We start from the raw sequence: 117,954 nt of genomic DNA on the forward strand, positions 1-117,954 counted from the left end.
AGATGGCGGACAAGATGGCGGACAAGATGGCGGCCAAGATGGCGGACAAGATGGCGGACAAGATGGCGGACAAGATGGCGGACAAGATGGCGGACACAAGATGGCGGCCAAGATGGCGGACGCAAGATGGCGGACAAGATGGCGGACAAGATGGCGGACAAGATGGCGGACAAGATGGCGGCCAAGATGGCGGACAAGATGGCGGCCAAGATGGCGGACACAAGATGGCGGACAAGATGGCGGCCAAGATGGCGGCCAAGATGGCGGACAAGATGGTGGACAAGATGGCGGACAAGATGGCGGCCAAGATGGTGGCCAAGATGGCGGACAAGATGGCGGACAAGATGGCGGCCAAGATGGCGGACGCAAGATGGCGGACAAGATGGCGGACAAGATGGCGGCCAAGATGGCGGCCAAGATGGCGGACAAGATGGCGGCCAAGATGGCGGACAAGATGGCGGACAAGATGGCGGCCAAGATGGCGGACAAGATGGCGGACAAGATGGCGGACAAGATGGCGGACAAGATGGCGGACACAAGATGGCGGCCAAGATGGCGGCCAAGATGGCGGCCAAGATGGCGGACGCAAGATGGCGGACAAGATGGCGGACAAGATGGCGGACAAGATGGCGGACAAGATGGCGGACAAGATGGCGGCCAAGATGGCGGACAAGATGGCGGCCAAGATGGCGGCCAAGATGGCGGCCAAGATGGCGGACAAGATGGCGGACAAGATGGCGGACAAGATGGCGGACAAGATGGCGGACAAGATGGCGGACAAGATGGCGGCCAAGATGGCGGACAAGATGGCGGCCAAGATGGTGGCCAAGATGGCGGACAAGATGGCGGCCAAGATGGCGGCCAAGATGGCGGACACAAGATGGCGGACAAGATGGCGGCCAAGATGGCGGACAAGATGGCGGACAAGATGGCGGACAAGATGGCGGCCAAGATGGCGGCCAAGATGGCGGCCAAGATGGCGGACAAGATGGCGGCCAAGATGGCGGACGCAAGATGGCGGACAAGATGGCGGACAAGATGGCGGACAAGATGGCGGACAAGATGGCGGACAAGATGGCGGACAAGATGGCGGACAAGATGGCGGACACAAGATGGCGGCCAAGATGGCGGCCAAGATGGCGGCCAAGATGGCGGACAAGATGGCGGACAAGATGGCGGCCAAGATGGCGGACACAAGATGGCGGACAAGATGGCGGACAAGATGGCGGACAAGATGGCGGACAAGATGGCGGACAAGATGGCGGACAAGATGGCGGCCAAGAAGGCGGCCAAGATGGCGGACACAAGATGGCGGACAAGATGGCGGCCAAGATGGCGGACAAGATGGCGGACAAGATGGCGGACAAGATGGCGGACAAGATGGCGGCCAAGATGGCGGCCAAGATGGCGGACAAGATGGCGGACGCAAGATGGCGGACAAGATGGCGGACAAGATGGCGGACAAGATGGCGGACAAGATGGTGGACAAGATGGCGGCCAAGATGGCGGCCAAGATGGCGGTCAAGATGGCGGCCAAGATGGTGGCCAAGATGGCGGCCAAGATGGCGGACAAGATGGCGGACAAGATGGCGGCCAAGATGGCGGACAAGATGGCGGACAAGATGGCGGACACAAGATGGCGGACAAGATGGTGGACAAGATGGCGGATAAGATGGCGGGCGCAAGATGCTGGACAAGATGGCGGACAAGATGGCGGACAAGATGGCGGCCAAGATGGTGGCCAAGATGGCGGCCAAGATGGCGGCCAAGATGGCGGTCAAGATGGCGGCCAAGATGGTGGCCAAGATGGCGGCCAAGATGGCGGACAAGATGGCGGACAAGATGGCGGACAAGATGGCGGACAAGATGGCGGCCAAGATGGCGGACAAGATGGCGGACAAGATGGCGGACAAGATGGCGGACAAGATGGCGGACACAAGATGGCGGCCAAGATGGCGGCCAAGATGGCGGCCAAGATGGCGGCCAAGATGGCGGACGCAAGATGGCGGACAAGATGGCGGACAAGATGGCGGACAAGATGGCGGACAAGATGGCGGACAAGATGGCGGACAAGATGGCGGCCAAGATGGCGGCCAAGATGGCGGACACAAGATGGCGGACAAGATGGCGGCCAAGATGGCGGCCAAGATGGCGGACAAGATGGTGGACAAGATGGCGGCCAAGATGGCGGCCAAGATGGCGGACAAAATGGCGGACAAGATGGCGGCCAAGATGGCGGACGCAAGATGGCGGACAAGATGGCGGACAAGATGGCGGACAAGATGGCGGACAAGATGGCGGACAAGATGGCGGACAAGATGGCGGCCAAGATGGCGGACAAGATGGCGGCCAAGATGGCGGCCAAGATGGCGGCCAAGATGGCGGACAAGATGGTGGACAAGATGGCGGACAAGATGGCGGCCAAGATGGCGGCCAAGATGGCGGACAAGATGGCGGACAAGATGGTGGACAAGATGGCGGCCAAGATGGCGGCCAAGATGGCGGCCAAGATGGCGGACAAGATGGTGGACAAGATGGCGGCCAAGATGGCGGACAAGATGGCGGACAAGATGGCGGCCAAGATGGCGGACGCAAGATGGCGGACAAGATGGCGGACAAGATGGCGGACAAGATGGCGGACAAGATGGCGGACAAGATGGCGGACAAGATGGCGGACAAGATGGCGGACAAGATGGCGGACAAGATGGCGGACAAGATGGCGGACAAGATGGCGGCCAAGATGGCGGACAAGATGGCGGCCAAGATGGCGGACACAAGATGGCGGACAAGATGGCGGCCAAGATGGCGGCCAAGATGGCGGACAAGATGGTGGACAAGATGGCGGACAAGATGGCGGCCAAGATGGCGGCCAAGATGGCGGACAAGATGGCGGACAAGATGGCGGCCAAGATGGCGGACGCAAGATGGCGGACAAGATGGCGGACAAGATGGCGGACAAGATGGCGGACAAGATGGCGGACAAGATGGTGGACAAGATGGCGGTCAAGATGGCGGCCAAGATGGCGGACAAGATGGCGGACAAGATGGCGGCCAAGATGGTGGCCAAGATGGCGGACAAGATGGCGGCCAAGATGGCGGCCAAGATGGCGGACACAAGATGGCGGACAAGATGGCGGACAAGATGGCGGACAAGATGACGGACAAGATGGCGGCCAAGATGGCGGACAAGATGGCGGCCAAGATGGTGGCCAAGATGGCGGACAAGATGGCGGCCAAGATGGCGGCCAAGATGGCGGCCAAGATGGCGGACACAAGATGGCGGACAAGATGGCGGCCAAGATGGCGGACAAGATGGCGGACAAGATGGCGGACAAGATGGCGGACACAAGATGGCGGACAAGATGGCGGCCAAGATGGCGGACAAGATGGCGGACAAGATGGCGGCCAAGATGGCGGACGCAAGATGGCGGACAAGATGGCGGCCAAGATGGCGGCCAAGATGGCGGACAAGATGGCGGACAAGATGGCGGCCAAGATGGCGGCCAAGATGGCGGACAAGATGGCGGACAAGATGGCGGCCAAGATGGCGGACGCAAGATGGCGGACAAGATGGCGGACAAGATGGCGGACAAGATGGCGGACAAGATGGCGGACAAGATGGCGGACAAGATGGCGGACAAGATGGCGGACAAGATGGCGGACAAGATGGCGGACAAGATGACGGCCAAGATGGCGGACACAAGATGGCGGACAAGATGGCGGCCAAGATGGCGGCCAAGATGGCGGCCAAGATGGCGGACAAGATGGCGGCCAAGATGGCGGACAAGATGGCGGACAAGATGGCGGCCAAGATGGCGGACAAGATGGCGGACAAGATGGCGGACAAGATGGCGGACAAGATGGCGGACACAAGATGGCGGCCAAGATGGCGGACGCAAGATGGCGGACAAGATGGCGGACAAGATGGCGGACAAGATGGCGGACAAGATGGCGGCCAAGATGGCGGACAAGATGGCGGCCAAGATGGCGGACACAAGATGGCGGACAAGATGGCGGCCAAGATGGCGGCCAAGATGGCGGACAAGATGGTGGACAAGATGGCGGACAAGATGGCGGCCAAGATGGTGGCCAAGATGGCGGACAAGATGGCGGACAAGATGGCGGCCAAGATGGCGGACGCAAGATGGCGGACAAGATGGCGGACAAGATGGCGGCCAAGATGGCGGCCAAGATGGCGGACAAGATGGCGGCCAAGATGGCGGACAAGATGGCGGACAAGATGGCGGCCAAGATGGCGGACAAGATGGCGGACAAGATGGCGGACAAGATGGCGGACAAGATGGCGGACACAAGATGGCGGCCAAGATGGCGGCCAAGATGGCGGCCAAGATGGCGGACGCAAGATGGCGGACAAGATGGCGGACAAGATGGCGGACAAGATGGCGGACAAGATGGCGGACAAGATGGCGGCCAAGATGGCGGACAAGATGGCGGCCAAGATGGCGGCCAAGATGGCGGCCAAGATGGCGGACAAGATGGCGGACAAGATGGCGGACAAGATGGCGGACAAGATGGCGGACAAGATGGCGGACAAGATGGCGGCCAAGATGGCGGACAAGATGGCGGCCAAGATGGTGGCCAAGATGGCGGACAAGATGGCGGCCAAGATGGCGGCCAAGATGGCGGACACAAGATGGCGGACAAGATGGCGGCCAAGATGGCGGACAAGATGGCGGACAAGATGGCGGACAAGATGGCGGCCAAGATGGCGGCCAAGATGGCGGCCAAGATGGCGGACAAGATGGCGGCCAAGATGGCGGACGCAAGATGGCGGACAAGATGGCGGACAAGATGGCGGACAAGATGGCGGACAAGATGGCGGACAAGATGGCGGACAAGATGGCGGACAAGATGGCGGACACAAGATGGCGGCCAAGATGGCGGCCAAGATGGCGGCCAAGATGGCGGACAAGATGGCGGACAAGATGGCGGCCAAGATGGCGGACACAAGATGGCGGACAAGATGGCGGACAAGATGGCGGACAAGATGGCGGACAAGATGGCGGACAAGATGGCGGACAAGATGGCGGCCAAGAAGGCGGCCAAGATGGCGGACACAAGATGGCGGACAAGATGGCGGCCAAGATGGCGGACAAGATGGCGGACAAGATGGCGGACAAGATGGCGGACAAGATGGCGGCCAAGATGGCGGCCAAGATGGCGGACAAGATGGCGGACGCAAGATGGCGGACAAGATGGCGGACAAGATGGCGGACAAGATGGCGGACAAGATGGTGGACAAGATGGCGGCCAAGATGGCGGCCAAGATGGCGGTCAAGATGGCGGCCAAGATGGTGGCCAAGATGGCGGCCAAGATGGCGGACAAGATGGCGGACAAGATGGCGGCCAAGATGGCGGACAAGATGGCGGACAAGATGGCGGACACAAGATGGCGGACAAGATGGTGGACAAGATGGCGGATAAGATGGCGGGCGCAAGATGCTGGACAAGATGGCGGACAAGATGGCGGACAAGATGGCGGCCAAGATGGTGGCCAAGATGGCGGCCAAGATGGCGGCCAAGATGGCGGTCAAGATGGCGGCCAAGATGGTGGCCAAGATGGCGGCCAAGATGGCGGACAAGATGGCGGACAAGATGGCGGACAAGATGGCGGACAAGATGGCGGCCAAGATGGCGGACAAGATGGCGGACAAGATGGCGGACAAGATGGCGGACAAGATGGCGGACACAAGATGGCGGCCAAGATGGCGGCCAAGATGGCGGCCAAGATGGCGGCCAAGATGGCGGACGCAAGATGGCGGACAAGATGGCGGACAAGATGGCGGACAAGATGGCGGACAAGATGGCGGACAAGATGGCGGACAAGATGGCGGCCAAGATGGCGGACAAGATGGCGGCCAAGATGGCGGACACAAGATGGCGGACAAGATGGCGGCCAAGATGGCGGCCAAGATGGCGGCCAAGATGGCGGACAAGATGGTGGACAAGATGGCGGACAAGATGGCGGCCAAGATGGCGGCCAAGATGGCGGACAAGATGGCGGACAAGATGGCGGCCAAGATGGCGGACGCAAGATGGCGGACAAGATGGCGGACAAGATGGCGGACAAGATGGCGGACAAGATGGCGGACAAGATGGTGGACAAGATGGCGGACACAAGATGGCGGCCAAGATGGCGGCCAAGATGGCGGACAAGATGGCGGCCAAGATGGCGGACAAGATGGCGGACAAGATGGCGGACAAGATGGCGGACAAGATGGCGGCCAAGATGGCGGACAAGATGGCGGCCAAGATGGTGGCCAAGATGGCGGACAAGATGGCGGCCAAGATGGCGGCCAAGATGGCGGCCAAGATGGCGGACACAAGATGGCGGACAAGATGGCGGCCAAGATGGCGGACAAGATGGCGGACAAGATGGCGGACAAGATGGCGGACAAGATGGCGGCCAAGATGGCGGCCAAGATGGCGGACAAGATGGCGGACAAGATGGCGGACAAGATGGCGGACAAGATGGCGGACAAGATGGCGGCCAAGATGGCGGCCAAGATGGCGGACACAAGATGGCGGACAAGATGGCGGCCAAGATGGCGGCCAAGATGGCGGACAAGATGGCGGCCAAGATGGCGGACACGATGGCGGACACAAGATGGCGGACAAGATGGCGGACAAGATGGCGGCCAAGATGGCGGACAAGATGGCGGACAAGATGGCGGACAAGATGGCGGACAAGATGGCGGCCAAGATGGCGGCCAAGATGGCGGCCAAGATGGCGGACAAGATGGCGGCCAAGATGGCGGACAAGATGGCGGACAAGATGGCGGCCAAGATGGCGGACAAGATGGCGGACAAGATGGCGGACAAGATGGCGGACACAAGATGGCGGCCAAGATGGCGGCCAAGATGGCGGCCAAGATGGCGGCCAAGATGGCGGACGCAAGATGGCGGACAAGATGGCGGACAAGATGGCGGACAAGATGGCGGACACAAGATGGCGGCCAAGATGGCGGCCAAGATGGCGGCCAAGATGGCGGACGCAAGATGGCGGACAAGATGGCGGACAAGATGGCGGACAAGATGGCGGACAAGATGGCGGCCAAGATGGCGGCCAAGATGGCGGACTTAAGATGGCGGACAAGATGGCGGCCAAGATGGCGGCCAAGATGGCGGACAAGATAGTGTACAAGATGGCGGACAAGATGGCGGCCAAGATGGCGGCCAAGATGGCGGACAAGATGGCGGCCAAGATGGCGGACGCAAGATGGCGGACAAGATGGCGGACAAGATGGCGGACAAGATGGCGGACAAGATGGCGGCCAAGATGGCGGACAAGATGGCGGCCAAGATGGCGGACGCAAGATGGCGGACAAGATGGCGGACAAGATGGCGGACAAGATGGCGGACAAGATGGCGGACAAGATGGCGGCCAAGATGGCGGACAAGATGGCGGCCAAGATGGCGGCCAAGATGGCGGACACAAGATGGCGGACAAGATGGCGGCCAAGATGGCGGCCAAGATGGCGGACAAGATGGCGGACAAGATGGCGGACAAGATGGCGGACAAGATGGCGGCCAAGATGGCGGCCAAGATGGCGGACGCAAGATGGCGGACAAGATGGCGGACAAGATGGCGGACACAAGATGGCGGACAAGATGGCGGACACAAGATGGCGGCCAATATGGCGGACGCAAGATGCTGGATAAGATGGCGGCCAAAATGGCGGACGCAAGATGCTGGACAAGATGGCGGCCAAGATGGTGGACAAGATGGCGGCCAAGATGGCGTCCAAAATGGCGGACAAGATGGCGGACAAGATGGCGGCCAAGATGGCGGACAAGATGGCGGACACAAGATGGCGGACAAGATGGCGGCCAAGATGGCGGACACGATGGCGGACACAAGATGGCGGACAAGATGGCGGACAAGATGGCGGACAAGATGGCGGACAAGATGGCGGACAAGATGGCGGACAAGATGGCGGCCAAGATGGCGGCCAAGATGGCGGCCAAGATGGCGGACAAGATGGCGGACGCAAGATGGCGGACAAGATGGCGGACAAGATGGCGGACAAGATGGCGGACAAGATGACGGACAAGATGGCGGACAAGATGGCGGCCAAGATGGCGGCCAAGATGGCGGACTTAAGATGGCGGACAAGATGGCGGCCAAGATGGCGGCCAAGATGGCGGACAAGATAGTGTACAAGATGGCGGACAAGATGGCGGCCAAGATGGCGGCCAAGATGGCGGACAAGATGGCGGCCAAGATGGCGGACGCAAGATGGCGGACAAGATGGCGGACAAGATGGCGGACAAGATGGCGGACAAGATGGCGGCCAAGATGGCGGACAAGATGGCGGACGCAAGATGGCGGACAAGATGGCGGACAAGATGGCGGACAAGATGGCGGACAAGATGGCGGACAAGATGGCGGACAAGATGGCGGCCAAGATGGCGGACAAGATGGCGGCCAAGATGGCGGCCAAGATGGCGGACACAAGATGGCGGACAAGATGGCGGCCAAGATGGCGGCCAAGATGGCGGACAAGATGGCGGACAAGATGGCGGACAAGATGGCGGACAAGATGGCGGCCAAGATGGCGGCCAAGATGGCGGCCAAGATGGCGGACGCAAGATGGCGGACAAGATGGCGGACAAGATGGCGGACACAAGATGGCGGACAAGATGGCGGACACAAGATGGCGGCCAATATGGCGGACGCAAGATGCTGGATAAGATGGCGGCCAAAATGGCGGACGCAAGATGCTGGACAAGATGGCGGACAAGATGGCGGACAAGATGACGGACAAGATGGCGGCCAAGATGGCGGACAAGATGGCGGCCAAGATGGCGGACACAAGATGGCGGACAAGATGGCGGCCAAGATGGCGGCCAAGATGGCGGACAAGATGGTGGACAAGATGGCGGACAAGATGGCGGCCAAGATGGCGGCCAAGATGGCGGACAAGATGGCGGACAAGATGGCGGCCAAGATGGCGGACGCAAGATGGCGGACAAGATGGCGGACAAGATGGCGGACAAGATGGCGGCCAAGATGGCGGCCAAGATGGCGGACACAAGATGGCGGACAAGATGGCGGCCAAGATGGCGGCCAAGATGGCGGACAAGATGGCGGCCAAGATGGCGGACACGATGGCGGACACAAGATGGCGGACAAGATGGCGGCCAAGATGGCGGCCAAGATGGCGGACAAGATGGCGGACAAGATGGCGGACAAGATGGCGGACAAGATGGCGGCCAAGATGGCGGCCAAGATGGCGGCCAAGATGGCGGACAAGATGGCGGCCAAGATGGCGGACAAGATGGCGGACAAGATGGCGGCCAAGATGGCGGACAAGATGGCGGACAAGATGGCGGACAAGATGGCGGACAAGATGGCGGACACAAGATGGCGGCCAAGATGGCGGCCAAGATGGCGGCCAAGATGGCGGCCAAGATGGCGGACAAGATGGTGGACAAGATGGCGGACAAGATGGCGGCCAAGATGGCGGCCAAGATGGCGGACAAGATGGCGGACAAGATGGCGGCCAAGATGGCGGACGCAAGATGGCGGACAAGATGGCGGACAAGATGGCGGACAAGATGGTGGACAAGATGGCGGACACAAGATGGCGGCCAAGATGGCGGCCAAGATGGCGGCCAAGATGGCGGACAAGATGGCGGACAAGATGGCGGACAAGATGGCGGACAAGATGGCGGACAAGATGGCGGCCAAGATGGCGGACAAGATGGCGGCCAAGATGGTGGCCAAGATGGCGGACAAGATGGCGGCCAAGATGGCGGCCAAGATGGCGGCCAAGATGGCGGCCAAGATGGCGGACACAAGATGGCGGACAAGATGGCGGCCAAGATGGCGGACAAGATGGCGGACAAGATGGCGGACAAGATGGCGGACAAGATGGCGGCCAAGATGGCGGCCAAGATGGCGGCCAAGATGGCGGACAAGATGGCGGCCAAGATGGCGGCCAAGATGGCGGACGCAAGATGGCGGACAAGATGGCGGACAAGATGGCGGACAAGATGGCGGACAAGATGGCGGACAAGATGGCGGACAAGATGGCGGACAAGATGGCGGACAAGATGGCGGACACAAGATGGCGGCCAAGATGGCGGCCAAGATGGCGGACAAGATGGCGGCCAAGATGGCGGACAAGATGGCGGACAAGATGGCGGCCAAGATGGCGGACAAGATGGCGGCCAAGATGGCGGCCAAGATGGCGGACACAAGATGGCGGACAAGATGGCGGCCAAGATGGCGGACAAGATGGCGGACAAGATGGCGGACAAGATGGCGGCCAAGATGGCGGCCAAGATGGCGGCCAAGATGGCGGCCAAGATGGCGGCCAAGATGGCGGACGCAAGATGGCGGACAAGATGGCGGACAAGATGGCGGACAAGATGGCGGACAAGATGGCGGACAAGATGGCGGCCAAGATGGCGGCCAAGATGGCGGACACAAGATGGCGGACAAGATGGCGGCCAAGATGGCGGACAAGATGGCGGACAAGATGGCGGACAAGATGGCGGACAAGATGGCGGCCAAGATGGTGGCCAAGATGGCGGCCAAGATGGCGGCCAAGATGGCGGACGCAAGATGGCGGACAAGATGGCGGACAAGATGGCGGACAAGATGGCGGACAAGATGGCGGCCAAGATGGCGGCCAAGATGGCGGCCAAGATGGCGGTCAAGATGGCGGCCAAGATGGTGGCCAAGATGGCGGCCAAGATGGCGGACAAGATGGCGGACAAGATGGCGGCCAAGATGGCGGACAAGATGGCGGACAAGATGGCGGCCAAGATGGCGGACAAGATGGCGGACAAGATGGCGGATAAGATGGCGGGCGCAAGATGCTGGACAAGATGGCGGACAAGATGGCGGCCAAGATGGTGGCCAAGATGGCGGCCAAGATGGCGGCCAAGATGGCGGTCAAGATGGCGGCCAAGATGGTGGCCAAGATGGCGGCCAAGATGGCGGACAAGATGACGGCCAAGATGGCGGAAAAGATGGCGGACAAGATGGCGGCCAAGATGGCGACAAGATGGCGGCCAAGATGGCGGACAAGATGGCGGACACCAGATGGCGGCGAAGATGGCGGACAAGATGGCGGACAAGATGGCGGCCAAGATGGCGGACACAAGATGGCGGACAAGATGGCGGCCAAGATGGCGGACAAGATGGCGGACACAAGATGGCGGCGAAGATGGCGGACAAGATGGCGGCCAAGATGGCGGACAAGATGGCGGCCAAGATGGCGGACAAGATGGCGGCCAAGATGGCGGCCAAGATGGCGGACACAAGATGGCGGACAAGATGGCGGCCAAGATGGCGGCCAAGATGGCGGCCAAGATGGCGGACAAGATGGCGGCCAAGATGGCGGCCAAGATGGCGGACACAAGATGGCGGACACAAGATGGCGGCCAATATGGCGGACGCAAGATGCTGGATAAGATGGCGGCCAAAATGGCGGACGCAAGATGCTGGACAAGATGGCGGCCAAGATGGTGGACAAGATGGCGGCCAAGATGGCGTCCAAAATGGCGGACAAGATGGCGGACAAGATGGCGGCCAAGATGGCGGACAAGATGGCGGACACAAGATGGCGGACAAGATGGCGGCCAAGATGGCGGACACGATGGCGGACACAAGATGGCGGACAAGATGGCGGACAAGATGGCGGACAAGATGGCGGACAAGATGGCGGACAAGATGGCGGCCAAGATGGCGGCCAAGATGGCGGCCAAGATGGCGGACAAGATGGCGGCCAAGATGGCGGACAAGATGGCGGACAAGATGGCGGACAAGATGGCGGACAAGATGGCGGACAAGATGGCGGACAAGATGGCGGACACAAGATGGCGGCCAAGATGGCGGACAAGATGGCGGACAAGATTGCGGACAAGATGGCGGACAAGATGGCGGACAAGATGGCGGACAAGATGGCGGCCAAGATGGCGGCCAAGATGGCGGCCAAGATGGCGGACACAAGATGGCGGACAAGATGGCGGCCAAGATGTTGGACAAGATGGCGGACAAGATGGCGGACAAGATGGCGGACAAGATGGCGGCCAAGATGGCGGCCAAGATGGCGGACGCAAGATGGCGGACAAGATGGCGGACAAGATGGCGGACAAGATGGCGGACAAGATGGCGGACAAGATGGCGGACAAGATGGCGGACAAGATGGCGGACAAGATGGCGGCCAAGATGGCGGCCAAGATGGTGGACACAAGATGGCGGACAAGATGGCGGCCAAGATGGCGGCCAAGATGGCGGACAAGATGGCGGCCAAGATGGCGGACACGATGGCGGACACAAGATGGCGGACACGATGGCGGACACAAGATGGCGGACAAGATGGCGGCCAAGATGGCGGCCAAGATGGCGGACAAGATGGCGGACAAGATGGCGGACAAGATGGCGGCCAAGATGGCGGCCAAGATGGCGGACAAGATGGCGGCCAAGATGGCGGACGCAAGATTTCGGACAAGATGGCGGACAAGATGGCGGACAAGATGGCGGACAAGATGGCGGACAAGATGGCGGACAAGATGGCGGACAAGATGGCGGACAAGATGGCGGACAAGATGGCGGACACAAGATGGCGGCCAAGATGGCGGCCAAGATGGCGGCCAAGATGGCGGCCAAGATGGCGGACGCAAGATGGCGGACAAGATGGCGGACAAGATGGCTGCCAAGATGGCGGACAAGATGGCGGACGCAAGATGGCGGACAAGATGGCGGACAAGATGGCGGACAAGATGGCGGCCAAGATGGCGGACACAAGATGGCGGACAAGATGGCGGCCAAGATGGCGGCCAAGATGGCGGACAAGATGGTGGACAAGATGGCGGACAAGATGGCGGCCAAGATGGCGGCCAAGATGGCGGACAAGATGGCGGACAAGATGGCGGCCAAGATGGCGGACGCAAGATGGCGGACAAGATGGCGGACAAGATGGCGGACAAGATGGCGGACAAGATGGCGGACAAGATGGCGGACAAGATGGCGGACACAAGATGGCGGCCAAGATGGCGGCCAAGATGGCGGCCAAGATGGCGGACAAGATGGCGGACAAGATGGCGGACAAGATGGCGGACAAGATGGCGGACACAAGATGGCGGACAAGATGGCGGCCAAGATGGCGGCCAAGATGGCGGACACAAGATGGCGGACAAGATGGCGGCCAAGATGGCGGACAAGATGGCGGACAAGATGGCGGACAAGATGGCGGCCAAGATGGCGGACAAGATGGCGGACAAGATGGCGGCCAAGATGGCGGACAAGATGGCGGCCAAGATGGCGGACAAGATGGCGGCCAAGATGGCGGACGCAAGATGGCGGACAAGATGGCGGACAAGATGGCGGACAAGATGGCGGACAAGATGGCGGACAAGATGGCGGACAAGATGGCGGACAAGATGGCGGACACAAGATGGCGGCCAAGATGGCGGCCAAGATGGCGGACAAGATGGCGGCCAAGATGGCGGACAAGATGGCGGACAAGATGGCGGACAAGATGGCGGCCAAGATGGCGGACAAGATGGCGGCCAAGATGGCGGACACAAGATGGCGGACAAGATGGCGGCCAAGATGGCGGACAAGATGGCGGACAAGATGGCGGCCAAGATGGCGGCCAAGATGGCGGACGCAAGATGGCGGACAAGATGGCGGCCAAGATGGCGGACACGATGGCGGACACAAGATGGCGGACAAGATGGCGGCCAAGATGGCGGCCAAGATGGCGGACAAGATGGCGGACACAAGATGGCGGACAAGATGGCGGCTAAGATGGCGGACAAGATGGCGGACAAGATGGCGGACAAGATGGCGGCCAAGATGGCGGCCAAGATGGCGGACAAGATGGCGGCCAAGATGGCGGACGCAAGATGGCGGACAAGATGGCGGACAAGATGGCGGACAAGATGGCGGCCAAGATGGCGGACAAGATGGTGGCCAAGATGGCGGACGCAAGATGGCGGACAAGATGGCGGACAAGATGGCGGACAAGATGGCGGACAAGATGGCGGACAAGATGGCGGACAAGATGGCGGACAAGATGGCGGACAAGATGGCGGACAAGATGGCGGCCAAGATGGCGGACAAGATGGCGGCCAAGATGGCGGACAAGATGGCGAACAAGATGGCGGACAAGATGGCGGACAAGATGGCGGACAAGATGGCGGCCAAGATGGCGGACAAGATGGCGGACACAAGATGGCGGACAAGATGGCGGCCAAGATGGCGGACAAGATGGCGTGCAAGATGGCGGACGCAAGATGGCGGACAAGATGGCGGACAAGATGGCGGACAAGATGGCGGCCAAGATGGCGGCCAAGATGGCGGCGAAGATGGCGGACAAGATGGCGGACAAGATGGCGGACAAGATGGCGGCCAAGATGGCGGCCAAGATAGCGGACAAGATGGCGGACAAGATGGCGGCCAAGATGGCGGACAAGATGGCGGACAAGATGGCGGCCAGGATGGCGGACAAGATGGCGGACAAGATGGCGGACAAGATGGCGGCCAAGATGGCGGACAAGATGGCGGACAAGATGGCGGCCAGGATGGCGGACAAGATGGCGGACAAGATGGCGGACAAGATGGCGGACAAGATGGCGGACAAGATGGCGGCCAAGATGGCGGACAAGATGGCGGACAAGATGGCGGCCAGGATGGCGGACAAGATGGCGGACAAGATGGCGGCCAAGATGGCGGACAAGATGGCGGACAAGATGGCGGCCAGGATGGCGGACAAGATGGCGGACAAGATGGCGGACGCAAGATGGCGGACAAGATGGCGAACAAGATGGCGGACAAGATGGCGGACAAGATGGCGGCCAAGATGGCGGACAAGATGGCGGACAAGATGGCGGACAAGATGGCGGCCAAGATGGCGGACTCAAGATGGCGGACAAGATGGCGGCCAAGATGGCGGACACAAGATGGCGGACAAGACGGCGGCCAAGATGGCGGACAAGATGGCGGACAAGATGGCGGACAAGATGGCGGCCAAGATGGCGGACACAAGATGGCGGACAAGATGGCGGACAAGATGGCGGACAAGATGGCGGCCAAGATGGCGGACAAGATGGCGTCCAAGATGGCGGACAAGATGGCGGACAAGATGGCGGACAAGATGGCGGACAAGATGGCGGCCAAGATGGCGGCCAAGATGGCGGACAAGATGGCGGACAAGATGGCGGTCCCGATGGCGGCCAAGATGGTGGCCAAGATGGCGGACAAGATGGCGGCCACAATGGCGGCCAAGATGGCGGACAAGATGGCGGACAAGATGGCGGCCAAGATGGCGGACAAGCTGGCGGCCAAGATGGCGGCCAAGATGGCGGCCAAGATGGCGGCCAAGATGGCGGCCAAGATGGCGGCCAAAATGGCGGACGCAAGATGGCGGACAAGATGGCGGACAAGATGGCGGACAAGATGGCGGACAAGATGGCGGACAAGATGGCGGACACAAGATGGAGGCCAAGATGGCGGACAAGATGGCGGCCACAATGGCGGCCAAGATGGCGGCCAAGATGGCGGCCAAGATGGCGGCCAAGATGGCGGACAAGATGGCGTACAAGATGGCGGACAAGATGGCGGACAAGATGGCGGCCAAGATGGCGGCCAAGATGGCGGACGCAAGATGGCGGACAAGATGGCGGACACAAGATGGCGGCCAAGATGGCGGACAAGATGGCGGCCAAGATGGCGGCCAAGATGGCGGACGCAAGATGGCGGACAAGATGGCGGACAAGATGGCGGACAAGATGGCGGACAAGATGGCGGACAAGATGGCGGACAAGATGGCGGACAAGATGGCGGACAAGATGGCGGACACAAGATGGCGGACACAAGATGGCGGCCAAGATGGCGGCCAAGATGGCGGACAAGATGGCGGCCAAGATGGCGGACGCAAGATGGCGGACGCAAGATGGCGGACGCAAGATGGCGGACAAGATGGCGGACAAGATGGCGGACAAGATGGCGGACAAGATGGCGGCCAAGATGGCGGCCAAGATGGCGGACAAGATGGCGGACAAGATGGCGGCCAAGATGGCGGCCAAGATGGCGGACACAAGATGGCGGACAAGATGGCGGCCAAGATGGCGGACACAAGATGGCGGACAAGATGGCGGCCAAGATGGCGGCCAAGATGGCGGCCAAGATGGCGGACAAGATGGCGGCCAAGATGGCGGACGCAAGATTTCGGACAAGATGGCGGACAAGATGGCGGACAAGATGGCGGACAAGATGGCGGACAAGATGGCGGACAAGATGGCGGACACAAGATGGCGGCCAAGATGGCGGCCAAGATGGCGGACGCAAGATGGCGGACAAGATGGCGGACAAGATGGCGGACAAGATGACGGACAAGATGGCGGACAAGATGGCGGCCAAGATGGCGGCCAAGATGGCGGACTTAAGATGGCGGCCAAGATGGCGGCCAAGATGGCGGACAAGATAGTGTACAAGATGGCGGACAAGATGGCGGCCAAGATGGCGGCCAAGATGGCGGACAAGATGGCGGCCAAGATGGCGGACGCAAGATGGCGGACAAGATGGCGGACAAGATGGCGGACAAGATGGCGGCCAAGTTGGCGGCCAAGATGGCGGCCAAGATGGCGGCCAAGATAGCGGACACAAGATGGCGGACAAGATGGCGGCCAAGATGGCGGACAAGATGGCGGACAAGATGGCGGCCAGGATGGCGGACGCAAGATGGCGGACAAGATGGCGGACAAGATGGCGGCCAAGATGGCGGCCAAGATGGCGGCCAAGATGGCGGACGCAAGATGGCGGACAAGATGGCGGACAAGATGGCGGACAAGATGGCGGACACAAGATGGCGGCCAAGATGGCGGACAAGATGGCGGCCAAGATGGCGGCCAAGATGGCGGACACAAGATGGCGGACAAGATGGCGGCCAAGATGGCGGACAAGATGGCGGACAAGATGGCGGACAAGATGGCGGACAAGATGGCGGACAAGATGGCGGCCAAGATGGCGGCCAAGATGGCGGCCAAGATGGCGGACGCAAGATGGCGGACAAGATGGCGGACAAGATGGCGGACAAGATGGCAGACAAGATGGCGGACAAGATGGCGGACAAGATGGCGGACAAGATGGCGGACAAGATGGCGGACAAGATGGCGGACACAAGATGGCGGCCAAGATGGCGGACAAGATGGCGGCCAAGATGGCGGACAAGATGGCGGACAAGATGGCGGACAAGATGGCGGACAAGATGGCGGCCAAGATGGCGGACAAGATGGCGGCCAAGATGGCGGACGCAAGATGGCGGACAAGATGGCGGACAAGATGGCGGACAAGATGGCGGACAAGATGGCGGACAAGATGGCGGCCAAGATGGCGGACAAGATGGCGGCCAAGATGGCGGACGCAAGATGGCGGACAAGATGGCGGACAAGATGGCGGACAAGATGGCGGACAAGATGGCGGACAAGATGGCGGACAAGATGGCGGCCAAGATGGCGGACAAGATGGCGGCCAAGATGGCGGACACAAGATGGCGGACAAGATGGCGGCCAAGATGGCGGCCAAGATGGCGGACAAGATGGCGGACAAGATGGCGGACAAGATGGCGGACAAGATGGCGGACAAGATGGCGGCCAAGATGGCGGCCAAGATGGCGGCCAAGATGGCGGCCAAGATGGCGGACGCAAGATGGCGGACAAGATGGCGGACAAGATGGCGGACAAGATGGCAGACAAGATGGCGGACAAGATGGCGGACAAGATGGCGGACAAGATGGCGGACAAGATGGCGGACAAGATGGCGGACACAAGATGGCGGCCAAGATGGCGGACAAGATGGCGGCCAAGATGGCGGACAAGATGGCGGCCAAGATGGCGGCCAAGATGGCGGACACAAGATGGCGGACAAGATGGCGGCCAAGATGGCGTGCAAGATGGCGGACGCAAGATGGCGGACAAGATGGCGGACAAGATGGCGGACAAGATGGCGGCGAAGATGGCGGACAAGATGGCGGACAAGATGGCGGACAAGATGGCGGACAAGATGGCGGACAAGATGGCGGCCAAGTTGGCGGCCAAGATGGCGGCCAAGATGGCGGCCAAGATAGCGGACACAAGATGGCGGACAAGATGGCGGCCAAGATGGCGGACAAGATGGCGGACAAGATGGCGGCCAGGATGGCGGACGCAAGATGGCGGACAAGATGGCGGACAAGATGGCGGCCAAGATGGCGGACAAGATGGCGGCCAGGATGGCGGACAAGATGGCGGACAAGATGGCGGACAAGATGGCGGACAAGATGGCGGACAAGATGGCGGACAAGATGGCGGACAAGATGGCGGACAAGATGGCGGCCAAGATGGCGGACAAGATGGCGGACAAGATGGCGGCCAGGATGGCGGACGCAAGATGGCGGACAAGATGGCGGCCAAGATGGCGGACAAGATGGCGGCCAAGATGGCGGACAAGATGGCGGACAAGATGGCGGCCAGGATGGCGGACAAGATGGCGGACAAGATGGCGGACAAGATGGCGGCCAAGATGGCGGACAAGATGGCGGACAAGATGGCGGCCAGGATGGCGGACAAGATGGCGGCCAAGATGGCGGACAAGATGGCGGCCAAGATGGCGGACAAGATGGCGGACAAGATGGCGGCCAGGATGGCGGACAAGATGGCGGACAAGATGGCGGACAAGATGGCGGCCAAGATGGCGGACAAGATGGCGGACAAGATGGCGGCCAGGATGGCGGACAAGATGGCGGACAAGATGGCGGACAAGATGGCGGACAAGATGGCGGTAAGATGGCGGACAAGATGGCGGACAAGATGGCGGCCAAGATGGCGGACAAGATGGCGGACAAGATGGCGGCCAGGATGGCGGACAAGATGGCGGACAAGATGGCGGACAAGATGGCGGACAAGATGGCGGCCAAGATGGCGGACAAGATGGCGGACAAGATGGCGGCCAGGATGGCGGACAAGATGGCGGACAAGATGGCGGACAAGATGGCGGCCAAGATGGCGGACAAGATGGCGGACAAGATGGCGGCCAGGATGGCGGACAAGATGGCGGACAAGATGGCGGACAAGATGGCGGACAAGATGGCGGACAAGATGGCGGACAAGATGGCGGACAAGATGGCGGCCAAGATGGCGGACAAGATGGCGGACAAGATGGCGGCCAGGATGGCGGACAAGATGGCGGACAAGATGGCGGACAAGATGGCGGCCAAGATGGCGGACAAGATGGCGGCCAGGATGGCGGACAAGATGGCGGACAAGATGGCGGACAAGATGGCGGACAAGATGGCGGACAAGATGGCGGACAAGATGGCGGACAAGATGGCGGCCAAGATGGCGGACAAGATGGCGGACAAGATGGCGGCCAAGATGGCGGCCAAGATGGCGGACAAGATGGCGGACAAGATGGCGGACAAGATGGCGGCCAAGATGGCGGACAAGATGGCGGACAAGATGGCGGCCAAGATGGCGGACAAGATGGCGGACAAGATGGCGGACAAGATGGCGGACAAGATGGCGGACAAGATGGCGGACAAGATGGCGGACACAAGATGGCGGCCAAGATGGCGGACAAGATGGCGGACAAGATGGCGGACGCAAGATGGCGGACAAGATGGCGGACAAGATGGCGGACAAGATGGCGGACAAGATGGCGGCCAAGATGGCGGCCAAGATGGCGGCCAAGATGGCGGACACAAGATGGCGGACAAGATGGCGGCCAAGATGGCGGACAAGATGGCGTGCAAGATGGCGGACGCAAGATGGCGGACAAGATGGCGGACAAGATGGCGGACAAGATGGCGGACAAGATGGCGGCCAAGATGGCGGCGAAGATGGCGGACAAGATGGCGGACAAGATGGCGGACAAGATGGCGGACAAAATGGCGGCCAAGATGGCGGCCAAGATAGCGGACACAAGATGGCGGACAAGATGGCGGACAAGATGGCGGCCAAGATGGCGGACAAGATGGCGGACAAGATGGCGGACAAGATGGCGGCCAGGATCGCGGACAAGATGGCGGACAAGATGGCGGACAAGATGGCGGACAAGATGGCGGCCAAGATGGCGGACAAGATGGCGGCCAAGATGGCGGACAAGATGGTGGACAAGATGGCGGACAAGATGGCGGCCAAGATGGCGGCCAAGATGGCGGACGCAAGATGGCGGACGCAAGATGGCGGACAAGATGGCGGACAAGATGGCGGACAAGATGGCGGACAAGATGGCGGACAAGATGGCGGACAAGATGGCGGCCAAGATGGCGGACAAGATGGCGGCCAAGATGGCGGCCAAGATGGCGGACAAGATGGCGGACAAGATGGCGGACAAGATGGCAGACAAGATGGCGGCCAAGATGGCGGCCAAGATGGCGGCCAAGATGGCGGCCAAGATGGCGGACAAGATGGCGGCCAAGATGGCGGACGCAAGATGGCGGACAAGATGGCGAACAAGATGGCGGACAAGATGGCGGCCAAGATGGCGGCCAAGATGGCGGCCAAGATGGCGGACAAGATGGCGGCCAAGATGGCGGACGCAAGATGGCGGACAAGATGGCGGACAAGATGGCGGACAAGATGGCGGACAAGATGGCGGACAAGATGGCGGACAAGATGGCGGACAAGATGGCGGACAAGATGGCGGACAAGATGGCGGACAAGATGGCGGACAAGATGGCGGACACAAGATGGCGGACAAGATGGCGGCCAAGATGGCGGACGCAAGATGGCGGACAAGATGGCGGACAAGATGGCGGACAAGATGGCGGACAAGATGGCGGCCAAGATGGCGGCCAAGATGGCGGCCAAGATGGCGGACACAAGATGGCGGACAAGATGGCGGCCAAGATGGCGGACAAGATGGCGTGCAAGATGGCGGACGCAAGATGGCGGACAAGATGGCGGACAAGATGGCGGACAAGATGGCGGACAAGATGGCGGCCAAGATGGCGGCGAAGATGGCGGACAAGATGGCGGACAAGATGGCGGACAAGATGGCGGACAAGATGGCGGCCAAGATGGCGGCCAAGATAGCGGACACAAGATGGCGGACAAGATGGCGGACAAGATGGCGGCCAAGATGGCGGACAAGATGGCGGACAAGATGGCGGCCAGGATCGCGGACAAGATGGCGGACAAGATGGCGGACAAGATGGCGGACAAGATGGCGGCCAAGATGGCGGACAAGATGGCGGCCAAGATGGCGGACAAGATGGCGGACAAGATGGTGGACAAGATGGCGGACAAGATGGCGGCCAAGATGGCGGACGCAAGATGGCGGACAAGATGGCGGACAAGATGGCGGACAAGATGGCGGACAAGATGGCGGACAAGATGGCGGCCAAGATGGCGGACACAAGATGGCGGACAAGATGGCGGCCAGGATGGCGGCCAAGATGGCGGACAAGATGGCGGACAAGATGGCGGACAAGATGGCGGACAAGATGGCAGACAAGATGGCGGCCAAGATGGCGGCCAAGATGGCGGCCAAGATGGCGGCCAAGATGGCGGACAAGATGGCGGCCAAGATGGCGGACGCAAGATGGCGGACAAGATGGCGGACAAGATGGCGGACAAGATGGCGGACAAGATGGCGGACACAAGATGGCGGCCACGATGGCGGACAAGATGGCGGACACAAGATGGCGGCCAAGATGGCGGACAAGATGACGGACACAAGATGGCTCCTGATACCTGGAGAGTTTCCAACGCAGGAGGATGCTTTTTCCGTGTCAATCGAGACAGAAAACTCGCCAAAAATGACCAGTTTTTCAAACTCCTGATACCAGGAGAGCATCCAACGCAGGAGGATGCTTTTTCCGTGTCAATCGAGACAGAAAACTCGCCAAAAATGACCAGTTTTTCAAGCTCCTGATACCAGGAGAGCATCCAACGCAGGAGGATGCTTTTTCCGTGTCAATCGAGACAGAAAACTCGCCAAAAATGATCAGTTTTTCAGTTGGTTATACAAAACCTTTCTTTCTATTTGATAATATAAATGCAAAGAAGAATATCGACTCTGTGACTTTAAATGAGCGAAATTGCAGCAGGATTCCCGTATGTATAGTACCAGGAGATCATCCACGGAAGAGATAGCAAAACTGGAGCATTAAACGTAATACGCGAAAATCAAGCGAACGATAGAAATTCACATTACTGGATTGAAGAATGCTAGAAAACATAGTCAATTTTATAAAAATTCAATAAATAAAAGCTCCCACAGAAATCGACCGTTTATTTTTGTTAATCGCCTAAACATCAACATGAGCGAAACAGGTTTCTAAGAAATTTCGTTGATTGTTACCGAAGAAGTAAACCGATTGAAAACTGTACCTTGGGCGAAAAAATCGTAGAAGGCGTTGGACTAATCAGGAATCGTAAATGTACGTAAATCGTAGAAAATGCGATCCAAGTAGTGGCGTTATGGTTTTCTTTAGCGCATACAAACGTTTTTATATAGTTGGAAAATGCTTGGAAAAATAAATACTCATCAATTCACGATGGGCTACTGCAAGGGAACATTCAGCTGCAGCTTTCCATTTTTTATTTTATATTATCTGTGTTATTTTATTTATATTGTGATGTTTATTTCTAAGTAAATACTTGTACTTGTCAAAATAAGGGCGCATGTTGGCAAAAGCGCTCCAAAGCATGTCATCAGAATGACCGCTAAGATACGTAATCGTTAACATGGAATCATCTTCATTGAAACTGAATAGGTCAACCACAAGGCATTATCGTTGAATTATACTGTTCAGAGCATGAGTTTGCAACGGTTTGAGAGTGAAAGCCAGAATCGTTAATTAATCACAAACCGTTCGCATAATTAAGTGTAAAAGCTTTGTCCTATGCGCGTCATTTGTCGACCACATGTTCTTTTCGTGTGGTTAAGATTTTGAATACCGTCACTTTTGATGATGGTTAATTCTTACGAAAGCATTCGAGCGATATTTTCCCGCGTTGAACGCCCGACAAAAGAGTTTCTCTGTCTATCAGCAGCCACTGCAGCTACTCGGTCCGGGAAAAACTTTTTTAGTACAAATTGTCGCTTTAACCCGGCCAGTTTTAACGAGATGAACTTTGCACAAGACCTCGGAAGGGAAATAGCATGCCGAAACTTTCACACTTCAAGCAGCAAGCGTGACGTTGTTGTCCGATTGTGCGGGTGTAAAAAATGGTACGCAAAAAATGATGCCATGAAGTTTTGCCGGTCGATAAAAACAGTTCCGTGCAGATAAACGATAAAGAGGGCAATGGTATGAATTTTTCACAAGTTTTCCATAACAACAAATCGGGAAAACGGTTTCAAATCGCAGCGATAAATCATTGTAACGACGTAATTGTGCTGTAAATGAAACGGAATCGAAGACATTCCGCTGTGAGGTATATGAAAGTCAAGGACAATTGTTACGTTATGTAACGTTACGTTCCTATACAAATTCTTGCTGCATAACACGAGGTTAACCTTCTCAAAAGGATTAGTAAACAGACCTACTTGCTAACCTTTGCAGTGTCGCAAGTCTGTCTCTTAAAAGACGAGACTACCAGCAACAAAAAGGACTCAATTAACTAAAGCCACCTTGACTTGGTAATAAGAAAGTTTGTTTTCTTCATTTCACCTTTTAAATAACGAAACACATACTCAAGGAAGGAAGGTCGAACTGTGCCAGGTGTGTCGGACACGCGTGCCATATTGTGCGTTCTTTAAACTGATTTTTAAGTCACTGAATTTTATTATTTTCCTCGGTGTTTGGAGCAGATGCTGTCTGCTTTGCTCTTTTTTTTTAGAATTTGAACCAACACACACTTTCGAATGGATTGGCATTGTTTGTGAGTAAACCTTAGCAATTCCTTCATTGTGGTGAGCTTTTACCTTAGCTTAGTGGATTTTTTGTTGTTGTTTTCACAAATAAAATGTCCGTATCTACCGCGAACACAAATGAAAAGCAGGAAAGTGCTGTTTGCGAAGTTCATTTGAAAGATAGAAAGTATGACGTTTTGTCTCGCCAAACATGCCTGAAGTTGGTATCTTCATTGAACGTGCCTTTCTGACCTGGGTATACCTGGGTTGTGTGATAAAGGAACGTAATTTAAAACAAGCTGTTTGCCTCAAAATCTACACTTAAAGTGTAATGCGTTCCTCCGTGTGTACTTACTCTCTCGCCCTCGATTTGGCCGACGTGGATCTGCACCTGGACGACGACCACTACCGGGATGAAAGTTTATTACCGGCTCTTAACGTAGCATTAAACTTTCACTTCCGAGGCCAACATTTTGGGTAAACATAATTTCCTGGAAGAGTGAGAGACACAGAGCCTGCAGCAGACGGATCTCGGATCGTATGAAACCGAACCGCGAAACAGCACGAAAACTAACAGAGGAAAGATAATGTTGTCTGGGCGGCAAACATTATCAGTCGGTGGTTGTAGGCATCAGGATGAATGGAACAGAAAAGGCATGTAATGTTATATCCGTTTGTTGAAGTTCACTAAAAATGTAGCATTTCAGCTGTTCATTATGAAGATTAAATTCTGTTAAGTAAAGAGGCTCTTTGACCTGACCCTCGTATACACGAAACATTTTCAAATATGCATGAAAGCATATGAAAAACACCACAAGAACGAACCCAATCGCTCGACTGAAATTCTCATCATAATCTGAGTTATTATCCAAACCAACCATCCCAACGATACTCGCGTTATCAGGGTTGTTTACAAACACTCGCTTCTCACCTACAGCAGCGCTAAAGTGTTATTACCTATAGCAGCAAACACCGGAAAACACACTTAATCTTCCAAATTTCCCAAATGATGGATGAAACAGATTTATCTTACGCGATGCATGCGACTGGCTGAAGCATGTTCCATTGACGCTGAAGGCGCTGAAGCACAACAGTTGGCGGAACGAAATAGGAAAATGATGAGACATTTATTGACTTCCGTGATTGAGTGATGGCTCCATTTTTTTTACTCCCGCGCGTTGATATGGAAACGAGGTGGAGCTATTAAATTTCGAGACTTAACGCTACATACATCTTGCCCTGCCACGTTCGTCGTTCAGCAACAAGCCGGGAACAAATTACATCATATTAAGCATAAAAATACCCGGATGCTTGGTGTTTGACTAGTGATTCTTTCGTTTTACCCAGAACAACACAATTTATTATTACGTCCAATATGGCAAACTAGACCTGGATCAGTATGGATCAGTTCCATTTGTTGCATGCTCCAGGGGTGCATTAAATTCGCCAACCAAATTAAATGTCTTTTAAATGTATATTTCATAGCCCAGTGGATTGTTTACATGGGACTCTTCGCAGCACCAATGGTTTCAAAGCCCTTACCTTAACAGTCTGCCCGTTCAGCATGCGCCCCATAAATCCCGTGCCCTATCCCAGGGCTGCAAGGAAATGTCTGTTGTTTTTACGGATCAATCATGTCCCGTGACAAGGGTTCCCGTGCATGTCGGCTGTGAATAAAGGCAAATGTGTATAAGTTGCGCTTTTGATGCTGCCACTACCCCAAATCGTATTTCATATTCCACGGGTCATATTTACCCTGTACGACCTCGATCATTGCAAGGATAGTGTTTCTTCGAAAGCTCTTCTTATAATTATAGACTGCCTCAGCAAAACAACCAATCTCTTTCGAACGGTTGTGCAAGGGTTGTTTGTTACCCCCTGGCAGAAAGCCTTTTAAACTGTCAAGTTTATTATTTGGAAACGTCAAATTTGACAGGCTTGTCTGGCATGCCGGCATAAGGAGGACAATCAGGTAATATAGAACTATCCTGGTATGTATTTTTGCGTGTCCTTGAAGAGTTCACATTCTCGGTTCTACAATCTCAATAAAGGATTACAGTTTCGCAATCTTCATTAAGATGTTCTGTTACCAAATATGGAAGAAGGCTTTATTGATTTTCACCAATGATGATTACGCTATTAAGAGGCAAAATATCTACGAGAACGGGGATGTAAGCAAACATCGAGCACCGTTTCTGGTGCGACATAATTCGATTTTGTCTTCCTCCGCTGATTGAGGACTCTTCAAAGGATGGACGCAAAATATTGACCCACATATTGACGCACTTGAGCAACCGATCCGAACCGAGGCTTTCAGGATATCATGTTGTCCCTTGCGGAGAGGGAGTCGAGGGGACCTTCCGAAAAAGGGCTAACAGATGTACAGAAGCACCTCTACATCCGTTCGATCAATCATCGTCGTCCGAATCGCAATCTTCCTCAATGAAACTGGACCAAAAGTGTAAGCGAGATGTTTCCTAGCTCCTTTACTGCTGCTGTCATTGATTGACCCATTAAAAAGGACACTCCTTTCGGCTGTTCGGCATTTACTTCAGATGACAACAGAACATTCTGTGCGATATTGGTCCGGTCGGTTAAAGAAAAGAGAAACTCACTATCTCAGGTGTATATCGTCGTGTTGCAGGGAACTCCCGAAGACGCCGAACAGCCTGCAAAAAGGGAAGGTTCAAGTGGTTAATATTTCCAAGATTGCGCCCCGAAGGAACACCTACACGAACGCTGGACAAACAGCAAAGGTTTCTTCTATTTGATCATTAGAAGCATTGGTCCCCGAATCGGGCCGGAGAATTATTTCATCTCCATGCGAATCACCCTCCATTCTACACCGTTAACGAAATAACAGTCCATCGCCCGGGCTTCGAAGAACGAATGCCGAATTGTGTGTATTCTTCGTCTTGAATTTCGCTAACGATTCCCTTTGGGCTGTGAATCCTTCGCCGTTGTAAAGCGACACAACGCCAGAATGAGGATATTCTTTCGTCCAGCGTCCATCTCGTCCATCCACGGCGAGCTTGGCCGTGATTCGCGCAAGTTTGTCGAATGGAACGTTCATTATGTTAGTTGCCTCGCCGGCGAAGGGCGTCCGTTGTAATGATGATAAAGAGGTCCGCTGAGACGTTAATTCAATTTATCATTGCTACAATTACTTCGCAGTTACGATTCAAATCAGACCAAATCTTCGTGTAAATACATCTTTAATTTAAAAGTCCCTCGAAGAGACACTTATCTCTGGCAGAATTGAGAGGTAATAAGTAATTTTGTTTGCTTCCAAGGCGAAGACTCCCTGGTCTCGCACTTCTAGAAGAATCCGTTCCGTTCGTTCTCACAACCACACAATCGTGAGATTAGAAACATGCCATCGGAGTGCGTTTGGTTCCGCCATTAGTCACCTGGAACGGGAGATAAATTACGTCTCCAGCGCTGCATTGGAGGAACGCGTGAGTCATTGGTGTGAGAACTCGAATGTGTTTCCTTCCACCGCACAACTGTCGTGTGTCTTGATGTCGCGATAAACGCAACACCCCGACTCGATACGTTACACTACATCAATGGCGCCGCGCCAAGGTATCGCCGCCGGAGTGTGATAATCTTCTTACAGCTCCGCTTATGTCACAGCAAACAAAGTCGGAGTGAGTATCGTGCTGAAATTAATCACAGCCACCGAAAGCGCTTCGTTCCCCCGCAAGATGTGGCACAAGAGGTGATACATTCGGGTCGTCCTTTTTTTGCATTTGATTCAACAAGAGGAAACAACCTGCTCCGGAAGATCGTGACACATTTTCGTCAATACGACAAAGACGAATGATTCGCTTTTGTCTGCGAAAGATACGCAAGGACAAGGCGAATTACAATCATTTGCTTCAGAAGCACACCAGACCTTGTTTGGACAAGATGTTGTGGAAGTATTATTTGGGATATTACATCTGTTGCATGAAGCCGAATTGTTGAACTACTTCTCAAAAGGAGTTATTAGTGGGACGAATTTTTCTAAATTAACCCAAAAACACAAATCGCGGATATTGAGATCCGCGTGGGATTTTGCCCAGAACAACAACAAGCAAGAAGCTTCGTCTGCATAGTGCGCTTGTTGAGAGCGCTCGTCTGACGCTTTGCAGGTGAAGTATTCGGAAACTATTCATTCTTTTGTAGTGTGTCCGCTTGTTCTCGTGAAGATAACCTCACTTCGATGCGCGCTGATTGTTGTACGGAGTGAAGCACTTCACTGTCAGAAACGATTTCACTGTTCGTGCAATCGTCTACTTTCATCTGTATTTCAGCACGGTACCGCCATTTGTAGAATCACGTCCATTTTGATTGCGTGGTCGCGATGTCATTACGTGCAACGATGATAGAAACTGGTTTCCATTGCTGTAACCAACCTGAGCAATTGCAATTTATTTCTGCGTCCAACTCGAACAAGCGCATCCGTGGACGCGAACCGCTTGGATGCGTCCAGCGAAGAGCAATCAATGCACGGGAAAAGCGCAAAGCGAACGCTCGCCGTGCAATAGTTGTCGAGCTTCCGCTGGCAATTTCTACATGAAATGATTGAGTCTTCGGTGAAAAGTAGCTTCGGAGCTAATGAACAAACCATCACAGCGATATGAAGAAAACGTCGACAGGAATATCGGTACAACAGAAGTTACGTTTTCCCGACAACGCTTTGATTAATTTCGCTAATTCTCCGTTTCCTAGCAAAGGTGGAACTCCTCCTTCCACGATATCGATAGTGAACAAGCGAGGGAATGGATTGTATTTCATTTCGTTTATTCAGAGCTGTAATCAAAGAAGTTGTGTTTCCTGGAACTACTCTTACACTAACGGGCCGTGGATGTGTAGCCGTATTTGATCATAGTAAAGAGTATTCCATGTAGTACAAACCGTACAGCTAAGATGACTTCAATGGAATCTCAACAATTCGACGAAGAGACGATTCCTTTATTACAACGTGTGATTGGAACTATAATACTTTCCTTTGATGTGGAACAGTGTGGAGGACGAATAACGTCATAAATTAATTCCCCATCGCCAAAGGAAACATAAGGTTGACTCTACCGTGCCACATTCGGAAGGGAATTCCACGAATAGTGCAGGAAGTTGACGTAATTATATAAGTGCTCGGAATATAGAAATGACTGAGATATAATAATCACAACATGGAATTGCCACTGCATGCAAATATAGATTCACCTATTGACTTGCTGCGTGCAGCCATGCGTGTAATTGTATCAGTATAAATAGTCGACTGTCATCTCTGCGGTATCATCCGTAGGGCTGAAATAACATGATGGAGAATATAAATGGTCGTATAAAATCAATAACACGTGGCGCATTCGTGTGCTCTCTTCGATGATTTTCTAATGAAAATCAATTAGAGATCCTGTCGGTCCGTTCCTAAAGAAGCTCTGCTCGGCCTTCCCGCTGCACCAACCTGTCTATTAGTTCCTTTTCCAATGGCTGCAAGTGGAAAACTTTACCCATCCGATACGATACAATCTTCCTTTTCATCAAACTTTCACCGCAATGGATGGATTTCAATTTATTCGCTCATTTTTCACCACACGTTACACGCTGCCTCGCCTGTGTCGCAGTGTTGGCACTGGAGGAGGAAGCGGGACGGTTCGTATTTCCTTCATAAATATGAAACGATGTCACACTGGTGGGAAAGTTCTCAGCAGTAAAAAGGAAAACAACAATCTTTCAATACAATTTGACACGAACACCCTCCAGATCCCCGTTCGCTATACTGCAGCTTCCAGCGGGCAAAAAAAAACTTTCCCACTTTCGCATGTCTGATGCTGGCTTACTGTCAAAAAGCTCCCTCCTACGCAATGTTTTATTTTTACGGAGAGACTCAAAGCTCATGGGGATGGCGTGAAACTTAAAACGGATGGGCCTGGCAAAAGCGCTGTTCATGTTTGAAGCGATAAAAAATTAAACTTACCCCGAACGAGCATGGGCATGATCCGTAACGCACCGAAAACGTTATGACAGATGTGAGTCAAACGTGTCCCCGGCCTTGATGGATGGATGGAGATGGTTTTGTAGAAGGGGAGGGCCGTAGTAAATGACACAAATTACTAGCGTGACGTTACAAGTCACACGTGCGCGAGTAGCTCTTCACTTTCGGTGAATTATTGCAGAGATACTGATCCGACATCCGTCGGCGATTCGAAGTGAGTGGTGCTTCACGAGATATAGTGCTTCACTCAACTTTATAATAATAATATAAGCAAAAAGTTTATAAATAATAATTAGTTTGCAAAATCGATATTCATGAAGCATGTCGGACACGTTCCAGCCCCAGTAGCCGAGAAAAAGACGTTCGTGTCGAGTGCCTCACCACGGCAACTTCGATTGGCACCGGGGAGCCAATCCCTATGGCAAGCAATTTCTACACCGACGGCAGTGTACTTTTATTTTCCTTCCAATTGCATTGAATAAACGAAGGCTTCACGAAGGCGTCGTGAGAGAGATGGCTTTCATCTCGCACCCATTCTCTTGTCCCCCGCGTTCCCGACCTTCTTCCCATGCCTTTTCCTGTAAACATTACACACTAATTCGAAAGCAGATTACCAATCGTTTACTTCTCCCTCGCCGGTACGGAAACCACTCGAGCAGGAGGGCAGGATGAATGTTTGCGCTGCTCGTCTTATGGCATTCGACGCCGGTTATGCTGCGGGCGGCGTGTTTGCTGACAGATTTCGATTACCGCGCGAATGCATTCCACCGCTCCCCGGGGCGTTGGGGTGGGAAAGCACCTAAGCCGTGTACCGCAGGGTGTCCTCCCGTAGTGCTAAAACCCAAAGTGCACTCGATGGGGCGTGTGTTTTGATTGAAAATGGCGCACTTTTCGTTCCATTTCCGTTTCGCGAGTATCTTGCAAGGGCTCAACGAGCCTGCACCTTCCAAGACATTTCATGCCATCTCAGCAAAGGAAATGGTACCGTACGATCATTGAGCGTTTGAAAGAAGCAATGCAAGGTTTTCTCTCTTTCTCTTCCTCCCTCTTTCTACTCAGTTCAATCTACTGCTGACTTGGTCTGAGAAGTAGTGGTTTTGCGGAGAGTTTGATTGCTTTTTCACCAGCGGATAGCCCGGGTGCGTTTTGGGGTTCAATAGTAAAGCCCGTTGAATTTTTCAGCAAAAAGTGCATCGAGGCATCGACGACTGCTTACTGATCGGGTGCGAAATTGCAATCGCAACTAAGAAGCATTTCTGCATCTGACCGTACGGGGGTTTGTGTTGCAAACTGCAGAACTTTTGCGGTCCCAACTGCACACGGTGGAGCGATTTTCTTGGAATGCATCCGTAAGTATGATGAAAAACCGCAGTCGAAGGTCTTTTCTACCATTTTCATCGAATACACCAAGAAAATGTGTTGGAATGATGCAGTCGCTCCCGAGCAAGATGAAATCTCCCAGGGTGTATCGTGCTATTGCTGAAGGAAACATAACTCTAAAAGCTACTTCTTAATTAATTTTATAAGTCTTCTTTGAAGTTTTTGTAAGCAACTTCCTATTAGCAAGCGTTGTGAAAATGTGTCGGATACAGCGGCGGATCAAACGGTAGGCGGAGTAGGCGGTCGCCTAGGGCCTCGCCGTGTTGGGGGCCCCAAAAAATTTGTGCCGATTGTGCGATTTTTGAAAATTTTACAACATCGTTAATTTATAGCAAGATATACGGCCTGGCCGTTCTTCCGCTAAATAAAAAAAAAAAAAAAAATTTATAGCAAAAAAAATTAATTTACAAGGTAGAAAATTGACCAAAAATATCTTCCTTGGTTATAAAAAACATTTGTTTCTATGTGATAAATTAAATGCAGAGAAGAATATCGACTTTGTGACTTTAAAGTATAAACGAAATTACACCAGTACCAGGACACTAATTTTCCCGTTGTTCGAGAAAAATTTCTTCGAAAACTACCTGTTTCCGAATGTATAATACCAGGAGAGCATCCACGGAAGAGGTAGCACCTAGTACAGCAATTTAGGTCGAAAACCGCCGAAAAGTATGCAATGTTTAAACACTAACTTTCCCGTTGGTCGTGAAAAATTTCTTCAAAAACTACCAGTTTCCGAATTTAAAGTACCAGGAGAGCATGCACGGAAGAGGTAGCTCCTGGTACTGCGCCGTAAGGTATGCAATGTTTATACACTAGGTATGCGCCGTAAGGTATGCAATGTTTATACACTAACCTTGCAACCAACTTGCAATGCAAGTTTGGTGCATGCAAGAAACTTGCAGCAAGATGGCGCGCAAGATGGCGCCCAAGATGGCGCCCAGCTTCGTACTTGCATGCAACAAACTTGCATGCAAGCTTGCATGCAAACTTGCATGCAAGTTCTTGCAAGCAAATTCTTGCTTGCAAACTTGCATGCAAGTTTGTATGCAAGTTTGCATGCAAGTTTGCATGCAAGAACTTGCATACAAGAACGTGCATGCAAGAACTTGCATACAAGAACTTGCATGCAAGAACTTGCATACAAGAACTTGCATACAAGAACTTGCATGCAAGCTTGCATGCAAACTTGCATACAAACTTGCATGCAAACTTGCATGCAAACTTGCATACAAACTTGCATGCAAACTTGCATGCAAGTTTGCATGCAAGAACTTGCATGCAAGTACGAAGTTGGGCGCCATCTTGCGCGCCATCTTGCTGCAAGTTTCTTGCTTGCACCAAACTTGCATTGCAAGTTGGTTGCAAGGTTAGTGTATAAACATTGCATACCTGACGGCGCATTGCAAGTTGGTTGCAAAGTTGGTGTATACACATTGCATACCTTACGGCGCAGTACCAGGAGCTACCTCTTCCGTGGATGCTCTCCTGGTACTATACATTCAGAAACTGGTAGTTTTCGAAGAAATTTTTCTCCACCGACGGGAAAGTTAGTGTTTAAACATTGCATACCTTTCGGCGGTTTTCGACCAAAATTGCTGTACTAGGTGCTACCTCTTCTGTGGATGCTCTCCTGGTATCGGCAATCTGAAAACAGCTGGTTTTGTATGGAATTTCGTACCAGCTAATGGCGATCCAAGTAGTGGCGCTATGGTTCTCCTTAGCGCATACAAACGTTTATATATAGAGACTAGCTTACTAGGCCCGTTTACAGGGCTACGCAACAGAACTCTGAGATGTACGCAAGGGAGCTTTCTTTCCGAGACTTTGCTGGTGTTGTTACATCATGTTTGAAGTACATCTCCCTAACACCGATAATTCCGTAGCAAAACTATGGGCCCCCCTTGAAAAATTCCGCCCTGGGCCTCCAAGAGGATTGATCCTCCACTGGTCGGATAAACCAATCGTGATTGGTGTAGTACACAATCTACACAAATCCTCAGTTAAAAACAAATATGCTTAACAGAATGACTTACCATGTAGGTTACACGTTTCTTAAAGCTGTTTATTCGAGGCAAACGTGTTGTAAAGATCGAAAATCTAATTCTACTGTATCGTTTCAGTTCTTTTAGCTTCCTGCTTGCTAGTATCAGTCACATTCAACCCATGGACCACACCACAAACCACCGGTATTGGCCAATGTTTCCATTCGGAACGGCGCACACCAAGGCCTTTCAACCATTTCTCCCTTCGAAGGGGTTTGCAATGCTGTTTCAATGGGATGCAAACTGTATAGTGAACTGTTTGCTTCAGTGGACTGGCGTTGGTCTGTTTCAACAGACTCTACTGCACCTTCTCGAAGCACAGACAAACGAGGGCGCCGTCCGTTACGAGGGTTGTATCTTGCCGGGTTTGTATTCCGGCCAAATAAATGGGGTTTCGGTGGGTTAAAATTAAATTTCCTACTGCTTCCGATGAACGATACAATGGGAATGTAAATGCAGTGCAGTGCCCGGCGGTTGTTTGGTGGTCGAGCCCGAGCCGTGAACCTACGGTACGCTGAGGGTGTTCTGCACGCGTAGCGCAGAGGCATGCCCGAAGCGTAACATCTCATTCATGATTATCCGCATCCTTTTGCTCGAAGGCTACCAGAAAGCTTTTGCAAAAAGCTAATATAATGAAGAAGAATGCAGTTCGGTGTTCTTCATTTACATATACCACTTTTGCACAAATCCAAATGAAGCCGACAAATAGCAATAAGGATGGCCATTATAGCTAAAACATGCCGGTTCGCGAACCATTTCGGACGGTGTTGGGTTGCGATGGGAAAGATAGCAGACCGCAGCATAACGAGTAGGTTTGTGGAGCGCTCGGGCCTGGATTCATTTACATTTTAGAATATCCTTCAAACCCCGGTAATTGGTTACAGGGTAAATTGGGTCTGAGAAATCGACCTGATCTGATGCCGGATGGCTGCATGAGATATGTAATTTAAAGTTTCACCATGGAAGAAGAATCCTTCGCGTTGGTGACAATGCATCTGATAAAGCGATCGTAAAACGATTTTCTTACGAAACTTGAAATAACGCCTAAAAGTATACAATGCGTACATTCCCGTATGACACCGCGACACTGACCAGGCGCCTCCATTATTTCTTCAATGAATATTTTTTTTATTGAGTGCTGTGAGAAATTCAATTTTGCAGCTGATCAATATTATTAAGTGCTTATGATAAGCTACAGTTTTTACATCATATCATAAAAATAATCCCTCCTCACATCAGTTCCCGGAGTTGCACTGCGCTATTCAGTGTTATCATCAAAGAGAAATAAAGCGTGCAGGAAAGGTTCCATTTGGCTGTAATCATCTTTTGCGCACTCAACGTCGGAACGTTGCTAGAATTTCACAAGCACATAAATGAGACGAGGTGAAATTTACTTCTAAATGCAACGAATGCAATGGAATCACAAATGAGATATGCAACGTACGAGATGTGCTGTCAGTAAAACCGCAGCGTGACAGAACTGGTAGCAGCATAGCAAAACTTTGTTACATAAAGTGTAGCGATGCACTGTGATATGGTGGATTTTATTTCAAAAAGATCAAAGCGATACTTCACGAGGAACGTTTTTGAATAGATTTGCAATATTTACGAAATGAGATCCAAACACATAATGTTGTAATATGTTGCAATGAAGATTTTTACCCCCGAGAACTATGGGCCATGGTGGTGGTCGAACATCGTCCCAAATCGTTCCACTTACGGAAGCTGACATAGTTCATTAAGTGCACAGTTTAGCGCAAACCGGCCCGCAGCATGGACCCAACCGTCCGGCAACGTTATCGACAGTTTCTTCACAAATTAAATTACAAACTTTGTCGTGCTGGTGCATGCTGCGACCCGCTCCAGAATTCGGCTGCACTTTGCACAATGTCACGACCATCGCAGTTTCGGTGTCTCGTGGATAGCAAAATGGGCAATACACACGACAGCGAGGGTGAAACAATCACTTGTTTCTATGTCCCTTTGCTGCAAAGGGAGTCCCGGCTTTCGTGTGGCAAAACTTCGGCAGCGTGCGCTTGGTGAATGAATAGAAACCCAATTATGCAACAAGGGTGAATTGTGCAAATGTTCGTTTAAATAATCGGCTGCTTCCCTGCATCGCTCTGCCAAACCCGTTTGCTGAGCTTTTGCATGTATGCGATGGACGGAATTGGGGACGGAATCATCATCTCCGCTTACGTCATTGACTTCGAGAGCAAGAGCAAATGTTACAGTGTCAGCAGAACTGATGTTCGACACATACAAAACGGGACGACTTCTGCCTCTGTGTGCAAGCGTTGAATTCCTGAGCGGTCCTGACCTTGACCCAAGAAGCACCTCTTGAGAAGTTGTTAAATTCGTAGAAGTAGAAACGAGCTTGCTGAAAGAATATTTCAACCTGCAGGAGGAGTTGAATTTTAAGTTACACAAAAGTTTAACTACGCCCAGAACGATCCATCCATCCGTAGCACGGGCTGTAAGAGTTGTTCAGCCATGAACCTCGGTGGGGGGCAGAAAATTAAGTAATAAAAAACCTCGCCCAAACGAAACAAACGACATCCCATCCGCCCTGCAGCAATCCGGCGGAACAAAGAAAGTAAATGAATGCAAATTATTCAACAAGCCACAAGCCCGGTAAAGCACTGAACACTAATCTTGTCATCAAATTAATCGTTACCGACCGCTTGTTGTAAGCACAATCGCTGCCGGGCTATCGGGCAATCGAGCCGGTGCGATAAAATGAGCCAGAACTTGAGCGGAGAATAAAAGTATCATTTCACGCATAAATAACCATCGACCATAACCTTCCCTTTCGTTTTGGACTGGGCGCCGCCCACTTCCATCCGCTCACTGGCCAATATCAATCGCCTTCGGGAGGAGGTTAATGTTTGAATACATTTGAATCGCATCCCTTCGTGATAATTAATGTCCTGCTTGCAGTGATCGACGCAACGTTCCGGGGGGGTGGTGGTGATGGTGGCCATTACTGCTGATGGACCCCTTTTTTGTGCTGTTGTTGTGGTCTTTATTTGTGATTGCTTAATTTGTCTAAGAGCCCCCTGTTGTCTGGTGGATGTCAGCGGTGTGATGCTTTTTTTTTTGGGGGCACAAGCTTTAACTTGAAATTGTTGATATAGGACGATCGTTTGCCAACAAAAAACGAAAAGCCTAATGGTGTAATATGACAGACATTTTCACGGGGTCAAGGGCTTGTGTTGCTGTGGACATTTTTGCAGACATGACGCAATGAAAAGCATTTGCATTGGCTTGATGCAGTGATGCTAAAAATAGTTAATTCACTACACTTTTGATTTTGCACCACCCTGTATTCGATGGTTGGGGACTTTCGCGATCGATCAAATTAAATCGATCCACCGAGTACTGAAGCGGTTGCGCTTGATGTCATTAGAAATGAAGCACCGAAACGAAAACTCACGGTTTTCGTGTGTCACGTGTCATGATGGGGTTAGATAGGGGGACTTGCATGATTTATGTCGATTCATTCCTCTGCCTACAATCAATCATGTCGTCGAGTGGGTACGGATGTGGGTATATTTTTGTCTCCCACTCCCCCAAAAAGCGCTGATCGTGTTTTGGCAGTGGCGTAAATTTCCGTAATCCATTTTGGATGACGCTGAATATGGCCGCTTCGTTTGACTCGGTGACAATTTACACATCCTCGAACCATGTGATAGCGAGCTCGTTTCAATTGGGCCCGGCATGTCCATGGCTTTGAACTGGGTACCATTTCGTGCTCCCAAACATTCAATCCTGAAGAAAGGGAACCGCATTTCCTTTCATGAACATAATCCATCATTAAAGAAATTTATTTATACTCATCGTCTCAACTGTCAATTTGACATAACCTTTGCGATGCTGGTGCCCATCTTCCGAGGAAATGTAACACGTTTAGTTATATGAGCGGAGGACAATAAAAGGAGAATGTAGTTGTAAATTTATGAACAGTAAAACGTTCATATAAAATCAATATATCACACTCATAACTCTCATAGCTGTTTTTTTCCTTTCACACCGTTTATTCAACATCGGCTTTGAACACTCCTCCGTGCAGCATGTGGAATAAATTTTATTACTCAATGTAAAACCACAAAAGCTAAAAAATCTCTCCTTTATGAAGCACTTTTTCCTATCCGACCGCCCAACCGTTCATTTGCTTCGGTAAACATTGTATTTGTAGAGCAAACAAAAATGTGCGAATAACTCAAGCATGGCCGTGCAGCAAAAGCCAGCGAAACAAAATAGTCCAAACGTCATCGTGGGACGATGGAATGCCGAGCGTGCACACGTACACGAACAGGCACGAAGCTGCTGGCCGTGCGAGCACTCAGCGAGATGATGGCTGCGGAAAATCAACAGTTGTTGCCCGAGGGTTTCGATCCCTGGTCCCCGGTTAGGGAACCAGTGTCGAGTGGAAGCTTTCGGCAACTTTTAACGAAGCGCATGCACAAACCTGTCACAACTGTCGGTAAACAGTGTAGTGTGGTGACAGGTGACAGGAGGAAGATAGGATGCTGAAGGATGGGGCACATATCCGGATGGTTTTGCCCAAATTGGGATGTGTATGGCTGGCGTATTAAAATAATGTTTTTAGCAACATCTACACACATAAATTGCATCTACTAATGGTGCAATTACCAGTAGTCTGTACCTCTACTAGCAAAATTGTGTCGACTGCACTGCTACGCGCTTCACAATGCATAAACGCATCAATCCTCACGTACGGCGAGAGTTTCAACGTCGTAGAGAAACAGAAGATTAGCAACAACTTTTTCTCCAAGAGCTACGGAAAAAGCTTCAAGCACCGCACGGCACGGCACGGACTTGCTGAGCTGCCGCTGGCTTGTAGTGCAAACGGAACGGTGTACACAAACAGTGGCCGTGCTTAACGCAGATGACTTACTTTCGAAAGGCGTTCCATTTGGTAAATGGTACGAAAATAAGCTTCAAACGTGTTGATTAGTGCCGCCAGTGCCTGCGCAGCCGACGGGCCGGGTCGGGGCGGACGCAGCGAACGAATGGGAGGGGAAAAAAAACGTCGGTAAACACCGGTATCAGGCGTAAGACCTGTCGTGTGCTAAAAATGTCGGAATCTTTTCCCGGACGATGGCACGAACAAGACAAATTGAGTAAGCCGCTTATGAGCGATGGATTGTGTTTGTCATTTGAAAACTCATTTGAAAGCTTGGAATCGTTTTCAGGACAGAATATTGCAGTTGATAAGTTACGGGAGCAACATATTTACGGGCCCTTTCGGACCCTCCTCATGATTACGGTCGATTTGTGCGCTGAAAGTTGTAGGAATTTGTGTGTTTGGCTGTAAGTATAATTTCCGGAGCATACATTTATCTACGGACGAGGATAAATGGCACACTTGCGTAATTTATTACTACGTTACACTACACAACTCAAACAGGAATACCGTTTGCCGGAGATGTTTGAAGGAAGATTTATGTCAAAAGCATGATTGTAGCTATCTTTGCAGGAGACACACATTTATATGCAAATGAAGTTCGCCATTTTTTCTCGGGAATAGAATTTCTTTATGTCCAGGAATTCATGCCGGATAAATGGGACGGGCAGGCATTGCATACGCTGAACCCCGTCCCTACTAAATACCGGGAAGGATACATTTTATTTACATTAATAATCTTCTGATATGACCATAGTAACATGATTTGATAAACCATTTTCAGAGAAAAATGTGGGATGGGTTAGTAATGGTGTGGAATTTCACATGCCATGTGCGGAAAAAGCATAACAACGTCTGGGTTTAATGGAAATCCAACCGGTTGTGCAATTTTCATCACGTTTCATATAACTGCAATTGTAGTTAATTCTTTCTGTTAGTGCAGTTTATTAATATTTGGAACTACAGACGTTTTTAATTATAACTGCAAAATTCCAATGCATGACATAATTGCGAAACGTGCCCTGTATTCCAAACTCCACTGTACAAAGTTTCAGCCATGTTTCGTTGATACAGCCATGCTGAATGGTCGAGAAGAAATAATAATTTCATTACACAATGGCTCATTTCGGGAAGAATGTAATACTGTGCGGGAATAAACGAAAGAAAACTAACATTTCCTGTAATCGTGATACTGCCGTCATTTCGACAGTATTGTTTGGGGAGCCGCGCTCTCCAGTTAGCAATTGCACTTTATAGTTAGCTTTATTCCTATGTTGAATCACTCCATGTACACATTTCCAACGGAAGCTCGACAACTATTGCACGGCGAGCGTTCGCTTTGCGCTTTTCCCGTGCATTGATTGCTCTTCGCTGGACGCATCCAAGCGGTTCGCGTCCACGGATGCGCTTGTTCGAGTTGGACGCAGAAATAAATTGCAATTGCTCAGGTTGGTTACAGCAATGGAAACCAGTTTCTATCATCGTTGCACGTAATGACATCGCGACCACGCAATCAAAATGGACGTGATTCTACAAATGGCGGTACCGTGCTGAAATACAGATGAAAGTAGACGATTGCACGAACAGTGAAATCGTTTCTGACAGTGAAGTGCTTCACTCCTTACAACAATCAGCGCGCATCGAAGTGAGGTTATCTTCACGAGAACAAGCGGCCAAACTACAAAACAATGAATAGTTTCCGAATACTTCACCTGCAAAGCGTCAGACAAGCGCTCTCAACAAGCGCACCATGCAGACGAAGCTTTTTGCTTGCTGTTGTTCTGGGCAAAATCCGACGAGGATCTCAATATCCGCGATTTGTGTTTTTGGGTTAACTTGGAAAAAAATATTTCGTCCCACTAATAACTCCTTTTGAGAAGTAGTTCAACAATTCGGCTTCATGCAACAGATGTAATATCCCAAATAATACTTCCACAACATCTTGTCCAAACAAGGTCTGGTGTGCTTCTGAAGCAAATGATTGTAATTCGCCTTGTCCTTGCGTATCTTTCGCAGACAAAAGCGAATCATTCGTCTTTGTCGTATTGACGAAAATGTGTCACGATCTTCCGGAGCAGGTTGTTTCCTCTTGTTGAATCAAATGCAAAAAAAGGACGACCCGAATGTATCACCTCTTGTGCCACATCTTGCGGGGGAACGAAGCGCTTTCGGTGGCTGTGATTAATTTCAGCACGATACTCACTCCGACTTTGTTTGCTGTGACATAAGCGGAGCTGTAAGAAGATTATCACACTCCGGCGGCGATACCTTGGCGCGGTGCCATTGATGTAGTGTAACGTATCGAGTCGGGGTGTTGCGTTTTTCGCGACATCAAGACACACGACAGTTGTGCGGTGGAAGGAAACACATTCGAGTTCTCACACCAATGACTCACGCGTTCCTCCAATGCAGCGCTGGAGACGCAATTTATCTCCCGTTCCAGGTGACTAATGGCGGAACCAAACGCACTCCGATGGCTTGTTTCAAATCTCATGATTGTGTGGTTGTGAGAACGAACGGAACGGATTCTTCTGGAAGTGCGAGGCCAGGGAGTCTTCGCCTTAGAAGCAAACAAAATTACTTATTACCTCTCAATGCCACCAGAGATAAGTGTCTCTTCGAGGGACTTTTAAATTAAAGATGTATTTACACGAAGCTTTGGTCTGATTTGAATCGTAACTGCGAAGTAATTGTAGCAATGATAAATTGAATTAACGTCTCAGCGGACCTCTTTATCATCATTACAACGGACGCCCTTCGCCGGCGAGGCAACTAACATAATGAACGTTCCATTCGACAAACTTGCGCGAATCACGGCCAAGCTCGCCGTGGATGGACGAGATGGACGCTGGACGAAAGAATATCCTCATTCTGGCGTTGTGTCGCTTTACAACGGCGAAGGATTCACAGCCCAAAGGGAATCGTTAGCGAAATTCAAGACGAAGAATACACAAAATTCGGCATTCGTCCTTCGAAGCCCGGGCGATGGACTGTTATTTCGTTAACGGTGTAGAATGGAGGGTGATTCGCATGGAGATGAAATAATTCTCTGGCCCGATTCGGGGACCAATGCTTCTAATGATCAAATAGAAGAAACCTTTGCTGTTTGTCCAGCGTTCGTGTAGGTGTTCCTTCGGGGCGCAATCTTGGAAATATTAACCACTTGAACCTTCCCTTTTTGCAGGCTGTTCGGCGTCTTCGGGAGTTCCCTGCAACACGACGATATACACCTGTGATAGTGGATTTCTTTTTTCTTTAACCGACCGGACCAATATCGCACAGAATGTTCTCTTGTCATCTGAAGTAAATGCCGAACAGCCGAAAGGAGTGTCCTTTTTAATGGGTCAATCAATGACAGCAGCAGTAAAGGAGCTAGGAAACATCTCGCTTACACTTTTGGTCCAGTTTCATTGAGGAAGATTGCGATTCGGACGACGATGATTGATCGAACGGATGTAGAGGTGCTTCTGTACATCTGTTAGCCCTTTTTCGGAAGGTCCCCTCGACTCCCTCTCCGCAAGGGACAACATGATATCCTGAAAGCCTCGGTTCGGATCGGTTGCTCAAGTGCGTCAATATGTGGGTCAATATTTTGCGTCCATCCTTTGAAGAGTCCTCAATCGGCGGAGGAAGACAAAATCGAATTATGTCGCACCAGAAACGGTGCTCGATGTTTGCTTACATCGCCGTTCTCGTAGATATTTTGCCTCTTAATAACATAATCTCACCTTCCGATAAAACATTTTACCGTCGTCGGTTGCAGTACGGCTTAATCAAGCTTGAACCCTTGGAAAAGCAATTTATATTAAAACTCAAAACACTTGCGGACTTTTGTTGATCTTACATTTTGTTTATTGTTTCCTGGTCGTTCTTTTTCCTCCTTGCACGAACAAGCGCAGCACCGTTTCGCAAACGGTAAACTTTCGAGATCTTCCAAGGACGGCGGAAGTTGTTCTCGATGACGCAAATTATTGCGAACTATGCGAAGAAAAGTTTTCATATTAGTTTTAGCTATTATCAGCTCCCATTGCGTAATTTATCTCGCTCCGTCGTATCGGTGGAAAAGGAAGATCATGAATCAAAGTACTCACATATCTCGTGCTCGTGAAGGAGGTTACGAGGAAACTAAGCTCCAACTTGTAACAGGATACTGAGAAAGGAGATAAAAATAGTTTCACAATCATTTGTCCCTTCCTTGTGTCGTTCCACGTGCATGCCCCGTTGTTACTTGGGCATGTTGGAGCCTATGGTGGTGGACATGTTTTTGTCATAATTGTTGTAATTTAGAATCTCCCTCAGCTGGTTCCGGTACCGGTTACATACTTTGAACAATGTAGAGTATCATGTTGACAGCCAGGTACCCTCGTTATGTTCTTATGCATGATGAAGCCGTTTGATGTTAGTGGGTATGCTCCTCTTAGAAGTAGGTCAGTTCTGAGTGTTAGGCGTAACAATTATTTCCACAATCTTTTACAATCCTAATGATGGAAACGCTCAGTTGCAACGCTGAAGATATCCTTTCATAATCTTCCTAATTGACGTCATCTCTTGATCCTTGATCACAATCTCCCCTCGATGACCGTTAAGCAACCCTTCTTCAAACGATTGAATCACAGCAAAGAGAACGTTTGTGTAGCGAACCAATTCTTCTACTCGTCTAGGGAAGCAGAATGTGTGTGTCTTGCACAAACCATGCAGCAAATGCGTTTATCCGACTGCAGACACAGAATACTTACGAACGAAATCCAACTCGATTGTGATGCGCCGCATGTACCGCGCACCGAAGCGTTCCAAATTCGATAAATCGTCATTACCTCAGATCGACTCCTTTGAAGCGTTCGACTAGCACCGAAATTGAATTTATTGCGTTTTTCTTTATTCCCTTGCAACCAACACCACCGCCGGCAGTGGTCGTCGAAACAACGACGATGTGTAAAGCGGACCTGCAGTAAGTAAGGCTAGTTGTGGGATCTGCTTATGATTGCCCGAGGCCTTATGATGGCAACCGTTGTAGAGGTAGGTTTCAGGTTCTTCCCTGTTGACTCGATTCCGTTCGATATCGCATGATGGGCGTAAGCAATGTAAGCAAGCAGAAAGTGATTTATTATGCTAGATGTTGTAATTTGTGCAATTGACTAATGTTTCTGAAAGGCGGGGTGTATTGACGAGGTTGCAACACGATGATCTGTCATGCGATTAACGTTGCACTGCGTAAATGTTTGTTCGTGTTATGAAATCTTTCATGATTTTATTTACTGCATTGATGATTTCATGATTTTATTGATTTAAAACTGTTAATAATGTTGATTTTATGAAAACTTATTTTTAATATACGACGCAAACATGATTTTGCGTAATAATTGACGTCGGGTTTTAACAAGCTTCGAGATAATAACACACAACTTTTCCTACCCTAATGTCTAAAGCACTCATGCATGAACACCGTGACTCTTTTACGCAGGTGCCGGAATATGTTCATCAGCTTCGTGAGTGCTTTCCAGTGAGGGTACTTGAAGGCTAGACATTTTCGCCGGGACAGTCTCCCGAACTCCACTGTGGGGTAAAGTGATAGTCATAGTTCGCTGAAGAAGCACATTTAATGATATTTTCTTTCGCGTAAAATTCAACGTGGCAAAGATGTGGGGAAATGTTTTATTGTTCTTGTAAACTTTTAACTAAATTGCAATCCCACAGCTAAAAGTACTACTTACTTGTTGCAACAAAGTGTCTTAGAGATTTGGATGTGCTTTCCAAGATTGGACGGAAGTCGTCTAAGTTATGAGAATACACACCTTGAAATACCGTAGGGAACGTGACCAGATGAAATTTGTTCTTGGAAAAAAGTATCTATTCCTTCCATTGTGTGGTGGGCACTCCGATATAGAAAACCTCCTTTATCATTCGCCTGGTTTTGACCCGGGCTCACACGTATAAAGGCAGGAAATAAACAAATTCCGCTACAAAAATCTTGATCCTGTCTCGGTCTCTTTATTATGAGCTGAATGTGTCCAGTCACAGCTTCTGCTTGAAGGCAACATGACACTGAAGATGGTATCGAATTGAGGACGTTATTGAATCACGTCCATTTTTTTTGGTTTTACTTCTTGCGCGCCATAAACCGTAATGATGCCGGCTCGTAGAACGAGGTTTAATGTTGTACACCAAACCCACCGTTATTGATGAACACTGGACACCATGTGCAATGTACTGCACATTGTATCAGTAATGTAATGCGATGTTTATTTCGCATTAGGTTACGGTTTCCGTTCCATCTCTGCAATGTTTAGTTTTTCTTTACCTAAACGCTTTGAAAATCAAGCTTCAGGACACTTGACATTCGACATCTTCACAAAAAAGGTTTCTGGAAAAGTTTCTCGTCAAAGTCCATCATTTCCAAGGACACTTTAGCGATTCGCTTAAAGTAATGTCCTTTAAATTTGATCGCTTGTGTTTTACTGTAGCTACATTCGTATCGAAATGTATCCGCATTGAGGATGAGCCATAAAACCGTACATTTTACAGCACCACTCTCTTCACAGCACCAAAAGCACACCAACCACACAAGACACCGTTCGGCCCGGCAACAAGAAGATTATGAATCGTTCTGTAAAGTTATCGGTCTCTGGAGGGGTCGCGCTCGGGAACTTCTCACACCGTGAGGCTTTGGTGACTTCAAACTTCGCTCGGTGCCTCGTCGGTCATGAAAAGTATTTATAGCGTAAGGGAGTTCTTTCTCGACATGAAGTCATCTACCGATACATCTCTTTAACGCGATGACACCGTTGGTCGATGTCTTTTAATCTCGCACCCGCACTAAAAGGTGGTTTGAAGCTGGGCCGTGGATGCCCCATCATCATCGGGAATTAGTTGTTTGAAGCCCCTGTTCCCACATATCAGCCTTCAATCAGACCCTTCTTTAGATTGTCCATAACTCAATTAGTCCTACGCAATGCAAAACATTTGCGTGGATGTTTTTCTCGCCACACGTGTTTGAGCTTTGCCGTCGGTCAACTCTTCTTAGTGAATGCTGATTGAACCCTTGTCACGAGGATAGATTGATCCAGAAAAACAACACACTTGATCAATCTCACAACCCTCGCCCACAGTACTTTCCCAAGTCTGTGGTAGAACGTCAAATACAGAAGGTAATTAATGTTTGGTATAAAACCCCACATGAACACAATTTTATACTCATTTATGGATAACAACTTAGCACAACGTAAAATTTACAGAGAAGGCTGAAATGTGAGACAACCATGACACGACCAAAGTTTTTGGATAGACGAACATACAGTTGATACGCTTTCGAGTCTACAATCCCACGTTTAGGTTTAGCTTTTGTCACTATTTATGAGTTTTTGTCAAACTTCATTTTGTAGAAAATCTGACAAAATTTTTGCACCGCATGCTTAAAAAGGCGTTACGTTAATATTATTTTTTTATCGGAAAATTATATTTTATTTTGTATTTAAAGTGCATAAGCTTGATTTTTGAATGAACTATAACTTATATTTTATCATTATTCCTCAAATCTCTTATTATTTACACAAAAATTAAAAATATGAAATCAGTTTTGTTTTTGGTAACAACTGTCGAAAGCTACTTCGATGATCATGTGGAAATTCTTGTCAATTTACTTTGTCAAAGAGTACAATTGTGTGCGCAGCAACGGTGTAGTAGTTTTTCGCAGTTGACTAGATGATTTTGCCATTTGACAAATTTGTCAGCATTGTGTCAACTCTCGTGGCCCTCCACCTTAAAACCACAGCTAGATCAATTTTATACGAAACCCTCGATACAGAAATTGACTTGAGTTGATCGTCAGAATACCTCGTTAGAAATAACTATTGTTTTCCACTATAGAAATGTTTGTAAATCTCGATTCTGACTAAAGTCCTGAACTTCAATATTACTATCCTCCTAAGTTAGCTTCCCACTTGATGGCTGTTCCTGGAATCTAAAATGGTAAATGGTATCATGACGAAGTAACTCCATTGATTCCACTCCGTTCCTGACCATATAGTTTGCGGTTTTGTCCTAGTGTTATCCTTTACTGTCATCAATGATTCCTTCCCAAAAACTGGGTGAAATCGACACTAAGGTAGTTACCGTGGTTTAGCAATCATTTTAAATGTTGCCTGGACTCTGGTTTCACTTGTTCGAAACCGTAACCACAAAATGGTTATTGTACTAATCAGGTTCACCCATATATACTCGAGCTCCCGATTGCCGTAGATGTTTTATAAATGAAGTGTTGCAATAAAAAAGGATAAAAAAGTTGTTTCGACCCAGTGAGTGACATAAAAACAACATGTTCCCTTTTTTCTTCTCTCTTTCTCCCTGATGAAGTGATATTTTGTCTTTCCTCTTATCTGCGTGGCGTATATTGTCTTCCACAAATATCTTCAGTACACCCTTCATCGCGCGTTGACAGCGGATGCACAATTATTCAAACCAAATGTCACCGTGGCAGCAGAAAGGCGCAAAAGGGACAAAAACGCAACCAACCATTAAAGATAACGATGGACGTTTATTGTGTTTTTGCGTTGTTTTCCACTCAGCTGGCTATTGGCTGGCCCCAAGCACATGGATGAGGGTCAGTGAAACAAGAACCCTAACTCAGAACTGCATAACAAAAAACACTCGCCCGACGATTCAACTTGTCGTCCGAGGGTGGTGTGTCTGTTCCCTAACCCAACACAGAGGTCTTTTTACACATCGCTGAGCGAAAAGTTGATGCAAGAACAAACACTACATCCGGAACATTGCCGATCGACTTTTATCGTAGCGCAACTTATACACCGGTGCCGATTGAGGTTCGTTTCGTGCGGCCGGATCCGGGTCGGGTATGTTTATCTTACCAAGAGACCGGTTCCCAAATTTCGGGACGTGGGCTTTCCTGCCGTTAATCTTGCGTTAAAGTCATCGATTCTGGGAAATCTACCTTTGAGCGGAAGGACACAACTAGTTTGGCAACCAAAACCGTATCTTCTTTTGTCCCGAAAGGTGTAGCTTGGGATGATCAAATTTACACAAAGGCTTACCCAAATGTGTGGCCAATTTGCACGAGCTCGCTGCACCGGAAGCTGGAGCTGAGACTTGGCTAGAACAAGCATCAAACTACCATAACGGAAAGTTTTGTGTAACATTTTATTGCCCGACCAAAGTTGGACTATATTCCAGCGAATGGATTGTAATTGAAATAAATTGAGCTATTGTGGATGGTACTTTTTGGGAGTTTTGTTTTCCTGCAGCGAGCTAGAAGGAAAAAGTTTAGCTCGCGCTAAAGACAATTATGAGCAAGTGCAAATTGGTTCACTGAAGCACTTTTACGCTGCCTAAATGACGCTTTCATTATGAGTGGTTGTTATGATTTTGGAACCCAACGTTTGAGTTGGTCAATCATGCGGAAAGCGTCTAATGGGGTGATTTTCAACAAGATAGGTTGTAGACAAATTACAAAGCAACGCCGGTAGTAGAAGAAAAGCCATAAATTCGTTCGGAAGATTCTCGATCAAAAGATCATTTTTATTACCTTCCGTAGTTAAAAGGATCCACATTTAGTAAAAGAAGTAATCCTTTGTTTTCGATAACCCTAACTCGGTTTTAATCCTAAATACCACCATAAAGAGACTTCTGCCAACCGTCAACCCATTCAACGAAGCATTTGGACCATGAATTAAAAAAAAAGCAGGATTTGGAAACAAAGTTTCAACTTTGGTTTGGAAGATCGTCCGAAATTAAATTCCAACGCAACGAACCATCGAATAACTATGCAAATCTCCCAGATAGGTTCATTTCCATACCAACCTATTTGGCTTCGCTTTTGATTCAGTGCATTTTTATGGTATTCCTAGCGATGGAAAGGCAGATAATAATTTATTTCGATTGAAAATACATTTTGAAAACAGATGCACTGGAAGACACTACTGTTTTCCGTTTAAATTTAAAGCTTGAAGATGTTCTATCGTTGAAAATGTACACTTCTGTTCGCCAATTGCATACTTTCAGGCTGATTGTACGATGCAGCCTTTGAAAGGGTGCATTTGGTAGAGAAACAGCCTAAATTTATGCAATCATGGGTTTGTTTATTATCAAAACTCGTTGCCCATAGAGACCGCGAGCGGTAATATTATAAAAACAAAACTATTAGTGCACGGGAAATTATGCTCAAAACCCCCGTACAACCGTTATCTTTCAAACACATTTTTGTTGCTCCATAACATCTTGTAACCTGATGAGCTTTTCCTGCGATTTGACAATCCAACACACTGGCTAACCACGGTGCCATTAGCAAAACGGATTGCACCACAGCTTGGGAAAAGTTGTGTTCCCGTTGCAACGATACATTTGCATCAAATTACACGTCTTCCAAGCACCGCAAGAGAGGGCCACCGTTGCCAAGGATATAATTGCGACATTAATAATGGAAACTCCAAGGCCGTGTGCCGGTGTTCCCAGCCGTCGCCGCCCCCACTAGCACGATCGGTCGTAAAATTGTGCGCGATAAGAGCAAACGGCTACCCGGCTTCTTTATGTTTTTTCGTGACAAATAATAGTTACCACACGGGGTGGTACTGGATGGTGCAAAACGGGACCGGACAGAGCATCCCCAAGGTGGGAATAATGGTTTTCCGCCGGACCATCGTGTACCAAGTGCTGCAGCAGAATAGGAAAGGATTGTTCAGCGAGCGTTGCGGTTGTGATCTGTCGGAAAATTGCATTCTTTTGCAAACCCACACGAATGTACAGTCGGGCGGAGGGGGGAAAGGCAAGATTCCATATTTCCGTGTCCCAACCCGGGAAAACATTCGTATCTGTGTCCTTGATTTTGAACCCACTCGTAACATGCTGATCTTAATGCGGTTTCAGTGCAAGGAGCAGTGTGAAATGAATCTGGCCGGGCTGGATGATAAAAAGTAAGTGGGCTTGCTTTCTCGCCGTGGCCGTCCGCGTTGTGTCCATGGAAACGCAAGTCGGTTGAACCGTTCCAACTCATTACAGCACAGGCAAACGGTGCCTTGTTTGGTTGGAACCTCGGTCGGTAAGATAAATAGCGAGATTAAAAGTTTCGTCCGCGATGAAAGGGAGAGATCAAAATAATTTCCACACAACATGCCACTCAAATCACCCAGGGAGATGCGCTTTATTTTTAGTTTTGACTGTTGTTTACTGAGTGTTGTCGTGAAAAGTCGGTTTAGTCATCCGAGTGAAGGCAACACAACTGTTTAAAATAAGTGGAATTAAATTGCAGTGCTGCACTGTAAGCCACTCACATGAAGTTTGTTGGGAGAAGGAGTTGTATAAGTTCACAGCAAAGTAGCAACCGACACTGAAGCAAATACTCTCCATGCTATTGTTTACGCTTTTCCGGAACAGAGCAAAATAAGCTCACAGACAGGCCCTCTACCTGGTGTGGCCGCTAAATTTTAGAATCCCTTTTCTGCTGCAGCAGTACAACAAATTATAAATTCATTGTACGTAAACCGTGTGTCAATGATTGCGGTTTGTTAGCGCTTGCTTTATACTCGCGCTATGTCGGCAACGGGCCGTGGCACGTGCTATCATGATCTCCACATTTTGGAGCAACATGCGTGCCCGTCACATTATTCAATTTATACACACACATACACGCATCTATGAGCTTGCCGGTGTAACATGAACGTTGTTCCATTCTCTTAAATCCACCGTAGTATCCGCAAGCGGTTCCGCACGGTACAAAGCCAGCATTGTGGCTCAAAGTTCATTACCATCAGCTACCCACATGCTTTGTGCAATTTTGCGTGTTTCATGCGTACGTGAAAGTATTGCTCAAGTACGCCTCGAAGGATATCTGCTCAAAGAGAACCTCACTAATTCCACTTTCCAGAAGGGGCGATACGTTCCACGGATCAGCGGAATTTGGAGCCACACAAATGAAGCACATCCCGATGCGACCATGTAGAGGACTCCTTTTTATAGAATTTGCGAGGTTAATGGAAAGATCAATTTTTGTTGCATATTTTTACATTATGAATTGATATGAAATTGTCGGAAAGGATAAAAAGATTATTGTAGCTTAAAATAATCTGCCTTAGTTTAATTATAATTTCAATGTAAAGTAAGGATATAAAAGCATCCACACCGCACCTCCAGTGAGGCAATCGCAATGAGTGATGATTTGTGTTTTCTCATTTCTTTTCTTTTTCACCTCATCACTCACCCACCTCATCACTTGCGACTAATGCAAAATCACAAAGCAAAATAACGAACCGACCGGGGGAAATGTGTTTTTCGTGCAACATATTTTTCCTTTGTCCGGTTGGGGAATAATAATAACAAAAAAAAGCCGAGAAACTGGCTGCTAGAATTTCTGGCCAAACGAACTGTGAACCGTGGAACGCAACGATCCAATTAAAATATTCATCATCACACAAACAGTTACTGGAGGCTGTTTTCTTGAAAACGGGAGCAGCCATTAGCATTATGAGACGCGAAAGCTGTGCCAAGTGTTCGTAAATATTGTCGGCTAATTGTCGGAGAATGTGTCGGATCGAGTGTGGAGAAAGTAAGACATACGGCAAAAAATAAGCTAATGCATATTACGAAGCCATAGCTACGAATTTCACAGTTCCCGACTGTGCCCTGAAATTACTAAGTACTTCTCATCCATGCTATCAACTTGTGCCCAACCCGAACACGCTCCATCCGCATCTGGTTGTGTGCTCGTTTCGTTTGTAGCTTAATTTAACGCCAGCGGCAACTTTTCATACGCATACGTTGCAAATGAGTAGGACCGCTTCTACGGTGAAATTAAATTACAAACTTTTATCCCGCAGCACGAAATGCATCCTGCCCGAAACGGAGAGGAAATTCGCAATCTTGAAAACTTTGATTGTCGTACGTAGCAAGCGCGATGGTGTTGTGAATGGTTGATGTGTTTGTTACTCTAAGCGTAAGAGAGTTCTCGCGTGTATTTTTAAGTCGAAATGCAAATGTAGGAAGATTCCATTCGGCTGTGTGAGGGAACTAACGATGGAGAATGACTGCAAAGGTGCTGTGCTTAATTTACTCAGCTTTGCAGGTTAAGTTGTGAGAAGTGTGAAGTTTCCTACTAGATTAGATTTCTTACTGCTACTAGATCAGATCAGTTTTGATCGATTTCACTGCTACGTTCCAACACGCCCGCGATGACAGAACACGGATGCTGTATTCAAATCGACCGTTGGACCGTTTTAATGTTACGTCAAACAGAATCATATCAAATTAATTCCATCTAGCCCACGATTCAAAATAAGAAACAGTATTCAGCTCATCATCAAACTCGACGTCCACCCCAACGTCTGTTTATTTCGTTCATCACGCGACACTAGGTAATAACAAATCATTCCACAAACAGGAAAGCAGCAATGGCAGAGGCGCCTCCGAAAGCACACGAAAGGTATAAGCTCAAACACATGTACCGTATCTGAAGGCGTGCAAACCTGTGGGCGTCGGGTATGATCTCCAGTTTGAGCTCGTTCTCGACCCGGTATCGTTCAGAAAAATAAACTTTCCTTTGTCCTTATTCTAGCCCACCTACGGGTGTCCGGATTAAACAGAGAAACAATTTATTAGTCCAAGGCTCGTGTCTAAATTCGACGCCATTTTGAACGAAACATGAATCATTGCAGCTGGAAAATCATCAATTTCCACGAGATGGAGCGAACACGAGGAAATGAGTTTCGTTTACGTTTCTTAACGCCGGGACGGCAGGCAAGATTGTGTTTCAAGTGGTGTCCACATCTTTGAAATGTTCCATTATATTAAAAAAGCAAAGCGAAGGCTCACGTTTGACTTATTCTCGCCCACCATCATTGGGCTGGGCACTTTGCTTTGCACACACTTTTGTGCACTTATTGGGTTCCATTAGGATTAGTTCTGGGTATTGAAAAAAACAAGCTTTCTGAAAGCTTCATCCATAATTCTTTCCAGATAGTTGGTAAATTAAATTTGTACGCTTACATGCAAAGAAAAAACACACACAGTAAAAAAGGACCGGACACGCCTTCGCACACTGTGCAATTTGCCAAATGAACTCCTCGTCGTCGGACAACCTCTTCGGGTGGCTGGTTCGGAGTAAGTTTTACTGGTGCAGATTATTTGTGCTTAGACGTTTCGCCCTAAAGCTTTCCCCGGGGCAGCAAACGTGGTGCAAAAACTGTGCTAAAATAACCACTTATCGGCTGAACTGGAGAAATTTTGGAACCATTTCTACCAACCAGCTCCGAGTGGCCGAGAACTTAGAATAGAATACGCCTTTGCAACACTTTTTCTTTCGGTTTTTGGTTTTCTTGCTTCGACAAACTCGAACTGCGAAGGACCAAGTTTAATTGACGTTTTTCTTTTCGTTTGGCCCTTTTATCACCTTCCCACCACCACAACCACCTTCGTTTCATTTGTGTCGATGCGAATCTGTATGTGTGCGCACCAATGTGTGTGTGTGTGATAAGAAGTGTTCGGCAACCAAGCCGAAACCACAACAAGATGAATTGGGAAAACTTTTCACTCTCTCCGTCTCGAATCAATTCGTCGGATCGTGGTGCTACACGTCGACATGAAACTCTTGCCAACCTGTCCTGTCCTTGGCGTTTGCTCACGTGTTTCTGGCCATGTTTCGCGCCATCCATTCGGTAGAATGCGGTCGGGCGTGAGTAACATAAATTTTCATTCTTCTCATCGGCTTCCCAGCGGCCGGGATCGTACAGAATTCGGCGGTGAAAGAAAAAAGAGATCCAACCCCCCGGAGGTCAAACCACAAAACCGACACCCAGAGTGAGAAATCACAGCGACGAACGAATGGACAGAAAGGGAATATCGGAGACTGTGCGAAGGCAACTGTGCGAAGGCAAAACAAACCCCGGTCCGGAGGTTGGATCGTTGAGGAATTGAAATTTAAACGTTGAAAAATTTACAATCAGCTACAAATCTTACATTACAATTCACGTCTACTCCCTCGCTTCCTGTTTTCCCATCTGTCGGAAAAACTCTTTCGATTGCGGAACGGTTTTTTTTTGTTTTTCCATCCCACCGAACGAGCTCGCGAGCTGTTTTCGTGGTTCTTTGCCCGCGAGTGTTTTCTCTTGTCGGACAAAAGTTTGTACGCAACAAAATTGGGAATGTACATAAACGCACAGCAAAACCCCATCCCTGTCCGACCACCCACCCCACCGCTACAGGGCACGTGGAAGTGATGAAGAAGGACCACAGGGTTTGCTTTCGCCACCCCGCCCCCACCGGAGGACAATTCGCCATTCATGCGTTTCGTGCTTGTTCGTGCTTGAACGATCATTAAATCGGAGCAGCACACAAACCATGGCTAAAGTCATGGTTTAATTGTGGCAAAAGTATTTCAATAGGCAACATTCTTCCCGCTCAGTTCTTTGGCCTACCGTGGGGGTGGGAGTAGGTTGAGTTTTGGTCTTTTTTTTTTTGCTGTTCTTCCCTCTTTTACACTCCGATAAACAACGATCCACCTCGCCGGGTCGGTATCGGAATGGGACACGATCCGGTGATGTATGACGCTTCCGCATTTTCCATTTATTTTGCAGACATTCCGGCAACAACCGCCCTTTAACCGCTCAAGCACTCTGCTCCCCATACGTTTGGCCGAAGTGTTCCGAGCTTATTGCTGAAGTTAAACCGCACCCCCACCCAGCCGACCTTCCAAGGTTGGCCATATTTGAGCGGTTGAACTTATTCATAAATTTTATTTACTGAAAAGTTGGCAATTATGTTTGACAGGGAAATGTTGAAAGCGGAAATACACTCGACCGTCTTCATTCATCCCGGCTCCAAGCGTCTATTGAAGTAGGCATCGGGTTTTTTTTTTCTTTCTTCCGACTGCTAGCGAGCGAAAGTTCGCTTGAATTAAGCATGTTCCCAAGTAGCTTCACCAATTCTAAAACCCCAAAAATGTTTATTTTTTTCCCTTAAATGTGCCCACAAAAAAATAGAATACTATCAGGGAAAGGGAACACGCACACCGCAATTCCTTCCGCCAGGCAGGGTTTGCAGAAACATTTCGAAAAGGAAAAAAAGGTCCCCCCATCTCCAGGAGCGTACGCCATTTTAAACCTTTCCTCTTTTTTTTTTGCCTTCCCTTCCCGGGATCTACCGAGTTGCAATGATCCACGTGTGGGATTGTTTGTTCGAGAGTTAGGAAACCCTTAAAATTGAATTCATGTGTTAGGTGCCTATTCATGGTGTTTTCGCTCCCCAAAAACCTTTGCCACATTTATTTTTCCACGGTACAATGTGCCCGCCATACAGCCGTTCGGATTGTTTACTCGATTAAATACACTTATCCTTTCGGTCTCGCTCTCGCTTTTGCCAAGGCGATGGGAGGAACCGCCGTATGAAAAGTGCCAGTTAGGGTGTAATTTATGTGATTTTAAGCATGGTTGTACGAAGTGTGTTTTTTTAGCCTTTCTTTTTACACACGGGAAAGGATTAAACACAGTTCACCGGTGGGCCGAAACAGTTAACACCATGCGCACACCATGGGACGTGATTGAGTGTAAGCAATTTATCTCTGTGTTTGTGTGTGTGGATGGTTAATGAAACAGTAACAACCGGAGATACTCCCGGAGGTAAGGGCACTAACGTTCAGCTTCAGGTGAAACAAATGACGGCCGGTAGATTCGCAACACGTTAACGCACTGCGTATATATTAATCTTTGATTGTGCGTTAATCCGACCAGATGGATTAATGGCAAGTGTTGAAGTTGCCGGGAAGCTTATCTTTTGAACGAGGAAGGTTTACGATAAATGAGTAAATGATAATGGAAAGGAATCGAACAATCAGCCTCGCTATTGCCATACACTCTTGATGCTAATGGAATTTTGTTGTTCGCAATGCATAACTTTAGGCGCAACGGAAGAAAACCCCTAAAGGCAGGCAATTAAAATGGTTTTAAACTTTCAATGAGACGTTTCAGACAAGATAATTCTATAAATCATGGACTCGCCAGTCTTAATAACTTGGTCATGGTCATATTCTGCGGATGAGTGAGGTGATTTTATGGTTGTGGATTTGTTCACCGTAAATGTTGAGCTTGTGGTATGTACTTTTACTCACGAAGCCGCTCTAAATTCTGTTTTTTTTTACAGATTTTACGACAAATCGACGATGGGATAAGAAGGAACAACTGCCAAATGCCGCGGAAAATCAGCTTTGCTCGTCACACCGGCCATAAAAGTGTGCCAAATCGATCGCTTTCCATCACCATCGGTACGTCACCGTAAATCCGGAACGAAAAGAAACCTGCAAGCGAATGAATGGCCTCCGTCGTCGTACTAAACCGTAAGCACATAATCTTATCACATCACATCGAACGCGTGGAGCGAAGGTTTTAGTTAGCTCAAATTGAATCCTTTGTGCAAGTGGGATATAGGCAAGGAAACCAACAAAAAAAGATGGAAGGAAACCGATCTCTTCATCGCTTGCATTAGAATGCAGCTGAAGCGATGCGCATATCGATGCACCACCGACCGGTACCGTCGGTGGCCCGACTTCCCGGGTATCAAGTTGTGAACAAGGCCCGCTACGAGCTATTAAGCATGTTCACGACCTGCAACGGAAAGGTTGCCATTTGCAGTCGCTAGTCGCTGGTCCTTTATTTCATACTCCGACGCTACCGTGCGAAACGTTCTTGCAAAGAATGGTCGGGCGATTGGAAGTCATGGTGCGATAGTCGGTTGTTGTGTTTCACTGGCACCCGTGGGATGTGGGGTTTGGGATGGGATGTCCGTTTCTGTAATTTCATTGTGCTGCTGTCAGCGTCACGTTTCATTGCACGGTCCGGCGGCGGAGACGACGACGACGACGACGCACGCAATAGGGAAACCCAGCCCAGAACATTTAAGCTTAGCATCTCATTCGCATAAAAAGCCTCCAGAGGCGAGACGGGCATGTGCAGCGATGACAGTGCCGACGGGTTCTCCGCACACTCCAAGGACCGAACAGCATGTAACCTTCAGTTTCACCGGCCGGTGCCAGCGCGCTCCAAAGCCCTGCGCCTTAGCTGACCCTTTTTTCCCGTTCATTTGTTCACTTTACGTCGATGGATAACGGTATTCGACGCAAAGAATGAATAATGAGTTTTCGTTTGACGGTTTTGCAGTTTTTCATGCCCCAATCCTGCCCCTGCTTTATCGTCCCCATCATCATCAGCATTCATCGGTAGCGATGGTCTGTTTTTTTTCCTCATACTGCCCACTACTCGGACTATAAGTCACCGCTTTTGTTTCAAGCCTTTTCGTGTTGCGTCGCCCGGCAGCTTCACACCCTTTTGGTGGCTGCTGAAGCAACTGACAGCTTCATGCTACAGGAAGGATGCTCGTGTGAACATTCTTCTGCCAAAGCAGAGCGCAGAAAAAAAAATCCGCGTGTAAAAGCTCGGTTCCAATCCGTTTGATGATGGGAATGTTCGTGTGAGGCATGCGAAAGGGAAGAAAAACTGTTTGCCACGCAATGGATTCATTTCTGGTGCAGGATTAATGGGTTTGTCCTTCGAAACCACTTCATCTTCATCGATCTTGATTTTTCTCGTTCTCTCTTCAACCGGTTAGGTGGTTTTTTCCCCTTTTTGGTTGTAAAGCCCGTTCTACTTTTCCTGTTACACTCCGCTGCAAGTGAACAAACATTTTCCCTTTACACACCGTGTGCGTGTGTCACTGCATGGCAAAGTGAAAAGAACCATCGTTTAGTCACAGGCGTAAGCAATCTTTTGAAACGGTTCATCCGTCAATCCCTTTAAACCTACATTAAATCGAGTCGAAATAATGATGGGGCGCACAGACTGTTCCGCTCCGGATCCGACTGGGGTGAATAATCCGTTCCACCTAGAACTGTTCCGAACCGTCTGGATCCGTCCGGAACAGTCTGAAACATGTTTTTGGCACGTTGATGTTTCTTTTGTTTGTTTGTTTCGTGGTATTCCGTGTGAAGAACCCTTTAAATGTGTGAAAGAGGGAGAAAAATGTAGTAGAACAAAATGTTTGAAGCCATTTAGAATAATGGTTCCGAATGGTTTCGAAAGTTCCACACGGTTCCGGACTGTTCCGACCGTTCCGAGAAATCCGGACGGATTACCCTTTCTGGATGGTTCCGAAGGCTCCTCGCAGTTTCCGGGTTCCACTGTTCCGGATGGTTGTGCTCAGTTTGCACAACTCTAGCTAGAATTTTAAATCGAAAAAAGAATGAATTATTGCTACTAAGGAAATGAGAAATCAATGACGTAACACTTGTTTACTTAAGATCTAAAATTAAATCGTAATTCATTCGATGCGGCAAATTATGTTCCTTTTAAACGCCATCCCAACAAACGGTCCCTTTAGTTAACGTCCCAGCGGGAAAACGAGCTTTTCACCATCGCCTGCTTAAATTTGCATGATACTTTTTGCGCTTTAAATGTGTGCATGAATCACACCGGAACATCAGGTGGAAAAGCAGGCAAACGGTTGCTGTTTTCTTTTTTGTGTGTATTGAGCTCCTTCTGCGTGTTTTCCCCTTTAGCTATTCGAACCCTACAGGTGGAGTGGAAAAAAGTGGATCATGGAAAAGGTGATTAAATTTTCATTCCGGACGCATCGGTTAATTTATGGTCCGCTGGTACAATGTGAAACTCGGCCTTGCTCGGACCTACCGTGATGGGAAGAATTTGAACCTTTGTGTGCGATATAAAGCAACACGATAATGATGCTTTGCATCATACTCGGCACTGCACTCTGACGTGGTTGCTATTGGATACACGCTGAATGTTGGGAGGGGAATTCTAAAGCACACATAAATTACACCCAGAAAAGGACGGTCTGTACCGAAGGAAATTCCCCAATCACTAGAATGTTATCCAATTTTCTTTTGTATCCAGGGTCCCAAAAAACAGAAGGCCCCTGTAGTCTCCGGCTATGGTGTATCGATTTGTATTAATTTTCACCGGCGGAATTTTTTTCTCTCGTAAGCCAAACAGACTCTCTTGCTTGTTTCTCGCAACATTAGCCTATCATCGTGTAGCAAAAAAGTGATTTATCTTTGAAGAAAATTGTGTCAAAAAGCTAACCATCCCACACTCCGCCCGGAGCGAAGCAGCAGTGTGTATTGTTGATGAGTTGCAAATATTGGCTGAAAGCCGACTAAAGTCCTAACGGTGGGACTCCCACCACCACACCTACACTCATCACGGTTTAATGTGAATAAATTTGAGAGCCTCGAACCGTTTGGCAGCCATCGAAAATAAAGCGTCCGTGGCCGTCGTATCGTTACCGTCTATCTTCGACGGCCACGAACGTTTTGCTCTGTCAGTCGCCAAATGGTCCAATGTCGGTGGGATTCCCACGCTGCTGGATAAATCCTTATGTTTCCCTGCCTGCTTTGATCCACCAAAATCCCTCTGCTTCCTTTTTCATCGAAACAGCGGATGGCCAGATGTTACCGGACCTTTATGTTATTCGCCGCCCATATACATTCGGCGGTTCTCTACATCAGCAAACCCGGTCGGCCAGCAACATAATTTGCACCGAAACATGGACAAAATTGATGATGCGTGAATTATATCATCCCCCGTTTCACCGGTCTAGCCCGTTTACGGATTAAGCACAGGAAAATAAGGTTATCGACACGACTCCACACCGGGTTGTGTGGACCTGGATCCTAAAACCGGTTTGTTTTTCTGGGGGCGACGGACCCGAATCGACAGGTTCGGAAGTTTCGAAATATGGCGCTCGGTAATGCTAATTCTGTTAGGAAATTAGCTGCGCCTGACCCAAACCATACGGCCAGGAATGTGTGGATGTGCCCCGGTGTAATCTTTACCGTTGGATCGTTTCATGAGGCGGATGAAAATGCTTTTTCCCATTCATACACCTGTTTGACTGATAAGGGCGGCGGGAATATTATTTCCGGAACGTGTCAAATCTGCGATAACCTAAATCGTTCGCTCCATGTGCTGTGAAAGTTTGTGATAATCAATTATAGGGGAACTATTAGTATTTTGCGGATGCTGCAACTGTCTGGAACTGAAAAAAGGGAGTTCGAAAGTTAGTGTGAAGTTTACTAAAGGATTGTGTTTACATTTTGCCCTATTTGAAAAGCTCCTGTTGTGGGGGGAAACCCCTAAAGGTATGCAAGACGTAAAACAAGTTGCGCCTAAATGTATGCAATGCGTGTGGCATTTTTGGTTGGTTCTTTACTGTACTGAGATTGATAACGTTGCTTGTTTTTAAATTGATTTATGTGTTTACTCAACAAATTTTAAACATAAATCTAATAAATCCGTCTTTTCGCTTCTTTAATTTAGGAACTATCATAACAATATACAAACATACGCACACCCACCAAAAAGGGCGCCCACATTACTCGACATTGGCAAAGAAGTTAATCGCTCTTCCGTTCCGTTGAATTGCGGAAATGTTAGAAAAACGCTTCCGACGAATGGGCCAAGAAGCAAGTGCGAATCTTCGACAAACAAACAAACGGCAACTACCATAGTCCACCCACGCCACCCCCGAACAAACGATAATGTCTGCCGGATACACATTTCCCACAGCTAAAAAGTACGCCGATGAAAGGCAACGATGACGGTAATTGGGTACCGTATTTATGGCGAAACTTTGTCCCCAAAACGGGAAACGGTCATAATCAATATTTTTTATCAGTAAAGTTGTGTTCCCCCTTGTTTGTCTCTATCTTAACCCAAGTGCTGCGTGGTGTACCTCCTTTAAACTTACATCGGCCAACGAGTATTATCCTTTCATTTTTTGGCGAATCGTTTACTCGTGGCAACGTGTTGCCGCATTGAGATTGGTTAATTATGGGTCAGCTTTATGAACAAACGTATCAAACCGTTGGAACTACACACGTTTAAATCGGATGAAGTTCCTCTTGATTCGATAATTGGCCAATTGAAAAGAGTTGTTTACAGCATTGTTGTTTGAACAAACTTTATCGAAACTTTAAATTCTGCGCCACGGCAGGTGGTCCAACGCAAAGGTGTACACCACGTACCCACCGCAAACAAAACGCGCAGAACAAGGTCAAACAATCTGTTTTATTTACTTTAAGCATTAACCTACAGCTTCTACCGAAGGGCCCCTTTTTAACAAGTCCTAATCCGAAGGCTCAACACCCTTATCTTTTTTTCCGAAGGGAGATTTGGTTTCTCAATTGGGAAAGGAAATGCAATAAAAACTTCTGCAAACAGAGTTACACCCGGGCGTTGCGAAAAGGCCAGGTTTTTCGGCAAAAGCTTCGCGCAGAGAAAACTTTGTGAATTCGTGCAAATCATGATGATGCCCTCCTCCGACACGAGGGAATGATAAAGCTGGCCAGACCGTTGGCAGCTCAGTTGCCCAATATCCACTAGGGGTTGTAACATCGACTTGATTGTGCCCTTCCCCTTCGTTCATACCACCAAGGACCGATGTAGGATTAAGTCTGCCCAGTGGTAGGCGTTTAAGTGAAAAGTTCTTGCCGATAGTAAAAAGTGATCTTCATTCACTTCATTCATTCGACACGCGTGTTATCACCAGTATCAGCGTTTATCCGTACGCCTGAAGGAGACACCACATTACCGGTTTATAGTTGTGGAAACACACAACGGTTTCGGGAAATCTCTCAACCGCGCTGCGATAATTCCTCCTAAGAACGGGAAGCAGGCCACAGTTTCAAGGCTAAATGTGTTCGCTCATTAGGTGGTAAGCAAGTCCCCCGTTCATGGGGACAATGCATCATGAGTGGATTTTGCACGTGAAGGATATTTTTCATTGCCAGCTAACGGCCATTAAACGACAAAATGGTCATCAAAATGCAGTGAAAGCGTGAAAGCGGAAGCGGAAGTCCCGGAAACGACGTATGAATAATGAGCAACAGTTCCTTCAACTTTTTTAAAACCACTGCAAACGACACTTTTAATAGCACTTATTCAAATCTGTGGGTTGGTCAAGTTATTTTTTTTTTGCAGTTTGAATCGCTCGAGATAAACACTGATTTAGGTTAATTACTTTTCACTTTAATTCTCGAATAAATCTTTTTGACTCGAGCTTATTGGTTTGAGAAAAAAATACGATCATGAGCACAGCATTTGACAAATTGCACTCGTGTACACACGCCTTCGTCAAATCTTATCGCGCTGAACCAGCTGCACTGTCCGGCTGCTTTGGTGATTTTAATACCCGTTGCCAAGTGCAACCCAACGGAACTGCCGGAACAACAACAACATTGTCGCGTTGACGTTATATAACAATCAAAATAACTATTGTGTCCATTATGAATCTGGCCGGTAAAGTGGTGCTCATAACTGGCGCTAGCAGTGGGATCGGTGCGGCGACCGCACTCAAGTTCTCCCAGCTCGGTGCCTCCCTTGCGCTGAGCGGACGCAAGGTGGACAATCTGAACGAGGTCGCTAAGCAGTGTACCGGATCGGCACCGTTTGTTGTGGCTGGCGACATCACGAAGGAAGCCGACACGGAGCGTATACTGAAGGCGACCATCGAGAAGTATGGCAAGCTGGACGTGCTGGTCAACAATGCGGGCATTATTGAAACCGGTACCATCGAGACGACCAGCCTGGAGCAGTTCGATCGTGTGATGAACACCAACATCCGGTCGGTGTACCATCTCACGATGTTGGCAGTGCCGCATCTGGTCAAATCGCAGGGAAATGTCGTGAACGTGTCCAGCGTGAACGGCATCCGATCGTTCCCGGGCGTGCTGGCGTACAACATTTCGAAGATTTCCGTCGATCAGTTTACGCGCTGCGTTGCGCTCGAACTGGCAGCCAAGGGAGTGCGCGTGAACTGTGTCAATCCGGGTGTAACGGTCACCAATCTGCACAAGCGTGGCGGAATGGACGAGCAGACGTATGCCAAGTTTTTGGAGCATTCCAGAAACACACACGCCATGGGTCGGCCGGGACAAGCGTCGGAGGTGGCCGATGCTATCGTCTTCCTGGCGAGCGACGCGTCGTCGTTCATCACCGGCGCTAGTTTGCCGGTCGACGGTGGACGTCACGCGATGTGTCCTCGTTAAAGGATCAACCTTCGATACTTTATGTAAGAAAAATATGCATTCTCATCTCATGTTTGTTACAGTGATTAAAACATTGTTTTACTTCGAATAAACCGTTCGAACGATAAGTTTGTAGTTGGCTTTCTGTGAAGTGTTGTGATTATCCACCCGCTTTATCGGGGACACATGGCGTGTCTTCCTCCATCCACGTTCAGCGTTACACCGGTGATAAAGCTTGCACCATCCGACGCTAGGAAGGCAATGGTTGATGCGACTTCTTCGGCCACACCCGGACGTCCCAGTGCGTGCGTTTGCTCACATTTCTTCAGAAAAGCGGCATACGATTCCTCGTCCATTCCGCCACGCTTGTGGATGTCCGTAATGATAACACCTGAAGAGAAGGGGATACAATTAAGAATGAAGAGTTTCACGTGTTGTGCCCTCTTCCAACCACAGACAGACCTGGATTGACGGCATTCACGCGAACCTGCTTAGGAGCCAGCTCTAGGGCGGTGCAGCGCGTGAACTGATCGATGGCCGCCTTCGACATGCTGTACGCCAAAATACCCGGAAACGATCGATTTCCAGCCACGCTCGATAGGTTCACGATGTTGCCCTTCGTTTTTATCAGCAGCGGCACGGCCAGCATGGTCAGGTGGTATACACCCCGAACGTTCGTGTTCATCAGCTCATCGTATTGCTGCAGGCTCGTATTTTCGATCGATCCATTGCCTAAGATGCCGGCGTTGTTAACCAACACGTCCAGCTTGGCGTACTTGGCGACAATTTCCTCCAGCACTCGCTTGTTGTCCTCCTCTTTCGTTACATCGGCCACAATCAGCAGGGGCTTATTCTTTGATGCCGCTTCGCATGCATCGCCCACCTTCTTCAGGTTAGCCTCATTGCGTCCGGTAAGCGCGAGCGAAGCTCCAAACTTGGCGAAATAGATGGCCGTACCTTCGCCGATGCCGGAGGATGCGCCCGTAATTAACACCACTTTGCCGGTAAAGTCCATCGTAGAAGGCACTGGAACTTTGCTTAGCGTCTGCAACGAGCCGGAACAGTTTAATGGTCTAATTGTCACGCGATAATTAGCCTATTACCTTGGGGAACAATCGATTTGTTATCTACGGCCAATATTTGCGGCTTCTTTTCTTGCTGAAGTTAAAGGAATGTTGTTCTTCCAGCCGTCCGTCAACAAGCACGCAGCAAGACGACATTCAACCCAGTACTATAAACGGCTTCCAGCTGAGCGCTGCCGGCACCTGTTGGCTGTCAAAGTAGGTTGCGGTGTTTGTTTTGGTTCCGAAGGCCGGTGGCGGTTCTTTCTCGTTCCCGAAGACAAAAATTAACAAATAACGATGCAATTCGTTCTGCCAGGGGCCAACGTAAAGAGTATGTGTTGAAATATATTCGGTAGTTAGTTTTTTTTACACCTCCACCATCATAATACAGAGTAATGCTTTCATTTCAGTACTGGCCCGGGCCGTGAACTGTTTTTCCAAAATCGGCAACGAACTGTTTTTCGAGGCCACACCAGATGGGCTGGATTTAAAAACCATCAACTCCACCAACACGGCATACGCGGTCGTTCAGTTTAGGCGCGATTTTTTCATCAGCTTCCAGCAGGGCAATTCGGACACGCCGGATGAAAACTGCTGCAAGATATCGGTGAAACCTATCCTAAAGATATTCAAAAGCCTTGCCACGGTAAGTGTTTGCCGCATTTTTGCATAATTGTATTACCTCGCTCATTGCAGTTCTCTCGTTTAGATACAAACTTGCAAAATATGGCTAGAAGTTAGCCAATCGAAGATCATTTTCCAGTTCCGATGCAAATCGGACATCCTGAAAACGCATAAAATATATCTCCTCGAAAGCGAACACATCAATTCGCTCAATATGTCCCAAACGTTTCCCAGCGCAATCGTAGGCAACTACAAGGTGTTCACCAACATTCTAATGCATCTCCACCATTCGGTCGATGAAATTTCGTTCGATTTGAACACCGAAAAAACGGTCGTTTCCAACTATATAGACAACGATCAAACCGATCGCTCCACATTGCGATCCACGCTTTCGATCGATTCGTCCGCCTTTCAAACGTACCGGCTTTCCACCAAAGCGAACTTGATCTTCTGTTACAAAGAGTTTAAAGCGATCACCATGTTTGCATCACTTAACAAGCTTAACGTGCGGATGAGTTTTTCTGGGCCCGGTTCACCGTTGATGCTGGAGATGAACAAAGCGGAAACTGTGCATGGCAAGTTCATTATGGGCACTATGAAACCTTCCGCCCAGTTGAACAGTCGACGAGCGCACCGTCGTAAAGCGATTGATCGAAACGTTTCCAACCGTTCCTTCGCTATGGAGAACAGCGAAGCGATTAACACGTACTTCACCGAAGACATTACGAGCAACGGGAACACGGAAGTGTCGGAAAAGAACAGCTCACAGAACACACCCCGTCCTGCTGCTGCCGCTCGGCAAACGGTTCGTGATGTAATGAATGCAAGTTTACAAGCCTTACGCAACGAAACCGATGACAATGCAGCACGCAACGAAAGGACGCACCGTCCAGGGGAAGCGAACTCCGTACGACAAAGATTGAGCACCACGCCGGCTCCCAGCGTCACGATTGGAGCACAATCTTCGGAGGCCATGTTTGGTGAAAAGAATACGGAAAGTCATCCCTTCCTCGAGGGACTAAACTTTCGCACCATGAACGCCGGCAGGCTCGACTCAATTCCCACCATGTCGGAGGACTCGTTTGGCTTCAATGCACAGCAACCGGTGCCACAACAAGGATTAAGCTCCACCAACAGCCCTTCCGCAGTACAGAATAGCGATTCAATGTTTTCCAGGAAACGACACCAAAACGAGAGCCCACCCAATGAAAGGGTAGATCCAGACGGGCGAGAGCCAGAAAATCCCAAGGAGGATAGCGTACCAGTGTCACCGAACGTGATCGAGGAGCGGAAGCGAAAGCAGGCCAAACTAAGACACATCTTTCGACGGTGCTTTGAACCAACGTTTAATCCTGCTTTCCAGCCGGGTTGTAGCCAAATCTATGCTCCGAACTCGGATTCAGAAGATGAAATGGAGACGTAAAACGATCGTGGGTTGTATATTTCGGAACGAACTTGCTCTCAGACACACTCACACAAGGGATGTTTATGATTTTTTACAATCTCGTCCGTTTGTTTCTTCTTTATTGTCCTTTTTCGTACTGTTCTATATTGAGCGATGTCGCGCGGCTATCACTGTCTTTACTCACAAAACAAAAGATCCAGTAGTAGTAGTTGCAGTATCAGTAAAGTAGTCGGTTGTCCTTGATTGTACACAACGTACGAATAAATTAAATAAATAAATAATTTAAATAAATAAATAAATTATCTTAAAACTCCTAGTCAGTTTTCGGGTTCTTCGTCCGTCTGTTGTTGTGATTCCTGATTGTGTGCACAGAGGGTGGCTGCTGCAGCGGGCATCAATCGACGCCAGTCGCGATTGTGCCAGTGCCGGTTGTCGCAACTGCCCCGAATCGGTTGCTCCCAGCTTTGTTGATTGATCTTTGCTTCCGCTTCTTCTCTGCGCTCCTATCTCTCACTCTTTCTACCACCTCCTTCAACGAGGTGCACGGACATATAGGGTCGGCATTGGAGTTCGGTCGGTTTTGCTGGGTGTCTTCCATCGGGGGGGAAGAGGGTATAGGTCTCTGATGGTGGTGGTCTCAGGGGGTGGGTGAGGGTAGTGGGAGGCAGGGACGCTCATGCGAATCCGATCCCCCGTCGATTGAGCAGCGCTTTGGAGCATTTGGTGGGAACTCAGAATCGTACGAATGGCTGAAAGGGGTGATGGGGGGGAGGGGGAGGTAGTTGTGGCTGGGAAAATGATCGCATCCGATCATAGCGGTCGGAGGATCTTCTTTACAGTTTGGTTTTCTTCTCTTTCTCTCGTCCTATACACCCTCACTTCTCTTGAGTGACCCTTCCCGTTCCACCCCACCCCACCCCACAGTGATTGGAACCCCGCTCACCTCATCCACGATCGATCTCAGTCATCTTTGTGTTTGTATGTATGTGTTTGTGTGTGTGTGTGTGATTGTGTGTGTACGTGTACGTGTGAGTGTGTGTCCTTCTTCCTTGGCTTGGATAGACGGCTTGCGTCGTCAGGTGGTGGGAGGTGGAGGTGATGCTGGTGGGACAACCACCGGCTCCCCACTCACACGTCCGACTCGGCAATGTCCTCCACGGCGCTCTCGTCGATCAGCTCATCGCTATCGTCATCGTCATCGTCGTCATCATCATCTTCCGCGTCATCGTCCGCTTCCGTTCCGGCGACACCGCTCACCGTCTGCTGGTCCTCCTTCTGGCCGGTCGCGGCAGCCACGGCACCGGCGGGCGTCTCGTCGCTGTCATCGTCATCGTCGTCATCATCGTCGTCATCGTCATCGTCACCGACCAGGGCGGACAGGTAGTCGTCATCGTCGCCGCCGGTCGCCGGTTTCTTCTCCGGCTTCGTCACGGTTACGGGCTGAGCTGGAGCGTTCGCAACAACGTCAACTTTATTGTTATTCGTGTTTTGATTTTGTACCTTTTCTGGCGAGCCCTCGTCGTACTCCTCCTCCTCCTCGTCCTCATCCGCGACGGTCTCGGTTGCGCTCTCGGCCGCACCCTGGTTGGCCAGCGTTTCGGCGATCTTGTTCACCTCGCTGTTCACGTCCAGCTCCTCCGCCGCCGGCTTCTTCACCGCGCTGTCCACCTCGTTCTGGGCTGCGGCCGCATCGGCCAAATCGAGCAGGGCCTGCGTGTTCTGGGCTGCGACCTTCTTCTTCGTCTTCTTGGCGGCGGCCGGAGCGGCAGCGGCGACCTGTGCCACCGGTTCGGCGGCGGCCTGGGCAACTGGCTGGGCGACGGCGGCAGCGGCCTGGACGGCGGGCTGTACGGCTGCGACGGTATCCTCATCATCATCGTCATCATCATCATCATCATCGTCGTCGTCATCATCATCATCGAAGGCGCCTAGGAGGTCATCACCAAAAAAAGACAGCGCATCGTCCTCCTCATCATCATCATCGTCGTCATCGTCATCCTCAGCAGCGGCCGCCGCAGCCGCCGGTGCCACCTGGTTAGCCGTCTGCTTCTGCTGATCAACAACCGCCGCCGGGGCCACCGGTGCCGCTACCTCATCATCATCATCATCGTCATCATCATCGTCATCATCGTCGATCTCATCCTCGACCGATCCTGGAGGAAAGAGACACTTAGTTACAACACATCCTTGTCATCCTTCTGACATCCCTCACCCCCGTGTCACTTACCGATGATGTCCTCCTCATCATCATCATCATCGTCCGCATCGTCATCATCATCTTCGGCCGAATCATCGTCATCGCCGAGATCGAACTCGTCGGAATCATCGTCGTCGTCATCGTCGTCATCACCACCGGCAGCCGGAACAACGGGAGCAACTGGGACGCCATCTACCGGTGCTGCTGCTGCAACTAGATCTTCTGCCGCCTGCCGAGAGATGAGCGTTCCTTTGTGTGCATTTCGTCCCTCTGCAGATCAAAACAAGACAGAACAAACGTATATGCGATAAAGAAACACAACGTCGTCTTGGCCATTTCCCAACTGTACCATACTTACCATCATTGACCGGTTTGGAGGCGGCAAATGCGATAATGATCAGAATTAGTAATAGCTCCAACAGGAATGTGACTTTCATTTTTATATGTTCTGCAAAAAGATAAAGAACCCATATTAGCGATGATTAGCTTGAAACCCTTAAACTTCAGTGATAGTGACAGACTGTTGCAAATGTCAACTACTTCAAAGCCTACTACGGTTGATGTTCAAAGACTACTTCTGCTACTACTACTACTGGTGGTGACTTGCGTGAACACAACTGAACTCAATTCCGCAAACTTTCTTTTGCGTGAAAACCACAAACGGTGTTTCTGGGTGAGCGTGCACAACGCGACCCGACAACACCTGTAGAGAGCTGGGTATGCTAATTATTCATTCATCATAAACCTCCCCCTATTTCCCCCTCCTCCAACATCTCACTCCCATCCTCTACAACCCCCCGCAACCACCATCAACGGTCCGTTTCAGTGGGGAGGAAGATTGCGCGAAGAGATCCCTCTCTCCAATGACGCGTGGACAGCTCGTGACCGTGGCCGAGGAACTACCCAAGAGTAGCCTTACTGGAGGGCGTGTGGGTCAACGACCGTCAAGTCAAATGCGTCGTCATTAATCGGCCTACCGTGTTTTTTTCTTCATTTTGCTGCTGTTGCTCTGTGGCTGGATGAGATTTTCTCTTCCAGCAGCGTTACGCTGAAAGTGAACTTTCTTTTTCATCGTTTGGAAGTGGAGCTGATGGCTGGCAACACTTCAACCGATCAGTTTGTTGTTTTTGTTTTCGGCCAAAAAGAATGTTTTCTTCTGCTATTGATCAACCAAGTTTTAAGGCCCACCCAAGGCAAGGTGTTTTTTTTTTTTGGGGAGTTCCTTTCTCTCTTCCCTGCCCGGAATGTGGGTGAGAATCCCGAAAGCGGGAATAAAACCTGTTTCCGCGCTGATTGCTGCGTCCATAAATGCGCATTCGTTCTGCTTCCCTCTTGCGCTTTACAATCAAAGGTGGGTTTTTGGAAAGGAAATCTTTGAATAAAATATTGCCCATTGGCAGTGGACTGTTGTAAAAAGCACCTTCGATAATGTATCCCCCATTGATTGGGGGTTCTCTCACAGCCTCAACAGTCCTACCCATTCGATGATGGTCGCATTAGAGCACGCGTTAATGCGCTTTACTTTATAAGTTTATTCAACTCGGACAACGAATCCGAATGAGTGCTTCGGGTAGTCCACATTTGAAGAAATGGAAAGTTTAAACAGGTTATCCTTGATTATGGTTCAATCAACTTTCTCCATCGACCAACCAGCCTTGTGCGTGTGGTCATTCAAAATCATCCAAAAGCATCAAACAAGATTATCGGAATAGAAGCAAGCTAATCCAACCGGTCCCCGTCCCATGGTCCCTTCGAATACTCAACTCATCTCATCACGAATTTCGAGCAACTTTCGCCGGTCTTTTCTTCTCTTCTTTTTAAGGTGCTCACTCTGCCTTCCTCGCGCGCACCAACGGTAGCAATAAAACAATCTCGATCGACGAAAACAACCTCCGATCTCCTCATGCAGCTGATCTTGAATTGATCGAGAACCAAGCAGAGAACACCATACACAACAGGGAGCTAAGAAATTCGAGGCTCTTTTTGAGAGCTCTGGCTGTAACACTAAGGCTCCGCTGGTGTAACATGCTTCCGAAACTCTTATTTCTCCCCCAATGTGGATATGGCCTACTTTGAACGCGGGATTGGACCTAGAGGCGTCGGAATCAATCTATATAAAGATTCCGGGCGGGCCTCATCTCCATATTTAAATGCGCCCTGTGCCCGCTCACCGTCTAATTATACCAGCTCTCTCGGTGGAAAGTATGCTAATCGCTTCAATTGCCTCGCTGATTAGTGGCGGAAAGTCCGCGGCCGGTCAATGGGGCGAATGCCACCATTTGATCTAATTTGCCTACTGTGCCGTGTGTGGCTCTCTCTCCACATATATCGAGGTTAATACTATTCGCCAACAGTAAAAAATAACCTTGAGCTCCTGTTTATAAAGCGGAAGGGATGAATTAATATCATGAGACTCACATTATCTTAATTTATTGCCGGGAAGCATGGAACGAAACGATGTAAATAGAGATTTCACTATGAAACGAACGAAAGACTTCAACGAAAAGCGACGAACCCGGTCTTATCAACGATTGCTCGGGATTTTCACTTTTTACCAATCTCGTACCGAATGCAAGTTGGTAACTAAGTATCCCGACGACCAGACCAGACAAGTGTGTCCAATGTCTGCGTGCGTGCGTGTGTGTGTGTGTGTGTGTGTGTGTGTGTATTTTCTTAAATAAAATCTCACACGCACGTAGGCGCGGTTTCTCTTTCGGAGGGAGATGAGCTCATTGAAAAGGCTCGCCGTGCCATCCGTTCGAAATGAAAGTGATAAAAGAAAAGAGAAAGTTTCCCTTGCTAGCCCCGTCATTGAGCGGAGCGGACACAATGGAGAAGGGTTCGGTGGGAAAGGGGATCGTGGAATGTGTCCGATGGTGTTCAGGGGGAACTCCAGCTGGAATGAACAAAATTTAAATGATTATCGTGATCTTCACAATGCCATACGGCATCGAATGGTTGAAGGATCTGTTGGGAGGGGAAAAATCTATAAGCGCGATCAATTATGCTCTCAACGAAATGATCGACAATCGATTTGACAAATATGACTTGCTCTATCAGCTTGATTCTCTTTCATAAACAAAAAAAAATACGGCAGAAGAAACCCTTTTAATGAAACCCCATTCATATTCGGGTAGAAATTTCTCACTCCTGACCGTACGAAAATGTTCGGCACGCTCGCTTCAGTCGACAACCAATCAAACGATTTCCGCCAGCTTGCCACGATAGCCAAGATAGCCAGCCAGCGCGGGGTCGAACCGGATAGGAATTTCTAGGTCAAAAGCAGCATAATAATTAATATTGATTCTTTCCTCAATTTGGAACCGTTATCTGTTCGATATACGCGCGACCGGCAAGCCACCAGCCACCAGGAAGTGGGTCTGTGGGGAGCATGAATTTGCATTCGATCAAACGCTCCTCCCTGTGTTCCTCCCCATCCACGCACGCACGCACACATACACACACACTCTTGCACACACACACACATACACAGATACACAGCTGTACACAACAGAACACCACGGAGTTCCACGGAGGTTCAATCCGAATTCAAAACTTTTCTCCCTGTAATCTCCCCCACCAAACCGGCGCATGAGTGTGTGTGTGTGTGTTCCGGGTGGGGAGGGGTGGGTGGAAGAAGGAACCAGAGCCACCATCCCCCGAAAATGGAAGGAAATAATCAATAAGAAAGATACAGCAGCCGAACTTTCAAGAAGCATCACAACACAACCAAGCCGAAAATTATAGTGCGGAGTGCCCGTGGAGAGGCGGTCCGCGCATAAGGGCCTCTTCGGTGTGGAGTGAAATCCGGAAAACAGGTCATAAAAGAAGTGGGACCCACACTCACTTCACCTTCCTATCCGGGGGTGGTTGGTATTTTTGGTTCCTTTCTACGATTTCGGGTGGAGATTCGATTGGAAATTTGGAGCTCTTCTCCGACTGTCCGATTCGATTGGGGGGTTCCATTTTTGGGTTGTGCACTTTTTCAACCCCGGATGCTGTGCTGTGCCGTGCGGTGTCTGTGTGCGAGCGTGTGTTTGTGTGATTCTCCACCGTAATCTTGTCACTGTTGTCGCGCAATCATCATGCATTAGTTCTGATTCTTGATTTCTGTTTTTTTTTGCACAAGCGTTAGCAAAACGAGCAACGGTCCCGAGACGGGCGGCGATCTTGGGAGTTGCTTGCACGCCCTAATTAAACCAACTCGTTCCAGCCAGTGGCAGTGTTGCCAGATAATTCCACACTTTCCACACATGAGTAAAACCATAAAACCGACGATGAACGCTCAGCTGGAGTTTCCGCTCTGATAATACAGTGGCTGTTGGAGTTGTTGGAGGAGACCTTGGAGATGATCATCCGTCCGAGCCGATCACCTGCCGTGCCGCGAACAGCGTTCTACCACTTGGTTTAGCAATACCGCCTATCTTCCGTTCTGCAACACGCAACAGCAGCAGTAGCAAACAGTAGCAGCTTCTTTGTTTTTGACGGCGGTCCTAAGCAACTAGCGGTCCTTACTATTACTCACTTCGGGGGGAAGCGGCTTTTTGGGGAACAAAACTAACTAAGTGCGGATAATACCAGAGGCTGAAAACCAACTGCCAGGACAGGACAGAGGCCAATACAAACTAAAGCACACAAAAAAGCCCGAAACGAACGACGCTTCTAACTGCACACTACACACCAGATTGAACGGCAAACCAAGGGGCGTAGACACACTACTTTCTTCCACCGTGTACACCTCGATACTGACTGAACTGTTTCTACTTCTCAAACTCTTAATGAAAACTTTGTTCCAGGGCCAGCCGCGAGCTCCGGGGACTGCCGAACCGAACCGGGCCTCGCTGCGAACCGATCTTCGCGAGAGAGATCGCGCACCACCACCATCGCCACCGCCGCGATCACCACCCTTGTACTTTCATTCCCCAGCCCATAAGGGGAGTAAGGCGCTTTCACGCGATCGCTTCACCCAGTGTGGCCCGTAAAGGGGCGGCGGGACCCGGGGACGGTGATGGGTGAGCAAGCGAACGGTGGATGGTTCTTCATTTTTTCTTTTGCAACCGTACGATCGAGCGTCTTGCCAGGGGCCTGCTCAGCGATGCCGAAACGATGTTACTCGTCGCGTCCCGTCCCTAAGGAGCAGCACGAAACGAGGAGGTGTGTGGGGAGAATGTGGGAGGGAAGAGTGATTTGGAACCGGGTCGGAGGAGGGGGGAGGAAGGTGTTGGAACCGGGGAAAACTGAAGAAGAGAGAAAAAAAGTGTTACAAATATGTATCCAATGTGCCGTTGATTCGTCGATTCGCTCTTTCGCTTCTGCCCGTGTGCGGCGTCTGACTTCCTCTTCGTTCTTTCACTCTTTCTGTTCCACCCCTTCTAACTTCCCATTTTCTTCATACCCCTTTTTAGTTTTTTCGTTTGCTTCCCTTTTCTCCCGCTCTCTTTCTCTCTCTTTCTCTTGGTCGTAACGTTTCTTGCGCCCCAAAGGCTCGCACGGTTTTGCTGTCTAACAATTTTCCTATCTTCGTTTTTGGAGTCGCTCTCGTTATTATCAGCGCGTACGGTCACACATACAGCCGGTCCCTCCGGGGGTGCGCACACACACACAGCACAGCAGCCCGAAAGGAACTGGCACACTTCACCCGCTTCTCCGTGGGGTTTCTTTCACCCAATGCACCGCACCCCCCTCCCCCCCTTCTGGACACCCTCGACACGATCGTCGAACCCGATCGAGATGGGGAGGCACCAAACACACGCACCTCAACAACCACATGCCTAGGTGCGCGCACTGTGCTGCCCGTTTTCCGCTTTTCCATCGGCTACGCCTTGCATGCACGGTACTCGGGTGGGCTTTTCTTGGCAGCCACTTGAGATTTCTTAATAAGCGACTCATTGCCGACGGTTGGTCGAGCGGTCGTAATTTCTTTAAAAGCTAACCTTCCAGCAATCGTCACATCGATGGGTCAAGGTGTCGTGATAGCTGTTGGAACCATTGCTTTTTTATTTTCCCCCCCAGATGGACAGACCAATGGATCAGTGATAGGATACAGCATAGACAGTCCGTAGTATCCACGTGCCTTATATTAGCTGAGATGTAATTATACAAATAGTAGTTGATGGTCTCAAGTCATGAAAAGTCGACATTAGCAACAAACAAACCTATGTAATCTTAATTTTAAAATGTGCCTAAAACGACTACCCTTTAATGGCTATTAAAAATGCCAAATTACCTCTGATAGAGGCCCTTAACTACCTGTACTTCACCAACCTTCAAGGAAGAAAAAGTATACCTGGATGTAGCGAAAGAATTTCTATTTAGCAGAGTCTAAGAATTTCTGAGTAAGCCTATGAAATTAATACCCAAAAGTTGTCTAAAAATATCAAATGTGAGGTAAAGAATTAAAAAGATACACAGACTTTATAAGGAATCGATCGACGCTGTGAGTTCGTCAGTGTGAATGCTTTATCTGCCCGGAACGGAACGGAACACATCAGCGTAGATTAACGAAGCTAACTTCATCGTAAACAGCAAAATGGCCAAGTTTGAACCATACTGGGCAACTAATCTTTCATACAGCAACTACGATTCGGAAGATGTCGCGATTTGCAATTCCATTCCTGGCTCACTATTCATCGTGTCGTCGTTTGCACTAATCGTACTGTCGCAAGTCCTGGAGAAGACGAATTAGACGACTGCAAATAGTCACTCAAGAACCTTTGTTATACTATTTACCCTTAAACAAGTTAATATTAGTGAAATAAACTCCACGTTCCATGTTGTATACGAAAACAACCCTCCGTCTTTCAATGTACTATAGTCTTTTTCGCAAAATAGTCTTTTTCGGCTTGTTCTCGGGCTTGATCTTGCAAATTATCACCTTCCAAATTTCATTAACGGCCGACACGATTCCACGGCTGCTTAATGAACATGATGGCAATCAGCAAAAAAAAGGGCAATCAGCTCATGCAGTTGCAGAGTTGTTGCCCTCTCCTCCATTGCTTTCCACGCGCACTTGAGCCCGATTGTCGTCGGAGCGAAAAATAATCAGTGCGGAAAACTGCAATATCGCCAAGCGGAAGGTTTCCGATTGAGAAGAGAGAAGAAAAATGTGGAAAATTTATGGAATAGCGATAGATAACGCCGCACTGGAATCCCGCAGAGTCCCGCCTCGTTGATGGCTCCCGGATTTGGAAGGTCTCAATTATCAGTAATGGTTTGTTGTGTGTTTGTCATTTCGTGTCCTACCTTTTCGCTCAATGGAATGCGAATTCCTTTCCGAACAAAAAGGATGCTATCAAGAAGACAAGCTGTTCCTTCTTTTGGAGGCCAGACCTGACCGGTCGCGGCATGTAAATATTTAAAGCTAACCAATTTCGGTGACAATCATCCCGACAGCTTCGTTCCGTCGCGCTATGACAGATCGGTTGGACCCGAATGGTCTCCTCACACACACGACGGCCCTCACTGTGTTTCTCTCGTCTGGCCCGCGTTCGTCGTCCGTCCGCAAACAACTCATTACCATAATTCGATTCCGAGATTCCGATGCCGTTACTTTCCAACTCACACACATCCGCCATGTGCGGTGGTACCCGGGCAACGCCACACGGGACGATCACCAGGTCACCGACGGTGGGTTTTGCTCCTCCCCGAGCGTCCACGGATATTACTCATCCACGCACGCGTTCCGCTACGTTCGGCCGGTGGCATTGGCCACTAGGTTAATCCCCAAGGCTGCAACGGTACGCGATATTCCGGTGCGCGGATAACCCCATATCCTGGTAAAGGGAAGTAAACGTCGCTCCCGGGGTTCAGCGCCCCAACGTGCTACCACGTGCGGAATTGGATAAGGTCGATAATCGGTCGACGATTATTCAACTACGTCAGGCTTCAAAACATAATTGTATCTTAATTTCTCTACGTCTCTTATCAAGGTCCCACCCGGACCACCCGGGAAAGGGGAGCTGTATGGTGGCAAGAAGTGGGACGAGTCCGCGGACGATACCGTTGCCGATTGGGGATCCAGTCGACTACTCCGGTTTTCCTCTCGGGCAGTGGTCTCACGAACAGCACGCGAACCGGATCCACCCAAGGTGCTACAGATAACATTAACACACTTTGGTTCGGATGAATAATTAAATTTTCTACTTCTTCCAAAGAGCTTCTGCTTCCCAATTCCTGCTTCCCCCAACGAGCTTCCAACAGCCAGCATAAAAAAAAACTGTAGGTCGATCGTAATGGACGAACATATTTTCAGCCTTATCTCGAATTTTCAACAACAATTTCACCAACTGCGTCTTCCCCATACTGTCATAGCAGCATACACCGAAAGTTCAATCCATCCACCGATGGTCACTGACACCACGGCACAGAAAGTTGAGTTCCATAACCCAAAATGGACACGCCAAATCGGCACGATTCACCAGTGGAAAAGTACATGAAAATAAAAGTGTTTTCCCGTCACTTGTCCGCGTCACGCGGCTTATTGCGGTGTTGAAGATATCCGTGGCCTCCCCGAGGTCCACCTGGGCTCGGGTCATAATTTACGCCATCAGTTCCGGATGGAGTGTGAATACCATTACCAATCATCAACATGCTTGACACGTGCTCGGACACACTTTTTACCACATGGAAGCCAGAGATGGGGCCACCAAGTGTCTCCCGCTATACACCACGATCGGTTAATCGATCGCACGGAGGTCGTCACTTACGCTGCCCGAACAGCGCAGAGAAAGTGTTGCATATTTACATTCAAAAAAAAGCACGACCTCATCCTCCATTTTCGATCGAAGGATGGAGTGAATTCCACAAAACATCAAACCCACGAAATTCCTTCCACCCTCTGAATCGCTGTGTTTGCTGTCGCCGTCATCGATCGATGCGTAGCAGAAGATTTTTATCGTGCCGATTTTTGGGTGTCCGCCCTACTCGCTCTCGTAAGCAACTATTATGCCTGTCTCAGTCCTTTTCACCGTGACCTCCACGGAGTTGGCCTTTCCGATGTGCGCTGCCATTCAAACCGGTCCAGAAAGCTATTGTTTCGATCTCAACGGGAAAAGTCACGGGGAACTTTAACCCAATATTAATGCTAATGGCCTCGCAAGAAGTTCAAACTGTTCATCAATTTCTTCATAACCTTTGGAGTTCTGAGCCATGGAGATGTCTAACATTAGAGATGTCAAATATTGGAGATGTCTAACATTGTAACATCGGGTCACCGGGATCTCTCTGGACAGATACTTGTTCCATGAGTTTCCTCTTACACATTGTTGATCATCTTGTCTGCTATCGAAAGAAGAAATCAAGCGAAACCAAAAACCCTCCACAACCACAAGTTCCGGTTTCGAAGAGTTTGGCGTCAAACTCGTGTTGCCCGGTTCGTTATTGGACGGGTCCGTACGCGTTGCTTTTGTTTGCCTGTGTGCGGACAGAAAGTAATGTGTGAAAAGTTTCACTTTCCTCTCCATGTCGTGATCTGGTGAAGGGCAGGTTCGTCCCGTTCGCCTTCGACTTTCGACTTGCGCCATTGGGCGAGGGATGAATTTATGCAAGCTACCGAAAACTATTATCCAACGATGCAACCGATGCACCGACCCATCGCATCGATGTTCAATATTGCTACGAGATGCTAGGGTGCGCCGTTCTGTTCTACGCGGCAGTTTGTGGACGGATATGGCGTTACGCAAACCGGGGTGACGTAAGTTGTGTCTAAGCTTTCGGAGGTTGATAATTTGGGACAGATTAGAAGGAGTGTGAAGGAAGAACCTTAATTGATCCCAATCCGAAAAATAACTACATCTAGGTATAATGTTCGGTCGCAAATAGTGGAATGTGTGCTCAACGGTGCTTAAATACGTGACACCGCTGACGCGCTTTCTGTTATCACTAGAAATTCCATCGTACAGCCCACATAGCCCAAAGAAATTGATACAACAACTCCAATTTCGATACGCGCACCACAGGAAGTTTCATTAGAAAGTCATAAATTGTGTTTCACTTCACCAGACCGCGCGCCACCCACTTTCGACACATTGCACACACCGATTAGAGCGACCCAAAGGAATGGGAGAGACGAACCCGAAAACCCAATAGACGATCCCAATAGTTAATCCGCGCTTCTCGTTGGTGCATGTGCGTGTGTGGCCACATTGGTGTGCGATAGCGTTTCGACCGACTCATCAGCTGGTACGAAAGTACGTTGACTCGCGCTCCATCTGCTACACCGACCGGAATCCCCGCTGATACGTGGTGCGTTTGCGAATAATACGCCCATCGCGCACTCCCGCACTTCCAGCGATACACGGGCAACGACGTGAAAATCTTGTCGCTGCCTGTGTCTATTTTCACCCGCCATTGTACATTGATCCGTGCGGAAAGCATACCAAGTGTCATGGGAATGGGTGTGGTATTCCACGCTTGTGATTTGGTTTTCTGCGTTTCGTTTGTTTGTTTTTTTTTGTTTCGTTGTCCCACCTCCAACTAACCTAATCGTTACCTTCGGTGGGCGGGTGGCTGGCTGGTAGAAACATATTTTGCAGGCGTGCGTAACGAGTGGCGTAAAAATGAAGAAAACATAAACATAGCCAGTAAATTCCACGCAAGCAAAACATCATCGTTGTTTCCACCTGTTGCTTTTGCTGCTGCTGACCTGCTTCAATGAGCGGGGCGTGATGCATGGTCAATTTCTCTGTCGACGGATTTCTTTTTCTCTCCCCCCGCAACCACACCGCACAGCCACGTGCGTGGGAGGAGGGGAAGATATATACGGCGTGCTGATTGCACGCAGTACAGTTTTGAATTTTTCTTCATACCACGGCTTGGATTGTGCTGTGCCGTTTTTTTTTTGTTCCTTCCGTTTGCGAAGCGGCACTTCTATTTTTCCGTCTTCTTCGAAAGACTAAACCCTTGCAAACCTTCACAAAGCCGTTATCGATTTACTTTCTTTCAGGTCTGTACTTACACTAGCGGGGTTGTTGCTCCATCTGCTTCTATTATGCAGTTCTCGTGTATGTTCTGCCTAATTTAAATGTTTATGTTTGGTACAAAATTGAACGTGATAATGTCCTGCAGTTTCCTCTGCATCTGGTGTGTGTCGTCGTTCATCTTTTTCACCGAGGTGGTCGTATTCTGGAGCACCATCTAAAATGGACAGATTCAAAACCCGTCAATTACAATCTATCTCGATCTCTCTCTCTCTTTTTTCTCTTGGCCGAAACATTCGAAACAATAAATGCACATTACCTGTGATTTCATGAGAAAGTTGTCCGTCTCATTGAGCTGCTTCGAGACGGATATCACTGTGTTATGGATGAATTCGTTCAACAGCGATATGCATCTTTCATCTGGAATCGAAACAAACAAGCTAATTAAAAGATTGCTTCGGAGCGCTCTTTTTTCGCGGATCTGCCTTACTCATCGTACGCCGCACGTGCAATCGTTGCATCTCCTCATCCGAGACCACGATTGGCGGTGGTGTTGATGTCGATGATTCAACCGCTTCCCTGGCGAATGTGTACGATGGGGGCGCCGTGCCGGATGATGCTAAATGGGGAATTCCTTTTTCGATCGATATTACCTGTCGGACGGTAAGGAGACGGGGTGGACATTAAACTCCCGCCACCACTTTCACTCTCCGCGAAGGGAATGGAATGCGATTGGAATTACCTCTGTCTCATCGTCATCCGTTTCGGAAGCTTCTCCAGCAACAATGTTGGGTGATTTGCACTCCATTTCAAGCGGGTCAAGTAAAACAATCCGATTACCACCTGTTTCGGGAAATGAGAAGCAATGTCCACCGAATCCGCGACTACTATGATCTGTTTACAATATAGGCTGTTTGTTGACATGCGTTCTGTGGCGTTTGCAGCTGTCATAGAACGCTGTCAAAGCGCGTTCTGGGTGAATATTTTAAATTAAACGTTACGTAGTGTTCCTACCGATATTCGCGTGCAATACATTTCCTTCCTGCACAAACAACCGACAAATGATATTACTTATACTCCATTTATTGCGATGCTTCTATTTCATTACTAAGAAATAGAAGCGTCTGCTCAAAGTCACAGTGGTAATAAATATATAGGTGTTAGTAAGAAGATTCTGTTCTGTTTCTGCCTCACCAGCCCATTTGTTCTCGAGCACGCGAATGCACTGGATGCATTTTTGATGTTCTTGCTTAATACTGCGGAGGTTGATGAGGGTACTGCTGTCCCATCATGTTGTTCTGGTTGGGCATCTGGCGCTGCAACTGAGCCACCAGATTTGGCGTTTGCTGCGTGCTCATCCCTTGCCCTTGACTCTGCATCATACCTTGCGCATTACCTCCTTGTCCCATACCTGTAAGTAAAGTATGAGCAAATTAAACCAACGCGCCAATTTACCCCGAGCATCTTCATATTCTTACCTGAATGTTGCTGCATTATCAAACGCATCCGTTGCTGCTGGAACTGTTGCTGATTCTGAGGCATATTACCACCAACGCCCGGTTTACCACCTTGCCGAGGGTACGGTGGCACTGCACCCTGATTTACACCCATATTGCCCATCGTCACATTCGGTGCATGTTGCGCATACTGACCTCGGCCGGCAGCCATTGCTGCGCGCTGTTGGGCCAGGAACTCTGCTTGAGTAGTGCGTTGTTGTTGAGCCATCTGATTGAAGTTACCCATCATAGCGCCACCCTGTCCACCCTGCTGTCCCATGCCCTGGTTGCCGTAGTTGGGATAATTCTGGTTGACATTTTGGTAAGGAACGTTTTGTCCCTGGAACATGGCACCCTGCATATTGCCCGACTGCTGCATGTTTTGCATGCCCATGCCAGCATTGCTCATGGACGGATTTCCCATTCCACCCGCGTTCGGCATTCCGCTGGTACCACCCATACCGCCCTGTCCACCGCCCATAGGAGCTGCATTGCCGATGCCTGCGTTGCCCATTCCGGCACTAACCATTCCACCAGAGGTTACCATACCACCACCACTGGCTCCCATCCCTCCGGCGCTTCCACCCATACCACTGTTACCAGCCATACCGCCTGCTCCTCCGATTCCACCGCCACTACCCATTCCCTGTCCAACCAGCGCTGGATTTTGCTGAGGATTCATCATGCTAGTCTGTATCATACTGCCACCGGATTGACCCATAATCGAGCCCCCGGCGTTGCCCATCATTGCCGGGGCATTTTGATTCATTATTCCTGCGGTAGTTTGCTGGCCTTGAGCACCTTGCCCTGCTCCCATCATGCCGCCAGCTGCCATACTCTGAGCGCCCATCACTGCACCGGCCCCCGTCGCTCCAATGCCCGCATTGCCTCCAGCCATGGTTGGATTCATCGGACCCATACCGGCCTGTGCACCGACAATCGGATTGCCTGGCATACCAGCCCGCAATGGGCCACGCATAAACTGTTGCTGGGGATTTCGCTGAGGTTGTTGCTGCTGCTGCTGTTGTTGCTGCTGCTGCTGCTGCTGTTGCTGCTGCTGTTGCTGCTGCTGTTGCTGATGTTGCTGCTGCTGCTGCGGTTGCATAAAACCGGTCGGATGACCGGCATTGATTGGTTGCTTTGAACGCAACATATTTGAAAGAGCCTGCTTTGAGTTCGAGGTCAACTGTGGCCGATCGAAGCGTGTTACTGCAATGAATAGGAGTTAAAATAATATATTACTATACCTTCACAAACTTCGCACACTCGCATACTTACTCGTTGCTTGACCCATTCCGGAATAGAACATTTGCTGCTGCTGTTGTTGCTGTTGCAGCTGCTGCTGGGTCTGCGGTCCTTGCTGAGAACCTTGCTGGGGTCCTTGCTGAGGTCCTTGTTGCTGTGATGCTTGCTGAGCTTGCTGTGGAGTTTGCTGCTGCTGTTGTGCTTGTGCCTGTGGTTGCTGCTGCTGTTGTTGCTGCTGTTGCTGTTGTTGCTGCTGCTGCTGTTGATGCTGTTGCTGCATGGACCCGTAACCACCCCACTGTTGGTTGCCTCCTTGCTGTTGGGCCAACTGTGCCATGGGATTCACGTTGCCGACAAAGCCCATATTTGGATTGCCTTGAGCCTGCTGTTGTTGCTGCTGCTGTTGGGTTTGTTGTGCTTGCTGCGCCTGTTGAGCTTGCTGGGGTTGCTGTTGCTGTGGAGCCTGCTGCTGCTGTTGCTGCTGATTCATCATACCACCGCCCATTCCGGAGCCGAGTCCACCCATTCCCGACTGCATTCCTCCGATGCCTCCTTGTGCGACCAGCTGGGTCATATGCATATGCTGCTGGTTTATAGAGTTCATTGGACCACCCATTTGCATGGAGCCCATGTTGCTGTTTTGCATCTGCTGTAGTGTTTGCTGCGGTGTCATAGCAACCTGTTGCTGTTGTGGTTGTTGCGCTCCAAGCTGTTGCTGCTGTTGCTGCAGCGCTGATTGCTGCTGCTGCGGAATGTTGCCTTGCTGCTGTTGTTGCATCATCATTTGATTCTGTTGTTGCTGTTGCTGCTGAAGCTGCTGTTGCTGTTGTTGTTGCAGCTGTTGCAGCTGCTGCTGCTGTTGCTGCAAATGCTGCTGCTGTTGGGCCTGTTGCTGCTGCAGGTGTAACTGCTGCTGTTGCTGCAAGTGCTGCTGCTGTTGTAGCGATTGTTGCTGTTGCATCTGTTGTTGCTGTTGCTGTTGCTGCTGTTGCTGTTGTTGCATTTGCTGCAATTGCTGAGGTCCTGCAGCGGCCTGTGGTACAATCGCGGGCATGATTGGTTGTTGCGGTTGGCTTTGTTGAACCTGTACAGCTGGCGTGGCTTTCGGTTTTCTTTTGCGTGTCGTTTTGCTCTTCTTTGAGCCCGTACTCGGTGCCGGCGATTGATCAGATGAAGGCGTATCGGCTTTCATATCGTCCTTGAGCTTGTCGGGTATTGGGTCCACTTCCTCGGGTGGCAATGGAAGCGGCTCGTAATAGTAGCTGCTCGGTTTGAATAGGCTGTGCGTGTGATACTTTAGCAAACGATGCGTTTCTTCGTAAGCTAAAGGTTTGCGTTCGATTTTCACCGCACCAAACCATGCCCATGACAGAGGCGCTGGATTTTTGTGACCTTCTAAGAGATCCCAAACGCTCACACGTTGTTTATCTCCAAGCCTAAGACCCTGAAAGAGAACAAAACAAAGCAATCCTTTAAAACAGTTCTTCTCTTTTACACATCAGATTTGAAACACACGGTACTTACGTTCTTCTTTTCAATACTGTCAATCGCGATTTTATTGCCTTTCGCGTCCGTCGATGACCCTGCCGAGTCGCAGGTAAGAACTTCGCACGTTTGCTTCGCTAGCGGTAACAGTTGTCGAACGTATTTGATCGAGGGACCATTCTTGTCGCCCAGTTCCTTGCGTAGCTTCTTCATGAGATTTGTGTACAATTTCTTGTTTTCATCGCGCTCCGTCTGGCTGTCGCTGACAAGCGTTGAATGTATCAGTGTGGCCAACATGTCGAGAGTCGTAGTAAACAATTCGCTGTGCGAAAGAAAGTTTTTACTTTGTTAGTTTGTGACCTTTTCTAGCAAATGAGCGTGTAACTTACGAATTGTTGCTCAAATCAATCACCCCCTGGCTGATTAGCTGCGCAAACAGGATCGCCCAGTCTGTTGTAGAGGTGGCATTTTTCATAATTGCATCGAATAGTCCTCCAACAAGCGAGTAGCGCAGTTGTAGCGCATCAAGCATTTTCTCAAATCCGCAAGGATCTTCAATACCGCCAATAGTTTCGAGCTGAAAAAAAACGACCAAAAAAACACCATAAAACATACGCGGTACAACCATTAAAGTACCTTCTTAGATACTTACACTTTGATCGCGATTCTGTAGGAATTGCGACAACTGAGAGTATAGCGATTGAAGCAAACCTTCCTTCTGTTCGTCCTGCCCTTTGAGGCAGGTTAGTACCAAACCAAGGAATGGTTGATGATTTAGCTGTGACGACTGTTTGCTGCCGAAGGTGCTCCCATTCGAGCTGACCGAACTGTTGCTATTAGCTCCGTGGTTGTGGCTGTTATTGTTGCTGCTATTATTACCCCCATTGCCATCCTTGTGCTTGCTAAACATGCTCGTACTCTCCAGCACCTGTCCCGATACTTTCAATATCCTTCCCTGAACCGCGCTCGGCAGTTTCGAAACCAATGGGGCCACCAACCAGGTCGAGGGTTTTACCTTCTCCTGTTTCGCGTCCGGATTGCTCATGATGAACTCGTTGACGCGAAACACATCGATAGCTGCCCGTGCTACCATATCCAGCCAGTTCGACAGATCCGGTGAGCTGCAGTTGGTCTGCTTAAACATGAGCTGCAAATCTAGCCAAGAAATGCGCAGTGACCATTGTTCCAGATTCTCCAATATGCGCACAATGATCGCCTTCTGATCGAGTTCCGCGATCAGGTTGGATTCGTGCTCTGGGTAGCAGATCATGTGGAGCAATCGTTGCGCTTGCTTTGCTGTCAGCAGATTGTCGATCAGCATACCATGCTGGCATAGTTCTTCCGCATGTTGAAGGCAGCGTTCCAGCACCCATTCCTAGGGCAAAGAGAATAAACGTTATAAAAAGAAACCGTAACAAACGTGCGTAACACCGTTTACCTGTGAGCAAATTTGACGCAGCACATGTTGCGCGAAATCCGACAGGCTGGTCGCGTTCTCCTGGTTAAGATGAGAATTTTGTTGCCTAAAGGAAGATTACATACACATACATACGATTAAACTCAACATCACGAAGCAGGTTACATTACATTTTAGCACAAAACGGAAAATGGTGATGGTGGTGGATGGAAAATCGGAAGGAATGCTAAACGAACAACAAACAGGGGAAAAAGTCAAACAAATGAAATGAAAACAAAATACACATAGCATTTACCACAATGCGAACACACATTCCACTGGAACCGATAGGACACGCAGTGAGATCTAAATGATAACGGTTGATACGGGAAAATTTGTATCCAAGAGATAGGAATGTCTTGCTTTTGAAAGAACCTTGAGCATGAAATGACACAAATGAGCTTCACAGTCCATTTTAATTGTTTGTACAGACAAAACGGCACAAATTAAACCATCGACAAATTCTACAGTAATGACAAAGTATGAGCATAATGAGTGAAAGTTTTCATCACGAAATCATCACCAGGGAATAAACAAACCACCGATTTGTGCAGTGCGCAAACCTCATGACAAAGCTGACGTGCTTTCGGAAGGAGCCACCATTCTCCATTTGCTCCAGCGTTACTCTCGACTAAATGAAGTGCGCGCAAACGATTAAATGATACCGATAAGCGATACAACACGTGTGGTAGCATGGGCCGGGACATACACAATCCAGAAACAGAAAGGGGTATAGTATAATATGCAATAAAACCAATAACGTAAAACAAACAAACGAACTCATACGGCAAACCATTCGCACACCTGCTAGAGTATAATCGAGCGGAGGCGGTTGGAGAGAGTTCCCCCAGTTCGATCATCCTAAATCAGGAACCAAGAAAAATAAGAAAAAAATATTGTTTGAAAACATCAACTAAGTCAAAACAAAACACAAATAAGGGGGACGATTAGAGCCTTCTCTTCTCTCTAGGGACAATCTTCGATACAATGCATCCTAAATTCATCGCAGGCGTTCTATTCCATTGGCCCTGCAGTGCGGTACTTACGAAACATCCAGCATCGATTCGTCCGGATTGCCCAGTATGGAAAGATCGCTCGTGCCTAGAATGTGACTCAAATCGCCCGAGCCGGCCATGCTCTTGGGCGTGCTGCCTGGATGGACCGGCGTATTGAGCCCACTACGCTTGCCAGTGCCAAATATCGACGATACCTTGTGGGCCGTAGCGTCACCCACGACGAGAATTCCCTTCAGCACGGCTAGCACCGGCGCTACACCAATGTTTTTGTGTGCCGCAGCCAGCAGATGTCGATCGCAACTCAGCTTGATGTTGTGCGCGTTCCCCACCGTTATCGGGTTCGGTGATGTGCTGACCGAGTACAGACCCGGCTGTGGACATTCGATGGTTTTGAAAAGTCGCAATAGTAGATGGCAGGACAGCCTGGCGCCTGCTTCTATTTCCGGCGTTGTTTCACCGCGTCCTTTGCAAGCCTGCACCAGCGATGGTAAGGCCACGTGTGCCACAAAGTTCTCTAGCGAGAAGCAGTGTCTCGCCACCAGGATGCTCGTGAACACGGACAGTGCGTTGTGGATGTTGGTGTTCTGGACATCCACCTGCGTAAGCACGTCCACGTAGTAACCGGCATCGCGGTTCGAACCGCACAGTGCAATCAACACACCCAACCATTCGGTGCTGAGCGAATTACAGCACGCCGTCAGTTCCGCACACATGGCTGCGATGTCGTTCAGACAATCGTTGTCAATGTCGCGCGTAACCGCCACCACGGCGTTGCACACGAAGCTGTACCGGTTGGAGGCAGATTCGTTCAGCTGCCGCGCCCAGGCACTTTCGATCTTTCCACCGCGCCGCGGGTTGGTGATGATCTCAATCATAAACTGCGGATTGTACGTATGCGCCGACGGAGTCGGTTGCAGCGGTGTGTATAACGCTTGCTTAATCTTCGGGTACGCATTGTGGAAGGGTTCCTGTTGCGGCCGTGATTTTAAGGACGAACACGCCGAGTACAGATCGTACAGATAGGCGAGAATGCACCGCTCGGCCGAACTGCAATCACTCGGGTTGCTCACGTGCTTCACAATGCGACACAGTCCTTCGAAGATCGCTGTCGTTTGTTCCTGGGAAAGCAACAAACAGCAATGGTACCGGCGCAGGACACCTACCACATACAGGCTAAGCGATGTCGTGTAGCTGCGCACCAGTGCCATCGAACTTTTGCCAATCAACTGCAGCTCCACCTCGGGTAACTCACGCAAGATCTGGATGCAAGTATCGATTAGCCCGTAAATGTTGAACGCAGACTCCATCAAATCGAACAGGAACGCCACGTGCTCTTGAACCGGCAGATAGTTACTATTGCCGGCTGCAAATGCGTTCAGCATTTCCTGCACCTGCACCGCACACTGCCATGTGACGACGTGTTGGTCAAAGTACGACATCGCTTGACACTTGTTCGAGGTGGACTCGAAGTTAAACTCGCTGCGCGAATGTTTCTTCACCTTGCCACCTTCGGCCACGTCGATGCTGAACTTCTTCGAGAACAGCTTACAAATTTCTTTTGACATTTTCTTCACCGCGTGCTTCTTTTCGTCCCGTTCTTTGCCCACTCCGTACAGCAGGATGTACCGCTGGTTGCAGTCATGCTGAGAAATGGGATCGTCCTGGCAGAGCGGGAAGTGTTCGGTGTACAGAAAATGGCGGCTAGACGATTCAGCCTTACCGAGACCAGTTCTATTCAAATACAAAACAAACATTAATTCATTCTTCTCAATGAGCGAAATAATTCAAAACGAAAGACAAAAATTCTTACACTGACGGAGCGGCATGTTCTGGATCTTTCGGACTGTCCGGTGCATCCATCGAGTTCTGCTGATCTTCTTTGATATGTTGCAACAGCTTGTCCAGATCTTCATCCACATTCGAATCGTCCAAATCTTCCAGTTTAGCCTTAAAATCCGTTTGCAACACATCATCCTCCATTCCGCCACCATTGTTCGGGGACGAGCTGGTGGCTGGTTTGTTCGAAATTGGTCCAGTACTGAGCCCAGCGTTACACATCCCATGGCTGTCGAGTGACAGCATTCCACCGGCGCCTGTCAGTAGATCGCCACGCGAGATCAGGCAGCACATGTACGCATCATGTGAAAACACATCATGGCGAATGAGTTCGCTAAACAAATGAACGAGGTTCGTAAACTGGGACTTGTTCTGCGAGCTGCCTCCTTCCTCCAGGACCGGCGCGTGATGGTCGAGGAAATTCATCAGAATATGCTGGAAGACGGGTTGGCCTCCGTTTAGCCCGCTGCCCGACAGCACCGAGTCTTTGTCATCCGAGTTGTTGAGCGTGTTGTTGTAGCTATCGTTTTCCAGCGCCGTCAACACTTCGTTCTGCCGTTTATCAAGCAGCCAGGCCACTACCATTGCCCGGTGTTCGCCCCAACGCTGCCACGAAACGGCCCATTCGCAGAGAATCTTCACAATCGATGAATCTTGTTCCACGTTCTGAAAAAAGAAATAAAAGGGCTGAAAATGGCGACTACTGACGACATCGGGTGTTGTTCCGAATCAACATACGTATTCAAACTGCTTTGTGGCTGCATCTTTCCCATCAGCAGCGTTAATTCCACCGATGGCATTGCCTTGCCCCGCATTGCCGCCTCCTCCTGCAGTGCTTTCCGACGCTTTGATCGGTTGCACTTGGAACGGTGGGAATATCTTCGAATATAACGAATCGAGCGAGTTGTTCGAATCCATCCGGTCGAAACAATGTCCATCGAGCGCGTCCAGTGTGGCCAGTATCTTTAAGCTAGCGTTGCCGGCAGCTGTCTGCCACTTGTCGATACACCAACGCGATTCGGCATGCCTGGAGCGCACTTTGATGCTTTCTTCCGCTTCAAACAGTTGTCGACGAACGTCCTCATTGGAATTTTCGTAACGGGTCGGCATCGGTAGTGCCGATGGTGCCACCGGTAAGTGGTCAAGCGGACTGCCCGAGAGCACCGACGAGGAACGAGTTTCTCCGACGCCACACCAAACGAGCGCGGTCGGACATTCAAGTGTGATGACCTGCAGTATGGATGATAGCTGCAACACCACATCTCGATGGTGGGAACAGTGCAAATATTCGGTGAAAATCATTTCGTACGGATTCACCTTCGGAGGGCTTGCATCGGTCGATTGCGTCATGGAACCGCCGTTCGAACCCTCTTTGGCCGGTTTGTCGTGTTGCTTGTCCTGTTTGCTATCGGTCATTTCGTTGGACGATTGTTTACCGTCCGGATCGGGTGCGTTCAAATTGATGTTATGACTCTCCGCCATCTGATTTATCAGTTGGGCCAACTTTTTCGACACCGCGTACGCCAATCGACGACAGAAGCGCTCCGATTGCACAAAATCGTGCAGGTACTGCATTGCCAATGGTAGATAAATTCTCAGCAACCCATCGTCCGCGTTCGGGGACGATTTCATCTTTTCCAACAAATCAATAATCCAGTTCAGGAACTCTTGCTTGTCCAGCAAACCCTCCTCGTACATGTACTTGCACAGCTGGGTACTGTAATTCCACTGCCGCTGGGCTATTCGTTGCTCTTCCTGGGGAGAAATTGGTGGCTGTTGCTGTTGCTGCTGTTGGCCATGCATCGACCCTCCGACTGGGTTACCACTGGCCGGACTGTGCATACTTCCGGCCGGGCTGGACAGGGGTGGCGGAATTGTTGAAGGGTTGGTTCCTCCCGTTCCAGAGCCCAACCCGAGGCCGCTATTTGTACTGTTCATTGCCCCAGAGCTTGCCACACTACCGGTGGAAGATTTCTCCTGCAGCGGACCCTGATGGTAATGTTCGTGCAGCTTCGGTATGAGATCCTTCATGAATTTTATCATCGTTCCCGTCCATTCCGTTGCCGGATCGGGCATTTGGCGCTTCTTTATTTTTGCCTCCGAAACCGCAACGGTGTAAGCGGAGCTAAGCTTAATAAACCAGGCCGCTCGCTGCATCGTGACTTGATTTTCACACAACATTGCAAATATTTCTTCCTTCTTGTTGAACGACGGTGCCTTCTTCGCCAAGCTGCTTAATGGTTTCGTTCCGGCCAGATCTTTAAACCACGTATCCAGGGTGGTCTTGTTGCGAGCCGTGACAGGCCAGAAGTTATCCTTCGGGTTGATTTGCTGCTTCTTTCTTCCCGAATCGGGCAGTGTCATCAGCTCTTCCTTTTTGGCCAGAATCGCATTAAAGTACGCACCGACCTTGCTCGCCGACACGTTGCAATTGCGTGCGGTGCCGAACTCCTCGGACAGTTTATGTTCCGTCGCGAAACCATGTTTGACGTGCGTGGACGTTAGCTCATCTTCCCGTTGTTTTGCTTCCTGCGGATACACATCCGGTGGCCCAAGGCGAGGCCGTTTCAACGGTCGCATATTCATTGTGACGCTTTCGGTACCGATTCGGCTCAAATACTCTGGTCAGTTGCGAGAAAGAACACTTTACGCTTTAGAGCAGCAGCAGCAGCAGCAGCAGGAAGATTGTTCTTCACAAAGGCGTTGGACAAAAACTAGCATTGGATGCGCTAGTTCCCAAGGGAAACCCCATTCGCATTTGTACGCTACTGCACCTTCGGCCCGTGTGCACTTTACGCGAATCACACGTACGAATACACAATGCTTCCGAACTAATCACCACATTGCGATGAAATTCGATGGATCACACAAGAAAAACGCAAAATTAAAAGCCAAATTTGTGCCAGAAGGCGATCGAGGAAAACAAAATATGGCTGCCGGATAATGACAGTTGCAACAGTATGTAAAAATCCAGGCTCGACCATTCGGTCGCATTTACCTCTACGGGATTGTTTACTTTCTCAGAGCGCCCGAATAATCGGACGTTGAGCCCGAATGAAACGAACAGCCGAGTGAGTTGCTGCGTTTGCCGTGAGTTCCGTTTTGTAAACAAATCGCACGCACCGCGCATCCTGCCTCCTCGCAAAAACAAGGTCAAACCGCCGCCCGTACTTTGCTCTTTTTTGCCATTCCTATTCGAACAATTTTTTATTTACACGCCAATCAAAAACCACTTCGCAATCATTCCATTCTGAAAAAAAAACCTGCGAGCGATTTGTTTGAGCAGCTTGTGAAATTTATTACGCTAGACGATAGGCAGTAGAAATACACAATGAGCGTAAAATCTAACGCTTTGATACGGATTATCTACTTTTCTTTAGAAAATCCCTGCCAATCGGACATTTCCGATTCCTCGTCGGTTTTCTCCACTCCAATGCAATGGATGCCATTGCGGAGCATTGGTGTTCCTTTGCCTTTGCCCAACACTCGTGCGACCAAGATCAATTCCAACCGCCGATTACACTCCTCTTTGCCGCATAAATGCAAATGTTCCTTCAGCAGCTTCTCCTTGTGAGCAAAAAACTCGATTGTTACAGCAAAGTGTTCCACGCCCTTAACATCTACGGTACGGGAGGGAAAATCCAGCAGCCTGCAATGCACGTTCGGTACGGCTACATCCTGTGCAACGAAAGCGCTATTGCCTTCCGCCGTGAAACCCGCATCTCTTACTGTCTGTGCCGGCACACTCAGCTCTATGCGGTAGCGATGATTTATCTGCAGAAATCCCAGGTGTACGGTCAGGGACGTACCATCAGGGGCAACTTGATAGATAATGCTGTTATCGTGCAACCCGTCGTTTATCACCGCCTGGTCGAAATGGACGTGATGCGGCGAGTCAACCATTCTTGTCAGCTGCAAATATGATATCGATGTTAACACAAACGCGCAACACGTGATAGGCTACGCGTAAGCTGCCCAAAAAATGAGGCCAAACGCTGATTGATGCTATCCATTACCCTACCTTCAAGCTCTGTCCTGTGCTGTGCGGTCAAGTTGGAGGAACGATCCGGTGTGAAGAACCTATCGTTAACACGCTGTTCTGCTGCTTGCTGTTGATGACCTCTTTGCCGGACTTCTTTTCTTGCGGCGTGTATTTGGTTATTTTAAGAACACGCAATCTCATTGCACCGTTCTCGCCGACGCACCACTGGTTTGTGATGGTAAGCGGCCTGCCAGGGACATTGTTGACTTTTGAAAAGAGAGAAAATTTTCGATGAACACCGATCACGAAAGGCAATGTGGGAGACGCTTTGAATAAATCTCTACCACATCAACCGACGCGGAATCGAACTGATATCGGACGTATTTTCCCCCAAAGTTAAGCCGTGCTTAAACGTGCATCAACAAATGCGGAACGAGCCGGAAACTGGAACAAGTCCGGAACAGCGAAAAGACGTTATCATTCGAAAGAGAAATACACACAGAAACATTTTCTATGAGAATGGAATGAATGAAGAAGCCTTTCGTGTTGAAATTATTGGTAACATAATTTAAATTTGATATTATTGCTGCTCTTCTCTGCCGCCCTGTCGCGTTCAAAACCGTTTCGACTATTGAGCCATGTGGTGTAGACATCGTGCTGTCACGTGGTTGTTGTCAGCGGGATGACGATTCAAAATGACGGTTTGGCAAAACAAATCGTGTTTGCAGAAAAATCTCATTAATTGCTACAAAACATGTCGCACCGAAATTGTGTACACACAAATCTTTCCAATTACACAATAAAGAATGACTTTCGCGCACGTGGACACTTCGTGAAGAAGAGCAATTGCCAATAACTGCCCTTCCCGATCGTTTCATGTCATTCTCATCGAATGAAGAAGAAGAATAAAAAGAAGAAACTTCAGTCGAAAAATCGAAATCGTCACCAAAGGGCTACGTGAACAATGGCGAGCGGAAATACTCCTACATTAGCGTGTAAGTAATCTCGAAGTGGATTCCACCATACCGAACAATCGCTTAAGGAGAATTCGATGGTCTGGACCGATGGTGGATGTTGGCATATGGCCGGATTTGCGGGAGCACCACGCTTTACCGGGAGCACACTACATCGAAAGCAGCGGAGCAGCAGCCTGGGGGGTTACAACTGCGGCTGTTTCACATTCTCGTTGACGTCACAGATGATCGTTTGTCTAGTAGCGTGCATTGCTGATCGTGAATGTTCAACTCGGCCTTTACATTGATCCAGATTGTGGATTCTCACCCCGAGCATTTCGACTGACCTTGCTTTAACCTACAAAACATCACACACCAACGTGTACGTGTCTTTTCATCTCTCATCCCAACAGTGCGATCCGCGCGAGGAGTCGAAGTGTGGAAGCCCGAACAACAGAAACAACAGCTCACATTTCTTCCGGACGCGAGATTTACTCCCGACCAGAGTAAATCTTGCCGCGCTATTGTTTATAGCCCCGACGGACGATTTCTGGCCTGGGCCAATGGTTCGACGGTGCAGCTGTGCCGGGTGTCGGCGGCCGCGATCGCAACGATTGCCTCCCTGCCCCGACCGAAGGCATGCTATCTGCGGTTTTCCCCGCTCAGCAACTACCTTATGACGTGGGAAGTGTACACCGAGAACCCGCAGGAGACCCCGAAGGAGAAACCGAATCTGTTCATCTATCGGGCGGACACGGGCGAGGAGGTATTCTCCATCATCCAGAAGCGTCACCAAGAATGGCAGATGCACTGGAGCTGCGACGAAACCATTGCCGCTCTGTTGGTCGGCGGAGAGGCACTCTTCTATGAACATGGCCCATCCGGGCCCGGCTTTAAGCAGGTGGCAAGGCGCTTCGGCAGCCTCCGCAACGGAGGTCTCTCGGTAGCCCCAGGGCCCTCGCCACCCCACATCGGCGTCTACATGCCCGGCACAAAGGGAGCCCCATCGATGTGCCGGTTGTTCAAGTACCCGAACCTGGAGATCAACCAACCGGTGGCATCGAAAAGCTTCTTCCAGGCGGACAAGGTGGACATGATGTGGAATCGGAAGGGCACCGGCTTGATTTTGATGACCAGCACTGATGTTGATACGACGGGCGTGTCCTACTACGGCAAGCAAGCGCTACACTACATGTCCCCCAAGGGGGATTCGTGTGGCATCCAGCTGAAAGCGGAAGGACCCATCCACGACGTGGCCTGGAGCCCAAAGTCGGCGGAGTTTTGTGTGGTGTACGGTTTTATGCCTGCCCGGGCTACGCTCTTTAACTTGAAGTGTGATGTCGTGTACGATTTCGAGCCGGGCAACAGGAACTCGATCTTCTACAACGATTTCGGCAATCTGATCCTGTTCGGCGGGTTTGGTAATTTGCCCGGGTACATCGAGACCTGGGATTTGCCCAAACGCAAGAAGCTGGCCAGTTTTAAAGCACCCGATACAACGTCCCTTGAGTGGAACCCGGCTGGTGACACGTTCCTAACGGCCACGACGGCACCACGACTTCGCATGGCGAACGGATTCAAAGTTTGGCATTATACGGGCGCTCTGCTCGGCGAGTACGATTGGACCGGGGAGCTGTTGGAGGTCATCTGGCAGAAGTATCCTCCGGGCACGTTCAAGGAGGTGTCCATCTCGGAGGAGAAGATTGTGGGCATTGTGTCCGCAACGCCGGTAGCCAGCAGCAAGAAATACATTCCGCCCGGTGCACGGAACAGTGTCACTGTCACGTCCAGTGGCCAAACCATCGACATGAGACCACCGATTCCGGGTCTTCCGCCCGGATACCGTTCTTCGGTGCAGATGAAGAACAGCAAGAAAAGCAAGAAAGCTGCCAGTAAAGCCGCTGCTGCTAATGCGGGGACGGGTGAAACGGGCGGTGACACGACTGCTGCGCCGTCACCACCCGCATCCAAGAAGCAAACGGCTAAGAAAAACGCTAAAAACAATGCCGACGGTGATCTGGCCAATGGCAACTCCAACACCAAGTCGACCGGCTCAGCGACGAACGAGAGCAGCAACAACAGTGTGCCGAAAGTGTCACCGACTGGTGATCCAAACAAGGACAAAAAAATCAAAGCAATTCAAAAGAAGCTGAAGGACATTAAGGTGCTGAAGGAAAAGCACGATCGTGGCGAGACGCTCGTACAGACGCAGATTGTGAAGATGAACTCGGAAAGCCAGCTGATAAAGGAGCTGGAAGCGCTAAAGGTGGCGTGAAGCGCTTGGATGCATATTCACACATTTGAAGCCATCATCCAAACTGCCGGGACAGGATGATGCAACGTTACGAACATATTCGTGTACAGTTTTCCACTCAGCCATCCCAGCCATCACATGGTACCTAAACGACGACGACGACGACAGCAGGCTTCTGGTGTCGCTACAGCAACAGGATCGACCTCGTCGAACGTGTAGAAATATTTTTGATAATACTTTTCCTTTGTTAACAACATCAAAGCGCACGGTTCGGCCAGTCAGTCCTGAGTCTTATATGGATGAAATAAAGCTAACTTTGCAAGAAAACGTGAAGGCGCCTCTGTGACAAGCTGCTTATTTTAGGTAACGCATTCTTAACACCGTTCCCGGTTGTTTATTCCCATTTGGATTTCCGCTTTACAAACACTTCCTTTCCGTCTTCCTGCACCGCTGTGTAGTATCCTAAACCTTCGTACTTTGATCGCATGTACGCAATGTAGCCGAACGTGATACCGAGACAAACGAGTCCGATTCCCATCACAACGACATTCTGGAAGAAAATTTGAAGTTTGGGTTTGAGAAAAAGGGCAATTAAATCCGAAGTTTCCACGTACGGGTTTAGCATAAAGTTCGAAATTAATAGCTCGGAAAACGTTCGTAGAACGCATGGAGCGGATACCGTCTCCGGGTGCGGGATCTTTAGGCTTTTCACTCATCCTGCTGGAAGCCTGTCCGTATGATTATTCAATCGCCGCGACGTATCCCACAGCTCCCAGTTTATATGGTCTCGGCTACAAAAACCGACCAAATGGGGATGGGTCTATCAACCGTTTTCAAATTCCTTCGCCTAAGGGATAATAGATCGTGGATTAGCAGCAATTTTAACTCACTAAATTATCATTTCAATCTCACCTGTTCGATTATTTTGATTTGTAGAGCAATTTCCACCACAAAACGACTTCCCAAACCCGGAGCTCTGTGTGACAGTTCGCTGTCACAACACAAAGCACTCATTTGACAGTTGGTGGTCGCACCTCTTGTGGAACAGGTTTTTACCAGCGCCAGAAAGCGAAAGGTGCGGAGACGCAAACGCAGAGACACTGGAAAAAAGCTTCGCTGGTGTTCGCGGAAACGGGAAAAACGGCTCAAACAAGCGAAAAAGTGCAGTGGAAAAACAACAGTGCATGTATTCTGCACGGAAAATGGTGCACACTTGAATCTCCGTGAATCAGAGACCAGCGTATCAGCGGAACAAATCGAGGAAGTATGGTCATCCAAGTTACCTTCGCTAGATCGATCGACGAAGGGAATTGCTAAATGTAGCGCGAAGGGAAAAGAAAGATTTGGTGTGGTCGTCGTCGTGTTGAATGTGTTTTGTCCCGTGCGTGTGTGATTTTTTGTTTAACGATTTAATTTGTGTGTTGTGTTTAGTTCCGTTTGGTGAAGAGAACCATGTCGTCCAGTGAAATAGAAGAGTTTGTAAACGGGACACTAGTTTCGTGGGTAAGTAAAGAGTGCCCCTTCTAAGTGCTGCGGTTCAGCAGGGTCTGTGATGGAGGGGAAAACACACAAAAAGGGCCCTCAACCTATCCCCCCACTTCTAGTTTTCCCATTTTTTTCCTTCCGTTTTCGCACGGGAACGCGCTCCACAATACGTGAGACAAATCAAAATTTCCTCCTTTGCATATTGTCTTGGATGTTGAGGTATGGGATACTTCTTCCACATTAGCAAATCACCCCGTCATTGGAACGCAATTAGTTTCCTCTAAATCTGCCGATATTCCCATACCTCTCACCGAATGCATAATACCACCACCCACCGAACCCCATCCATCCTGTTGTTCGTGGCGGATGAAACGTTTTCTTTTCGCAATTCTTTCCCTTGCGTGGGTTTTTGTACACGGTCCCGTCTCGCATTAAAAATAGAGCCATTCGTTCGAATGATAAATAAAGAGAAAAGAGGAAAAACATACCATTCCAATCTCCAGCAGCAACAGCAGCTGGGTAATGTCTTGCCGTTCAAAAGCACTTCACAGCATAACATAACAGCAGCATGGTTTCGTGTTTGTGGTGAACGGCCTCGATGGGTCGTTCATTTATCGTATTTGACCCTTTTCCTAACAAAATGCACTTGTGCCGAAATGGAAAGGTAGCAAAGAGGGGGCCGAATGGAAGAAACGAACACAAGAAAAAAGACAAGTCAACCTAAAGACCGTTTGTGGTTTGTCGCGCTTTTAGGTCGAAACATTATAAATGCGAATTCGTCATTTCGCAACAAACCTATAAATTAAATCTTCCAAAACAAAAAGAAGATGATACAGAAGACGGTCCTCTGTTTGTTTTCTGTTATCACTGAGTTTCTCAATTGTTTTCCTCTTCTGCCGTAGATTGAATCGTGCTTACCGCGGCATGAAATAATCGCCGGATACGTGTCACTGCTCGATGGCACGATATTGCACAGCGTGTACCTCCAGATCGACCCCGAGCCACAGCATCATCCGGCAAAGATACGCGGCACCACGGAAGTGCTGACCTCGCTTGCCGCAGCTCGAACGCGAAATTTTGACGCCATCGTGAAGAACCTGCGCAATCTGTACGATGAAGAGCTTGGTCAAACCATCCTGACGCTTCCGGACTGCTCGGTGTTGGGCCATTCGCCCGAATCCCGGGCCGGTCTGGAACAGATGAAACTCCTCATTACGTTGCTCCTTGGGGCGGCAGTCCAGTGTCCGAACAAGGAGATATTTATCGCCCGCATTAAAGAGCTGGACGTAAACACGCAGCACGCAATCGTGGAGGTGATTAAACAGGTTACGGACAGCCAGACACTGGTCCTCACGCAGGAAGCCCTGGAACAGCTCTCCCCCGAGTTGATGTGCAAACACATTGTACGATTAGCGAAGGAACGCGACCAGTACCATGGCAAATGGATGTCCTCCTTCATCACCGACAGTGAGCAGCAAGCGCTCGTAAACAGTTCCAGCTCCAAGAGCAGCCTCCACAATGCATCATCCGCATCGACCAGTACGGCCAATACACCGTCGACCACGTCCGAGAACAACCATCTCGCGGTGGAGCTGGCCGACTACAAATCGAAGCTGCGGAAGTTGCGCCAAGAGTTGGAGGAAAAGTCGGAACTGCTTATGGAGGTAAAGGAGGAGCTGGACCACAAGTGTAACCAGTATGAGAAGCTGCGCACGGAAAGCCAGGACTGGTACTCCGAGTCGCGCCGCGCTGCAGCGTATCGCGATGAGGTGGATGTGCTCCGGGAACGTTCCGAACGGGCCGATCGGCTCGAAATTGAAGTACAAAAATTGCGCGAAAAGTTGTCGGACGCTGAGTTTTACAAAACACGCGTGGAAGAATTGCGCGAAGATAATCGGATGCTGTTGGAAACGAAGTAAGTAGTGTGTTCATGCACGCGAGAACTCAAATGCAAGCTTTAATTTGTGTTCTATTTTCCAGAGAGATGCTGGAGGAACAGTTGGCACGGTCTCGCAAGCGCAGCGATCAGGTGATGACTCTCGAGGCAGAAATTATCAAGTTCAAGCAAATGATGAACGATATGACGCTGGAGCGGGATGTGGACAAAAGCAAACTGCAGGAATTGTTGGAAGAGAACGTACAGCTGCAGCTGGCCACGAAGAATCTAATGGCCGGCCCGGATGCAAATGTGGCGAACCAGGCTCAATCCGACACAGACACAGACGATCTTCCATCAAACGACAACAGTCTCTCGGAACAGTTAACCACTAACGCTCAAGTAAGCGGTGCTTTCTCCGCAAGGCAATTATGATGATGATAATAATGCATTTTTCATTTCCTTATTTCTACCAGACTCGTGCGCTAAAGTTGGAGCTCGAAAATCGTCGATTACTGGCCGCATTGGATAGCCTGAAAGAATCATCCTTCCATGAAAACTCCAACAAGATCCTGGAGCTGGAGAAGGATAAGAAAAAACTGTCACTGCGCCTGGACCAAACGCAGGAAAACTGTAACCGGCTAGTACAGCAAAACTGCGAGCTGGAAAACGTGTTTAAGAATGCGCTTGAAGAAAATAAGAAGCTGCAAGACGCGATCGATTCGAAGCAGCAAATGATCGATCGGCAGACGCACGATCGTGAGCTGGACCGCATACGGCAGATCGATCTGGAAAAGCAAATCGAATCGCTGACGAAGGATAAACAGCGGGTGCAGAATCTGTTCGAGAGTATACAGCGCCGCACGATCGATCTGGAGCGTTCCATCGACACCAAGAGTAAGGAAAGTGTGCAGCTAAACGAACGGTTGAAGGAGCTGGAAGATGTGCGCAAGGAGCTGTATGATTTGCGAGGCAAGTGCTCCACCGTGGAGCGTGAAAACGTGAACCTCAACAAGGAACTGGTTAAGTACAAGGAAGTGTTGGAAAAGTGTGAACACGATCTCGACACAGTCGGTGGTCAGCTAGACGCGAAGGAGAAAGAAATCGAACAACTTGCCAAACAGGTTGACGAAAGTTCGGGTGTGCTGGTAAAATTACAGGATCTCGAGAAGGAAAATCAAGAATTGCTCTCTCAGCAGAAAATGCACTCCGATACGATCGCTACGCTACAGAAAGATCTTTACGATGGAACGATGGCAACGAAGAAGGTAAAACAAAACCTCGAGCGGCTCGGACTGAACGATAACGAGCTTGAGCGGAACGACATGAACGTGGAGGTGTTTGTGGAAAAGCTTTGCAAGAATCCGGAATCCTTCAAAACGGTGCGTGAGATAGTGCTGAATGTGGTGGGCAAGGATCAGGGATCCTCGTCGGGTGGCACTAAATCCGCCGATATCTGTGTTCTATGCCATCGTCAGGAGATATACACTGTTGAGAAGAACATCGAATTTTCGAACTGTGACGAAATGGTCCCCGACACCGCAACAAATGTATCCGAGCTGGAGCAAAAGTTGGAACAGTTGAAGCAAGAGCATACTTCGCTGCTCGCTGCACAGGAATCGTTGCAGGAAGAGAACGCTCGGCAAAAGGTGAAAGTGGCAACTCTGGGGTCACAGATTGCGTCACTCAACACACAGCACGTTGCGTTGCAGTTAGCCAACTCACAGCTGGCCGTCGAGAAGGATATGCTCGTCAAGCAGGTGGAAGCCAAGCGCCAGCAGTACGAATCGTTGCAGCACGATTACGTGGCGCTGCAATGCCTGCACGAACAGCTGAGCAGCGACTACGATGCGCTGAACGGTGAAAAGGAACTGCTAAAGAACACCATTCGTGACCTGAAGACGGAAAATCGAGATTATCGCGAACGGACGGTAGCGCTCGAGCGCAAGATCGAAGAACTGCAGGCAGAACTGCACTCGATGAAGGATGGGTTGACGAATTTGAACAATCTGCGGGCGGAGCACTCCAAACTGAAGGATGATTTCCGGTGTCTGTTCACGACCAGCGAGCGGCTTAAGCAAGACTACAAGAACTGTCACGATCAGTATCGTGCGTTCCGGACAGAGAACAGTCGGCTGAAGCTGCGCAACACAGAGCTGTCTGGTGAGCTGACGAACAAAAAGGAGCAAATCAGCAATCTGGAGATTGAGTACACCAAAATAAACCAAAGATGCGAGGCAAGTACAAACGAATGATTGTGTACGGATTGCGTTGGGGTAGGTATAATGTGTAATGCTTTCTTGCTTTGCAGATGTTGCTAAACATGAACGCCAGTTTAGACATCGATCGACGCACGCTGATGGACCACGTGTCCCAGATTCTCGCCCAGTATCAGGAGCTGTTGGCCCACTCTCTGGAAGACAAGCAGCATTACCATGACGAGGAGAAGAATTTCACCGATAAGCTGAACAATCTGAATCGTCAGAAGGAAAAACTGGAGGAGAAAATAATGGAACACTACCGCAAGCTCGACAGTTGTTCACCGAAAAAGTAAGAATTTCTTACAAATGTTATATTTCATTGAGAAAGTACTGATGAAATGTTTTTAATGTGCTAGGAAACCTTTCGGGCTGAATCTGGTAAAGAAAATGCGTCGAGCTGGATCGGAACTGATGAACCGTGTCCCAAATAGGGTGAGTAATGGACATTATCTCTTGAGATGATCTCTTTACTAAATGGTATGGTATAATTCGTCCAAAAACTAGAACCGCCGTTCCTGGGTGGAAGAACAACGTCTCACCCAAAGCCAGTGTCTTTCGATGGGCTCCGAATCGGGTGGCAACGAATCGGACAACAGTATTGAAGAGCCCAATTCGGTCGCATCCGATACGAACTTGCTGCAGCGTGGTTCCCAACTGCGCCAAAGTCTCCAGAGAAAGCCAAACAATGAGGCGCTGAATGCGACATTGCTCCGGGGAGGAATTCGCAGCAGTTTACAGGCATCCCGACGAGATGAGGTGAATCCCGCGCACCGTAACAGTTTCCAGGGGTAGATATAATAAACTGAAACGGGAAAGGATTGGTCTCTAACTAACTATATTATTCCATTTTATAGGTTTGATACGGCAACTGATGCATTGAATCTTGGCACGGCTGGCACGCGCCGTACGGTGTACCTGGATGATAAAATCGTCAACTCCGGCTCAAGCACACCTACCGGTGGCGTGGCCGTAAATCCGTCTCCTCCACCATCCATCTCAACGCCACCACCTCCGCCTCCGCCCCGTACAGATCAAAATAGTGGCCCAAATCATAGCACAACCAACACCGCCAGCCAATCGAATTCACCCGGAGAGCCTACGTTCGTATTGCTGAACAGAATTTCCACCACAACGACAACGCTAAAGACGGAGACCACATCAAACTTGTTGCCTGGTGGCGCCCAACAGATGGAGGTGAGCGGCAACCCGTCCGGGGCACCAAATTCGACGGCACTTTGTGGAATGGAGGACAGCAACAAGAAGGATTCGAATGGAAACAACAGCAAGAAGAAAACGGAACCGAAGAACAGAGATAGTGCGATATGGTACGAGTATGGATGTGTTTGAGAAGACGTGCAGGCGCGAACAGACCCAATGCAAGCATTTATTTGAAAACGAAGCATTGCAACACAGAAAACATATACGAGCAGTATTGTAGTGAGGCAGAGTGGGAAAGGATAAGATGGCCTAGCATTTTCGACTGACGGCGCATTTTGCTGACAATGAAGAAGAAAGGATATTGGATAAAATTCCGCTATGAAGGGGCGGATGTACACTTTCTTAACGCTGAGCGGCAGAACGTTTGTTCGTTCATTCCGCACTAGCATATTTACCCAGTTAACAAGTGCTTTAACATAATACCACACATACAAATTATTGGCATAGCGCGGCGTAGGCAGTGTGGATGGAAGAAGGCAGCAAAGTTTTCTTTAAATAAGTCGAATTACCGACTCGAACGTATGTACGTATCGAATCACGCCGTCGTGATCGGATGAGCAACCGTGACTCACCCCTTTATCCCAAGTGCTTAATCGTAATCTCCCATACAACGAATCATTTGCTGTATTACGAAACATTAGGAATCTCTTAAAAAGTATCTCCAAGTTAATTCTTTTATACACATTGCTATAACTGTTGCATAAATTTCCTCTCTATTTTCGGTTAATGTACGAACGTAGATTATAAGGTTTGTGTCGCATTAATATGATTGCTGCCCTTCGGCCTTGTTATTGGGCTCGATTTAATTGAAAAGTGGCCACCAATCAACCAACCAACCAACGAATACCACTAACAAATTTTCGTTTTGTCTTGTGATAACATGTAACCGCTTATGTTGCTCATTACCATCCAGTTTTTTTGTTTTTGTAGAACTTTATTCCCTACGGAATTACAACCCCAGACGGATCGGATACTCATGTTTTATCGTCGTGTTGTGTAACAATATTCTTTTTCATACAGAGTTCCGCCTCAACAAATCAAAATTATACCACTAGGATAGCATGCTTCCTTTTTTACATTGAGGACATAAAATAGGACGCGTTTATTAGAATATGGATCGCGTTTTGCTTGGAAACGAAAGTAGTAAAGTAAGATTCACCATCATGCCGTTATTAGCATTTGTATTTAATCCTTTTTAGGTACTAATGAAAGTATCCGGAAGGATGGGAGTGAGAGGATTTTAAGTGAAATAAAAAAGTAAAATAATTGTACACACGCGTCCTTTTCTTTCCATATGCAAACATACAATTTGAAAACGAGAAATTAGGAGTGGAATTTCTTCACAAAATCACGGAAATATTTAAAAAGTTAACCGCTTCGGAACGAATGTACGCAGTAGAAGTGACCCTGATTGTCAGCAATACGTTTATAGGTTCTTGCTTGCTTCTCCACTTGTGATAAGAGAGTGTCTGCGCATTGACAAAATAATATGGTGAAAAGAGACAATCATATATTTTTATACTCCCAACAGACACACTTGTCACGACTTGTTCTCGGGGTTCCACAAAACGTAAACAAACAAATCGATCGATCTCATTTCACAGCTGGCTGCAGTGGCTGCAAAGATATCTCGCCTTTTGATAACAAATTTCTGTGCAAAATGAGCAGCAGCTATTATTTTGCCATCGTCGGTCATAACGATAATCCCATATTTGAGACGGAATTCGTCACAGTAAACAAGGAAGCCAAGGTAATCTCGTAGTTCTTTGCCGTGGTGCTTTATCGGATCACCAGCGAATAGTGAAGTGGTTCGAATCATCTTGCTTTTTCCATCCTATCCCGCAGAAAGAGGATCATCGGCACCTGAACCAATTCATCGCACATGCTGCACTGGATCTGATCGACGAGCACAAATGGAAAACAAATAATACGTACTTGAAGTCGATCGACAAATTCAACCAGTGGTTCGTGTCCGGGTTTGTCACCGCGAGTCATCTACGCTTCGTGATGGTACACGACAACCGGAACGATGACGGTATCAAGAACTTCTTCAACGAGATGTACGAAACGTACATTAAGTACCTGATGAATCCGTTCTACATGCCGAACACGCCGATAAAATCTCTTGCGTTCGAGAAGAAAGCACAACTGTACGGTAAAAAGTTCCTTGGAACGTAATGTTACACCACACCGTAGGGCATGGAGATTGTTTTCGGATACATTCGCAATTATTACTAATAGCTTATAAAGAACTGTAATTTAAATTAAGTTATTCGCCAGCAGCTTCAGTCACAATATTAAATACATTCGAAACGGAATATCCCCTTAGTTGCAGTAGTTAAACTATCCACCATATGAATTAGCTAATTATCAATTTGTGTAAATAATTAATTTTGAACAAACTAATCCGTTGATTAATTGAATGGAAACTGATCGCATACGGGCGACAAAAAGCGTACGCAATTGATGTTCTTTCCGTTACGGAAGGGTGCATGTATGTGTGTCGCGTTTAATATTCCTCGCCAAAGGAAAAAAAACACGTTAGAAAGTGTCCTTTTCTGCCGATGCTACCGATTATCCTGTGATGGTTGAATGCGACTTTGCGAAGCAACCTAAAGGGAACGAACGATAAAAATACACCATTCGCAAGTGCCCACTGATGGAAGGTGATATGTGACGGTCACGAAGTTTAGGGATGTATGTGTGTTTCCCTTTTGCTCCTGCCAAGCGAAGCGCACTAATTTGGTTTATCCGGTTACGGTTGAGCAAAAAAAAAAAAAGAAAAACAAAAAATCTCGATACGGACGAATCCAATATATCGTCGTCGGGGAGGACTCACACTCATTTGCCCCGTTCGAAACGTCCAGCGGCTAGGTACGGATACGCCAGGCAACAGGTAACCCGCTGTGTTAACGCTTTGATAAATTTTCATTATGCTACGATTAAAATCATCAAACGATTATGAAGCTACGGGCATGTGGGTGTGGATCGCACGCGGCAAACAAGGGTAAGACGTCGGTTTTATTATGATGAAACACCCTGCTCCCGGTCTCTACCGTTTTCTGCACGAGTGGTGTATTCTGGGTTTTCCAATAGTCACTCCTTCACCCACCAACGGGGGTTCCATTTTCCTCGCTTTGTCGGCACGTTGTTGCATCGCGCATCGTCGTCGAGGTAAGGACATTAGCGGTCGGCTAGTATCTGTCGGTGGCAGCATATCAGGCTCGTCTGCTAATGCCCACGCCCCGTCCTGGTGCGCTGGTGGGAGATGGGGCGATCGTTCATTGCCGGAAAAATTGCGTCCACATCGTCGCAGGCTGACGGGAAAGGTGTGATGTGCGGAGAGAAAACTGGGTCCTTTCCATGGTGATCACCCGATGGTGGCCTTTCAAGTGCATAAATACGCAGTGCGCGCCCAACAACAACCTGTGGAGCCTAGTCGTCCTTTTTATTGCTCCCACTTCAACACCGCACCCACTACGCCCTCTTCCAATATCATTATCCGACCGGCTGCGGACATGAAGCGTGCAGCAAGTACACCGCCTGTACCTTTTTTGTCTTTCCTTTTGCTCTACTCCAGAAGTGAAAAGAGACAGTTTGTATTGAGTAATAACCGTTGCGGTAATAACTCGCTTTTGCACCTTCTTCTTGTGGGTGCAGATGATTGGTTTGGTGCCCAGATTGCGATTGGCCCGAAGGATGCGTTAGATGTTACCTTGCTGCCGAGATGCTTATTCAACTGATTGATCAAAACGCTTCACGGTGCGATACACAATTTGACCGTTCGAGTGGAAAACATGGCAAAATGCATCGGATAAAGTTATTCGATGCGGATCTTGCATCGATGCGTTTGTGCCGGTTGCATTACGCGCCGTTAGAAACGATTGAATAATTTTGCGTGCAATTAAAACCCCACTGTGGTGTCGCTTTATGTGACCGTTGGGGCTAATTTTGTTACAAAACGGGTGAATAAGGTTTCAAAGGAAAAAAGGGGTGATAAATGTTATTAATTTCCTTCCTTTGCTTCACAAAATGTGTAATTCTTCATCATCTTTTGTTAAACGTACCAACAAATCAATTTGAGACCTCTGTTTTACAATAGTGCAACGAATGTCTAACAGATGGCGCCACTAGATGTAACCATTAGGAGATTTTTTCCGACAATTCACAATTTGCTGTTCTTGGGGTTGAATGTATCAATTTTTCAGTGGAGTTTCTTGTCACACAGTGGTAAGTTCATTTCGACGCTTTATTCATAGATGATTGTTGATATTGTCGGCAATTTTAGCCGGCCACTACGAATTCAATGAAGCAACAGCGTTGGAAGCTGTGACATGCAAGCGTCTCACCGGAGTTGAGACACTTTATGTAGTGAGTTACTTCCAGATAGATCCAATACTGCATTGAAAATATATTTTTCCTACGGAGAAAGGTCAAATCGTCGAACAAAAGCCTAATTCTAGTCATTGCAGGGTATATGTCACCACAAAATGCTGCAGATAATAAGATTGGAGATCGAGGTCAAACGGTGAAAAACTACTTTAAAAAACAAGAACATTGTTTATTTTATGTTTCGGTCCTATACTGTCCTGGTATACGTGAAAGGAGGCAAAGGCGCAGCTAATCGCGAACAGACATGCGTTCATACGTATCCGACTGAACATCCGAGTTAGTGGATTGCGTGTCGTAAATACCCAGGATGCAGGATAGACAATATCGATTAAGTCCACCATCAACTACTGGTGCTTGAGTGTTTTGTTAAGTTCAGTTAAGATCGAAGAAGTATAACTGAGTGTTGCATGGCGAATCTACCGGTCCCCACCTCCCTCTTCCATCGTTTTAAAAATTAGAGGTCCTAACTATAATTCCGCCCTGGGCCTCCAAAGGGATTGATTCTCCACTGCTCTGAATGATTACGAATTTCTAGGGACGCTTTACCGATGAATGACGACTTTCACACCATGTTTCCAACGAAAATGCTTGAGTAGGATAAGCAATCAGTGAAAAGTGTTGTTGCTTATCCTCCATCTTTGAACTTTGCCTCGATCTGACCTAACTTTGTAATGACTATGGATCGATGGACTGTTCAGTGGCAATGGCAAACCGACAAAATTCATGGACATGCAGGTCTCTAGCAGAAGATCTGCTCCTCACGTTTGAGAGGCTTAAAATAGAGTGCTTTGGGCCACGAAAATGCAGAACCGAAAGCTATTATTCATGATTCGAATGGCCTCTGTTAAGTTCTGACCATTTAGTGAAAGGGTCTGTAGACATTTTTCTTCAAGGCTTATTGAACGAAGGATTCTAACCAACTTCTGACTAAGCACCAAGCTATTGGCAAACAAAAGTAAACAATTCAAAGGTGATATTCAAAGAAAAGAAGCAAAACTAGTGCTTATAAGATAGATTTATAACAAAGAGATCATCTCAATGAAGAAATTCTTCATACTGCTCTTGAAGATATTGTTGTCCATTAAAACAAAGCGTCCTCTTTTGCAATCCAATGCACGCTCAAGCACCTTATTTTTTCCATATGCAAATTATTCCAATTTTTTTACTCTATTTGGCGCACCTATAGCAAAAGCATGACCTCCCCCTCCTCCCCCTTCGTCATCGGTACTTGAAACACTCCCAAGTCGCAACATGGCTGCATTTTTATAGCCGTGCTCTCCCCCCATACACCAGATCGGTCGCAGATCGACCGGTAAGAATGGGGTGGGCTGGGCGGTTATAAGAGTTTTATGGTCCACGTGCTGCGAATGTTGCTTCGCTTTGATCTTTCCAACGCGTCCGGATACCGGACCGGATCCGACAGGGTTCCGAACACCGGTGCTTCGATGTTCAAAGCAGCAATTCAGGCAGGCGTGTGAATGTCGGTGCGTGAAGCAAATATCTCAGCACTTCATTAACTAATTCCCGAGCGTAGGGGAACTGACTCGCACTGGACGATAAAGGGTGGTACCCTTTTTTGTGCGCCTTTCTGAACGCGGGTGGGGATTTGGTTTCGGTTCACCGGATTACCTGAAGGTAGTGCAATTATTAATATGAACCTCGGCTCGGCATCCTATTGAGGGGGACTGAGGAGGGACCCTAGAAATAAGAGGTCCTTCTGGCCTGTCCATCGTGCAGTTCAGTGTTTGAACTGGACGTTTCCCTACGATTACCGCAACAACTAGTTGAGCTGCTATTGATTAATTATCGCCCAGCCTCGTACATGCTCAGCTGACCGTGAAATCGATCCTCCGAGACCAGAGGCCCCCAATAAAAGGTGCAGTTGCAAGAAAAACATGGGTATGAATTTTCGCACCTTTTACCCATGCATAACATTGTACACTTGTTGGGTCGGTTGCCGCATGTCTAGCGAGAGCATCGGAGTGTGGCAATATGGTAACTCTACTCTCCACCGGGGTAGCGAAAGCGTAAGGATAATATATTATTTATCTGCCTCGGTTATTAGCACGCTTGTTGATACACCGTTTTGTATACTGCCTTCCCACCCCCCAGACGGGTTCGGAATATGATGTACGGATTCCCGGATTGATATTACATCCTTAAATACATACGCTTGTACACCGTACCATCCAGTTCGCTAGCGATCGGATTGAAAATAGCTAATTAAGAGCTTGTTCGAATTGGCCCAATGCCACTCGTGCTTAATTAGTTCGATGGGGCTCTTCAAATGGGGCTCATCGAGATCAACACGCAAACGACTAATTTCTGCTAAAGCACACACAGAGATACACTCATTGACAGGCAGGAAGGTTGGCGGGGATGAGATGGCAAACGCTCATAATCACTGGCATAATTTTCCCGTGGCGCGAAAAGTGGCCTCCCACCCACCGAAATGCATCGCTCATTCGTCTGAACCGGATTCGATGCGCTGCACGGATGTTTTGCGGGCAAATGTTTACCCAAAAACGGAGAAGCATTTTCATTTGCATACGAAATCGGAAGCGGGAATCAACACATCCCATCGCTCTGCAAAAGATGGCGTGAAGATGAATATTTAATTGATGACCGAGAGTGGAGCGTGCAGAACGGAACATTCAAAGAGCACTTGTAGTAATTTCCCTCCAGCACAGGAGCGGTTGTAATCAACTCTTTTTTTGTACTACTTTAAAATAAAGTTATTATACAAAAGGAGGTTAAAACAAACCCTGATTATTAGATGAAGCTTCATTTTCGTTTTCTTCCTTAATTTTCTAAACTGCTTCCGTAATGGATCCATTAACGAACGGATTAATCGATCAATCGACATTAAACCAATTGGGTGGAATGGGCAGGAGGAAGAGTTCTTTTGGAAAACGACTAATAATAGACGGTCCGCTCAACAAACAGGCGAGAGATCTGCGTGGTGTGCAACCCAAAAATAATGGCCAGCGTTTGCTTCTGATCTAAATATGTTGCACGAACACAAACACGAGCATAAGAAGGAAAATAGATACAGAAACAGCACAGATAACAACGGGGGCTGTTTCGTACTTTTTTGCGTTGTTTTTTTTTCTCACAACGTTCCAAACAACGTTCTTTAAATGGTAGATACTTAGAATTTACCGATTTGAAGTTTTGGACCGTGCTCTTTGCAGAGCGTTTCATGAAAAATTCATTTCACCTGGCAAAATAGGTTTTTTGGAAAATCGAATTCGAATTCTTGGTTGATCAATTATGTTGCACTTCTTAGTGGAAGATCCGAGGTAGCTACGGTATCTTCTTTCATAGTATTTTATTTTAGTGTTCAACGGTGTTTCGAAATGTTTTAAAAAATCATAAACTGACGGCTGATGACGAGCCGCCATCAATACCTTCGCTTCAACTCAATTTGGGCCTATCACACCTCCATGTGGACGACCGAAAGGGACTTTATGGGCTGGGGCTCGTCCAGTGGCATTCTAATGACACGAATATAACTCCTTATAACAAAGCGAAATTGAGGCCTTTGTTAAATTTTTTCAAGTTGAATTCAGCTTCTTTTTTATCTGCAGAATGCTCCAGATAGTGAGAAGCTCTAGCACAACCAAAAATGGTTCCAACTTTTCTTGTTGAAATGAAAATCCTGTACGAGTCTGTTTCTGAGTCTATCTTAGTCTTCTTAGTTGCTAGATGTTATATTACATACCATTCCTAGGATATTCAAGTCCTTGCAACATGTGGTTGGTTAAGAAGAAATCCGACATATGTCGGAATCGGAAACGTCGAAGTACGCCACCATGAGAGCTCCCATTGCCTTAGGGATTATTCTGAATATTAATCTGTTTTCACCGATGACGAATTAATTGAGGTCAATGTTACATCAACCCGCCCGAGATCAATCGAACTCAAATTGTTCTGTCGAAGCTCCTTAACCTTTTATGTACATCCATTCCCACCGAATCCACAAAATGGTGCGGATTAGCTTGAAGCAAGATTTAAAACAGCATTCTTCAATGTCCAACAAGCAAAAGCTTTCGACAAACCCCTCGGGGCCCCAAACTCGACACAGCAGAATATTCTGTGAATTAAAGCCGGCACTTTGCCCTGATTGATTTATGACGAAATGCGCATCATGCTAGCTGCGAAAAGGACATGGAATGCTAGGCCCTCAACGTTGGCTCCTTTGCACAGCAAACCACGACCACGGTGGCGCAAGGAATGCTTTACTTTGAGCTTGCATTAAACAAACTCCCGCCTTCCTCCTGTTCGATCCATTCGATCTTTAACCTCTTCGCTTGCTTCCGTGGTACTCCGCACGGGTGCAAACCCCCGAGGGCTGTAAATTCATACCATACCAATTTCCGTGGGTTTGCTTCCGCGAAAACAAAAAAAAACTCCACGCAGGGCATGAATGCTCCGAAACCCAGTGGGTGGAAACTGAAGCGCCCGGCAGGTTTGCGAGTGAAATATGACGGGGCGAACCGCGGTCCTCTGGCGACAACGAGCGACACGAGTGACAGTGCGCGACCGATACGCGAACGTACGCGCCTCGCCAAACAACAAACGACCGGGTAAAAGACCATTTGCACCGGGGGGATGATGAGTAAGCAGCAAGAAAATGAAAACAAAAATAAATCGAAATCGGCAAAGAAAAGGAGCGGGCAGTGGGTGGTTAAGGCAAACATAAATAAACAAAACTGTTGTTCGAAAAACATCTTTTCCTCCGGCGAAATTGAACGTTTGCTTCCTATAGAAAAGGTTTGCTCGGTCTATCTGCCACACTCACCCACCCAGGTTCGACAACATTCGATCGGTAGCGGTGAGATCGTTCGAGGGGGGAAAAAGGAGAAAAAAAGGGAGCGAGAGAAGAAAAACAAATTGTAAAATAATAAAAGAAGTAACACCAAACAACGAACGAAACAAAACGGCATCGATAAGTAGCGGCCGTGTGGTATTGAACTCTCGCACAAAATCTCGTACACTCGCTCGAAACAACAAGGTTAGGTCGTGAACGTATACACTTCTCCCCTACTTAGATTTTCACTCTTTCAGGGGGTGAGTTTAACAGCGCAAAAAAAAGTAACCTCCTCTCCTCCCGCTCCGCTCCATACCGAAAAACCCCATTCGGCACCAACACTACTGCACACGTCATCGCACACGAGAACAGGTGTTCGTATATGTATGCGGTGCGCGTTCGGCTCTCGGATATAGCATAGAACCGCCGCACACACATACAAACGGTGTTCTCCATTCGGGAAGCCAGCTGTGCTGGTGTTGGTGGAAAATCGTTCGTTTGGAAGCACATGCGCCGCATGATTCCGTTTTTCCGTTCCTTTTGGCCGTTCGGCGGAAAATACACCTTTGTTTTATCAGATGCTCGGCACTATGGGCGCTTTTTCCCATCGGAGGAGGAAACATTTTGGCCACTGGTTTTCCCTTAATTGGCCTATTTTCCCCACCCGCACGAACCCGCGATAAAGTTAGGCGTGCCTTGTCGGCGGGGGGGTTGTTGCTTGATGAGCGGAAAAAGCGGATGGAAATTTCGGGTAGAAAAACTGACCGACACCACCGGGCTCGGACGCATTGCACACGTGTCCGTCGGACGGAACGGATCGCGACACATCCTACAGACACATCGGCACGGGCCACGCGTCACATCCGGTAGCAACATTTTATTTTCCACCACACACTGCACACTCTGCAGCGGGTGGACGAAGCGTGTGAACGAAAAACAACGCACGGGAAAATAGCGTGAAATCCGGTAATTGCATCAGTGGCGTTAGTGGAACTCCGGTGTGAAGTGTAAGAATCTTGTGGAACTTTACAAAAAAAAAACTACGCAACCCCAAAGCAAGAGGGTGACAGAGTGTCCATCAAAGTAGCACGGGATGTTACGGCAGAACATTTTTGTACATTTAAAAAGCGTTTTCCATCGTAGCACGCGTTGGGAAGAAATAGAACCGTGGTTCAACCGTTTGTATGTGTTTGGTAGTGCGTGTATGTGTGGGGGTGGGTTTAATCTCCACCATGCTCCACCATGTGTGTGTATGTGTGTGTGTGTATGCGTACACTCATTAATAAAAAATAGGTGTGCTTCTCAAAGCGACGATCACGAGTTCCTCGTTCGGTTGTTCCGTCCAGCTGGTGTGTTTGTCTACTGGTCTCCCCAATACCTCCCTAATCCTGGCTCCCGACATTCAACCCGATCCCTTCGCTAAGGTTTGAGTAGTGTGTAAAGCACGGTCCCGAACGGTTCGTTTCGTGCCAACAACAATCGTCATCATCGTCGTAGTCCGATGTTCCGAGTTTTGGGTGTTGGTGAGAGGTTAGCTGTGTTCGTTCGACCAACCGAACTGCAACCGAACTCCCCCTCTCTCTCTCTCGCTCTATCGCTTTCAAATGGAAAATGAAAGAAAACGTTGTCGCTTCGTGCAATTTCCACACGCAACAAAAAAAAACCCGACATCGAAACGGACTTATGGAATTTTCATCGGGCACACAGGGTCCGACCAGTCCTTTCTTTGCAATCGGCTTGTTCGGGTGCGTGTTTGCCGTGTTGCGTTTTTGTGTGTGTCGTCACCGTTTGTGCCCTCCCTCCGCATCTGCTGGCTCTGTGCGCTCTGTGGCAGGCACTGGGAAAGGTGTCTCCGGATAGGAGAGTTGCAATCATCAGCAGAAACAATGGAATCAGTTGCACAGTGAATGTGGGAAAAAAACCGTGAATGAATAGTGAACGAAAATTTGGTTGGGGACAAGAGGAAAAACTCTTCTAACGCTTTTCCAATCAGGTGATTTTTTTTGCTGGGGAGGATAAGGGTGGAGGAAAAACTATCTGCCATTATTAAAGAAAAGTGCATCCTGCATCCTGCATGCTCCCGAGGGGGAGAGGGGGGAAGGAAGGGATGGAAAAGAGGGGAAGGGGTGGTGAAAGAATGTCGGAAAAACGGCAATTTCCCTCCACCTGCCAAAACTATTTCCAAACGAAACTCTTCCGACCCACCCCCTTCCTCTCTGCACCTTCCTTTTTCTGTTTTCCACCATTTTCCACCACCTACAGCTTCACGGCAGGTGGTCAAATGGAGCGTTCAGATTAGCACAATAGCATTCAGGTGGGATGCTGGGTGGGTTTGGGTCATTCTAACAGAAGCGGAATGAAGTAAAAGAAAGCTGGAAGAACGAAGAAAAAAAAACACCCCAAGAGCGAAAGTATTTCCAACCAAATGCTTTGGGTTGCGCTTTATTTTTATCGAGCAAAAGTATTTGCAACCAACTTCGGACATAAACGAGGCAAAGAAAACATCTTCTCCAGGTGCGGATATCTTGTAACGGCATTTCCTTCTCATTGTGGGAAAAGTGCGATGTGGTGCGGGGAGATGAAGGGGGGGAGGCAAATGGGGAGATGAAGCATTACATCCTCTCAATTACATCGCGTAACGCATTTTGGTTTTGCAATTGCACTAAAAACGATTCACTCTGGCAACACTGGTGCGGCAGAAGCCATTCTTCTTTACCATTTCGCCATCATTTGCCCAGCTTGCTTTGCTTTTTTGTTTATTGAAAAGCACAATAAGCAACAACAACAACAAACACACCACACATTGTTTTGCAACAGAGAGGGAGAGAGAAAGAGTGAGAGAAAAAGGCAAACGGGATGGGGATGAAAGTGTTTCATACGTCCGATCAGTGGCAGTCGCTGTGTGCGAGTGTGTTTGTGTGCATAACCCATCCTTGTGTGTGTGCGTGCATGTGTGTGTGTGTGTGTATTTGCGTGTGTTACATCCATCTCTCCTGCTGGGTGCGAGAATGAGACGGGAAGAATTAAATTTTCATCACCAGAAGCCAGTACACCTGCATGCATAATAGATGGCAAAGTTGTTGTACGTCTTTTATTTTTTCTTGCCCTCCCATTTTTGTTACGTCCTTCCTTCATTTCACTCTATGACCCTGGTCCCCCTCTCGCCCATTTTGCCACCCTTTACACTGCCTTTCACACACATGTACGCCCGCACTCACATGCACATACTCAACTCAACACATTACTGTGTCTATTGCTCCATTCCCGACCCTTAAATAGTTAACGGAAGAGGTGTTTCTGTGTTGTTGTGTGCTCATGTGTGTGTGGCGCGGTGTTTTTAGGTGCTTCGGAAAGTTTGTTTGCCAGCACGGGGTACACGCAGTATGCGTGCGAAGAAGTTATGAAGGTGATGATAACACGCTTCGACGTACTAAAACTCAAGGTTTACTTACTTGCTTACTGGCTGATCCTTGACTACAACTGCACAACAAACAGCCAGTCACTTAAACCTAAACAAAAAGAACAGAGCAGCCCTTGGACAGGGAAAAAGCATACAAAGCCGAAGACAGAGGGAGAGAGGTAGCATGCGAAAAAGAGATGATGACGTGAAGCGCTTGCTGTGGTTGCTTTGGGGTTTTGTGGCTAAACCTGCCTGACGAACGATAAAACGTAAAAGTTTTGATGAATTGAGATGCACAGCATTAGTGTGCCGCCATGTGAACGCGAACTGTCCCTTTTTTGTCCCCTCGGTCAAAGCACGCCTTGCTTTGTTTGGTGCTACAGAACCACCACGAAACAGGGCTTGTGTGCTTTCGTGGGTCGATCAACTTTCTTGTTCTGTTCGGCCTGTTCATGATTAAAATCCGCTTTGTTTTGTTTGTTTATTTTGCGGAGTAAGAGGGAGGGAGAAAGGGGAGGGGAGAAGGGCGATGTATTTCCCGACATTTTTCCGGCCAGGGTGGGGCCGCTGCCCGTGCACGAGCCTTTTATCCCTGTAGCGTGATGGCGCCGTTTGCGCTTTTACCATTTGAATTATCAACTCTATTATCATTATTATCGCCGTCGTCGTCGTCGTTTGTGTGTTTTACCTGACCGGTCTGTCTGTTTGGATGCAACAATTATTTTTAAACAAACCAAGGAAGGTCCTCCTGTCGTGGAAACATCCGCCACAAATGGTTTTCCACCCTTGCTCCCTCCCCTAGTCCTTCTCACTGTGCTAATGTGTATTTATGCGTTTTTCTTTTCGCTCTACTCCTTTGTGCCTTGACAGTGCGGTTGATTGCAGCAAAGGTGTGTGTGCGCGCGAGTGTGTGTGTGTGTGCGGGTTTGAATTGTTTCGGTTTGGACTATTTCGCCGTGTGTTTCCGCAGTAGGCAAACAAGAAGGCCGCGCTAAGTGTAAAGCACAATCATAAACGTAACTCAAAACGTAAAGTGTCCCAGAAAAGGAAAGAAGTGTGGGCGAAGTTGGGCAGATTTGGCGCTTACAACAAAAACGCTCTGTAAGTATTTAAAATAAAGATACACTACACTTTGTCACATAGCTACGAAACATGGTGCTGCCAGTCCTGCCGGAAAGTGTATGGCAACGATTGACAATATTGTTTTCGAAATATTAGCATGTTGGCAAGCGGGAAACTCCTTCCAAAAAAAACGGGGCCATCCTTTATCAACCGGGGGTTTATTCTACATTCCACATTTTTTACTATATTTTATTTTAGGCAATAAAGTACACGGTTCACTGTTTGATTGCAGGTGACACGGTTTTCGCTCCAGTCCTTTTTTTACCCATTCCCTAATCGAACATGTTTGGCACGGTGAACTCGTCGTTTACGTCGTTTGATGGGTGCCCCGTTCGGAAGAGGAGCAAGATATAAAAATTCCACCCCAGGTGTGACACAAGCCCATCTTCTTCCGATACTGACTTCATCCCCACCCCCTCCCCAAACGTGCTCCATCACACCCGACAGCCGGTCTATTTTGGATGGAAAATTTATATCTTTACCTTCCATACACACTCGCTCTCTCTCTCTTTCAATCGCATCTCTGTCCAATGCACGATCAAACAAAGGTAGGAAAGAAAAATCACCATACCATACACGCCCGAACACGCACAATAAAACCGAATTGGAAACGAGACACACAGACTGGTCCGTGTTGCGATACGCACGCACCAAAAGTCCCCAAGAATCCAAATGGGTTTGGAGATATCCGCGAAGGGTGACGATGGCTTTTGGAAAGAAAAAAAGGGGGGCGAAAGTACTCCCCTCCCTGGGCATACCTTTATTGTTTAGGGTGGGCTCCCTTACACTCCTCGCTTTATTGTCCGTAAAGCGATTGCACCCCAAACGGTTGGAATGGATCTCGGTTGTCGGAGAGTTAGACGACTGGTGATGCGACAAAGCTTCACAAAAGCTTGACCCACACACACAGATTGGGGAAGGGCAGTGGACATTTTCGCCAATTATCCAAACTTTCCCAACACATTCATAGGCCGTATGTGTGTGTGTGTGTGAGCACACATGTGAGGTCCCCCCTCGAAATGAGATCTACTTCAATTTGGGCACTCCGGAAAATGTGGAGAATGGACGCTAAATACAAGCTCGCTGGTGTTGAAAGTGGATATCCAGCAGGTGGAAGAGCAGGCGTGGATGTGAAGAGAACTGGCCCTTAAAATATCCTTACTAGCCGAATTCGGGGACGGTACGGTGCGAACAACCGAACGGATGGACAGGAATAGTGTTAATATCCATTAAAATATTCCCAGTACTACACCCTGGTGTGCCGATGTTTACCTTTTCCATAACACTTGGCCAGGCCAGTGGAGTCACTTCCACACAGACGCACAGGCTCTGCCAAACAAATACAAACATTCACACACAAACACACACATACACTCAGCCATGAGAATTCGAGGCAGACAGATAGTCAGCAGCACTGCCATGGGTGCATAAATATACGAGGCGAAGCGATTGTGTGTTTTTCCTTTTTTGCTCGATTTTACGTATTTAGCTTTGCCCGTTTTGGGTGTACGATGGCGAAAGGGAACATATTCGTGCTCCCACCATCCACCAGCCCTGTTTCCCACGTGTTCTAGTCGCACACACTACAGCACTATGGCTGGATGGGCCATGCATGTATGTACACACCAGCGTGCGTTCTGTACACAAGGGCGAACGCCAATGAGGAACACACGGCATACGGGAAAACGAAGAGAGGGGAAGCAAACTGAAACGGGGTACAAAATAATGTAAGAGTGTCCGCTGTGCTACTACGCTTCCCACGCCATACAGTGAAGCGGTGTGGCGCACGAAAGGCACACAACCATTTCCCACAACGATCGAAACGAATCATCCATCCAGCGTGTGGCGTATGGCGTGTGTTGTGTGCAAGAGCTTGGTGCTGCTGACCCGGCACGGCCAGAAAGGATAACGAACGCGATTCCTGCTAGACTGAATGAGTTCGGCCTGTGGGGTGGTGGTGTGTGGGAAAGACGGGCAGGACTGGATGAAGGAAGGAACAGACAAAAAGAACGTCGTAAGCAACGTGAGAAGGAGAACTGCTTGTCTGTTTTTTTTTGTTCATCCACCTCTTTACCTCCCGCTCCCTTCCCTTGTACGGTTGCATTACAAAACTACATCCTCTCCACCGTTGCACACGGTGAATGAAAAGTCATGCCAGTACAAACGGGCCTCGAGGGTCTGGCACGAGATTCCTCGACTTGGACATGGACGGGGCCTCGGACTCGGAACACCGCGCCGTACATGTTGGATCGTTTCTCACGTTTTTGTGCTTTTCATTTGCTCGTGTACACGGTGCTGCTGTACAATATGCTGCCCGTTTCCCGGGGAATCTATCCGGGTGCTGCGGGGTACTGTGGACCAGTTTCTGTACAGGATTCCCCAGGTTGCACTAGATATTCGTCCGTTTCAACGCGAACACGCGCACACACACACGCGCGTGGGGCACGGGTGTTGCGAGAGCTCCCGAGGATAGGATTTTCCACCCAACCGTTCAGCCCTTGTACCAATCCCGATGAACACGATGGATGAGACTCCGGTCGCATTGGCATTGTGTTCGGGTCAGCCTTTTTTTCCCACCTAAAACCGACGGTAACTGGAAGCTGGAAGGTGTGCACTTCAACAACTGGTTTTTCCACTTTCCGGTGCTTTCCGTTTCCCGCAAGGCCGGCTCGTTCAAGATTGCATGTACTGCTGATTATGTTGGCGAGGCAGCGAACGTCGGGCTCGAATGGCACCGATCCACACCAGCAGGAAAAAAAAAGAACTGCCACATTCAAATATTATTCATACACGCGCGCAAAACGTCCGTAAGCGGATTTTGATAGCATCCCGCTTTGCCAGTTAGCACCGGTTAGCTTTGGTTGGGGAGGGAGGTTGATCTTTACATTCTTTTGGGCGGTATGTGAACTTTTTCTCTCTCTTGATTTTGCGTACAATATTTTTTTTCTGCTTCATATAAACACGAGTGTAAAAATACCATTCGGTGAAGCTATTCTGATTTTGTGAGATTTTTTTTTGGTCGAAATCCCATATCGTTCCACTTTTGGAGTGCGATGGAGACGCCTGGTCGTTTGTTAGGTCGGAGCTTTCGTACCGTTTCGAATGAACACATACCTGTTCCGGGATGAGATGAAGCCTTTTGCACATGCCTTGAATGCCAAGGAATCCAATGCAGGTGAAGAAAAAGTCCCCTTCTTCGCCTTTTCTCACATCCCCACTGGAAAGAAATTCCATTCTTGCTCAACAATGGAGACGCCTGGTGGTTTTTAAATTT

At 49.0% G+C, this 117,954-nt stretch overlaps 10 protein-coding genes across 12 annotated transcripts; 5 read left to right on the forward strand and 5 right to left on the reverse strand.

Annotated features, from left to right (window-relative positions):
• The first annotated feature begins 61,365 nt into the window (after window positions 1–61,365).
• LOC128307743 (3-oxoacyl-[acyl-carrier-protein] reductase FabG-like) lies at window positions 61,366–62,415 on the forward strand. The gene has a single exon (XM_053045428.1). The coding sequence runs from the start codon at window positions 61,444–61,446 to the stop codon at window positions 62,203–62,205; it is 762 nt and encodes a 253-aa protein (XP_052901388.1). The 5' UTR covers window positions 61,366–61,443; the 3' UTR covers window positions 62,206–62,415.
• LOC128307717 (3-oxoacyl-[acyl-carrier-protein] reductase FabG-like) lies at window positions 62,153–63,375 on the reverse strand. Of its 2 annotated transcripts, XM_053045427.1 has the most exons (3): window positions 63,288–63,375; window positions 62,647–63,229; window positions 62,153–62,575 (listed from the first exon to the last, which is right to left on the reverse strand). In XM_053045427.1, the coding sequence occupies exons 2-3, from the start codon at window positions 63,197–63,199 to the stop codon at window positions 62,358–62,360; spliced, it is 771 nt and encodes a 256-aa protein (XP_052901387.1). In that variant the 5' UTR covers window positions 63,200–63,229; window positions 63,288–63,375; the 3' UTR covers window positions 62,153–62,357. The 2 variants fall into 2 exon arrangements, with proteins under 2 accessions (XP_052901387.1, XP_052901386.1); XM_053045426.1 differs by lacking the exon at window positions 63,288–63,375 and having other exon boundaries at window positions 62,647–63,260.
• A 99-nt stretch (window positions 63,376–63,474) lies between these two features.
• On the forward strand, window positions 63,475–65,548 carry LOC128309328 (cell cycle checkpoint control protein RAD9A). Its single transcript, XM_053045683.1, has 3 exons — window positions 63,475–63,579; window positions 63,659–63,894; window positions 63,958–65,548. Exons 1-3 carry the CDS (start codon window positions 63,546–63,548, stop codon window positions 65,293–65,295), a joined length of 1,608 nt encoding a protein of 535 aa, XP_052901643.1. The 5' UTR covers window positions 63,475–63,545; the 3' UTR covers window positions 65,296–65,548.
• Window position 65,549: 1 nt separating this feature from the next.
• LOC128309329 (nucleolin-like) lies at window positions 65,550–78,565 on the reverse strand. The gene is made up of 4 exons (XM_053045685.1): window positions 78,429–78,565; window positions 67,833–67,922; window positions 67,505–67,744; window positions 65,550–67,430 (listed from the first exon to the last, which is right to left on the reverse strand). Exons 2-4 carry the CDS (start codon window positions 67,909–67,911, stop codon window positions 66,406–66,408), a joined length of 1,344 nt encoding a protein of 447 aa, XP_052901645.1. The 5' UTR covers window positions 67,912–67,922; window positions 78,429–78,565; the 3' UTR covers window positions 65,550–66,405.
• An 898-nt stretch (window positions 78,566–79,463) lies between these two features.
• Window positions 79,464–89,510, reverse strand: LOC128309957 (mediator of RNA polymerase II transcription subunit 12). The gene is made up of 10 exons (XM_053046473.1): window positions 87,663–89,510; window positions 86,899–87,590; window positions 85,119–86,819; window positions 84,055–84,139; window positions 83,269–83,991; window positions 83,006–83,193; window positions 82,656–82,938; window positions 81,165–82,575; window positions 79,869–81,095; window positions 79,464–79,801 (listed from the first exon to the last, which is right to left on the reverse strand). The coding sequence occupies exons 1-10, from the start codon at window positions 89,508–89,510 to the stop codon at window positions 79,641–79,643; spliced, it is 8,319 nt and encodes a 2,772-aa protein (XP_052902433.1). The 3' UTR covers window positions 79,464–79,640.
• Window positions 89,511–90,205: 695 nt separating this feature from the next.
• Window positions 90,206–91,285, reverse strand: LOC128297801 (UPF0687 protein C20orf27 homolog). The gene is made up of 2 exons (XM_053033501.1): window positions 90,946–91,285; window positions 90,206–90,836 (listed from the first exon to the last, which is right to left on the reverse strand). The coding sequence occupies exon 2, from the start codon at window positions 90,825–90,827 to the stop codon at window positions 90,291–90,293; it is 537 nt and encodes a 178-aa protein (XP_052889461.1). The 5' UTR covers window positions 90,828–90,836; window positions 90,946–91,285; the 3' UTR covers window positions 90,206–90,290.
• A 549-nt stretch (window positions 91,286–91,834) lies between these two features.
• Window positions 91,835–94,458, forward strand: LOC128297283 (eukaryotic translation initiation factor 2A). The gene is made up of 2 exons (XM_053032904.1): window positions 91,835–91,901; window positions 92,273–94,458. Exons 1-2 carry the CDS (start codon window positions 91,871–91,873, stop codon window positions 94,132–94,134), a joined length of 1,893 nt encoding a protein of 630 aa, XP_052888864.1. The 5' UTR covers window positions 91,835–91,870; the 3' UTR covers window positions 94,135–94,458.
• Window positions 94,459–94,485: 27 nt separating this feature from the next.
• Window positions 94,486–95,087, reverse strand: LOC128297285 (small integral membrane protein 8). Its single transcript, XM_053032905.1, has 3 exons — window positions 95,026–95,087; window positions 94,728–94,960; window positions 94,486–94,663 (listed from the first exon to the last, which is right to left on the reverse strand). The coding sequence occupies exons 2-3, from the start codon at window positions 94,827–94,829 to the stop codon at window positions 94,508–94,510; spliced, it is 258 nt and encodes an 85-aa protein (XP_052888865.1). The 5' UTR covers window positions 94,830–94,960; window positions 95,026–95,087; the 3' UTR covers window positions 94,486–94,507.
• A 200-nt stretch (window positions 95,088–95,287) lies between these two features.
• LOC128299810 (girdin) lies at window positions 95,288–102,186 on the forward strand. 2 transcript variants are annotated; one of them, XM_053035946.1, is made up of 8 exons: window positions 95,288–95,616; window positions 96,501–97,513; window positions 97,579–97,876; window positions 97,951–99,711; window positions 99,786–100,024; window positions 100,092–100,167; window positions 100,240–100,523; window positions 100,590–102,186. In XM_053035946.1, exons 1-8 carry the CDS (start codon window positions 95,566–95,568, stop codon window positions 101,080–101,082), a joined length of 4,215 nt encoding a protein of 1,404 aa, XP_052891906.1. In that variant the 5' UTR covers window positions 95,288–95,565; the 3' UTR covers window positions 101,083–102,186. The 2 variants fall into 2 exon arrangements, with proteins under 2 accessions (XP_052891906.1, XP_052891984.1); XM_053036024.1 differs by having other exon boundaries at window positions 100,240–100,427.
• A 364-nt stretch (window positions 102,187–102,550) lies between these two features.
• On the forward strand, window positions 102,551–103,200 carry LOC128298105 (probable trafficking protein particle complex subunit 2). The gene is made up of 2 exons (XM_053033840.1): window positions 102,551–102,703; window positions 102,799–103,200. Exons 1-2 carry the CDS (start codon window positions 102,614–102,616, stop codon window positions 103,129–103,131), a joined length of 423 nt encoding a protein of 140 aa, XP_052889800.1. The 5' UTR covers window positions 102,551–102,613; the 3' UTR covers window positions 103,132–103,200.
• Window positions 103,201–117,954: the final 14,754 nt, after the last annotated feature.

The sequence above is a fragment of the Anopheles moucheti genome, chromosome 2 (genome assembly GCF_943734755.1).
Source record: "Anopheles moucheti chromosome 2, idAnoMoucSN_F20_07, whole genome shotgun sequence".
Classification (NCBI taxonomy): domain Eukaryota; kingdom Metazoa; phylum Arthropoda; class Insecta; order Diptera; family Culicidae; genus Anopheles; species Anopheles moucheti.

Excerpts from the sequence above, each read along its gene's own strand:
- LOC128309329 (XM_053045685.1), bottom strand. The coding sequence starts at position 67,911 with ATGAAAGTCACATTCCTGTTGGAGCTATTACTAATTCTGATCATTATC. Across the intron at positions 67,745-67,832 it reads CTCCAAACCGGTCAATGATG|AGGGACGAAATGCACACAAA; the intron begins GTAAGTATGGTA and ends TTTGATCTGCAG. Across the intron at positions 67,431-67,504 it reads TGATGAGGAGGACATCATCG|GATCGGTCGAGGATGAGATC; the intron begins GTAAGTGACACG and ends TCTTTCCTCCAG.
- LOC128298105 (XM_053033840.1), top strand. The coding sequence starts at position 102,614 with ATGAGCAGCAGCTATTATTTTGCCATCGTCGGTCATAACGATAATCCC. Across the intron at positions 102,704-102,798 it reads CAGTAAACAAGGAAGCCAAG|AAAGAGGATCATCGGCACCT; the intron begins GTAATCTCGTAG and ends CCTATCCCGCAG.
- LOC128297801 (XM_053033501.1), bottom strand. The coding sequence starts at position 90,827 with ATGGTTGACTCGCCGCATCACGTCCATTTCGACCAGGCGGTGATAAAC.
- LOC128299810 (XM_053035946.1), top strand. The coding sequence starts at position 95,566 with ATGTCGTCCAGTGAAATAGAAGAGTTTGTAAACGGGACACTAGTTTCG. Across the intron at positions 95,617-96,500 it reads ACGGGACACTAGTTTCGTGG|ATTGAATCGTGCTTACCGCG; the intron begins GTAAGTAAAGAG and ends CTTCTGCCGTAG. Across the intron at positions 99,712-99,785 it reads AAATAAACCAAAGATGCGAG|ATGTTGCTAAACATGAACGC; the intron begins GCAAGTACAAAC and ends CTTGCTTTGCAG.
- LOC128309957 (XM_053046473.1), bottom strand. The coding sequence starts at position 89,510 with ATGAATATGCGACCGTTGAAACGGCCTCGCCTTGGGCCACCGGATGTG. Across the intron at positions 84,140-85,118 it reads GAATCGATGCTGGATGTTTC|GCAACAAAATTCTCATCTTA; the intron begins GTAAGTACCGCA and ends ATCTTCCTTTAG. Across the intron at positions 82,939-83,005 it reads ATTGATTTGAGCAACAATTC|CGAATTGTTTACTACGACTC; the intron begins GTAAGTTACACG and ends TCTTTCGCACAG.
- LOC128307717 (XM_053045427.1), bottom strand. The coding sequence starts at position 63,199 with ATGGACTTTACCGGCAAAGTGGTGTTAATTACGGGCGCATCCTCCGGC. Across the intron at positions 62,576-62,646 it reads CGTGAATGCCGTCAATCCAG|GTGTTATCATTACGGACATC; the intron begins GTCTGTCTGTGG and ends CCTTCTCTTCAG.
- LOC128297283 (XM_053032904.1), top strand. The coding sequence starts at position 91,871 with ATGGCGAGCGGAAATACTCCTACATTAGCGT. Across the intron at positions 91,902-92,272 it reads AAATACTCCTACATTAGCGT|TGCGATCCGCGCGAGGAGTC; the intron begins GTAAGTAATCTC and ends TCATCCCAACAG.
- LOC128307743 (XM_053045428.1), top strand. The coding sequence starts at position 61,444 with ATGAATCTGGCCGGTAAAGTGGTGCTCATAACTGGCGCTAGCAGTGGG.
- LOC128297285 (XM_053032905.1), bottom strand. The coding sequence starts at position 94,829 with ATGAGTGAAAAGCCTAAAGATCCCGCACCCGGAGACGGTATCCGCTCC. Across the intron at positions 94,664-94,727 it reads TCGAACTTTATGCTAAACCC|AATGTCGTTGTGATGGGAAT; the intron begins GTACGTGGAAAC and ends ATTTTCTTCCAG.
- LOC128309328 (XM_053045683.1), top strand. The coding sequence starts at position 63,546 with ATGCAATTCGTTCTGCCAGGGGCCAACGTAAAGA. Across the intron at positions 63,580-63,658 it reads GCCAGGGGCCAACGTAAAGA|TACTGGCCCGGGCCGTGAAC; the intron begins GTATGTGTTGAA and ends CTTTCATTTCAG. Across the intron at positions 63,895-63,957 it reads TATTCAAAAGCCTTGCCACG|ATACAAACTTGCAAAATATG; the intron begins GTAAGTGTTTGC and ends TCTCTCGTTTAG.